At 40.7% G+C, this 144,179-nt stretch overlaps 3 protein-coding genes across 4 annotated transcripts; 1 reads left to right on the forward strand and 2 right to left on the reverse strand.

Annotated features, from left to right (window-relative positions):
- Positions 1-36,059: 36,059 nt before the first annotated feature.
- Positions 36,060-99,944, reverse strand: IFTAP (intraflagellar transport associated protein). Of its 2 annotated transcripts, XM_021684750.1 has the most exons (7): positions 99,852-99,944; positions 82,748-82,903; positions 61,160-61,317; positions 59,477-59,548; positions 57,992-58,058; positions 45,982-46,121; positions 36,060-36,546 (listed from the first exon to the last, which is right to left on the reverse strand). In XM_021684750.1, exons 2-7 carry the CDS (start codon positions 82,878-82,880, stop codon positions 36,382-36,384), a joined length of 735 nt encoding a protein of 244 aa, XP_021540425.1. In that variant the 5' UTR covers positions 82,881-82,903; positions 99,852-99,944; the 3' UTR covers positions 36,060-36,381. The 2 variants fall into 2 exon arrangements, with proteins under 2 accessions (XP_021540425.1, XP_044775399.1); XM_044919464.1 differs by lacking the exon at positions 59,477-59,548.
- Positions 99,945-100,304: 360 nt separating this feature from the next.
- Positions 100,305-101,888, forward strand: RAG2 (recombination activating 2). The gene has a single exon (XM_021684749.1). It carries the CDS (start codon positions 100,305-100,307, stop codon positions 101,886-101,888), a length of 1,584 nt encoding a protein of 527 aa, XP_021540424.1.
- Positions 101,889-114,448: 12,560 nt separating this feature from the next.
- RAG1 (recombination activating 1) lies at positions 114,449-117,580 on the reverse strand. The gene has a single exon (XM_021684748.2). It carries the CDS (start codon positions 117,578-117,580, stop codon positions 114,449-114,451), a length of 3,132 nt encoding a protein of 1,043 aa, XP_021540423.2.
- Positions 117,581-144,179: the final 26,599 nt, after the last annotated feature.

Genomic DNA, 144,179 nt, shown 5'->3' on the forward strand with positions numbered 1-144,179 from the left:
AGGTGAGTTTCTTGTCTCCAGAACAATCAATGTTTTACCTTTTAAAAATAAAGAGAAGTGTGTGTGCCACAATTCTGTCTGAAAGCTCGGGCATCGAAGTAGACCCAGGAGATGCAATTTCAAACAAGACTCACCTTTTCATCTTCCAGGTCTGTGACTTGGTTAGGTCTCAGTGGCCTCTAATTGTCTTTGTTATCTTGGCTTCAGCTGCCCACCATTTCCAGAAGCAGGCTGACGGGGAACGACCCAGGTTTAATAATACCACCCTTAGATCTAAAAAGATAACATTCCTTCAAATGTGGCCAGTTCATCCCCCAGAAGACCAACCAGCCTGTTAGGCATCCCAGAACCTGAGATGATCCCCCTCTTCATTAATTGCGTCTCACCTGGAACTCAGAGACACAAGAACAATATCCTTCCTTCTCTTTCTGTCTTCTAAACTAAATATAGAATTGGAATGACTCACTTTGGAATTGTTGAGATAAAGAAACAGACATAACCTGGGGTTTTAAGAGCTCAGCTCCTCTCTTACCAATAGTTTGGGAGACAGCTCAGTGAGGAGCACGTGGAGCCTGGGGCAAGGCTGTCGAGGATCAAAGCCCTGCTCCACCACTTACTAGCTCTACCTTAGACAAGTTATTAAGCTCTCAGAGCTTCACTTTCCTCACAGAGCTGTTGGGATCATTAAATGAGCTACTGCACCTAAAGTGTTTAGAGTTATGCAATTTATTGCTATTACTATTACTACTGTTACAGTATCAACTCTGGCCTGAAGGGCTAACTAGAGTTGGTCTCTGACAAAACATAGGGACACTCCCTTTCCATTCCCCATTCAGGGTGCTCTGCCCTCCTGCCTTTCCTTTTTTTTTTTTTTTTTTTTTTGCATTGCCCCAGCACCCAAGCATCTCGGAGCCTCCTGCAACCTTCCCCATCAATACCCACCGGGAGCTCACTCCCCAGGTAGCAGCACTCTCTGAGAGTACTGTCTGAGAGGCAGTTCCACTTTCTCTGAGAAAAATACCTTCACTATCTTGTTTCCTTTTTTTCAGAGGTTTTTTTTTCTCCTTTTTCTCCCATAGTGTGCACGCATCCATAGCCAATGGAGCTATACCAATTATACTAAGGAGTAGTAAGATGCCAACCTCCTCAAGCTGTCCCTGCCCTCCATACTCACTGCAGCTGAGTGTGGACCACCTCATCTCTCACTGGACCATGACATCAGCCTTCCTACTTGGTCACACTATCAATACTTTAGCCAGTCCACTTCCCATAGTGTTAGGAGTGAGCTGGACAGTTAGGCAGTCAGGGCCAGGGTCTCCAACAAAAAAATATGGAGTCAGGACAGTTAAGATAAAACAGCACTGATACCCTGTTTTGCAGCTTAGACAGGACCACACTAGCATTCTGCTTTGCAGCCTTTGCAGAAATAACTTCTGCAAAACGTCCTAAAACAAGACAATTAACCACAAAGCATTTGTTACCATCACGGGCCAAGGGGCAGTTAAGACATAAGTCCCCAGATGTCAGCAAAAAAGACCATCAGCACGTAGACATTAACCTAATAGGTACACAGATGTGTGACCAAAGCCCTGATTGGCATGACTCAGCACACCCTGGTTGCTTAAGATAGTTCCACAAAACAGCTCATAAAAACCACTACACTTAGAAACTCCAAGGGCAACCCTCTTGGGCCCCCTCCCTCTCCGGGAGCTTTATGCTCTTGCTCAATGAACTTTGCTTTGCTGCCCACCACTCTTCATCTGGTCTACCTCTTCATTCTTCCAAGCAGTGTGACCAAGAAATCCTGCAACAACAGTGTTGATATGGGCTCTTTCTAAACACTTTATCACAAATTAAATACTTTTCCAGATAAAAAAACATTTAAAGATCCCTATTACGTAAGAGGTATATTCCAAAATTCTTGGCATGGCCCAGAAGCCCACTTCTAGCCCCAACCTACATTTTCAGTCTAGTCTCCTACCATTCCACTTCCCCATCACCCTACACTCTAGCCACAGGAAATCAGGAGCCATTGCCATTCTGTGTACTGTATGTTTCTTCCAGCAGGAATATTCTAGCCTGCCACTGCTCTACCTGCTAACTCTTACCCATTTTTTAAGCTACCACTCCGCAGACATCGCCTCTAAAAACCGTCTATTGGTCTCCACAGAAATAATCAATAATGCCCTCCTCTCTAGTCACTTAATACGATATATATGACAAAGGGCCCTAAGTATTAGTTTTCTAGATTCTCTCCCACCTTTTAAAAAAAAACTCTATTGACATATGACTGACATAAAAAAAGCATAAAGAATTCCCATAACACAATAGCAAAAAAACAAAGAAATCTAAAAAATGGGCAAAGGACCTGAATAGACATTTCTTCAAAGAAGACATGAGAGTGGCCAACAGGTATGTGAAAAGATGCTCAACATCACTAACCATCAGGAAAATGCAGGTCAAAACCAAAATGAGCTATCACCTCACACTTGTTAGGATGCTGATCATCAAAAACAACAAGAGATAACAAGTGTTGGCGAGGATGTGAAGAAAAAGGAATCCAGGAACTACGTTGGTGGAAATGTAAATTGGTACAGCCATTACGGAAACAGTAGGGAGCTTCCCCCCACCCCCCACTTTACTGTAAGCTCTTTGAGGTCAGGAATCATGTTTTACCAATCTCGGTACTTCCCTCAGCATCAAGCCCAGAGGAGAGTATGAGTTGTGAGAAAGACGTGATGAATGAATGAATGACGGAGGAGGAAGGGGCTATTCTTTACATACAAAGATTACATCACTACAACCCTAACAATAGACTTCACTTTTGTCCATGTTTCCCAACACTGGGATGGATTATATGGATATGTCCATATTCCCTCATCTTTGGTACTCTGGGCCCAATGATTACAGAATGGCTGAGTGAGAACCTTCAACAGTCTCTGACTAGGGACAAAGCCAACTGGCTCTACCCTTGAAGAAAATTCTGATCTTGACCTCCTTATCAGCATCACTCACTCCCCAGCTGAACCCAGGCCCTTGCATGAAGTTAGCTTACAGCATAGTCTGAAAGCGGGGTTGAGAAATGTAAGGACAAGTCTTCCCTAACCCGTAATAAAACTGAAAACGCATGTGTGCTCCATGTCAATGGATGGAAGACTCCCTCCCTCCATGCCTGCCTTTCTGCCTTCCTTCTTTTCATACAGAATAGCAAATGTGCTGGTATAAACTAGAATATAACAACTCTGGTGGCTGATTAAATTCTTCATCTTAACTCCCTTGCTAATCAACTACAAAAGCCTTCAATACACAGACCAACGTCAGAAAGGTTCTATCACTTAATTACTATAAAACAACCCCACAGGTTAACGCATGCTTGATCTCAAAGGAGTGGCAGTAACTATTATGTTATTAATATCAATTGCACAGATAGAGAGAAACAAGTAGAGAGAATTCAGGCCTAGAAATATGGCACAAAGTCTGATTTAATGGGATGTGCTGCTTGCGCCTCCCTCCCCATTACTTCCCAAAACTCAACCTACCATTCTGCTATGGTCTGAAATTCTGGAACCAGAAATGTATTCCTTTGGGTTTTTTTTTTTTTCTGTTAAAATGCAAATACCATATAGGTAGATCACATATCAAACCATGGTCAATCATTTCAATCATTTATGTCTTAGATAAATCTAGGCACTGGTGTTTACAGAGGATTGAGAGAGAATATGGGGAAGCAGTGACCTGAGTAGTCAGGGCAGTCCTATCATCATGTATTGAAAACAAGGATGAAGAGGAATGAGGGTCTGAGAGAGCAATCCTTACTCGTTTCACACATGTACTTCCTGCTTGGCATTGATAAAATTGCATGTAGACAATTGTATGGCAATAAGAGGTTGAGGGGTCTGACTATAGCTTGCACCCTATTCTGCAGGATTGAGTTACTGAAACCTGCTGCCTCTAATTTTGCATCACTAGCATCCAAAGAATGAGGCAGCATGAATTTCAGCTCGTGTTTCACTGTATACGGTGTATGTGTTTCTGACAAGCTCTGGGTCAGTAACTTTCCATAAGTCAAATCACAGTTTAGGTACTCCAGGAGAGAATTTGTGAGATCATCTTGAACAGTGAATATGTCTTGACTATTTTGTATAAATGCATGCTTTTTTACATCGGGCTTGCTTGCTGAAGAGGTACACTCACAGTGCATGCTGCATTTCCCTCTAGAAGGCAGAATATTTAGAACTCTATGACAACTACTGATTTAATTTACAAAATGCCTGCTCCGGTGGGCAAGGTTTGGCAGGAGAGTCCTGGTGATCTCAGTATGCCTGTGTGGAATGTGCAGGATAAATATGATCATCCACAAACTGGTAAGAGATTTGCTCACCTGACAAGTTGGTAGAGGAACGAGCAGACAGACTCTTCTCTTGGGAAACACCGGGGATGCCAGGAACTAGATAAGAGACTCCTTATAGCTACAGGCTCTTATCATAAGAAAAACTGATAAAAAGGTATTTGAACAAAAGCCTCGGTTTCATTGAAATAGTTAATGGAACCTCAAGAATCATTATGTCTACCATTGTGTTATGCAAGGTTAGACACTCAAGTTTCTTCCAACACGGGTCAACAATCTAGAGAGTGTTGTGAATAGAAAAGCACACCTTATATCTCAACAACATAACTTGGTTTGCACATGATGATCCTTAAGAATATTTTCACTAACAAAAATAATTGGCTTAAGGCGGTACCTGGGGGCGAAGTGAAGCATGCCCCCAAAGAACTTGGAAACAAGGGTGTCCACTGACAGACCAACCAAATAAAGGGATCACTGAATAGGAGAAAGGAAAAAGTCTACCAGGCTTTTCCAGAAACAAAATCAATGATGTTGGCACATTGGGACCCACCTGGACCCCAAATAAATATTCCTCAAAAGGAATCTGTATCCTTTTGCTTTGGATCTTCACTCAACTATCTACTGATTAATAATATAGCTCGATGCCCAGAACAGGGGCCACCCAGGCACATGAAGGTGTTTTCTCTTGTAAACAATCACATTGGCATTCGAATTTATCTATTAATCTCCTGTGAATTGACTGGTGTGTATTCGCTGCTTTAAATCTGATCAATTCTAAGTATATTGATAAAGCCCAGTTTCTGTAGTCCATGGACAGTGGTACATTTACAAAGCTGCTGCTTCATTTTACCAAGGAGACTTTTTTATGACTATCCTTTCCTTTCCCGCTGATCTTTTTCCATTTTTCCACTGTTGTTTAAAAGGCTAATTTCCTTTAATGGTAGGGTTCATATACAGTAACTATCCAATACCAAAAGAGCTAGTTGATCCCTTTTAATTGTGTGATTAAAAACCTATTCGAAATGGTTATGGAGCAGCACAGGCAGAGAGGCAAGGCTAGACTTTATGATTTGCAATAACACCAAAGCTTAAACTTTTTTAGTGCCACGGAATCTGAGAAATGCTACGTGCCCTGTCTCCATTGAAATGAGCAATCACAAGATTTGGAGTTTGGGGTGGTCCACCAATCCCATCTATATAGAGACTGCTACTTAAGCCTGATCTCATGCGAACCCTTCATCTTGTTGATGGGGAAACTGAAGCTCAGTGAAGGGAAATGACTAACTCAAGAATTATACGACTAGTTACAGGCAGACACGGAATGAGGTCTTTAACATCTTCAAATCAACGTTCGTATGACAAATTATTTTTTTCACTTTATACCGAGGCTTCTTGACATCTAGTAGACACAGTCAAATGCAGAAAGCAGTCAGTACATTCTGCTTGGGCACCAGCCTATCCTGGGACCTGGAAAGGGACCTGGAAAGATTTCCTCACCCAGCCAATCCCCATTCTGTAAGCCACGCTGCATGTAGTTACTAATTCTTTTTTTTTTAATTTTATTTATTTATTTATTTGACAGAGACAGACACACAGCGAGAGGGAACACAAGCAGGGGGAGTGAGAGAGGGAGAAGCGGGCTTCCCGCTGAGCAGGGAGCCTGATGCAGGGCTCTATCCCAGGACCCTGGGATCATGACCTGAGCCGAAGGCAGACGCTTAACGACTGAGCCACCCAGGCGCCCCATGTAGTTACCAATTCTTGAGTCTTCATTCATATTTTTAAAAAAGGGGAGCTGAAGGAGGGAAGCAGAGCTGGCCAAGCCAACCTGGAGAAGAACCCAGGAATTATCAGAGCTTCCTCCAGCAACCTGAGCTACATTATGCAAACTTTTGGTTTGCCCAGTGATTTCAGTCAAACAAATGTGAGATTATGGAAAGAAAATAGCCAATTTCTCTGAACAAACTAGGCTGGTCAATGAAAATTGACCATCTAAGGGACCCAGGAAGGCTTCTCCTAAAGCCATTCCTCTGTAAAATATTAACTAACGTGTCTTTGAGGTTTTATATTTCATAAAGTGCTTTCGGGTACAGAAATCAACTGAAGAAGGACAAATAAAAGGGAGGGAAGGGGCAGCAAATCCTTAATATTGAGTGTTTTCCTTCCAAAACAACTCTAAAATAAAGACCTCTTTTTTTTAACCCATGAAGAATCAGACTCTGAGTAGTTAAGTAATGTACAAAGCCAGAGAGTAATTAGCAGATCCAGGATTCAAATCCTGGTATCTGAGTAAAACCCTATTTTATAGATGACCGATTTAGGTTCTAGAAGGTTAAGTTGCTGCCCTCATTCATGCAGCTCCTGAATTTTGGAGCCTATATTTGAAAACTCACGTCTTTATGTCCTACAGCAAGCTGTTAATTCCATGGAGTCAATGTTTCTCAACACAGCATGCACAGCACCTAAATGAGAATCACCCAGTTGCCCATCTGAGAAACACAGGTCTTGAGTAGGGATTCTCAAAGAGACCAACGGCATTCACTACACCTGGGAATTTGTTAGAATGACAGCTCCTCAGGCCCACCCCAGACCTACTGAATCAGAAACTCTGGGGGTGTGGCTCCCAACGCTGTTTGACCAAATCCTCCAGGTGATTTGAGCACCACTTACCTAATGGCATACTTTCCCTTCATGCCCTCCATAAAAGAAACTCATTTACACTTAAACCTTTTCTAGAATAATTCTAACACCTGGAACCTCACCGTAGGAATCATCAAAAGGTATTCAGTATTTACTCTAAGTCCCTCAAACTTTGCAGGATTCCAAACCCTGTGGCATTTGCGCCACATAATTCATTTCGTCCCTTTCCCCCAGACACACTCAGAACTCAGGGGGCTCAAGAATGGTTCAAAGAATTCAGTCCTGAACATGTCCTCAGAGATTGCTTCCTGCTAAAGAGGAAAAAGATTCCCAGCAATATCATTTGCTTAGAAACATTTCACAACTCCAAATTTTTTTTTTATGGAGGAGTTTATATTAGAAAATAGAGTTTCCTCCAAGAAACCAGCAGGGTAGGTTGTAAGGCTCTGTTTTGGAGCTGAGCTTGGCAACAGGCTGTTGGTATGTGGGCCTTTCACAGTTTCCTTATTTCTTGGTGGGTGGTTTGTTTTATGACACGAAATGTTCTTCTCAAACAGGTGTTGGCTGTGGATGGAATAAAACTAATTAGTTTGATCTGGGGGAAAACCGAGCCTATATGCCTGGAATTCAGACTGGGTCTGCATTTGTAATTTGCTTGAATTACAAGAGTGTTCTAACAAGGGGTGAAAATGTATTCCTTTTCCTGGAGTATGCTATATTTTATCATGGAAAACACAATCAGTAGTACCAAATACAAGTATAATGTTTGCTGGTTAAACCAACACCGTCCTGCATCTCCCAATTTATTGCTTAGCAATTGAATTTACCTGGAGCCCAGCTGCGGGTGAAGGTTTTGCAAGGAATGATGCAACATTGCCACCATGTGGTCCCTGGCTAAAAATGGCAACGGCGGAAAGAAGATCCACCCCCATTAAAATAGATGCACTGTTTCCCAGCCCTCCCTATATGCTTAACTTTTCTGTTTGCAGCTCAGAAATCAGCGAGATGAGGAGAGACGAGACTTCTTTCCAGAGGGACACAAGACATTAGTCAGACAGTACAGTCGTACTGGGTACTCAGCTTTCCCTTAGGAACTCCCATTCTCACCTCTTGTTCAAGATATTCTGTTCTTCCCCTCCTCTGTTCCTTATTTATTTATTTGACAGAGACAGACACAGCGAGAGAGGGAACACAGGCAGGGGGAGGGGGAGAGGGAGAAGCAGGCTTCCCGCAGAGCAGGGAGCCCGATGCGGGACTCGATCCCAGGACCCTGGGATCATGACCCGAGCCGAAGGCAGATGCTTAACGACTGAGCCACCCAGGCGCCCCCATATGCTTCATTTTTAATGACTGAATAATATCCAACAGTATGGACCTATCCTAATGTATCCAACATTCTCCAACTGCAGGACAATTAGGCTATTTATTTATTTTAAAGATTTTATTTATTTATTTGACAGAGAGAGACACAGCGAGAGAGGGAACACAAGCAGGGGGAGTGGGAGAGGGAGAAGCAGGCTTCCCGCTGAACAGGGAGCCCGATGCAGGGCTCCATCCCAGGACCCTGAGATCATGACCTGAGCCGAAGGCAGACGCTTAACGACTGAGCCACCCAGGCGCCCCTGTTCCTTTCTTGTTAGTAGCTATTATAGGACTCCAGCTTAATCAACCTCTGCACCATTCCTGAATCTCAGCTGCGGGTTATTTAATTCCCTCCCCGCCGCCTCCCCGCCCCCCCCCCACACACACACATCCCCAGCTCAAATCATGGGCCCCACAACCATTCTGATCCTCCAGGCTTCACGAAGTCTGCGCCCAATCATTAGGAACGAAACCTCACCCTGGTCTGTATGAGGGAAAGGAGGAGGAGGAAAAAATAGAAAACTCAGAAAACTTTAACAGTGATCCCTCCAGCAGTTAACCTGCCTGTTCTTTGACATTTCTTACCTTTTTATGAGTTAGGATAAATATCAAAGGATCTCACAAGCCACCTAAAACTTTGGAGAAAAAGAGTTATTTTTCCAAATGAATCAAAAACCTATATTGGTAAGCTTATTTATCTGCAAAGAACTATTCCCAAGCCTTGCATTAGGGTTCCAGTATCATATGATGACTTATAATCAGCCAGTGAAAACCTTCAGCATGTACCATGTCCCACGTATGTGTTACAGGTAATGAGCAAAACAGACATGGCCCCAGCTCTCATGTTGCTCCGCATTCAGGAGGGAAGACACCTGTTTAATTTAAAAGATCGTAGATGAGATCTGCTCGACAAAGGAGAAATACCAGATACAATTTTAGCTCCCTCTGGGGGATTTTCTCATCTCTCCCAAGAGGAGGCAGTATAGGATCGCCGGAAGAGCATGGCTTTTAAATCAGACCTAGGTTTGAATTCAAACCTTCCCGCCCATCAGCTGGGAACCTGGGCAGGTCGCTTAAACTCTTGAAGCCTCGGTTTTCCTAGCAACAGAATCAGTGCATAAATCTCTACTCCGTGGGGGATAGTAAGAAGATTAAAGGTGATATTGCATGGAAAGCATGCACAAGTTCTTGGCACAGGATAAATGGTAGCCCCCTCCCCCACTTCAAACAGCATACTTTTGATGACAAGAGTCACTTGATAGCACTCGCTCACACAACTTGATCTTGCAGCTGGTGTGTACATAAAGACTGAAGACTAACTGAATATCCACTCAAGAAAAATCTGGTCATCCTATATTTTTACAGTTATCCCCATATTATTAATAACCCTGTTGCATACCAGGACCTGGTTAGGTCCTCCTTGTCCATGCTATTTCTCATTCTCAAAATACTTGCTTTCAAAGCTAAATACACGCACGCACACACACTCCTAGTATCTGGAAACGTTCATTATTGGCAATAGGAGATGGAGAATCTCTTTCACTCCCATAGTACGGCTGACAGCTTTAATGTTTCCTCTTTTAAAAAGTTAAATTCAAAGTGACTTTTATCCTCATCCCTGGAGATGAGTTGGCATTGAATGTAAATTGAGACATTTGGGCTGACCAGGAGAAGGCAGTGTAGGGGACTGTTCTATGGGGATAAGCATATTTGTTAGCTGGAATCTGCTTGCTAGCAGCTCTGGTCAAACCTCATGCCAGTTGTCCCAGGCTCCCAGGCCCTCCGAAGCAGCTGGGAAGCTTTCCTCCCACATTCCCTCCACCTTGGGAGGCACTGCCTCCTGCTGACACCTTTATCAACAGAGGTCTGAGTTGGGAGCTTACAGAGAAAGCTGGGAAATATTCATTCCTAAAGAATTTTAAGAAAGATAAAACACATACTGTAGCAGGATCAATATTCACTTAAACTATACTCAGATGTACGAAAACAAATAGCCTTTGTATTCCTCTGTAATTGATCTGGCTTCCCTCAATAGGGAAGGCCTGCACCCAGTTATGGCAGGAGGAAAAAAAAACGAAATGTTTGTCCAGCCTAGTAATCTAGTTTTTGTGGGTATCTCGTCTCTGCTTGGAGGACTTGGATAATGCTCAGTGTTTCAGCATCTGATCCCCTTTTCCTCCTAGGATGGCACCTTTGAGGATGGGAACCATGTGGCTTCTGGGACCTCACAGGGACAGAGGGGAAGTGGCTGGGGTCCTTAAGATGTGGGTTGGCCTCTGCTGCCTAGGGCTCAGGCTGGGCTGACCCCTGGATGGAGATCACTGAGGCGTGACCCTGTGCCCTGGACATTCTGCTGGTGTCTCTGAAGTCTATGGCTGGCCTGATGATCTACAGACTAGCCTGACCTCGGTTCTTGCTGGCATGGTGGACATACCCCTGAGGCCCGGCCGGGGAGCCCTGACCTGCTGTCCTCAGCAACACCAGCTCCCCTGCCCACAGAAGCAACCCCTTTCTGCCAACCTCCCTAGTCTGGCTCTGTAATCCAGGGCCAAGTCAGTGGCTCGCTCTGAGAGCATGAGTATTTCTTAGGCCCCTTTCAGCCACTTGAGAATTCAGGCTGGTTCAGAAAAGCCAGGCCCTCCTCAACCTAACCAGGATGTGCTGACCATCATCCTCTAGTGAATATAGTCACGGGTTCCTGCAAACCCAGAATCACCCAGATACACCCAGAATCCCAAACCCACTGGAGGTGTTACACACACACGCACAAACACACTTTCTCTGTCTCTCTCCCCGCCCCCACCCAGGTCTCCAGGGCTCAGGCCCAGAAAAGAGGAATTCAAAACCATGTGTTTCTACCCCATGCCTGAGGGGTAGACAGCAGATTTTCCACGTTCTCCATAAATTATTCTCTTTCCCGACATCAAGTCTGCCCTACCTGTCCAAGGCAGAGGGAGGAACCTCTGCATGTGGAAATCTCTGTGCTTTAATCCACTGAGGCCTCCTTTTGATGGGGTGGGGGGAGGAAGAGAGGCTCAGGAAACCTTATCCTCTCTTGATAGAGGCCTTATCTTACTGCAGAATCAAAAATACTACTCTAAATACCAAACCCAGAATATTAACTTTTTGCCTTTGCATGCCTCTGGTAACCCCTCTAAGACGTTAAGAGGATGCCTCTGTCATCTAGGGAGAAGATTACGCATAGAGAAGTGCAAAATTATAGAACATCAAATTTCAAAACATCACCCTGTAATACTCCCCCCCAATTCTTCAGCTTTTCAGTTAAATTCTCCAGATCTTTCCCGAGTACCTGCTACCTTCCTCAAGATTAGAAAAAGTGCTCCAAGAAGTACCGAAGAAACAGAAGGCATGGTCCCAGCCTCAAGGAAACTTCAATCTAATAGTAAGAAAGCCTCTTGAATAGTAATAAAAGGTAAGACCTGACTTGTCTGAATGAGTGGCAAAGTCAATAAAAGCTCTAACTAGCAGTTCAAAAGGCACTCTCCCAACCCCACTTCCATTTCTGCTATTGTGAAGTTCTTTATGTTTTTTTTTTAAATTTTTTTTAAATGTTGTATTTATTCATGAGGGTCAGAGAGAGAGATAGAGAGAGGCAGAGGCAGAGGGAGAAGCAGGCTCCCCGCTGAGCAGGGAGCCCGATGCGGGACTCGATCCCAGGACCCTGGGATCGTGACCTGAGCCGAAGGCAGAGGCTTAACCATCTGAGCCACCCAGGCGCCCCAGTTCTTTGTTTTTAATCTCACCCTTGAAAGCAAAGCGCTGAAGCAAAGAGAAAGCCAGCAATTGCTCAGGCGCATGTCTGCAGACAACCCTGTTGTCGGGACCAGCAATTCCCTGGGGTAGAAGCTGAGCGGCTGAGGACACCTACCCCGTATCAGGTCTGCATATGCAGTTTGTGCCCATAATTATTTTGATTACTTCACGGGTCACATAAGGCTTTACCAAGCAAACAACCACTAATTAAATATTATGCAAAATGTCTCGTTCCCGTGCAGTCTTTCTATATGTGAGAGAGTCCACGAAAAGAGAAGTCTTACATCTAGTGATTATGACCTGTTTTAATTTCAACAAGATCCCTTAAGAGAATGGTGGAGATCGATTTTTTTTTAAATCAACTTTGGTATATAGAAGACTTAAAAGGACAGAACTAAATGTTGCCAGGAGTTATCCTGGCTTGTGTGTGTTTCCTTTGTGCCTTTTTTAAGATTAGCATCAACATGTAATAAGCCAAAGAGAGCATGAAAAGTCACATTCGGAAGTCAAAATATCTTCTACTGAATTCCCCACAGTTGTTTGGAGGATCACTTAGATTTCCACCAAAAGGAAAAAAAAAAAAAACGAGAAGAACAGGAGACCTGCTGACAGGGTCCCACGGACAGATGGACAGATAGGAAGAAGGGAAGGTCACTGATCAGTGACTTCCACAGCAGCTTTTCTATCCGCCAACTCTGGTCATCACAGACTCTCCTGGTTTTCTTTATCCTCTGCTCAGTGACCTTCTCCAGCAAACAGATCCTGCAATGGTCTCAACGTCTGGTCCCTACCCCACAATGTCATGCTATTAGGAAGTGGGACATTTGGGAGGTGATTAGGATTGGATGTCGTCATGTCGCCCTCATGTGTGGAGTCAGTGCCCTTGGAAGGAGTTGTAAGAGAGCCTGCTTCCTCTGACCATGCCAACCCCGCTCCATGAGGATGCGGTGGGAGGTGGGCAATCTGCAACGGAGAAGAGTGGTCTCACCAGAACCCGACCTTGCCGGTGCCCTGACCTCTTCCAGTCTCCAGGACTGTGAGAAGTGAATTTCTGTTGTTTACAAGCCCCCCGGTCTGTGGGAGTTTATTAAAGCAGCCCGCACTGAGACGGAGCCCCACCTGCTGCTTCATCAGGCTCACCTGGAAGGCCAACACCTGCACGCCGGCCTTCCTCCACACCTGCATGATTGCCCCGCAGGCCAGACTGCGCCAGTTTGGAATGTCCTCATGGAAGGAGGCTGCCCCATTCTCAGCGGGCCTCAGGGCTTGGCGTCTCTGGCCTTCCTTTTAGATTCTTTGTAGGTAATTCTCAACACACTGCTCGAGCGATTCCTCACTCATGGGATAGCCTTTGATCACCTCCTTCTGTTTCTCAAATTCCTTTAAAAGATCAGAGACAGATTTGTCCATGGCGCTCACATCTGTAGTAAGAGGACCTTTTTCTTTCAGACAAAGAATTTTGACTTTGTCAAGTGCCTCCTCCGTCACCTGGGTTAGGATCCCTTCAAATCCCTCCACGATCTTCCCATCACCAAGCGTTTCTCCCAGAGCTGCTCATACTTGCTTCTCTGTTCCAAGTTCTCCCTTTGCAGGACTTTCCCCAGAGCATCGGGGGCCTCTGGCTGCTTGGCAGCACGTCCTTGTGCGGGCGCCACCAGGCAGAGCTGGACACCGGCTGCAGGGCATCCGGGGAAAGGTACCCCACATGAGTAATTTCTGCTCCTAAGGAACCAAGTTCCATCAACTTCACTCCCAGCAGGAGGCCAGTTTGCAACCTGAATTTGTCTCAGTGGCCACAAGAGTCAATTTATTAGAGCTATCTTTCGGGAATGGGTCACATTTGAGGTATAAAAACTATTTGCTCAGGGCAGACTCTTTAAATGAGAAAGTTCTAAACTGCTCCAAATAGCCCTCCTGGGTCCTGTGCCTAGAACATCAACAAGGTCCATGGAGACACTGGCCCTTGCTGAGAAGGGGGAACACCGGCTCACTGCCCAGACTGTTCCCGGGAATTCAGGAAGAATTCACTTCCCACCTCCCCTGATGCTCTTCTAACCTCTGCTGCTGTTTTGGCTTTAAATGCATCCTCAGGTGATTCCAATTTGCATCCAAAACTGTGATGAAGAATAGATTTGGTCCCCAGGAGAGAGCCAGGTGAATTGAAGAGGGGGTGTATATAAAAAACTTACACAGTTGTCTCATTTCTCTTGAGCTTGGCTTTTATGGCTTTACTTCATTTAAGTATTTTGTGATTTGCTAGAAAATCAGGCAACTCTCCATATATTAAATTAGAGAATGCACTCTGCAGACAAAAGAACATAAATATTCGTTGTTGGTGTTTTTTAATAACGTTTTTGCTTTTGTTCCCCTCTACTTTTCAAGTTGTTAAGATCTGACTATCTTGGTTAAAGTTCATCTAACATCTTTGTATCAGATGTCTTAATTTCTTGCCAATTAATTAAGGGTAACGTGCTAGCAGAACAGATGACTAGCTGTCTAATGCAAAGTGCAGCTGAATTTTACTGAATTATATTTTACTTGAATTATAATTCAAGTAAGATAAAATCCTTCGCCATCCCCACATCCTTTTCATATTACCTGATGTCGACAGTTCTCGGTGAAGATGCTCAGGCTTCTGAGCTTTCATAAGCTCAGGAGCTTATAAAAACAGAGTGCTGGGTCCGTCCCCAGAGTTGCTGTTTCAGTAGGTCTGGGTTGGGATCTGAGAATTTGCATCTCTAAAGTTCCTAGGTGATGCTGATGTTCTTGTTGTAAGGGTAAATATGAATTCGAAATAAAAAAATTAATTCTCCTTGAGGTAAGGAAAATGGAAAAAGACCTTCCCCTACTCCCTTGTTCTTTGAGAGTCTACCTTTAAAAAAGTAGTCATTGTAGGCTCTTTCTCCGCCTCTTTGAAATGCATGTAAATCTTTTTAAAAGCTAAACAAGGTTCTTGCCAATTTTACAATCCAGGAATGTTTCCTCAAGGACCAAGGAGTCATTTCTTTGAAAGGTAATCATCAAGAAAGATAGGTCCCCACCTCAGTTTCCTGGAAGGGTAAGAGCCTAACTTCTTGGATCCATATTACAAGCCCACCTCCTGTCATAAAGATATTAGAAATTTATTTTCCCTTTGAATAAAGACACCTGGCAAACACAGATGGCCATCCCAATTATCAGGTGGATTTGGGATGAACTATGAGTGACAAATAGTACTGTCACATCCTCTTACTTGAGGACTAGTTATCATTTATCTTGAGAACATGTATGTAATGGGTTGTATCTGCTTGGCTATATTAAAGGGTAAGTTTTCGGGGCGCCTGGGTGGTTCAGTCGGTTAAGCGCTGGGATCAAGCCCCGAGACACTGCTTCTCCTTCGCCCTCTGCCCCTCCCCCCGACTCATGTTCTCTCTCGCACACTCTGCTCTAATAAAAAATCTTTTAAGATTTAAAAAATGAAGAATGAGTTTCTTTTCTATCTTTGTAATTTCTTAGCAGATTGTCTGTGATGCACATCACATTCTAGTTTAATACTCATTTAAAAAAAAACTTATTTTCTTTCTCTTTTATCTTTGTGGAGAGGTTTCTGGATTGCCAGGAGGTTTTGTTTTTCCTGTGGTTTTTTTTTTAATGTTCCAAACTCTGTTTTGAATACTTACCATGTTTGTGATTTTTAAAATATTTTAATATTATACCACGGAATTAATATAAAAATTAAACACATCTAAATGCTATTTAGTTGACTTCGATTAACAAATTAATTATTAATTATTAATTAACAAATTAATAGGAATTAAATCAGGAAGGATGGATAATTCTGGAATATTCTGGATAATCTTCAACATGACTGATTATGATAGTCCTTGGTTTCTCCATCAGAACAATGAGGATTATGCAACTTATGTTAATCAATTACAGGTTTCAGAAGATGTTTAAACATCTTCTCAGTATGTCCCAAAGTACAGTAAACATCTGGCTTGACCAAACACCGACTATAGATAAGCCGTCCTATCTATAAAGCTTTGCTTCTTTTGAAACTATGGCCCTTCTGTTAAGGGAAAGATAACAACAACACAGTGCAGGAATTATCCAGTGACTTAAAGTAGTCAGGATACACAAAGTAAAGAAATGGGTCACTTTGACATTAGTATAAACTACCACCCTACCTCATCACATTATTCTTTTTATTAAAAGATTTTATTTATTTATTAGAGACAGCACAAGCAGGGGGAGCGGCAGAGAGAGAAGCAGATTCCCCCCTGAGCAGGGAGCCTGATATGGGGCTCGATCCCAGGACCCTGGGATCATGACCTGAGCCGAAGGCAGTCTCTTAACTGACTGAGCCACTCAGGTGCCCCTATCTATTGCATTTTTATCAGGAAAATATTCAGAGATTTGCTCATTAGGAGTATTCAGGGTTTTTTTAACTATGCAATGTATTTTAAATCCTAGAAATAAATATTTCTATACTTTATATTTAAGGAATGCCACAGCAATGAATAATGGCCTCATAACAAAGATAAATAATACTTTCTTTACATTAAACCTTTTATCAACCCTAAATTCAAACACAGCCATGCTAAGATAACTGTGAGCAAAAGAAACAATAGGCTATCTGGTATCTAAATCCCTACATTAGGGGCACCTGGGTGGCTCAGTCGCTTAAGCGTCTGCCTTGGCTCAGGTCCTGATCCAGGGTCCTGGGATCGAGTCCTGTCAGGCTCCCAGCTCAGAGGGGAGTCTGCTTCTCCCTCTCCCCCATTTGTACTCTCTCTCTCAAATAAATAAATTAAAAATAAAATAATAAATAAATCCCTACATTAAAAGTCATGGAGGGACGCCTGGATGGCTCGGTCAGTTAAGAGTCCAACTCTTGATTTTGGCTCAGATCATGATCTCAGGGTCATGAGATGGAACCCTGAGTCAGGCTCTGCGCTGAGCATGGAGCCTGCTTAAGATTCTCTCCCTCTCCCTCTGCCCTACCCCTCCCACCTGATTGAGCAGGCTCTTTCTCTCTGACAAAAAAAAAAAAAGTCATATGAATACACTATTTGACTAAACATCATACAGACTTTACAAGGTATATTTTGTTATTTACATCACTTAAACCAAGATTAATTTTAGCAATTTAGTATCTACCACTGATCACACAAAAGCCCCCAAATTCCTAAGATCCTAAGGCCTGAACAATTAAGACCATAGTTTTGAACACAGGGGAGAAAAAAGGACAGGCAAACCAAGAAACAGACTCTTAACTATAGAGAACAAACTGATGGTTATGGGGGGGGGGGGGGGTTAGTTAAACAGGTGTTGGGGATTAAGGAGCGTTAAGGAGTGCACTTGTCCTGATGAGCACCAAGAGCTGTATGGAAGTGATGAATCCCTAAATTCTACACCTGAAACTAATATCACTCTGTGTTAACTAACTGAAATTTAAATAAAAACTTAAAAATAAAATAAAATAAAATTGAATTGAATTGAATTGAATAAAGAGACCATAGATTTGGAATCAAACAGATCTGGTTTTAAAACCAGGATTAACCATTAACTAACAATGGGACCTTGGTCAGGTTATTTAACATCGCTGCAGAGGTTCCTCAGGTGAAAGTGAGTTAAAATCAGAGGAGCTACTACCCTCGGTAAAGAGTAGCCACAGTATTGTTATATGATTGCTCCATCCAGCTCTGTCATTCAAAGGTATCAGAGTTCTTAGCTTCACAGTCTCCAGTGTCTCTGTTCAGGACCTTGGGAATTTGTTGTTTTAAAGAAAGAAAACAGAAGTTGCCAAAATGGTCTCACAAATTACCATACAACCAAAAGCCAATAAACCTCAGCCTGGCTTCCAAATAAGAACAGACCCTTTAATTTGTCCCTTTAAGAAATCAGAATCCTGGAGCACTTGGGTGGCTCAGTCGGTTAAGCCTCTGCCTTCAGCTCAGGTCATGATTCTGGGGTCCTGGGATTGAGTCCGGTATCAGGCAAGTCTCCTTCTCCCTCTCCTTCTGCCCCTCCTCCCTGCTTGTGTTCTCTCTCTCTCTCTCAAATAAATAAATAAATCTTAAAAAAAAAGAGAGAGAGAAATCAGAATTCTGGATCCACCATGCAGCCAAAAATAAAAACTCAACTGCAGCTCACTCCTATCAGAGAGACTTACTGCTTTCAACCCAATTTATCATTCTGTGGTACAAATCAGCATCACGATAGCATGTTTCAAATTAATTAAAAGACATTCCTTTCCATCCAAGGTATAATCAAGGCAATTTACTTCCAAACATAATCAAGAAATTATGTAAAGGAAGATTAACCATATGAGGAATTTTTTCATGTGTGAAGTTAATTGATTTTCATATTTTTTTAATGTTTCAAATAAGGATTCTGAAAGACTGGATTTTCTAAAATAACTCAGCAGAGTTTTGAAATACTTCTTCAAAGGAGATAACACTTTTCACCAAAAAGAGCTCCCAGGCTATGGGGACACTGGGACACTTAGTGAACTGGTCACAGACCTGCAGCAGCTACATTCAGGGTTCCTGGAACCCTTGGTCAGAATTCCTTCTGAATACATTGAAAGGGGCAGGAAGAAAAATGAAACATATCCTCTCAGGAAAGCTTGCAGCTCTGTCTTTGAACAGTCCAGGTGGGGGTGAGACCTTTAGCAGCTCTTAGAATGAGAGAATGGCGAGGGGGGAGCTGCTAGCCATGTTTGCTCATCTCTGATTCTCTGGGACAAAAAACAAAACTGTTCACCTGCAATAATCAGGAGGATTGGTACCCTCTACTGAGAGCCAAATAAGAGCCTTATTTAGACAGTAGACACACTGCCATTGCAATGGGTATTCGAAAAGGTTTCCCTGGTCCCATATCTCTAGCTAGCATTTCCACAGCCCCTTAAATTTACTCCTGAGTCACTCCAGTGAACCCCCCCGCCCGACACAAATACTGCAGGAGGGCAACGTTACAGTACCATGAGCAGTCATCATGCACGTTTGCCCAATGTCTTCACGATTAAGGATCCTTTTTATTATAGCCTTCTACAAACCTCTGTGGAGTCTATGTATTGAAAGATCTTGCCAATCAAACTAATAGCATTTATTAACAATCCTCTGTTCCTTATTTTTTAATTAATAAAGAACAAAAAAAATGGCAATGTAAGCTGTGGTCAGCACAGAGCTACCCACATACTACAGTGAGTTGATATAATCCCAACCAAAATCCAGTAAGAGTGGTTCAGAGCCCAAACTCCAGAACCAGAGCACCTGGGTTAGAATCCCAGTTCTGCCACTTGCCAACTGTGTGACTTTGGGCAAGTTACACAACCTCCCTGTGCCTCAATTTTCTCATCTGTAAGCTGCTAGTCAATTGGGTTGTTAGACTAAATGTGTTAATATAAAGAACTTATAACACTGAAATATAGTAAATGCTAATTTATGCTAGCTCTAATTTTTTTTAACAACTTTATTTCTAGAAACATCTCCAGGAAATATTCCTAGAAACTTGTGTTCCTGGATATTTGGACCTAAGTGAAGGACTTTACATAAAGGCCTTTTAAAAATTTACCTTGGGGCACCTGGGTGGCGCAGTCGTTTAAGCGTCAGACTCTTGATTTTGGCTCAGGATGGTGATCTCAGGGTCGTGAGATCAAGCCCTGTGACAGGCTCAGCGCTTAGCGTGGACTCTGCTTGGGTTTCTCTCTCCCTCTCCCTCTGCCACCTTGCCCCCAGCTCGGGTGTGCAGGCTCTCTCTCTCATATAAATAAATAAATCTTTTAAACATTTTTTTAAAAAATAATAATTCATCTTGTTTTCATGTGACTCTCACCACTATAATTAATCATACTGCTAATACCATCTCTCTGCCCCAGGTGAGGTGAAAATAAATACAAGTTATCTGTAAAGCACTGTGTCAGTAACACTGTTAATCATTTAAACTCTAGGTCTTTTAAAATGACTATTTCTCCATTCATAAAGCGTTACTAGGTTGTACCCATTGTTTCTATTCCCCCTGTTTCATTTGGAAACTCAAGATATGACCTTTTGTCTGATAGAAGACAAGCAATTGAAAGAGGGGGCAGTAATAGAAAGGCAGGAAAAGTCCATTGGTTCGATCAGATTTCTGGGGGAAATAGGTCAAAATGTCCTAACTGGGAAACTATGTTACTATGCCCAGAGAAAATGAAGTATCCAGTAATCTTGGCATAAAGAAAGATCTCTGAAAATGACAGTGGCCCTATCTTTCTAAGTGCTGATATGCATAACCGTCCAGAGGGTGAGACAGTTGGGCTGTGCAATCCCCATACCAGCCATCCTCAGGGCCACCAGCACTTGGGAACAGACTGTAGACAGACACCCCCTGCCCCTATCAGTTTCAAATACTGGCTCTGTAACCTTTTTTTTTTTTTTCCTGGCTCTGTATTCTTAAGAAGGCACTCTGGGGCTTGATTTCCTCATTTGTAAAATAGAGATAATACCTGTACCTACTTTATAGGGTTTTATAAGGATTAAATGAGTTAATGTATGTAAAGCTCCTAGAACAGTGCCTGACACAGATTAGGTGTTACCTAAGTCTAAAACTATTACATTTATTTTTTAAAAATACAGGTTTCTAGGCTTCTCCCCAGTTCTAGTGAATCTGAATCTGCAAATCTCCCCTGGGTGATTCTGATGGGGAGCAGCTTTGGGAACTACAGATTGGCAACTTAATTATTATTTTAAATGAAAGATCATTTGGTTATTTCATTTAAAATAGCTCCAAAAGGGGAGTCCCTGGGTGATTCAGTCGGTTAAGCACCTGCCTTCGGCTCAGGTCACGATCCCAGGGTCCTGGGGTGGAACCCCGCTTCGGGCTCCCTGCTCCGTGGGGAGACTGCTTCTCCCTCTCCCTCTCCCCCCGCTTGTGCTTGCCCTCTCTCTCTCTGTCAAATAAATAAACAAATAAAATCTTTTTAGAAAATTAAGTTAAATTAAATTAAATTAAAATATCTCCAAATGGGTCAAAAGTTACAAATTTCCAGTTGTAAGATAAATAAGTCACAGGGATGTAATGTACAGTATAGTGACCATAGTAAATAATACTGTGTTGCCTATTTGAAAGTTGCCAAGACAGTCAATAGATCTTAAAAGTTCTCATCCCAAGAAAACATTTGCAACTCTGTATGGTGATGGATATTAACTAGACTTACTGTGGTAGTCATTTCATAACATATACAAATATCAAATCGTTATGTTGTACACCTGAAACTAACCATATATGTCAATTATACCTTGACTGAAAAAAAAAAACATTTTAAAGGAACAAGGCACTTAACAGGAAGAAGGAAAAAATATCTCCAAATGGCCCAGAAACAGAAATATGAGACAGTTTGATGGATCCAGACCCACAGTTCTAAATTGGAATCAACTTTGCCCACTCCCCACCCCACCCAACCAGGGCACTCATGTCAATTTCTGGAGGAATTGTGCCTGTCATAATTGGAAGGGGAGCACTACCGGCATCTAGTGGGTAGAAGCCAGAGATGCTGCTAAACATCCTACAATGCACAAGACAGCCCAAAAATGTCAATAGAGCTAAGATTTGAGAAACCCTGATCTGAACTTTTCTGTACATTTAAATTACCTGGAGATCTCATTAAAGTATATATTTTGACTCCAGAGATTTAGCGTGAGGCCTGAGAAGTCTGCTTTTCTAACAAGCATCACCAGAGAGCTTGTTAGAATAATCTCAAGCTCCACCCCAGATTTGTTGGGTCGGCATCTGTATTGCGACAGTTTCTCTAGAGGGCTTGCATGCACAAGAGAGTCTGAGAAACATTGCTCTAAAAAATCCAATCAGATTCATACTAATCACAAAAGAGAAAGCTATTTTTCAGACACTGACAAAGAGTAAGATTGAACCTTATTCTCTAGGCAATTTTTCCTTCATTTAAATGTGATGGAGAAGTGTAGGCATTTAATTAGATGAGTCCCTGTGTTGGGTTATTCACATATTCAGAGTAGGTCTTAATCAAAGCCCTCCAGATTGTAAGGGTGTCCTGGGAAACTGAGAGGGGAGGGAAGGAGAGAGACAGGCAGGGAAGGGAAGAAGAGGGGAAAAGAAAGAAGGGAGGAAGGAGAAAATAAAGGAAAAAAAGGAGTGAAGAGGAGGAAAAGAAAGAGAGAGAAAGAGGAAAGGTAGGGATAGAGGGAGGAAGAAAGAAAGGAGGAAGGAAAAGAAAACGAGACCTCAGGGTTTGGGATAGGCCCCACACAAGATTAAACAAAAAGTTTTCTTTACTGCAGGACTTCTCAGAGTCTTTAATGTTCTAATGTGCAATTTGAAATCAAAGGAACGTATTTTTTTTTAAAGATTTTATTTATTTATTTGAGAGAGAGAGAATGAGAGACAGAGAGCACGAGAGGGAAGAGGGCAGAGGGAGAAGCAGACCCCCCGCTGAGCAGGGAGCCCGATGTGGGACTCGATCCCGGGACTCCAGGATCATGACCGGAGCCGAAGGCAGTCGCTTAACCAACTGAGCCACCCAGGCGCCCCAAAGGAACGTATTTTAAACATTTGACCATACAAGCTATTTACTATAGAGTGTCTCAAAGCCTTGAGGAACTCACCTTTGGAAATGCTGGTCTAAGTAAACCATTCTATTTACCTGAGCATGGGAAGGACTGCCATGTCATCTTCCTGGACCACTCAACTCCTAGGGACTTTGTACCCGTTAGGAACCAGAAGAGGCACTAATAATAAAAATAGCTACCATTTTTATCAAGCACATACCAGACACCGTACTAGACACCGATATGCATTTTCTCTGGTCATCACAACAACCTTGCAAGGCAGGAATTAACTCAATTTACGCCATAGGAAAAATAAGACATGGAGACACTGAGAAAATTACTCCGATCCATGCATCTTAATGAAGCTCGAGGTGCTCACCTAGCTCCATTTGGTAGAACATTGAGTTCTGGCACAGGGACAAAAAACCAAGAGCCCCCCACCAGATTCAAATCCTGGCTATAGACATCTGTTCTCCTGGAAGCCCCAACCTCCCCTCTGCTAGTAAATGGCCTGGCCTCTGTCTGGATTTTGAACCCGCATCTCCCTCATCCTTTTACAGGCTCGCCCATCTCCCTCTTTCCCACAAATGAACCCCTGGGATGGAGATCCACCGCCTTGGAGCTCAGGCTCACTCTCAGATTTCCTAGGTGGATTATGTCACCACTTCTAGCTTGAGAGGATGCCCACCCAGCAGATGAAGGCATTGGCGGATGGACAGCTCCTGTCTGGGGTGTCCCCTCACCCCATTCGGTACCAAGTAAACTCGGGAGATTTGGCATCTGTTGTCACATTAGAGTAACAGGTGGTCCTCACACTGGACTTGGCTGGGCAGCTGATCTTGTCACTTGATCCTCTGTGTTCATTACCCTTCCCTCCACCAGATACAACATCCGTACAACATCCCACTATTGTGTAATCATTCTGTACCAGGCACCCTGTTAAGTGCTTTCAAGTACCTCTTGTAACCCCAACAGCACCATGAAGTAGTATTACCCCCATTCGAAGAAGAGTCAAGTAAGCCCATAGAGGGTACATTATTCACACAATCCCCTAATACGTGCTGAACTCAAACTCTGCTCTTCCTGACCCCAAAACTCATCCTCTTGCCTGCTAAGCCCTGAGGACCCTCAATAAAACAGTTAAATGCTCGGAGAATCCTACCGGAAGCAGATTTAAGAGGGGGCACAGACAAACGGTGCATGTTGCTTGCTTTCCTCATGAAAGGCACCTCATGAAGTTTTCTTGGCAAATATTTCCAACGACAGATGTGCAAACTGAGGAAGGCTGCTATAACATGCAATTGTATTTTTCCAGCCCAAATTTACCACTAAACGGGACTTTGGTTTATGTCAAAACAAGAGCCTAAAAATGGGTGCACAAGCTCCAATTTCACAGAGATGTGGATTTGTAAAGAAAGCTCCTCAAATCATGACACTGAAAAATGGGGCCTGTGGAAAACCACGCACAGCCTCCGCCCAGTTTGGGGTGAAAAAGAAAAGCGAGCATCCTTTATCCTGGGCTTCGAGACCCTACAGGCCTTTTTCCTCTCAAAAGATATCCTTAGGATATCAGTTACTTCATCTGTAAAAGGAGAGAATGGAACTAAACAGTCTCCAAGTGCCTTCCAACTCCAACTTTTATGTCTCTGAAATGGCAAAACCAATTTCAAATGGCCCATCGGGAGCAGCTTATAGAACATTTCTTGGAAGGAGATGTAGATAAAATCGGTCCTCTCCACACATGGGTTTTCCATCATCTGTTCAAGCTCAATTTCCTGCTTCCCTGTAATGTGGACTCCTGGAATTCCCAGTCATTTCTTGTTTCTGCTTTTTAGAGACCCACAGGGGTTACACACAAGACAAGAGCCCTGGACTCCCCATAACCCACTTGGGATGGGGACAAGCCAAAGGAGGAAAGAGAAAGAACCAGCTCTATTTCCGTGCAATGCCTTCCACCTGTCATGTCATGTCATGTCACCACCTGTACTTTCACACGTGGAAACACAATGACATTGTCTAATGGGCTCGACTAGTGCTTCTTAAACTACGAGGGGGGAGAAAACCAGTTTTGTTTGTCTGTTTAATTTCCCATCCATCTCAGATGGGGATATTTTATAAAATAGAATGAAAGCAAATTACTGGAAAAAAAAATAAGTGCTGCTTGGGTGTCACGGCAATTTCAAATTGCAATAAAAGTTTCTAAATGTTGGCTCTTCATTTCCAAATTTGTCTTGCCGTGGACCTGTAGCAAACGGCTCAGAACAAACAGTTCACAGAACCACACAGGACTGCAGCCCACACAGAGTGGTATTGCCCTGAATCCTTTTTCAATTCAATTCCAGACATTAGGCCATTTCGATGCCCGTGCCAGGTGCTGTGGGCACCAATGATATTTAGATGACTGGCTTAAAGCCTCGTGCAGATGCTGAGATGAATCCGAATGAGGCTGGGCCAATTCAAAGTGAGAGTGTTATTAAATAATCCATAGGTTTTAACTTGAAAAGAGGGAACATTGCATGTGGCTTGAGAAATATCACATCCAAGTCAGAGAAGATGATGTTTAGTAGGGAACAAAATCTCCTATATCATGCAGTGCTGTCTTTGGAAGTTCTAGACAAATCCCAACCCCCTATCAACACGTTTCTCTTTATCCTGGCTTTAACCCTGGGAGGTTGAAAGAAAAACCTGTAAAGTAAAAACTTAAGATTCAGCCTCCGGCCCTCTCGTCCACTCACCCTGCCTATAGCTGAGCCCTCACTGAGTCCCCATCAACTCTGCCTCCAGAGCCAGGTCCTGAATCCTTCCACCTGCCACCATCACCTCCCACCCGGATTAGTGCAATCCCAGCCACTTAGCTGGTCTCCCTGTTTCTTCTCCCAACCCCATCAAAACCCCATCAGGCAGAATTGATCTCTTAAACTATAAAGCACATTAAAGGTTTAACAAGCAACCCAGTGGCTTCCCATAGCACTGAGATGAAAATCCAACCCTCCACCGTGACCTACAGTCTCCGGATCCCCCCTACCTGTCTGATCTCATCTCCAACAACTTCTGCGTCCCCTCTTTTCACTCCAGCCACACGGGCTTTCCTTGGGCTCCTCTGACCACCAAGTTTGTTCTCCCTTGAGGGTTTTAGCCCGACAATTGGGTCAACCAGGAAGACGCTTTCTCCAGGTCCCTGCAAGCTGGCTCCATCCTGCCGGTCCACTCCCAGCTCCCCTGAAACCTCCTTCATGAGGTATCCCCTTCCCACCTAAATGCTCTCTGACACTTCACCCAAACTGATGCTCCTGGTAGCATTTGTCAGCAATAGGCATTATGTCTTGTTCCCTGCTTTCGCTGAGGAATGCCAGTGCCTTGCCTATAATAAGCACTCAATAAATATTTATTGTCTGAGTTGCTACTTAGTATGAAAAATAACTAATTAGTTTTAAAAAAAAGTGCAGTAAAAAAAAGCTGAGGGATTTGTTTGACTTACTTGAGATTTAATTACACGGAGGATTTTGATGAAAAGAAGGAAAAATATTGTAGTACATTATGGTGTTAATGTGTGGGAGTTTTCATTGTTTACCCCTATCTTCATCCTAGGGTTTTATTAATGAGCCACTGTCTTTTATGTGATAATGTATTACAATGAGTTCCATTTGGTTGTGGGTCAAGATAAAATAGCACAGTGTAATTTAATGTTTGCTTGGTGAATGGCAGGCTCATTTAACATTTGCTTCCTTCTTTATGCACGTCAGCCGTGCACTCCCCAAGCTGAAGAGACCCAGCCTCTCTCCCATCTACTTATGGGAAGAGGTAGATGAGTCAGTTGCTCAGCAATCTCATCTGACCTCTGAAAAATGCCAGAATCAAGGAGGCTCCTCCTTGACGGCCACTCGTCAAAGATTCACCACCTTGCCTGACAGGCTTTGGAAGGATCACGGGTCTCTTGACAGCCGCCCGTGCTTTTCTGAAAAGTCGGGCAGGTATCCACCACCTGATGACTTCTCAGAAGCAGCTCCCGGTGCCAAAGCAGGGCACTGGTCCCAGAGAGGTGGCATTCCCCTCAACAGACAACCTTCAAAAGATGGGCAGCACCTTACGCCCACCTGTGTTAACTGTCAGCTGCCCACAAGAGCGGGTGCAGTAGTGGGAATGCCCCTGTTATCTTGGGCTTTCATCGCTGTGGTAGAAAGAAGCTGCTCTTGTGGGCTGAGAGGGATGGATTTCAAGGGTTCCTTTGCCTTTGAGGTCAACCCTTCATTACCACATGTTGAACACGTGCCATCTGTGATCTAGCAAAGTGTCCAACAGGGAAGCAGGACAGGCTGAGAAAATATAACCATAATACAGGCAGAAGGCAGAATACAAATGTTATTTGTCATTGATGCTACATAATCAAGATGAGCCATCTGTCCCCAAAAGAACACGGAGCTGGGGCGCCTGGGTGGCTCAGTCATTAAGCGTCTGCCTTCGGCTCAGGTCATGATCCCAGGGTCCTGGGATCGAGCCCCACATCGGGCTCCCTGCTGGGCGGGGAGCCTGCTTCTCCCTCTGCCTCTGCCTCCCCCCCGCTCATGCTCTCTCTCTCTGTATCTCTGTGTCTCAAATGAATAAATAAAATCTTTTAAAAAAAAGAACATTGAGCTCAACTTCTAGAAAGTAATAAGGTAATTTTATTTCTGCTCTTAGCTGCACAAAGTCAGGATTTGAAGCAATGGGTCTAGCTAGCATAGCACTTGGTCACTCCTGGATTTCCTGGGATACGGCATCTACTTCTCTTTCCTGTGTCAAAATGGGCCAGTCTGTGATGTTATAAAGTATATATTCATTCTTTTTTCCTTCTCCCACATCTCACCTGAGATGACATTGGACATGCAGTAGACACTCAAGTGATACTTAGTATTTTCTTAATACTTTCTATTTTGCTCAATTATTATTTAAAATGTAGTGACTGTCATATTTTGGGGACATGAACATGGAGCACACTTTTAGCAAAATGTATTTCATTTCTCATTCTGAACTATTGTGACAGCATTCAACCAGCTATTTATCTGACATATAGCCTATTTGAGTTTAATTTCAGCATGATGAGAAGGGACCCCTTCAGGTGCCATCTGTGTAAAACTCTCTGTGATCCTTGCAAATTGCAGACAAGGACTAAATCGGATATAATAGACTTGTTTGGGCTGACAAATACAGAAGCCATTATGTAAGTGACGACACGTTCCGGAAATACTATGACCAGCACTTTACGCAGGCACTGACATGTAAGAAGCTCACATGTCCTTAGTGTTTCTGCACACAAAAGCATCTCAAGGCCAACACCCCAGACCTCCTCTGCAACTTGCATATATTCTTCTGCTGGGCCTAAACTGCAAGCCCTTCTCCAGAGCTCTGTGCACCTGCACTCAAGCAGCCAGCTGTTTGGCTTAATAAAACACAACACAACCAGCAACATGCACCTGTCTACCTTATGCTTACACTTGGTGGACTGGGGTAAGCAGATACAGATGCTGTAGGCAAAGCCACAGGCCAGAACAATAGAAAGGAAGAGAGCTGAATAAAAACAAATGCTGCATGGTTTTTTGTGGGGGTTTTTTCCTGAAAAAGGTTAACAAACTCCATTTCAGCAACACAAAAAGGCAACATAGACTAATCTGTGGAATTTGTTGGCATGTGAAAGTAAGTCGGATTCACTGCAAAATAACGTATGTACATGGACATAGAAAATATATACAAATCTGCATCAATTACAGGACGACACTATAACCGAATGATTTAAAGAGAGGCATAAACTATTCTTTAGGAACTCAAGCCTCTTTAGGAGTCAGTTGACTGTTATTTTCCAAGACACTGACCTTCTTAAACCCAAGGACTTAGGAAATCATTTTTGCAGAGGCATCTGAGCCCATGGTTTCAAATAAAAATGCCCCAATCTGTGTAGGATTCAAATCCTTCCCAGGTTTGCCCATCCTTGTGGGGGTGGGGATGGAGGGGGAAGAAGAGGAGAATAATTAGTGGTTTTTTTCTGCCTGGTTGTTAAACACCCTAATTACTTCAAGCATCATTACCGCCACTTGCACATAAGCCGTCCTCTGAAAATACTTTTCAATCTAAACTAAAATTGATGTTAATTTATTCTGAGAATATAGCCAATATTAACACAGTTTGGAGAGTTATTGGATTTACTCTTTTAATCTTAACAGGGATGTCAATATACTAAGTGCACAAAATGAAGATAATCTACTGGCATCTGAAGTAGAACCAACAACAACAAAACTCTCTGGTAAGACTGCCCATTTTTATAGACATGAAAAGTACTATAATTATATATCATGTACCGTAACCATTATTACTGACTTGCCATTATTTTGATACTAAAGTGTCCTCTTAGACCCGTTCATGCAAAATTTACTTACATTAGAATCATATTGGTATGGTTCCCCCCCCGCAACTTTTGTACTGGATGGAATTACTTTTTCTAGTTGTTATCTCAGTACCTCAACATTCTGGCCTTGCTTGTACAGATATTTTGCGTTCATTCCTTTACCGTAAATTCAATGGGTTAATAAATCATGACATTAGTTATGTGTTTCTATAGCAAACTGCAGCAAAGGAAGCAGACACTAGATAAGTATTAGTTGAATGAATAAATCTTAATTGATCTATTTTTAGGTCACTCAACCCGGATTTTGTAAGTCCACGATGCCTGTGAGGAGAACAATGATGTTCAAGAGACAGTGCTTCCTAAAGATGCAAGAATGATGAGATTTGGTGCTTGCCCTCAGGAATGGGAGGGAAACGTACACACGACCAATACAAGGTGGAAAGTGACAGATGATATCAGGGTTCTGGGGAAGATGGAATTATACCTGGGTAGGAGAATGAAGTCTTCATGAAGGAGGTGAACTCTGGGGTACATCTTCAAGGCCGAGCAGAAATTCAGTGCGCAGAAATGAAGGGTGACCATCCAGAAAGAAAGAACAGTAGGAAGGGAAGCGTGAAGGTGGAAGGAAACACTTGGCGGCCACGTGTGGTCTGTTTCGTCTGCTTCCTGGGGGTACAGAGGCGCACGGCTTGAATACTAATGTGAGGAGTTTTTAGCAAGTAGACAGTGAGCAGCTAGAGGTAGTTTTGAAACAGGATAAGTGCCATGAAGATGGATATGAAAGCAATGTGTAAAACAAGCCAGAATGGAGAGAACAGAGGCAATTCGGGTCTAACCGGGAAGGAAGAAGGCTCCCAGGAGAAGACAAGTACAAAACGCAGGCCTGAATAATGGCAAGTGGGATACAGGAGAGGGAATGGAACCAAAAGGCAGCCAGAGGCAAAAACTCTGGCAACCGGTGTGGTGCCAGAAACAGGAACAGGAGCATCAGAAAGGGGAAAAGGAGCCACGTTAGAGGATGACGTGCCTAACACACAAATGCCTTGTACACACTGAAGGCCAGCAGCCAGAGATCTACCACCCTGAGGCATCTCTCCCCTCCCTCAGCGTCAAGGATCCTAGAACAGGAATCCTAGCCACCACGTGTCCACACCTGAGGCTTGCTACACACAACAGGAATGTCCAAGACCCTCTTGACATCTCACGCCATTTCCTACTGCTCGTTCATTCAACATAGTGAGTTCAAGTGGTCCCCATCAAGAAGCACTCTTCTCGACATGATCGAGGGTAAGACACGCCACCTTCACCTTCCAGGTTCTGATGGTCTCACCCCGATGCAACTCTTGGCAGAGCACGGTGTGTTTTCTTGGTGTTTGTCTTTCCTTTTGTTGTTCATGGAAATGGTTTGACTGTTTTATGGATTTAAAAATAGTATAAAATTCGGGCGCCTGGGTGGCTCAGTTGGTTAAGCGACTGCCTTCGGCTCAGGTCATGATCCTGGAGTCCCGGGATCGAGTCCCGCATCGGGCTCCCTGCTCGGCAGGGAGTCTGCTTCTCCCTCTGACCCTCCCCCCTCTCATGTGCTCTCTCTCATTTTCTCTCTCTCAAATAAATAAATAAAATCTTTAAAAAAAATAGTATAAAATTCAAAAAAGAAAATGGTACACCCAACTGTGATAAAAGATGTGGATGATAAAGCTGAAAAGAATCTCAGAAAAGAGAGAAAAAGAGGAAAACAGGAGAGACGGGAGTACAAAATAGGAGAGGAGGGAGTGCATTCGAGGAGCAATCTAAGGAGTTCAACATTTGAAATGTGGATATTCTAGGAAAAGAAAAGAGGAAGAGAATGGAAGGAAGAGAATAATCAAAAAATTATTCAAGACAATTTCTCAGAACTATGGACATAGTTTTCTAAACTAAAAGGCTACTGGAGTGCCCAGGATCAAAGGATGAAAATAGATCTATGTCAATAAACATCATCCTACATTTTCAGAAAAATGGGGGTAACGAGGTTGCATACACTTCCAGAGAGAAAACCATGAAGAGGCCCTTCAGAGCCCGGCCCTGCATCCCCCCTCCCTCCAGGGCCACCCCTCCCCAGGACAATACAGCCCAGCCCCCTTTCCACCCAACTCCCCTCAAACCTAAGGCAGACCATGTCCTTCCTCTGTTTAAACACTTCTGTGGATTGCACTGCTCTCAGAATAAATGAAAATATAAAGAAAACAGGGGAATTGGACTTTAAGACACCTCTCAAGTTTGATGACTCTCACGAGTATCAACATTTTTGAATGAGCGGATAAAAGATTCTGCTTTACAGATAGATACAAAAATGGAACTTTCCCTCTTCCTACCTCTCTCTTCCAGCCTTGTTTTCCGTTCCCTTCCCAGTTTGGCTTTAGTCATCAGTCCCCACTTCTTAACGCAGACCGTTGGCAATTATCAGTATCACATGAATTGCTCCTGAATGGGATTTTTCACGGAAGGGATCGTAACAAAATTTCCAAAGAGCAGTTGAGAAGTAGGTGAAGCTCCCATGTGAACCAGGATTCTCTCAACTCTCCACGGGGTTATGGTGAGGAAAAAAGAAGGGACGTGGAACATGGAACAGTTCTCTTCAGTCAAGCTGGGCATCCCAAATTTGCATTGGCCATCAGATTACCATGAGTCTAGGAAGTAAGAACTTGTATATTCCCATATATAAGTTGATAAGGTATATATAAAAATTGTTCAACATATGTCTATCCAAACTGATTTGATGAAATGGACCTCTAGGTTATTCAAACTAATAAGCTTATCCTTTCAGGCTTGATTCACTCAATAAATGCTTATTGAACACCTACTTTACTCCAGGCCCTTTTCATCAATAAAAAGAGTAAGTCCATACCCTCTTACAGCTTATGTCCTCCTGGGAGCATCTGATAATAAACAAGGCAAGGTGAGGGGACGCACAGTGACAGGGTGACGGTTGTGAGACAGGAATTACTTTAGACTGGGGTGGTCAGAGAGAGACTCTGGGGAGATACATTTCACCTGAGACTTGAATAATGAGAGGATCCAGCCACACAAAGGCCAGAGGAGACCAGGCAGAAAGAAGAACAAGAGTAAAAGGCCTGGAGGTGGAAACAAGGTGGTGAGTTTGAAAAAGAAAAAAAAATAGCAACTGGTCATAACATAACAAAAAATGAGGAAGATAGTTCAAGATGGGGTTGGAGAGGTAAGCAGGGGCCATATTATGTAAGGGCTGGGCAGGCCTTGGTCAGGAGTATGGATTTCCCTTCACCTATGGAGAAATATTTTTCTAGAAAATTCTTTTTTTTTTTTTTTTTAAGATTTTATTTACTTATTTGAGAGAGAGAGACACAGCGAGAGAGGGAACACAAGCAGGGGGAGTGGGAGAGGGAGAAGCAGGCTTCCTGTGGAACAGGGAGCTCGATGCAGGGCTCGATCCCAGGACCCTGGGACCATGACTTGAGCTGAAGGCAGACGCTTAACGACTGAGCCACCCAGGCACCCCTAGAAAATTCTTAATAAGACTTAATAATAAGACTTAAAAAAATGCTGCTATATTCACTCACCATCAACTGCCAAGAAACAAAAGAAATGAAATTTTTTTCAACTATCTTTTTTCCGTGTTAATTCAACCTTACAGTCACTGAACACATACGGAAAATTTCTTTTTCTTTTCTTTTTTTTTTTAATTTTTTTTTTAGATTTTATTTATTTTTTTGACAGAGAGAGATATAGCGAGAGCAGGAACACAAGCAGGGGGAGCGGGACAGGGAGAAGCAGGCTTCCCGCGGAGCAGGGAGCCCAATGTGGGGCTCGATCCCAGGACCCCGGGATCATGACCTGAGCCGAAGGCAGACGCTTAACGACTGAGCCACCCAGGCGCCCGAAAATTTCTTTTTCTAAATGAGGATACATTCTATCACGTTTGTGGCAAAAGAAAAGAGAATTCTTGATGAAGGAATCAGGGAAATTCAAGATCAGATCTGACTATTTTTTTCTCCTTGTGCCACACTCCACATCGGACGGATCCTGAAAGAGTAAGACTGCTCAGCCTGCCACCACACTGAAGAGCCCAGACTGGTGCTGCAGGCGTGAGCGGACACTTTTAAAATGTTCACCTTCTCCCCTCCCATTCTGGCAGGTGCTTCTCCTTCTCCTTTGCTCTTATTAGTCTTACCTCTGATGCGACTACCTAATCCAGGTAAGCATTCTCCATCAATGTAAGTGCAGGCTTCCTCTAAAGGCTCTTGGTTAGGGTTTGCCAGCCAGTGTAAGACAAACCATTGACATCGATTCAAGGGACCCACGGAGCTGAAAGTCATGGAGGAGTATTTGCCAGTTAGGGGAAGACTAACGGTACAACTAAGACACAACTAGTTCACCCAAAGGCTTTAAGGAGCCCATTTTCCAGTGTCACTTTTGCTGTAATGTACAATTGCCCCAAATAATGCAGGAATCAAAATGCCAAAAGGAATAAAGCCAGAATCTAGTGCAGAAGCTAAACAGACAGAATGCTCTGCAGTAACGTCCTCCGCCGGCCATTTAGCCTGGCTGGTTCATAAAACACTCCACTAAAATGTAATTCTTTTTAAGCACTTAGGAAGATAGTTGTGTGTTTTTTTCTATTATAAAACTATTTAAGTCCATAAAATTGAGATGTCTTAAAAAGGGCGAAGTCTTTTCTTTATTCGCAATACCAAAATGTTGCATATATGCTGAGAGAAGAGAGTCCCTGGTCTTGTGAACAATTAGAACACAATGTGTTGTCCTCAAGGCAGTGTGTATATAGACCCTGTGCTAAAATCTTGTCTTAACCTCACAGACGCTCTCTCATTCCCACATCGTATCAATCAATAATCCTTGCTTGTTCTACTTCCAAATCTCTAATCAGATCCATGCCCTCCCCCGCCACCTCCGCTGCTTGAATTTGAGCTCTTATCATCTCCCACACAAACTATTCCAACAGCGTCCAACCAAAAACTCCTACTGATTGCTCCCGAGCCGGCTCAAATATCACCCCCTCGATGAAGATTTCCCAGCTCTCCATTTGTGATTAAATAACTCCACTCACTTTGCCCCAGTAGCTTTTGGTGCACACCACTCTTCCAACACAGGCTGCCCCCTACGGCGGGGCTGGCAAATACAAATATGCATGGTATGTGTGGAATTTTCAATGTTCTAAGAACCTCACTAAAAAGGCAAAGAGAAATCAGTGAATGTTCATAATACATTTTATTTAACCAGATATATCCATAATCATTGATTCATATCATTTCAACATGTCATCCATACAAGAAATATAATAAGACAGTCTATGATTTTTCATATTAATTCTTAAAAATCCAAAGTGTATTTCACATTTACAGCATACTTTAAATTAGGTACTAAAGTTGTCATCAAAAATAACTGATCTGTATTTACCTGTCATAAAATTTATAGATGAAAAAAATAGATTCCCAGACCCACACTGTTTCAAATGTATACTTGAAAGTTTTATAATAACCGTATCAAATATCAACTTTCTAAAAAAAGACTTGGGCCCTTTCTTTCTTTGTCATTGGCAAACGGTGTATTAGTTTCAGGTGTATGAAATAGGGATTTGACATTCCTACACACTGCAGAATGGCTACCACAATAAGTCTAATCACCGACCACTTGTCACCTTACAAAGGTAATAGAATGTTTTTGACTACGTGTCCCATGCTGTACATTACATTACCTTTTTATTTCACATCAAAGTAAAATTAACATTTAAAAATCAGTCCCTCAGTCATTCTACCTACATGTCAAGTGCTCAACAGCCACACACAGCTAGTGGCTGTTACATTGGACAGCGTGGCCCTGCTGAAATTAGTGTATGTATCTGTCTTCCGAACTAAACCAGACCATGTCTAATTTACTACCTCCTCCCCATTGCCTAGTTTAAGGCCTGGCACGAAAACAGTGTTTTATGAAAGTTTGTTGACTAGATGCAGAAAAAGAGATGTGGAAATCACTTGACTCTGTGACATTAAATCCAGAATGTCCTTTGTTAGGAATGTAAGTGGCATACAGAAGCACAGGCCTGCATGAAGACTCATTAAGCCTATGCACATTTGACTTGTTACTGATGGCTTTAATAATGAAAATTACCTCATACCTACCATTCCCCCTTTTTCAGTGCCTGCACTGTTCTTTTCTCCTTCTGTTAACACATTCATGGGTATTCTTCACAATGAGCACTTTATAATATGCTTCCACATCCTCCAGTTACCTTCTCTACCTGCCTTGCCTTCTTAAATTATATTTTAAGCTGCTGGAGACAGACACCATTCCTTGTACTTTGTAACTATCATGGCTTAATGGCAATACACAAAGTACACGAATTTAATATATGACATATAATCAATTCTCAGATGCCTTCTTTTTCAGCGGAGCCTCTCCCCAATCAATTCTAGAAGCCCAGCCTCTCAGCACGCACATTCACACCCCAGTCTCTGGATAGCTGGGACCAGTGACGGCCCCACGCCGTCAGTTCGTCTCTGCGTGCTGCAGTGTTTTAGCCCCTAGGAGGGAGGATGATGTTTCCAGTCTTTGTTGCAATACCCCACATTACCTAATTGCTGTGCTGTCACCAGAATGGACCCTTCTGTTCTGTGCCCCGGGGGCACCCTGGTAGGACGGCTGAAGCTGAAACGGGCACAAGCCAGGGGGTGCCAGGGCACTCTGCGCAGGGGGTGCCCTGGCAGGCGGGCCGGAGCTGCGGCAGTGTGCGGGCTGGGAGGTCCCTGAGCTCTCCGAGCAGAGGGGGCCCTGGCGGGATAGCTGAAACTAAAGTGGGGTGCCGGAGGGAAGGGCGCTGAGGGGACGGGCAAAATAGGTGAAGGAGAGTGGGAGATAATAAGCTTCCAGTCAGGGGAATAAAGGCACCGCCTAGGGAATATAGATGGCAGCTACACTTGTGGTGAGCATAGCATAAGGTATAAACTTGTCAAATCACTATATTGTACACCTGAAACTAATGTAACATTTTGTGTCAACTATACTCAGATTTAAAAAAAAATTTTTTTTTTTAAATGGACCTTCTGTAGCTGTTGCTTCCTATCCCCATTTGCCACCTCGATCTCCCCTCGCCTGCCATGGGATTCCGCAACATAAGACAGCGGAGAATCCTATAAGTGTACAGATCTCTTTGGTCTTGTTACTTACATCTCCCTCTTGACAAATAACTCTGATCAATTAATGCACAAGTAAATTTCGACAAAGGGAATTATAGTAGGTTTACCTTTTATTCTAATGTTGCTTGCGTAACAACAAAATAAACATTAACACCAAGATGTCTCGGTGAATCAACTGTGGGGTTCCTCTAAGTCTGTGTTGGTGATCTCTCTCTTTTGCTTGGATAGTTCTGTGATCGCATCTATCTCTGCAGGAGTGAACTTGGGAGTTAGCGTCACAGCGTCATAATCAAATTCTTCATCAAGTGAGAAGGGCTGAACTTCATCTCCGAGTGTCTGTAAAAGGTAGAAGGAAAAAAATCCTACGATCATTGTAAATGAAGAAAAAGTTGAAAACATAAACTCCCTATTAATATTTAATTCAACTTTTTTAGATTTCAGCACTCTCCGCTGATTAAGCTGTTTTTAAGTAAAAGAATAAATTCAATTATTCAATCTGACCTAATTTAAGTCTCTTAATATGCCCCATTTGTACCATCCTGCATCTGAATGAATATCATTAACTAATTCTGCCCACAGCAGGAATCAGAGAGTTTCTCTTGCACACATTCATTACATTTTTTTTTTTAAAGATTTTATTTATTTATTTGAGAGACAGAGAATGAGAGACAGAGAGCACGAGAGGGAAGGGGATCAGAGGGAGAAGCAGACCCCCCGCTGAGCAGGGAGCCCGATGCGGGACTCGATCCCGGGACTCCAGGATCATGACCTGAGCTGAAGGCAGTCGCTTAACCAACTGAGCCACCCAGGCGCCCCATTCATTACATTTTTACCACGTGTAGTGTTAGGGCTCGAGGCATATGGAAAAACTGAGTTACATTAAAATGTGAGAAAATACACCTTGATATTTGATCAACCTTCAATACACCTTCACCGTTTACTAAAAAAGACTTGTATCACTGTAACAATTTTCAAAGATAAAAATACTCTACACTTAATGCACTTACTTCTTCAGATAATACCTATAGCTCCCCAGCCAGTAACAGTGGGAATTAAAACACACAGCATTGCCTCAAAAAGTCCAGGATCTCTTTCGCCTCCCAAGAATTTTAAAAATATTACAGAATTTATCTACAAGTCAGAGTAGCTGCAAAGCGACGCAATAATTCTGTACCTATTTATTCATAATCTGTGAGTTTTAAAGACTTCCTAAAGGAAGGTAGATATTTTCCAATAAACAAAAAGAGAATATCTTAAATCACATTGTATTCACCCCTGAAAGAGCCTCTCCGAAAGCAAATGGTGTGTGATACAATGAAATTATCCGGCACCTCTATGTAGCTATATGATATGTGTGGTGATGCTAAAATAATTGAAAACTATGGTTTATGGAAGAATGAAAAAAAAAAATGCCCTGAAGCTATGATCAGCTTTAAACATTCTTGCATTCAAGATTATCTCATTGAGTGGATTTTGCAAAGTTCTTAAAAATAGACCATGTAGGGGCGCCTGGGTGGCTCAGATGGTTAAGCGTCTGCCTTCGGCTCAGGTCATGGTCCCGGGGTCCTGGGATCGAGCCCCGCATCGGGCTCCCTGCTCCGCGGGAAGCCTGCTTCTCCCTCTCCCACTCTCCCTGCTTGTGTTCCCTCTCTTGCTGTGTCTCTCTCTGTCAAATAAATAAAATCTTTAAAAAAATTAAAAAAAAAAATAGACCATGTAGCTGAGAAACTATGTGCTGTTATTAAGGGGGGGGGGCATGAAAAGTAGGTATCTCCTGTCTGTTTGGCAAGTTGCATCTTGCAGTTAGGTGTGCAGTGCTAATAGCAAACATGCAGCCATCTGCCATCCTTTCTAAGTAAAACCAGCAGGAGAACAGACGTCAGAGACTAGTTCATTTCCTCTTTATTTGAAACTGTCTTCGTGCTTTCCTGACAAAGCCAATGCGGGGAGCTGCCACTGAGTGAGCTCCCACCTCGTGTCAGCCCCAAGACAAGGAACGGTGTGGGCATCAGCAGTCATCTTCAAACAACCCCTCTTCTGGAGCTCTGAAAGGTTAAGTAACTGGCCTGAGGCTGTACAATGAGTAAGGGAGAGAAGCAAGATTGGAATCCAGGGCAATCGGCTTCAGATAAAGCTTTACCTTCTCAACAAAAACACCAGCAAAAATCAACCTTGAGCTTTTCTCTAAGCCAAGTCATAGATAGCTCTTGGGGAGAAAAGACCTCTTCTAAATAAGCTAAGTAATTCCCATAGCTTATCACAAAAAACATATCCAAGGCTCCACGTAATACCATGACTGTCTTTAAAAGAGCGGCTGTACTCAGGAAGCCAATGTGCAGAGTAACCGATCTGTCCATTTTGGTCACTTTCTAAGATTAAATTTATTACCACAGTGAAAGTGACAGAGTGGTAAAATTGTCAAGAACAGCTCAGATGAGGACACATAAACAATAACACAATATGTTCGTTTCCTGAACATAAGCATCCTTGCCATCTCCATCTCTACTCAGTAGTAAGCACTGTGGCTGGCAGGCCTGGCCACACCCCATCTTGAGCTGATTCCAACAGATCCTGGGAGAGGACCAGAAGGAGTCCCCTCTCTACCAGTGCATCCGGTCTGATGGGATTCTTACTGCCCTTTTATGCCTGGTTCAAGGCCTGGCATCCACTTGTCGGCCAAGTTTCAGGCTGCAAGTACCCACGTGGGCCCACTGCACTAGGAATTTGACCCCCCACCCCCATCCGAAGGCCTCTCAAACCTTACCTACACCTTACCAGCCACTCACTAGATGCAGTCCCTTTGCTTTCACCCACCTCCTTTTGAGGCTGAGACAAATCTCTTTGCTGTGCTAAAATCCCAGTGATACCAGACCATCATCCTCACATTCCCTCTACACAACACAAACAACCCTCACACTCCCACCTCCTTCCCCTTTACTTGTTCACTCCATAAACATGTACTGAGTGTTTAACATGTATTAGATATGGGGAACACAAGGACGAAAATAGCAAAATCTGTGTCCACCAGGTTTCCTCACTTCAGGGAGAAGACAGAGTAAATGAACAATTTCCACATCATGTGCCATGCTCTCCAATAGAGAAATGCAAAAAGGGATTGCAAAAGCAGAGCAGGGATGTGCCAAAGCTTACTTTACCCTCAGCTAAGCATTGCCACTCTCCAGAAAATCCTACTTGCCTCCCCACTCAACACCCACTCATGACCCACCTTGTATTAGCAACCCAGACAAGAGTACAGCTTGTGTGTTGGACTTCCAGACTCTCTGATAAGGGCTCACACCCATGGCCAACTTAGCTCTACATATGGCCCAACCCATCATGTCCTCATTCCTCTGCCTTGTCTGAGGTCCCAACATACCTTGCAGCCGTAATATCCAAATTATGGTACTAAAGTTGTAGAAGTTTATCCTTAAGTGGAAAAATCTTATTTTCCTTTAAGTTTTTTTTTTAATACACTTAAACTTTTCTCGGTTATGGAGTATGATTCCCTTCATCGGTCATTTGGTGTTAACCAAAACAATAGCAAGGAATAAAGTTTTTAGCTGGTCAATAAATTTTTTTTTAAAGATTTTATTTATTTATTTGACAGAGAGAGACACAGCGAGAGAGGGAACACAAGCAGGGGGAGTGGGAGAGGGAGACACAGGCCTCCCACTGAGCAGGGAGCCTGATGCGGGGCTCAATCCCAGGACCCTGGGATCATGACCTGAGCCGAAGGCAGACGCTTAATGACTGAGCCACCCAGGCGCCCCTAGCTGGTCAATAAATTTGATGCCAACACAAGAGTTACTCATTTATAATACACTTAGAGTTATAAAAAATATACCTAAAAATATAAATTTCTTCACTTGGAAACGGAATTATTAATGGCAGCTATTGTTAGATCAACTCCCTAGGCAATCAGTTCAATGCTGAACTATAAAAGCAAGAAACCAAGAATAGCAGTAATTTCATATTTGCAATGCCAAAATGTGATGATACTCAAGACATTTTAAACCATGTGGGGGTATCCCTGTAATGTGGCCAGTACATCCCTGATTCCAAATGTCAGAGGGGCAGCCTCCGGCAGTCATTCAGTTACTTTTCATTCTTTCCACAAACACTATGTTCCTATGAAATTCTAGGCATTGTGCTAGGTGCTGAGGAGACAAAGATCAAGACTTGTCTGACATCACAGAGAAAGGAGATAGACATATAAACAAGTTAGTATAGTAAAATAGAGTAAGTACAAACAGTATAGTTAGGGGGTGATGGGAACAGAGAAGAGACACCTAACCCCACTCAGACTGTAAAGTACTGGAAAGGAATCAGAGAGGGCTTCCTGGGATAGGTGGTATCTAAGCATAATCTTAAAGGATATTAGTTAACAAAGTTGAGGGAAGAAGAACTTTGCAGATAAGAGGAGTTCTAGTAAGCAGGCCAAGGAAATAAAATGCAAAGTTTCACATGTGAGGATCTGCAAGTAGTTAAGTGTTAAGGTAGAGAGAAGGAAGAGAGAAAGATGGTGCCAGATCATGACAGTCTTATATGCTGTTTATCCTCGAGATGATGAGGTCACTGAAGGATTTTTTGAAAGGAAGGTAGATACTTGGTCATCTATGCATTTCAGGTAAATTCCTTCATTCATTCAAATTTTAACTGAGCACCTACAATGAGGCAGGCCCTGGACAGGTAGCTTTGTACAAAACAGAAAGATGCCCTACCTCTTGGAGATTACATCTACATCAGTTACTTGAAGAGTAAAAAGAGTAGATTTGGAGTGAGGGAGACTAGTTAGGAGCCTGCTGGAGCAGTCCAGGCAAGAGATAATGAGAACAGGGAGCTGAAAGCAGAGATGTGAAAATATCATAAAGTAAAATTGGCAGCACTTGATGACTGATTTGGGTATGGAAAGGCAAGAATGTGTGAAGGGAAGCAGGTAAAGAAAGACAAGCTCAGTTTTGAACATGTTGATTTGAAGGTACCCAAAGGAATCCAGATATAGATAACAACAGGCAATTGAAAACAGGAACCTGAAGCTCTGAGAAAGATCTGAAGCTAGAGATATGGATTTGAACACAAGCAGAAAAGGTAGTAAGCTAGAGATGAAAGTGGATCCAATAAAGAAGATGTGGTATATATATACAATGGAATATTATGCAGCTATCAAAAGGAATGAGATCTTGCCATTTGCAACGACGTGGATGGAACTGGAGGGTATTATGTTGAGCGAAATAAGTCAAACAGAGAAAGACATGTATCATATGACCTCACTGATATGAGGAATTCTTAATCTCAGGAAACAAACTGAGGGTTGCTGGAGTGGGGGGTGGGGTGGGAGGGATGGGGTGACTGGGTGACAGACACTGGGGAGGGTATGTGCTCTGGTAAGCACTGTGATTTGTGCAAGTGTTGAATCTCAGATCTGTACCTCTGAAACAAATAATGCAATACATGTTAAGAAAAAAAAAAAGAAGAAGGTAGCAGGAGGGGAAGAATGAAGGGGGGGAAATTGGAGGGGTAGAAGAACCATGAGAGAAGATGGACTCTGAAAAACAAACTGAGGGTTCTAGAGGGGAGGGGGGTGGGAGGATGGGTTAGCCTGGTGGTGGGTATTGAGGACGGCACATTCTGCATGGAGCACTGGGTGTTATGCACAAACAATGAATCATGGAACACTACATCTAAAACTAATGATGTAATGTATGGGGATTAACATAACAATAAAAAAATTAAAAAAAAAAAGAAAGAAAGTGGATCCAAGTTTGTAAGTGGGAAGAGGTTTAGCATGGAATCTTGAGCAACACCAAATGGAGAGAAAACCCCAAAGGCAGGGAAAGAACAAACAGAGAAACACACAAAGAATCTGAGCAGAGCAGTAAAATGAGAACCAGTGGACCATGAGGGTCAGGCAGAGTAGAGCGATCCATTAAAATAAAGACTGGAGGGGAGCCTGGGTGGCTCCATCGGTGAAGCGTCCGATGCTTGATTTCAGCTCAAGTCGTGATCTCAGGGTCGTGAGATCGAGCCCCATATAGGGTTCCGCGCTGAGCGTTGGGCCTGCTCAAGATTCTCTCTCTCCCTCTCCCTCTGTCCCTCCCTTCACTCTCTCTCTCTCAAACAAGAACAAAAACAAAAACAAAAACAAAACTGGAAAGTGTCCACTGGGATCTGACAGTTACAGAGTAACTGGTACCTTTATTCTGAATACATCCAGGCAGGTGACTAGAGCCAAGGATGTTCTGCAGTATGCTGAATGAAGAATGAGGGGAAAGGAAGCAGAACCAACTAGTAGAGTCAAGTCTAATAGTTTCTGAAGTCTAGATGAGAACAGAGGGAGAATAGACAGTAGCCCAAGAGGGCCTGAGGTAAAGAGAAGGCTGTTTTTCCTTTCCTTTTGTTTTACTCCATTTCATTAAGGATGGGAGAGACCTGAACATGCTTACATGTTGAGGAGAATGAACCAATAGAGAGGAAAAGAGAGAAAGAACCTGACCGTGTTTTCATATCAGAAAAACACTCTCAGTGGGTAACGAGGTGTTTCGTTTATTTATCTGTTCATTCAATATTTATTGCACGTCCACCATATGCATATAGCACTGAACTCGGCACTAGTTCCTACTGTGTTTGCTTTTTAATTAAGTGAGCTCATGAAGACACACATCAGTGAATTCAGAGTCCTCCAAGACAAGGGCCACATATGTAATCCAAAGTAGATGTACACTGCAATTCAGAAGACATCACTATGATTCTTCAAAATGGCACCTTTTAAAATACAGTAAAGTTGCAATTCTATTTAGGTATTTTGGCTCTTGGCTACAGCAGCACATGCTGGGAGTTCTCTTCCTTCGGGTTAGGTTCATTTCAGGGTTCTAAGCTATACGACTCCAAGGCTTTGGGATTACAAACTGAAATTCTGATTTATTTCAAAGAGAAGAATTTGTGCAACAGAAAACCAAATCCCCTGCTACTAAAAAGAAAACAACTGTGAATTAAGTTATTAACCTGTTATTTTTGCCTACGGAGCTGAGAGAAATATGTGGATTTGAGGGGTCTCATTTCAAATCTAATTGAAATCTTTTCATGGCCCCTCAGGGAATAGAATTTGCACACTGTTAGAAAATGGCTAGTTTCCTTAAAATTGTTCATGTGACTTATTCAAAGAGAGACCCTGTTACCAGAGAAATCATTTTCATTCATAGTATGACACAGGCAAATTAAAGAAAACAGAACTAATGCTCAAATCAATAAGAGCAGCATTTAGCTGTAGGCTATCTTACAAAGTAATATAGTAAATAAACCATCTTTATAGGTGAAATAATTTAGAGTCCCATTACGAATTGGAAAATCAGGAGATCTCCCACTGAAATACCACAAAATTTCTTCTATGATTTGTGGTTGGGGGAAAGGGATGAGAGGAAGAACACACAATTTTTCATCTTCCTAATGTAGATTCTTTTTGCTCTATAAAACTGTCACAAAATTCATCAAGACAGAATTACTAAGGCAAGAAGTTATTCACAAACGGAAAAATGGAAGGTTCTTGGAAAATGTTTGACTCTAAGGGGGAGATGCACATATATAAAACCCCAGTGACAAAATTAGGAAAAAAGTTAAATTGGTCTAATCTGTATCAGGAAGTCATAGCCTCTTCCTAGGCAATTAAGAGGAGGTCAAGACATCCAGGATACGTTTTCATCTTCGAGACTGATATCACAGAAAGCAGCCACCATATCTAGCCCCAAATTGCCCATTGGTTGGTCCTTACAGGACATATTTGCTAGAAATTGATTATTATGATCTTTTACTGGCAGTGAGTGCTTTAAAATAAGATTGATACTGTTAAACCAAGGCGTAGTTGGTATAGTATTAGGATTCTAGACAGTTCTGAGAAGTTTCTCTAACAAATTGTGGTCAGAAATAAAAATCCCAACCAAGATATTCTAGGTATTCGAAAAACAGCAAAAGTTCTTCATCTATGTTTCCTAAGTTTGCCAACACTAAATTTGTTCATATCATTTTGATTCCAACATTTAAAAAATGTTCACATTTTCTGGGAAGAAATTGATATTCCTTTTAAAGATACAATCATATCCAAGGTTTTAACCTGCATTTTTACTGGCTACTTGATGGATTCTAGGAATCATTTAGTTTTTTTTTAACCCATCAACGGAAACGATTTTATATCAATTCCTATAATGGTACTAGGTGCCATGACCACTGGCTGGTCCAGCAATTTGTATGGTCACAATGGAAGTCATGAGCATGAACAAGTCTTTAAAAGAAACTGATTCCTGCTAGAAATAACACTGCAATTTTAGTTTCTTATTACTCAGAGAAAGCAATCTGTAATTCAAAGAGCACACTGAAGAGTGGCTGTCCCTACCAGTTTATCTGGTAACCAATTCAGGGGTTTAATATAAGCCTGCAAGCCTCCTAGACACATTTCTGTGATGTCTGGAAACAAAAGTTCTAGGAGAAAGGGGCAATTTAAAATTGAAACGTATGGATTACCTTTGACTGAACGACTGCTTCCGTAACAGAGTATCTTTAAGCGACAAGACTGGTGGTACCCAAATGATCAAACAAGCAATCCCTAGGGGGTTTATTAGGAAGCAATAATAAAGAGCCCTTCACCACTTCTTGTACCTGATACGCTTTTAATGTTGGGAGTAAACAGGGTGATCAAAGTCACTACCCAACACCACCAGCAGCCTTGGTTAGCGTGCGTCTGTGACTTTCTACATGTGCTGCTGGGACAGCGCAGGCGTGGCAGAGATTCCGTGCCCCCTGATTGTGAAGCGCTTGGCTAGATGACACTTCCCAGCACCCCCGGTGGCTGGACAGGGACATGTGACTAAGTGGTCACCAGCGGAACGTGAGCCGTGGGGAAACCTGCTGCTCCCACGCTCTTCTCCATTTCTCTGGGAGAAGGTCTGGGAGAAGGATCATTAGGACGGTGACCTGAGCTGGAACTTTCACAGGAGGACAATGGCCTGAGGCACAGTGGAGATCCAGAGAGAAGGAACCTGGGGCCCTGATGACCCCAGGAACAGAGCAAATGCTCACTTTAAAGGCTTTCCATAGGGCGCCTGGATGGCTCAGTCGGTTAAGAATCTGATTTTGGCTCAAGCCCTGATGTCAGGGTCCTGGGACTGAGCCCCATGTCGGGCTCCCACTCAGCGGGGAGTCTGCTGCTCCCTCTGCCTCTGCCCCTCCCCCACTCCCTGCTTATGTGTGTGTGCTCTCTCTCTCTCTCTCTCACTCTCTCTCTCAAATAAATAAATAAAATCTTTAAAAAAAAATAGAGGCTTTCCATAGACCGTTACATGAGAGAAATAAAGTTCTATCTCCTTTCAGCCACTGACTTACTGTTGGGATTCTCTACGGCAACAGCTTGGCCTTACCTTAACCAATACAAGATGTTTATAGGACCTCGGAAGCAAGAGGAAAAAGAAAATGGCCAGTCCAGACAAAAAGAGAGAATCTATTGCATAGTCCCCAGATGACACTGTCCTGTAGCATGGCATACATCATGAAACAAAAATAGTGTCCATGTAAAAACATAACTGCTCTCCATGATTAAAAAGAAATCTACACATTAGAGATAAACGGCAGTCAGAGGGACTCAATTAAGCAACATGAATTCTAAATTTTCCCAAAGCTAAGAAAAAACAAAACAAAACAAACACAAGGATATAGCAGCCTTTCTCTGAAAGGACAAGTTACAAAATCAAGGCAATTTCAAAACTGACTGAACTCCCTATGGAGTACCTCTTCCGTTTGTTTGTCTGCTCCTCTCACAGCAGGCCCCAGCCTGAACCCACGGGCGAAGGGCTGGGCCACAGAAGGAATGTAAGAAGGGACACGCGTACAGACGTCCTCCTCCACTTCACCTGGAAGCAGCAGCGAATCTGTTGGGTACAAAATATTTCACTTGATCCTTTCACCAAGTTCACAATTGACCTAAATCGCCTAAAAGCCTACAATAGTCGAAAGAGTGAAGTGAAAATGCTCAAGGAAAGTAGGTTTGTTCGACAATGCCTGTCCTCATTTGGGGATTTACCCAAGGGATTCCCTTTTCCATAAAATAGAAGTCAGTGGTGCATTTATTTTTATCTTATTGTCTCAAGGTCACATTCCATCCAAAAGGTCTGGGAGAAGGATCATTTAGGGACTGATTTGATCATGCCTCTCACCCCCAACCCAATTTCTACCTCTGTAGGAAAATAAGGCAAGATGCTACCTTTGCCTCATTTTCCCATATTTTCTGGAGGGATGGAGAGAAAGGAAATGAAGTGCTGAATTCATCCTGTAACACTACGGCAATATTTCAAAATATATATATATTAAAAAACAGTGACGCCAGAAGGAAAGAACTTTAACTTTCAGCAGAAAAATGAAGCGCTCTGTCATATGCAGAATTCATGGTCTGATGTTCGACGCTGCAAACAACAACTTGTTTCTAGCTTGTTTAGCACCATGACAAGAATTCATGGTTTTCTGATCCGTCTATCGTAAATGGATCTGTTGCCTTATTTTTGCATGTGTGACAGAACACGGGGACATCACCATCAGATCTTCCACAGCTTTCTTTAAGGGGGACAAAAAATAAAAACAAATAGAAGCACAACAGGCTTCCTCATCAATCCAAGCTTTCACAGGACCAGAAGGGTGGCTGGAGCTAGCCAGTAACTTGCAGCTGGCTCAGGATGATGCTGCTTGCTCCTCAATGATGATCCTAACGAAGACACTAATTAAGTTCTCAGTGGAAGTAATTAATTAACAACAGGCCTGCCTTGGCTGTTGCCAATAGCAGCATGTATAGGGAGATAATTAAGCAGGTATTGATATTCAAAAACTGAAACTTACTTGAAATATGTCTCTCACCACTGCAGATAACACCATCACAAAACACGTTAATTACGGGCGCTTGGGTGGCTCAGTCGGTTAAGCGACTGCCTTCGGCTCAGGTCATGATCCTGGAGTCCCGGGATCGAGTCCCACATTGGGCTCCCTGCTCGGCAGGGAGTCTGCTTCTCCCTCTGACCCTCCCGACCCTCCCCCCTCTCATGTGCTCTCTCTCTCTCAAATAAATCAATAAAAATCTTTAAAAAAAAAAAACACGTTAATTACAAAATTCTTAGGACTCCAGCAACAGAACAGAGTCAGCCTAGAAACTGAACCTGTGTGTGGGTAGGGGTATCGTGAAGAAGATACTTCTACTATGATTAATTATTGGAGCCTTAAGATAGGACCTAATTAGCAGAAATAAAAACAATAGTCAACACTTACATGAGCTGACGTTTTATAGGCATCAATTCAGCTCATCCTCCCAACAGTGCTATTACATCCTGTTTCACAGGCAAGGAGCTCTAAGCAAGGACAGTAAGCTCATTCAAGGGGCCACAGCTAGAAAGTGTCAGAGCTGGGAAGTCTGTCAGTGGAGCCCATATCTGCCCACGACGTCATACCATGAACTTCTTTTAAACAAGCAGTTTCATTACATGACTTATTGAAGTTTATCAGATTATACAACCAAACTCAGAGCCAAGAAATGTCACTACTATCGCATATTAGCATGGTTAGTCAGTATTAAGTACGCTTAAACATTTTATACCCAGAGAAGTAATTTTTTTTAAAACTCAATAAGGTTGATGGAAAGATTGGCTTTCTAACATATCTACTCATGAGCTCAAATCCACCTCCCTCATTGAGCTCCCTGGTGTAACTAACTGGGACTGATACAAGCCTGGTCAGGGGCCTGCCAACGACAAAAACAAGAAGAGAAAAGTTCAGGCCTCTTCATGGGAAAGCCTGTACCTATGAGATCACTGGCTGCCAGCTCAAACATCAGTTCAAATGTGAATCAAAATCAATTTTGCTTTCAGAGCTACTTAAAATCTGATTGACAATATTATGCAGCGAGGAGGACAACTCTCTTATTCCTATGCTAAAACTCTTTGGCTCCCTGATATGTTTGCAGAGAAGGTAGGATTTTCAACAAAAATTGTTTCTTTCATAAAGATTTTATTGCCATGGAAACAATTCCCTCAAAACAATAAGATTCAGTTTCCTCCACACCTTAAATTCTTGTGATTTGTTTCTTCAGTGTAAAAGCAAAATGCACAAATGCATATTCACTGATGCCTAACGCAGCACCTGACACATAGCAAATTCTCAACAAATATTTGAGACGGGAAATGATTTCCCTGCATCTCACCTTTTAAACTCCACAGTAAGTATCAAGAGTCTACCTACCAACAGGACATTGTGGATGAAGTAAACTAAATATAGTCCTTACCCTCAAACACTAAAGTCTGTTCCAGGGGTAAGATTTTCACACATAAAATTAACCCAAGAATAATCAAGAATAAAATTGAACAGCTTTAGCCCTAAAGAGGACAGATTTATAAAAGAGTGAAACTAATATGAACAGGAATAGTCTGGTAAGGCATATTTTATGAAGAAGGCTACCTTATCTTTCAGCCATTCTAAAATCATATGTAGGTTATTTATATACTCACATTCTCTCAGAGAGAAAAATGATTGTATTCATTGATGGGGGGGGATGGAATTTCTGAAGTTCTCTGTAAAATTCTCCAAAACTGAAATGCTTTATGAAACTTCATCTGATCTTATTAATTGCTGTTTCTGAAACAACCAAAGGCCTTGTTTCCATCGTAACTAAATACTGCTATCTTGGCTGATGTGCAATGCAGAGTCAAGGCATCTCTCAAAAGTGAATCTTCATGTTGGATGGCAAGACTGGTTGAAAACATTCCAATCTCTTCTTTCTCAACTACATGATAAGAATTTCAACATTTACAAACTATGTGTTTATGCCATTTGTCTTTCCGTATTAAGTCAATGATCACAAGTCAAAGGCTATAATCAGATAATCTAATCTAACATTAAAAAGTAAGCAATCTACCTGACATCTCATAATTTAGATAGCAATATTTAATCTGCCTGGCATATTTATAAAAAATTAACCAATCTGTTCCTTTGTTGTCATGTTGAAATGGCCAAAATTTCCTGAAATTTTAGGCCCTCCCCAAGACCAAAAAGAATATAGATAAGAACTGCTTTAGTAATAAGACCTCTTCAGGGCGCCTGGGTGGCTCAGTTGGTTAAGCGACTGCCTTCGGCTCAGGTCATGATCCTGGAGTCCCGGGATCGAGTCCCACATCGGGCTCCCTGCTCAGCGGGGGGTCTGCTTCTCCCTCTAACCCTCTTCCCTCTCGTGCTCTCTGTCTCTCATTCTCTCTCTCAAATAAGTAAATAAAATCTTTAAAAAAAAAAAAAGTAATAAGGCCTCTTCAGCACATAGTTTTCTGCTATGATAGTCCATCTCACTGGTTCTTGTTCGTAAAAATTTTTGAAAACCCCCAAAGAGCTTTTGTTTATTTGGGTTATATCAATCAATATTCATCATATTAGAAATTAAAACTAACAAATTTGCAAATATTTAGTTATTGAATCATTGACAATAATACCATTATATATTAAAATAAGTATTTTTATGAAAAATCTTTTCCAAAAACAGAAAATAGTGGGGAAGAAATACTGTTTTACATTTTAAAATTTTTGTAAATGTCTTCCTTAAGAGAAAAAAAGCTAGGTTTTACATTTGCTTCTGCATTCAATTTTGGAATATGCTGTTTTAGTTGAAGTAAATGAAGAAAATCTAGTCTCACACAGAAATGCAGTTGGAAAAGAGAGGAGTACTTTAATAGTCTTTTTATATAATTGTGGATATTTTTCTTGATACTATACCAGATCTTGACAAATGACAAAGTTTTTAAAAATAGTTTCAATGTGCAACCTGAAGCCGTTTCAGTGAATTTTTCATACTGTTACATTAAAATTCATTGGTCTATCTTACACATAGAATGGATCTTTCTCCTATGCATAATTTTGTAACATCATAAATTGGTCATTTGGAAAATACTGGTTCACTGTTTTATGTAGCTCTTCCAAATGTTGACACATTTCATTATACAGTATAAAGATCACATTAGTTAACATCACCAATTTTATCAGAAAAGTCATTAAATATTGGGAAGCTGTCAAGCTCACAGGACTGGATACAAGTTTTCCAAAAATGAATTTTCACTTGATCCACTGCCAATTTTATCATTGGCAATGAACACTACCAGTGTTTCTCTTGAAGAGACAGGCTTACTTGATTCATTCTGAGAACTACAGTTTGTCAGTCATTCTTTTAAGTAAAGATGTTATTCCATGAAAGTAAGGGGGGGGGGAAACTAGTTCAGCATACCACTCAATCACATAAGTGTTTTTCCATGACACAACCACTGTATTTCAGAATGCCCCAGAAGTGCTTTGTGCATACTTAGGATTTCAGCACAGAAAACATTAAAAAAGGTGTACTCAAGAATCAAGATTTAATAAGATTAATAATTTCTACCATTTCATCAAGAACGTTTTCAATGGAAAATAGCACTCTTTCTTTTTTTTAAAGATTTTATTGATTTGTTTGAGAGAGAGGGAACCAGTGAGGGGAGGGGCCGAGGGAGAGGGAGAAACACACTCCCTGCTGAGCACAGAGCCCAACATGGGACTCTATCCTAGGACCCTGAGATCATGACTGGAGCCAAAGGCAGATGCTTAACCAACGGAGACACCCAGGCGCCCCTCTAGCATTCATTCTAATTACAAATTCATGACAGTGAAGATTACAATGACTACTAGTACAGTTTTGTGCCACTACCTTGATTTGCACTAAGCTACCAGCATTTTTACCCACATTGCTTTTGCTACATCAGTACAAACATCAACACATTTGACCTCCAGACCTTGGGGTTTCCCTAGGAGTCCCTAGACCACATCCCCAGGAGTCTGCTGGTCTACCTAATATCAGTCTAACCCTCCCACCAAAAACAATAGTAAAGCTGGATGAGTTACCAAAAAATCAACTATTTAAAGGCATTGGTGAGCTACCAGGGCAGCCCAGGACTTGAGCAGCCAAGATCCCAGAGAGATGGAAAGTACTGAGAAGTGAGTCCAAGAGTCTAAGATGCTTTTCAACTCATGGCATTTACTGTTTTACAAGGAGAAGCTGAGAAGCCGAAATGCAAAGATGAGAGAAGCTAAGAGGCTGAGAAGCTTAGCAGAATTACCAACAGAATCAGAGTGCTATGAAGACAAAAATTAGAGTTCAGGGCCTCCAAGAAGGCGATGCTATGATTTACCCTGAAGGGCTACACACTAGGAATAAGCAAGAACTAGAAGTAGAGCAGCCTCCACGAGGCCTTAAACCCAGTCCGAAATCAGCCCAACCCCAGATTGGATGAAGGTGATCTATTACTACTCTAACTGCTAGCAAAATGTTGAAGAAAAGCTATGCTAGAAAAAGATAATATCATCCAGACCCTACATATTTTATATGCCATGTTCAGCATTTAAACAAAAATTACCAGGTATACAAAGACATGAAATCAAAAGGAAAATGAATAATATAAATGGACCCACAGGAGATCCCAGGTATTAGCATTATAAGACATGAACTTTAGGGACACCTGGGTGGCTCAGTCAGTTAAGCGTCTGCCTTTGGCTCAGGTCATGATCTCAGGGTCTTGGAATCGAGTCCTATATTGGGCTCCCTGCTCAGCAAGGAACCTGCTTCTCCCTCTGCCTGCCACACCCCCTGCTTGTGCTCTCTCTCTCTCTCTCTCTCTTTCTCTGGCAAATAAATAAATAAAATCTTTAAAAAAAAAGACATGAACTTTAAAATAACTGATTAATATGCTCCCCCCAAAAATATATCCAAAATGGAGAATTTCAGCACAGAACTGAAATCTCTCAGAACAGATATTCCAGATCTCTTTTAAAAGTTAAAATAACTGAGGGGCACCTGGGTGGCTCAGTACATTAGATGCCGGAGTCTTGATTTCAGCTCAGGTCACAATCTCAGGGTCATGAGATCGAGCCCCACATTGGGCTCTGCACTCAGCTGGGAGTCTGCTTAGGATTCTCTCCCTCTCCATCTGCCCCTCCCTGCCCCCATTCTGTCTCTCAAAAAAAAAAAAAAAAAGCTAAAATAACTGAAATATTGATGGCTGTAACAGAAGACAGACACAATTCAAAAAAGAATTAGTGAACTAGAATATAGATGGTAGACAATATTCTTTTTTTTAAGATTTTATTTATTTATTTGAGAGAAAGAGTGCTTACAAGTGGGGGGGGGGGCAGAGGGAGATAGAGAGAAGCAGACTTCTCCCTGAGCAGGGAGCCGGCCACAAAGCTCTATCCCAGGACCCTGAGATCATGACCTCACCCGAAGGTAGATGATTAATTGAGTGAGCCACCCAGGCACCCCAATGGTAGAATATTCTAACTGAAGCAAGAAAGGAAATTAAAGAGGATGGAAAATGCAGAAAAGAACATAAAAGATAGATATATGGGACATGGTGGAAAGGTCAAAGCACAAGTAATATTTGAAGAGACAATTGTTGAGAATTTCCCAATATGTATAAGAATCTCTACAAACCCCAAAGAAAATAAATTACTGGAAATTACTGGAAAAACAAAAGAGAAAATTATAAAAGCAGCCAAATGAGAGGAAAAATATGTTATCTTCGAAGGAGCAACAACCAGATTGACATCTGGTTTTCAACAATTAACACCAAAAATAAGAGAATATCATCTGTAAAATACTGAAAGAAAATAATTACAAACCTAGAATTCTCAACTGGCCAAAAATAGCAGGAAATGAAATAATACAATAATAGTTGATTAATCTAAAATAGGCAAGAAATGAGAGGGGGAAAAAGACATAAAACTGGCAGGACAGTAGAAAACAAAATTATAAGATACTAGGTTTAAAGCCAAATGTATCAGCAACTACCTTAAGTGTAAATGAACTAAATACTCCCAATAAAAGACAAAATTTTAGAATGTGTGTATAGATGCATATATATAAACCATATGCTGCTTTCAAGGGACACATTAACTAACACCTATTTTGAGAAAAAAATTGCACAATAAATAAAAATGGAAGTGCAAAAGGAGGAGAAGATAGAGAAGATGAAGGAAGACTTACTTCATTGGGTGGGGTTGACATTTGACAGTGATAATAAATCATATCCCTCTATCTTTAAGTATAGAAACAAAAGAGAAATATATCCAGAAGTCAGAAAGATGAGGATTAAAACATGAGCTTTACAACTAATAGAGCTGAATCTGAAAATAGAGCTTGTCCTGCAGTCACATTTGGGCTTCTTATGTATCAACCTTTCCTACAAGTCTAGACCTTGGGATCCCACCTGACAGAAAGTCCACACAGCTGACACCCGGATCCATCCAGGTGTAAGAACTGCTTCACATCACGAGAGCCCTTAAAGTTGGGCCTCAGAGAGTAATGCCTCCAGATGTCTGCCTAGAGATGGTTCCCAGCCTCAAGTGCACAGGAGAATCACCTGAGAAGCTTTAAAATGGACACACACCAGACTACTGAAAAAGAATCTGCAAAGGCAGAATCCAGATATCTAATTTCTTTTTTAAGTGATTCCACTGTGTCTCTAAGGTTGAAAACACTGAGTAAGGTTGGCATGAGCCCCATCTGAAGTGTGTCTACTATAAGAAAGATGGCACAGACACAGAGGAGAAGACATACATTTCCAAATAGCATGAACTCAAAAGAAGAAACAAAGGGGCTGATCCATAAATACATAGTTTCTGTTCTCAATCTCTCTAAGTAGATAAAGCCTTACATTTCCTTTGGGGAGAAAGAGATGGAGGATTTGGAAAAGGCAGACTTATCTTCCCAGTCCTGTGCTCTTCTCAGGAATGGAATGGAAGTTTCCTTGTACAACTGTGAGGATCGGGCAACAGGTTTGCCCTTGTGGTTGAGGTGGCTTTCAAGCTGGGCCTTCATAGATAGGTAAGTTTGCACATATAGAAATTGGAGGAATAGGAAAAAAAATTGGAGGAAGAGGGATAAAAGAACATTTGGAAGGAAGGATTTTTCTCTCTCAATGTTTTTAATGATCTTCTGGGCAATGAAAGAATGATTTTTTTTTTTCAGTAGACTCCACACCCAGCGGGGGGCCCAACGCAGGGCTTGAACTCAAGATCCTGAGATCAAGACCTGAGCTGAATCAAGAGTTGGATTCTTTTTTTTTTTTTAAAGATTTTTTTTTTTTTTTTTTTTTTGAGAGAGAATGAGAGAGAGCAAGCACATGAGAGGGGGGAGGGTCAGAGGGAGAAGCAGACTCCCTGCCAAGCAGGGAGCCCGATGCAGGACTCGATCCTGGGACTCCAGGATCATGACCTGAGCCGAAGGCAGTCGCTTAACCAACTGAGCCACCCAGGCGCCCCAAGAGTTGGATTCTTAACTGACTGAGCCACCCAGGTATCCCTGAAAGAATGATTTTTAACAGTACTAAGTATAAAGTAAACAAAATACCTAAACTATAAGTTGGCTGAAATATGTGTTTCTGAGCTCAGGACCTTCAGCTACTTATCCTTTAGATCTCAGGCTCTCAGAGACCTTTCTCTGATCTCATAGACAAATTTAAGTTCTCCTGCCATATGTGCTCATGAGATCTAGAACAATTTATAATCCTATATTAGTGATTATCTGGTTAATGTCTGGTTAATGAATTCAATGAGGACAGAAGCTGGATCTGTTTATTCTTCATTAGATTCCAGGCTCCAGTCATAGTTGTTACACGTCTGTTGAATAAGAGTCCCAGGCCATTCATTGGCTGCAAAAAGCTGCTTAAAGTTGCAGATAAGGAAAGAATTTTTTAAAAAAGAGGTGACTGATGCCTTTGTTAGAATTGGGAGTACTGGACAGCTTGAAAATGAAAATCAAATAAGGCTGCCAATCTTCACACAGGGGTCAGTTGCCTGTTCTCACCCAACACAATCAACCACAGCATAAGCACACCCACCACCAGTCAAGAGACCTGTATGAGACGGTATGATTCTGAGACTAAGACCTCAAAAGACTCTCTTCAGTCAATTGCACTCAGCCAGAGCACAGGCTTGGCCAACTAAGGGGAAAACATAAATAAAGATGACCAGATGTTTCTTCCTGCTCTAAGGACTCAGCATAATAACTAATACCTATTCCAAATAATAATTTTTCTGGATAAAAGTCTGGGGCCTGACAGTAACCATCAGGTTAACTAGCCTACCTTGAATTCAAAGGAGGAAAAAGTGGTTAACTTGATGTCAAATAAACACAAGGCACCAAACTTCACAGCAGATGTTACCCTCAGACAACTGCTCGATTCAGCTGCATGGGGTTGGCTCCTCTGAAAATTTGTCTCTGCCTGGGCCACCAAAATGATAAGCTGAATCCTGGGAAAGAATCATGCTCCTGAATCTTGGAGAATATTTATGAAAGCAAATAAGGTGAACAAATAAAATCAATGATAGAGAAACAATACGTGGCTCTCTTCCTTGTTGCCCTGGGCAAATCTGTTGCTTAAACAATAACAACAGGATCTAATCAGTAAACCTCTCAGCTGCCAAAATTATACAAGCAACTTGCCTATTTAAAATGTCACATTTCCCATCTGATACAAATATCTGCCGTCTGCTCACATTCCTACCGTGTAATACAAATTAGGCCCAAACTAAAATTCACCTTGGCACAAACTAATATTCTTTTCCTTTCAAATGACCCAGATCTTACATTATAAAAATTGTGAAGCTCTGGTGGTCTTTTTAGAAACTGGAATAGATCATTGAAGCCTGGGTTGCTTTCCAGCCTGGTCTGTCCACATTATTTTACACGTGGGATGGGCTTGACTAGCTCATTCAAGTCTACGGAGACCTGGTTCAGCCTCAGCAACCTCTTACACACAAATGCAACACTGCCTGTTATCTGATTGCTGGAAAAATCATAGTAGTGAGATGTTTTTATGCTATTTTTTTAACTAAAGAAATAGACCTGGTAATAAAAAAAAAAAAAAACACAACTTCAAAAAATATTTAAAGAAAACAATGTGAAAATAATGGAAAAGGTAAAAAAGTTAATTTGAAAGACTGATATAACCATAATCAGATTTGTTACCTATGTAGGTTTATGCCAGTATACGGACTTTCTCGATAATGGCAGGAAGCAAGAAATGTAAGCCATGAAAAAAATGTCCAACCCGTACACTTTTGTGCCTTCCTATAAAATTAAATTTATATTGCAAATGTACTACATGCAGACCAGAACCATTTGTCTCCAAGTGTCTTCCACAGACAACTATATCAGAATCCCCTGGGATAGTGGTGAAAAATGCTGTCACCAAAGACCTTCTGAATTAGACTCTCTCTTAGGAATAGGATCCCGGAAGGGTGCCTGGGTGGCTAAGTCGTTAAGCGTCTGCCTGTGGCTCAGGTCATGATCCCAGGGCCCTGGGATCGAGCCCCACATCGGGCTCCCTGCTCAGCAGGAAGCCTGCTTCTCCCTCTCCCACTCCCCCTGCTTGTGTTCCCTCTCTTGCTGTGTCTCTCTCTGTCAAATAAATAAATAAAATCTTTAAAAAAAAAAAATAGGACCCAGGAATCTGCATTTTCAATATCTCCTCTTCCCCCAAAATAGTGTGCTTGCTCTACAAACCCGGCTTCCTGGTAAGTCCTTAGCTATCCCTTCTGATCCAATCGGACCCCCTAAGCTGCTCACATAGAGAAATTCAGAGCTGCCTGGGATTTTAAAGTTAAGAGAACCTCTCCCTGGAGCATGTGATTCCTTTAGATCTCTGATCTCACTTGAACCAAGTGAGTAAGGAAAAAATCCACGCAAAGTCTACTGGTTAATAGAGTGCATGAGAAACAATCCCTTCAATGGAGTACTGTGATGTTTGGAAGCCAAATAAAAATGTTAATTGCTTCCAATTACCAAAGCCTCTCAAATTCTGGCAACCAGAGAAGCCAGAGCCACCCCCAAACGGAGATAACATCCAGCACTGTCACTTTTTGTGATTATAAACAAATCACCTTCCCCAACAATCAGACCATCACCCATGTTTATGAATACCTAAAGACTGTAAACAACAATTCAACACCAGCAATCAAACCCCCAAGGGAAACAGCCCCTTCCCTAACATTCAGTATCAACTTTGAGATATTCTTGCATATTAAATTAGGAATGACAATTTTCAAAACAAACAACTCTAATTTGGAACATATTTCAAAGGTCTTTTGAGCAACAAAGTATACCTATGTTTACACAGTAATGTTAAGCAGGAAAGGAAAAAGTCCTCATCTGCATAAACATCACTGGACTAGCATTAAGCCTTTCCCAGCCCAGCTCAATTGGAAAAATGCCCCAAAGAAACATTTACAATATGTCTTTAGTCTTAAGTGTTTGGCTTATATATTTAATAAATATTTATGAAAGTAAAAATTTTTATTTTATTTTTTATTTTATGATGAATTCTGCTATTTTTATGATCAATTGATATGTTATGTATCACTCAAAAATAACTCAATTTACATGGTGCTTCTAAGAAATAAGGGTTTGACTCAAATGGCTCTACTTGAGAAAATTATCCAAAATTCAACCATATGGGGATGTGGGGGAGGGCACCTTTATTTCATTTTAGACCAAAGACTTTACAACCTTCAACAGGCTTTGACCTTTCGGCTGAAATCTTTGTTACTGAAAAAGAAATTGCAGGACTGTAGTTTTCCCTAAGTCAGGGAAGGTGCAAGTAGGGCTTGCCAAAAAAAAAAAAAAAAAAAGCTGTCTAAAGTCTTATTTGTAGTTTCTGGAAAGAGGTCAAGCAGTATAGAGAGGAAATAGAAAGCATACCCTTGCTCTTTTGGGGCTGAGTCTCTTCATCCACATCCAAATCTTCTAAATCTAGGAAATTGTCCACCTAGAAAAGGATTAACATCATTGTCATGTATATTAGACCTAATGAAAAACTGCAATCAAGAATCAATGAATCCACTTCCACAGCATTCAAAGTGAGCAACTGAATCCACTTTTCTAATTAACTTTTGAGTCCCAGCTAAAGGTCTTTGTGTTCACTGTGCTTTCCCAGAGACATCTGAAAGAAATGGTAAATTTGGAAGTTGGCCTGGATTTTGTAGGCACCATAGTAAGATCTCTATACTGAAAAGGGAAAGAACAGTCTGAGGAGTTTTTGAAAAGGGACTTTGTTCCCAGATTCTCTCCCAGGATATATACCACCACCGTGACAGTCCAAAACAGTGTCTCTGTTATTTGTTTTTTTTTATTGCTTTTGCTTCTCAAGCAAATGATGGTGGTAGGTCTGGCTATTACCATAATGGGCTTTTCACTCTAAAGAGTCAGAGAGAAGAAACTAAAGAAAGCAAAAGAGAAAGGTTCATTCGAAACAAAATCATCCTGCCCCAGGTAAATCACAAGAGAGGTGAGCAGGGCCAAAAATCAAGTGTTCTCTCTTACGAGCAAATAAAACCGAAAATTACTTCAAAGGTAAAAAGCAGAGCAAATGACCTTTACAGACACAATAGCAGCATTTCAATGAAAGACTATTCCACATAGAATACTGCTTTCCACAGCAAGCTGACAATGAGACATTTCAGATTAACAAAATGGTAACATTTCAGACACGAACTAATTCATCTCAGGTGAATATCAAAGAGTGTAAATAAGAAAATGATTTCACCACTGGCACAAAGGAGACCTCGTAGAGTAAAGGCATAATGTCGAAATGCCTTTTACGTTCATGACCTAAAACATGTTCACGGCAAAATAACATAAAATTACAAATTTAGATCTCATAAGTGGAATTCAAAACATAGCCTGGGTCTTTCTTCCCCTAGCTCTACGTCCCAGACCATGGCTTTTATGTGTGAATTAAAAATGGTAGCTTCCATTGTTTGTTAAGTACATAACTGCAGTTCTTCCCTGGCATCCAAGTGACAGCAAAAATTTATCTTCCCCACGATGGTTTCAGTACTAAAGCTGTTATATTGTCATTTCTCTTAATGGTGATTGTTCAGGGGGACTAGAGTCATGTTTCTCTACTGAAGCACCCATTCATTTGCTAAGCTTTGAGGAAGAAAGACTGGAACCCAGTCAACCAAGCATGGCTTAAGATATTTAAACTCCAGTTTAAAAAAAAAAAAAAAAATATATATATATATATATATATATATATATATATATATATATATATATATGGACAAAATGGCTAAATTCTCCAATTTTGTATGAGAGACAGCAAATGGGTCCTCTGGGATTTTTTTACTTTGTTTTTACTTTTTTGTATTTTTTGCTATGGAAGAAAATTGAATCATGCCTTACCTTCACCTTTCCTGCCCGATTCAGATCACCTTGAAAGGAACTGCCAACTTTTTGGCCTTCATCTATCACTATCTGAAAAAAACAGTGGGGGCATCTTGATGAGAAAATGAAACTACCAAAAATAAAGGAGCTGATCTTGTAGCCCTTCAGGCAATAAAACTCCCCTTCCGGTTTTTGTTAATTAGCTATGCATGATGGACCAGATCCACTAAGCCATAGTAGTGGTCAGGGAATAGTTTTCAGGTCTGACTTCTACTTGTGCCTCTAGACTCATCCACAGAATAACCTAGAGTAAATTACTTAACCTCAGTTTTCTCATGTGTAAAATAGGAACACTCCCCACCTCATTACCCCACCTCCCATCCCATCCCAATGAACCTCTCAAGGACAAACCAGAGAATGCTAATACAACATTTTTAAGTTATTAGGAAACAATATCATTGACCATGCCTCTCCACATGCTGGTTAAAGACTCAGTAGAAAATATAATTCCAATTGCTAGTGATTGCCAGTAGAAAGTGAATCCTCTAGGGGGGAAAAAATGTTCTGGGGGTGCCTGGGTGGCTCAGTCGGTTAAGAGACTGCCTTCGGCTCAGGTCATGATCCCAGGGTCCTGGGATCGAGCCCCACATCAGGCTCCCTGCTCAGCAAAGAAGCTGCTTCTCCCTCTCCCTCTGCTGCTCCCCCTGCTTATGCTCTCTCTCTCTGTCAAATAAATAAATAAAATCTTAAAAATAAAAAAGTTCTGGTCCCATAATCATCTCATTGGAAGCAAGTTCTGGATTTAAAGAATTGTAGGCCTCTGCCATATATAAACATTTTCCTAACACAGAGACTTTTGTTCCCTCACATGAAACCACAATCTCATATACAACTTTGTGCACAATAACACAAGGAAGACATGATGAGCTAGAAAGTAGAAATTCAAATGTTGTAAAAAGTAGAACAGCTTCCCCTAGGGTTCCTTGAGAGTTAAAAACCATAGCTAAGGAGAATATGAATATTGTCTATTAAGTCTTAAAGATTAGGAAGAGTGCATCCAATATTTAATGACTAAATCTTGGAAAAAACAAGATAACAGATTTTACTTTAAGAGATGAATCCAGAGCAGATAAAAGAAACTCCCATTTTACACAGAAAACTATAAAAAGGAATTCTTTTGTCCCAAATAGAGGACAAGCTAAAATATGTAAATAATTTCAAGAATTTTTAGATGGCAGTTCCTTAAAGGAACTTAAAAACTTGGGGTTAACCAAGTTACCATCATAAATATTGGCTGCTGAAATCATGAAATGTAATGATGATTTTTGGGGTGCCTGGGTGGCTCAATCAGTTAAGCATCTGACTCTTGGTTTTGGCTCAGGTCATGATCGCATGGGTCCTGGGACGGGGCTCTGTATTGGGCTCCGCACTCAGTGGGAAGTCTGCCTCCCCCAACTCTCACACTCACACACTCTATCTCTTTCTCAAATAAATAAATCTTAAAAAAAAAAAAAAGCAAGAAAAAGAAATGTAGTGATGATTCTTAATAAAGTTTCCCAATGGCACTCCTTCTAGAATTAAGAGTCTGAGTTACTGATCCAATAACTGTCCAATGTTTCTTACATTTTTACAGTTTCTTTCTCTTTTTAATTCATAAAGAATGCTTTTTTCCCTGTTTCTATAAATGTCCTATGGTATTACCTGTTCCTCTTCTGAACATTGTGATGAAGTACGAAGAAAGATGGCTTTATTTCTAAGATGATGATCACTTGGTTCATTTTCACGAGGAAATTTTATTGAAGGAAATATGTTTTCTGAAGAATCGGTTTCAAATGCTCCTCTTGTGGCCACATTATCCTCTGAAATGATAAGTTACATATTAGAAAACATATGCCACACCCAGTCTAGTTTATTTTGCATTTCCTGAGAGTCTTCCAAATAACAACAACAACAAAAACTGCTCTTCAAAATCTACGAACTGAATGCTTGAGGTACTGAGCACTCTGAATTTTATAAAATTATTTCTAAAAATGCATAGAAAGATAACACTGTTTCATTCACTTTTCAACAAATATTTATTAAGTGCTTACTATATACCCAGCACTGTTCTCAGCCATTGCTAAAAGGTCAATAAAGTACAGTATTTGCAAAACTCTTAGACATTAACTATCTCATTTTTTTTCTAAATTTAAGGGGAGGTTTTCCTTATATGGAAGCAACATATGGGTGATTTTGGAAAATTTGTAAGAGAAAAAATTAAAATTAGAAAATCACTCACAATCCTACAAAACAGAAAAGCTGTAACAATTTTTTCCAATGGCTATTTTTCTCATATTTTATCTGTGCATCCATATACTTCTAAAAAGCAATGTTTGACTATTCTTGACAATTTAAAACTATAAACAATTTATACCTTTGTACTAAATCTATGCACATTCATGATTATCTTCTTAGGATCAGGAAAGCCTAAGATTAATCCTAAATTAAGAGGCTGAGAAGATAATGATAACATTATGCCATTAACAGAAATGTGGGGGATAAATTTGGATGAGAGATAATGAATTAAGCTTTGATCATGTTCATTTGAAGTGCCAGTAGAAACTGTGAGAGAAATGTCCCAGAGGCAGCTGCACATGTAGGCTAAAATGCGGGAGAGATATCGCAGCTATAGGGAAATATCTGGTAAAAATTACACTGGGATAATGGTTTAAGCCATAAAATTGCTTTCTATATTAGAATTAATAATTAGGGTTAACATTTATTGAGTGTCAGATACTCTTTTATGAGCATCTCATAAATCTCATTTAAAGCCCACAACAACCCTAGAGGTAGGTCCCATTTTACAGATGAAGAAACCAAGGCCTACAAAGAGATCGAGTAACTTGTTCAAAGGTACACAGCTGGTAAATAGCACAGTGGGGATTTGAACCCAGGCCTTCTGACTCAGAATCCACACTCCGAACCACAGTGCTATACCGCTTAGAGTAATATAGCAAATGAAGGCAACGCGTCCTTAGAGAACAGAAGAACGAAGCAGAAAAAAGAAAAAAAAAAAATCCCAGAAAAGAGACAAAGAAGAAAAGTTTTACAACAGCACAAGAACCAAGGGTGCACAGTACATTCCAAAACCAGAAGTGACTTGCTGCAAATGACAATAGCAAATGCAGGAATCTATGTAGTGATCAACAGGAGAGTGATAAAGAGATTCAGAAGAGGCCAAGGGCAGAAATCAAGCAGATTGGAGAACCTGTTCCATCCCCTTATGGTGCTCTGCCATGAAAAGGCTCCAGAGTCACAAGGACTGTCTGACCTGTGAGCTGTGACTGTCTGACTGTGACCTATGAGGCAGGTATCTAACTAAAGGGGTTACGAGACAGCCTAATCCAGCCCAGTGGCCATGCTTTGTTTCTCTTGAGCTATTAGTTGCATCAGAGTCAGTGAGCTTCTTTTTCACAGCCTGCTGCAACTCCAGAGTCCTTTCTTTGCTTCCTTCTACCCCATCATTGGCAGAGTTAAGACTTGTAGGGGTATCTATAGGACATTAACACAGGACTACTGTTGGAGCACAGAGATAAGGTAACCTAGTCTATAACATGTTATTAATACCCAATAAGCCAGAGCGGGAAAATGCAAGTACTGTATCATTTTCTCTTTAAAAGGGTTGTATTAAGGGCGCCTGGGTGGCTCAGATGGTTAAGCGTCTGCCTTCGGCTCAGGTCATGATCTCAGGGTCCTGGGATCGAGTCCCGCATCGGGTTCCCTGCTCAGTGCAGAGCCTGCTTCTCCCTCTCCCTCTGCCACTCCCTCTGCTTGTGCTCTTCTGTCTATCTCTCTGTCAAATAAATAAATAAATAAAATCTTTAAAAAAAAATTAAATTAAATTAAAAAATAAAAGGGTTGTATTAATAAATAACACAAGTTCCGGCCAGCTCTCCCTACTGACTCCTACACCAGCATCTGTGGCTCCTAACTAGTTTCCACTGGAAGAGTAGAAACTCTGATGTGAAGCATTAGCCTCGGTAGCTGGCATGGGGGGTAGGGAGGCGGGGAGGGGGGAGAATGAGTGAGTTAGTGGGAGGCTTGCCAAGAATACTGCTGGAGTAACTAACCAGCACTATGAAAGATCAGATAAGTGAGGTAAAGATGGTCTTAGGACTTCTCCTCCTGGACTTCTTCCCCTTTTACCGCCCCCAGAAGGGTCCTAAATCAGTCCTAGGGCAAAAATAAGCAATGGTAGCAGGGTAGCATGAGGTACGCATAGAAATGCTTGGAAACAGAAGTTATGTGAGGAATGAAACAGTTCCTCAAACTCTGTCAAAGTTAGAGGCAAGAAAACTTCCTGTGACTACCTGTCATGAGGAATGACCTCACTGCACTGCACCAACAGTGCACTGAGGAGTGCACTGTTCTAATAGGAGGTGGCACAGTTTCCCTTCTCCCTGCTTATCCTTTAAGACTAGCACAATGTAAATCTAGGATTGACTGAGAAAATACTATGTCCCAGCACACTACTGTAATAGTCTATTGACTTAAAAACCTTAAAAACACAGTGATGTTTGGGAAGAAGAGATGCTCTGCAAGGACAAGCTCTATTTATTCTCATAATCACTCAATGTATGCCTCTGCCATTTCCCGTCACACACCAGGTGATCTGACAGATAACCAGATGAAACTCCTTCAAACTAAAGAGCAATATATAACAAAGTCCCAGGTGCTGATGCTGATATTGAGCTATTGTTGGGGTCTCAAATCTAACAAAATACCTTGTTCATCCTTTTAAAACTTCCTTTCATAAACGTAAAGCTTTCATTTAAAAAATACCAGAAAAAAAAAATACCAGAAGATTCAGAAAAGAACTTGTTCTCTCTCTGACGGAACCTACAGTTTAGGCCTTCTTCCTGAACCTTGAAAGTAATTTCACAAGAATATATACTCTATCACTCCAAAGACCCAGAAGTGCTTCTTATAAAGGCTTTTATCATTTTTTGAAAAAGCAGCAAAAAGCAAATCTCTTGGCAGAATAAGATAGGAAAAAAGTTCTTTTTTCAATATGATAATGTCAAAATGGCAGATGTTGGCACAGCCCAGAATCCAAAGTAGCCTAAAGCCTCCCAGAGTTATCCTGGTGGCAATCCAAACGTGCCACCCAAGTGTCTGTGTCATCTCCTTCTGTTTCTGTGTTCCCTCAAGTCCTTTTCCCCCTTTCATCTCATCCCTAATGTTTCTTGCTTTGAAATACGTGTCAGACATAACACACTTTAGAAATCTAGCAGCAATATTTCAGAGCACAAGCCTGAAAGAGAGTTTCTTTGGACATTTCTGAGTCAAAACTTCAATACAGATGAAACAAAGTCTTTTTATTGTTGTTGTTGTTGTTTTTCTTCTAAAGGTTGCATTATTCTGAAGCAATGGAATTTCAATTTTCTTTTGATACCAAACAGACAAGCTTCCAACAGATCTCCCTTACAAAGCCACCAACTAGACCTACCATGTCTAATTTGAGGTCAAAGAAAAATATTTCATTCCTTGAAAAGGTGGAAACCACAGATGCTTCAATAAATTAAACACTAATCACATACTGATTGTATATCATCTGGATGAAAGTGACCGCTTTCAGAGAACTCCATTTTGAAAAAAAAGTTTTAAAAATTCAAATAGTCCATATAAAAGCCAGAGTAGACAACACCCCTTGTGCTGAGAAGTATCACCACAGTGGCAGGAGAGTTTTCACAGATCAACACAACCAACATCAGAATTCATGACCAAATCATAACAACCTCGAGTGTCTGTACTTCTGTACAATGGTCAATGGCAACATAAATCAAGAGCATGTTCTCAGTCAAGAAGAGATAGTGACTATGTTGCTAGAAGGAAAGAAAAATTCATGGGGGGAAATTCTGTGCAACACTGGGTAGTTGCAAAAAGCCTTCTGCAAAGAGAATAGGGGATAAGCAATCATGCTTATGACAAGGCTGGGTACTTTGAAAGTCAGGGGGTGATTTTCACATTATATTCCTAGCCTAGAGCAATGTTTCTCTGGACAATAATATTTGCTCTTGATTTGTCCAGCCAAACTACTTCACTCCACTGCTTCTTGATCACATGCTCCTTGGTATCTGGCCTCCCCTGGAGCGATAGTCGTTAGGATTAAATAAGCAATTTAAAAACTAATCAATCATAAATCAGAATAAATCCAAAGAAGTTAAATTCAGCAGACAAATGTTTTGTCTAAATTCCCTTTGCAGTGCTCTGAATTCCAACTGTTTTATGTTCTTCATTTGAAAGGGCACAGGGAGGAGAGGATTACTTCAGCCTGGCCAGTAAGGAATAACTGTGCTTTCCCCGAGGCTGGATGATAATTGACTCATTATTCACAGTCATAGCTCTCAAGCTGCCAAGACACAAATGTACAACCCTGGCCCGGAAAAAACGTGTGTCAAAACCCAAGATGAGGGACACAACAGCAATAAGTTGAAATTTTTGAAACATCCAGTTTTAGGTACTCACAGAGAGAAAAATGTGGAGAGAGAGTAAAGTAGCTGAAAGTTGATTTATGGGAAGAAAATCCAAGTGTCAGTTGAGTTATGCAATCCATTCAATCTGAAAAGTTAGATTCCGGGCATCAACGATATGCAAGGCGACAAAGATGGGCAAGACCCAGTCCCTGCCCTTACAGAGTTGACAAACTAAGAAGTTAAGACCGGTATGCCAACCACCAAAAGAGAACACACCTATGGCAGACAATGGAAGGGAGTCCAAAGTAAGAGAATGGCAAAATCACAATAGGTTTGGGAGAATCACAGAAGGCTTCACATAGGCATGGAGCATCTGAGCTGGGCTTTGGAAGGCAGTGACAGTTTCAACAGGTGAGCACTGTTGAGGTTATCCCACAGAGGGAAAACGGCATGAGCAAAGCCCCTGAGGAAGAGTCACAGAGTATTCCAGGAAGATGGGAGCGCACGTTCGGTGACATGTGGAAGGGCTTATATTTGGAGGACCTGACAAAAACTCTCTAGTTTACCTAGGCCCTTGGGAGTCACAATTAGAGCTGCGCTCTAAGGAGAGGAAATGGGTAGAATGGAGCAGAGTAGACTAGACTCTGGAGCTAGCCGTAGAAAGTAGAGGTAGTAATCCAGGTAGGAACTAAAGGAACCCTCAGCAAAGGATTTAAGAAAGGAAAAAAGAGCTCACAAAGGGAGTTCTTTTTTTGTCTCTAAAACAGAAATGAAGACACTATCTCCAAGTGGTTATATTTCCTCCCTCTAGATAACTCAGAATATTCACCTTATTTTCCCACTGCGATCTGTACTATTCTTTTAATTTAATTTGGCATGCCCTGTTTCTTTCTTTCTTTTTTTTTTTTTTACCAATCTCTGTGAAGATGGAAGTAGATAATACAGCACACTTGCCACCTGTGAAATGGATTACACTTTGGTGCAGAGAGGCTACACATGTCACCCCGTAAGATAAGCTCACCTTCCCAACAGATTTAGCCAAGGCCACAGAAGGGGGGTGGCCCACAGTAGCAGCAGATAGAGCACATTTGAGCACAGCTTTCCTTAGCTCCCAGGACCCTTAACAGGGTGACACCTGCTGCCGACACTGTCTACACAAGGTGGGATCTTGTTGCATCCAAGAAGTTCCTTTCTTTTTGTATCACAATCCTTACCTACTTAAAACTTTCAAGTCTATGCACATACAATTTATTTTCTTAGTAGGAAATATTAAGAGAGACAAACAGGACTCTCCTCATTCTTGAACCAAATCCAGAGTCACAAGGCTGTATTGTATACTCATCCAGTGAAGAACATATAATAAAAATCTAAGTATCCATGAATAGTAGCTCCATTTCTCCATTACTGAGGTATAATTTACAAAATTCACTTATTTTAAATGCACAATTCAATGATTTTTAGTCAACACAGAGTTGTGCAACCATCACCACAATTAAATTTTTAGGTCCTTTCCATCACCCCAAAAAGGTCTCTGGTGCTCATTTGTAGTCACTCCCTGTTCCTACGTCTAACTGCAGGCAAACCACACCACTAATCTATTTTTTGTGGCTATAGATCTGCCTTTTCTGGACATTCCATATAAATGTAATCATACAATATGTGGTCTTTGTGCCTGACTTCTTCACTTAGCATAACATCTTTGAGCTTCATCAGTACTTCGGCTCCTTTTTATCCACTGCCTGGATAGCTCCCATTTTGTCTTTTCCATTCACCAGTGAATGGACATTTGGGTGGTTTCCACATCTTGTACCCCCTTGATTCTGATGTTGAGTTTGACCCAAGGACCACCATTGCTAACCCAATTCCATGCGGTGCCACAACAGGATGAAACCAAAGCAAAAGACAAGGACAGAGTTCCAGCTTCCCTCCACACCCAGACAATGGGAAGAATGCACATACTCACCGAGGCTAAAACTCTCTGATCATCTTATCTCCTCACATGGTCACAGCCTTAGCATGAGGCCACTCTATTATGTGGTCCTGTTTTCTTCAAATTTATCTGAAATCACCTAAAACTACCTCTCTTGTTGTTCATTGCCTACCTCTTCTCACTAAAATGTAAGCCTAAAGAAAGCAGGGACCTCTCTGTCAGGAAATTACTCACAGTTCCTGAAAGGGAAAACATTCACTCTCCACTCCAAAGGGCATGTAACATTTAAGACTGAACGTAGAGTGATGCTCAACCCTTCAACCAGTGAGTTCACCGCATGCTGAGCTGGAAGACTCGAGGAGGAGTTAAGAAAGTTATAAGACATGGCCTCTGCCTGTGAGAAACATATAATTCATTCCCTTAAAACTTTTACTCACTCAAAGGCACAACATTTTGCATATCTTTAAGCTAGCATTTCCATGTCTAAGAATTTATCCAAAAGAAATAATTAAGTATGTGGGCAAAGATTTCACTACAAAGTCAAAAATGTCTATCTATTCCCTTGAAAACTTTTACTGAATCAAGGCCTTAAATTTTTGCATATCTTTGAATTTCCATGTGTAAAAATGTATCCAAAGGCCATAAATAAGAAGGGTACAAAGATGTAGCTACTGAAAAAATAAATAAATAAGGCCAAAGGCATTACGAGGACCTAGGAGGCTATCCACAGCCACGCCTCGTCTGCCCCACCACCTCCGTACCTCTGACCTCAGCTCCCCCTCTCCCCCTTGCTCCTGCCACTTCGGCCACACTGACCTCCTCACTGCTCCTCAACCAGACCCAGCTGCTGTCACCAGGCCTCCACACTGGTTATTCCCTTGGCCTCAAATACCTTTCCTTTAAGAATCCACAGGCTTTTCTCCATCAGCTCCTTCCCATCTTCATTCACATTTTACCTTCCCAAAGAGGCCTGACAGCATCACTCTACATAAAAATGCAACCCTATATCCCCCACCAGCACTCATGATCCCCATATCCTGCTCTGTGTATTTTTTTTCTTTAACAGAGCAGTTACTATCTTCTAACACAAATATTTTTCTTATATATTATATTATATATTATGTTTACTGTTTGTTGTGCTCTCCCCCTTCTAGGATGCAAATTCCCTGAAAGTAATGACCTTTGTCTCTTTCGGTCACTTATGTGAGCACTACTTGGCATACAGTAGGTGTTCAATAAACATTTATTGAATGAATGAGGATGTGCAATGTAACATCATTTATAATAGCCAAAAACTGGAAATAATTAAATGCCCAGCAAAAAACAGAATGGTTAAATTATAGCACATCCACACAACTGAATACCATGCAGTCTTTAACAATTTTGTTAAATAATCATATCTATTAACTGGGAAGTTCATAATACATTATGTGAAAAAGCAAGTTACAAAAAGTATTATAGTATGATATCACTTTCATAAAATAATTATAATAAATTTGCTGAATATATACATGAATGAAAATATTAGGTTGAGACCTTACTATAATTTAGGTACTGTTAACATAAATAAACATAAATATGTATTTGTGGGTTTTGTATATATAATTATTTAATCCTAATAACACATCTGTGAGGTAGAGGTTATTATATCCATTTTACAGATGATAATACTGAAACTCAGAGATTTTAAAAACTTACCCAAGACCACCTCGTTAGGAAGCAGCAGAGCTCAGATTCAACTCCTGGTTGTCTCTAAGTCCTATGTTCGTAGCTAATAATTGTATCTATACACAAACTAATAAAACAGAACAATTCAGCAAGGAGGTCTACACCCATGGTTCATCTCTAAGACACAGGATTACAGTTTTATTAATTAGTTAACTGGATGTAGCTCCAGCTGTTTGAAACAGACACCTGAAGTGAGCATGGCTTAAATGGGATGGGAGTTTATTTCTCTCTCATGCACTAATAGAGGTACAGATGATCCATAACAATATGGTTATTCTGCTTCACAGAATCATTCTAGATCCCAGGCTCCTTCTTCCTTTCTGCTCTGCCATCCCTAGGGCACCACCCTTCTCTCAAACCTGGTCCACGATGGTGCACAACATACTCTTGCCCCAGGCAAGAGGATAAAAAAAGAGAGGAAAGTGTGTACCTCTGTTCCCTTCTGTCATTAGTGAAGGCATGATTTAAGCTATTATATCAAGGAGGCACCAAAATAGAGCAGCTCAAACAAGAATTTTATTTCTCTCTCATGTAACAGTTTTGGGCAAGTGGGCAGGCTCTGTTCCATGAGATGGTCCAGGGATCCAGGCTGGCAGGATGCTCTGCCATCCTCGGCACATGGCTTCCATCTCTGTGTCTAAGAACCACTCTGACAACTGCCTATTTCCAGCCGGGGAAAAAGGATTAAAAGAGTCTGGGACATGTTTCTTAAAGATATCACCCAGAAGTTACACATATCAGTTCCCCTCACTTCTTATTGGCACAAACTTAGGAAACCAGCTATACCCAGCTGCAAGGAGACTGGGAAATGTCATCTTTATTCCGAGGGACCATGGAGCAGCTAAAAATGTTACCGCTATGGAAAGAGTGTATTTTTCGTTTTCCTGTCTGTGTGTGAGTGTGTGTGTGTTCATGCCTCTGTATTTTCTAACTTTACTACGTGAACAAAAAAATAAACTTATCTATAGAGGCAAAAAGCATTTTATCTAACCAAGTCTCTTCTAAACTTTAATCTAGGGAGAATACCTATATGTATCTCCTTCCTTCTTAAAAAGTCGTTCCTAGAAATACTAAGGAAAAAATACATATGCATACCTAATATTTCACATTTACATTTTTTATATTATAGACTCAAGATTCTTTTAATATTCAACTTTGATGTCCCTCTTTTAAATCCTAGTTACCTAATCATAAAATTTTACACTTGAATAAGTCTCTAAAAGTATCTTCATATATAAAATATACAGCAAAAAAGGTACCAAAGGCACCAAAATTATTGGAGGTGCATTTCCTAGAAGTACAAATGACAAGATGCCTCTATGCCCATGTGGTCTCCCAAGACTCTTGCCTGTGCACTTGCCAATCACGAAATGCTCATAAAGAACACAGTTCTTCTGGCAATAACACAAGGAGCCACATTTCCGTGTGATGGAGTTAACTCTGGCCTGTACATACATGCTCTATAATCCTTCAGACTTGGGACAGAATGTATGCTGAACCAAAGCCCACCCTAAAATTCTGTAAGCAAGCATACCCTAGCCACTGTATCAGAGATCAGCAAGATCACAGTAAAATTATTCCTGTAACCCATTATTCTTTTTTACTGTCAAAGTGCCTTTTAAATAATATAAAATGGTGACATTAAACAAAAAAATTATGGTTAAAGAAAAATAATGGTTCTTACCCTCTGGGCAGGGGGTATAGACAATTTCATGAAAGCTGTGGACCTTATTCCTAGGAAAATGCAATATATACAAAAGCAGAGAATTTTATGGAATACACACATCTCCCCATTTAGGGCATATGCCCTCCTCATTTAGGGCATATTTCTGAAAGTTGGTCCAGGAGTCAAGGCTCCTGGTCCGTACACTAGCACTGCTGAACCAAAATCTGGGGACTAATTCCCCAAGAATTCACATTTTAATAAGCACCTCCCAGGTGATACTTAAGGTAAGACTCCCAAGTGAAGATTCCTTGGAGTAGAACGTAAAAATTGAGACTTAAAAAGAGAGGGAGGTACAGACTTCTCATTATGGAATGAATAAGTCACAGGGATGAAAGGTACAGCTCGGGGAATAGCGTCAGTGGAATTTTAATAGTGTTGTATGGTGACAGATGGTAGCTACACATGTGGTGAGCATACTACAATGTACAGAGTTGTTGAATCATTATGTTGTATACCTGAAACTAATGTAACACTGTGTGTCAATTATACTTCAATTAAAAAAAAAAAAAGATGTAGTATCTGATATCTTTGTCAAAGTATATAAATACCTTTGCTTAAAGGTTCTGTGTAAACATACTATTTAATCTCTCCACCAGAGGCCAGTGTAGCATTATTCCCTGAACTGTGTAGTCTTTTAGACACTAGACAATAGACACTACACAATATATACCACACAGAGCTGCTTTTGACTCCATCAAGGGACAGGATGTGGACAGCTAACACTATAAACAATATTTTATCTTTCTTATATTGTAGATTCAGGATTTCTTTATTATTTAACCTTGATGTTTCTCTTTTAAATCATAATTAGTCGCCATAAATAAAACTACACTGGAGTACATCTTTAAAACCTACAAAGTACCTTCATGTATATTTCATCGGATTCACATAACAACCATATGAGACACACTGAGCAGGCAGAATTACCCCTGATTTACAGATTCAGAGAGATTAAGTGGAAGACCTGCAGTGTCAAAGAATTAATAAATGCCTGGACCAGGTCTTCTGAATCCTAAACTTGAATAGAACCCTTTCCATTACACTGGCCCTGCTCACGACAAAGTGAGAAATATAAGGGCAGTACACTAAACTCTTCATAAAACTAAATCCCATCAACCTAAAAAATTTTCCTTCACCCTGAGATCAGTCATGCCCTCCTTCTGCCTGCCTACACAACGATGCATCGACTTAAGACAACCTCTTTTATTCACACAGGTTGGAGAAAGTCAGGGAAAGTGATTTTTTTTTCCTATCCCTTTACAAATAAATGCTTTTTAGGAGTTTTCAAACTTTATGAGGTGGAATAACATCTTCTGCACAGATCTATAATAATCCAGGACTCATTCATTGGCACAAAGCATTAGAGCAATGCAAGAGCACACTTAAATTGTACATGTCTTTCACATTCCCTCATTTTTTTTTTTCAGGGCACTTCAGGGCATCCCTCATAAAAAAATTAAAAAAAAAAAAAGGGCTTGAAGTCAAAAAAGGAGAAAAAGCAGTCTGAAAAATCCACTGTTCTAATCATTCTGATTGCTCTTTTCTAAACTCATATAGAGGGTTTATTCTAATCTAAAACTGAGTCCCCCAGACCAAAGGCAATATCCTGCATATTGTTACATCAGCACTCTATAAAGAGTAGTTAGTATTAGCTTACCAATTGACCTCTAACTATACAGTCTGTTTGATTGCTCATGGGCCTTCACACATCTAGAGCATGTGAAACACAGAGCACACCAAAATAAGTAAGAATGACATATCAGACGAGGGACTCTGTCTCATTCATCTTATATCCAGATTTTAGCTCAATGCATAAAATATAGCAGGAACACAGTCAATACTAAAATGATCTCAACATTTGCAAGAAGAACTGCATTGACACTTTAATTGGGGACTAAGCCTAATACCCAGAAATTAGATGACTGGCTGTAAGTCACACAAAGCATAATTGATGGAGAAGAGGAGGAAAATGTGGCACTTGATCCACAATCCCTTTTTTCTAATCAGCAATCCATACACTATAAAACCTAAGGCAGGGGCGCCTGGATGGCTCAGTCGTTAAGCGTCTGCCTTCAGCTCAGGTCATGATCCCGGGGTCCTGGGATGGAGCCCCGCATCGGGCTCCCTGCTCGGCGGGAAGCCTGCTTCTCCCTCTCCCACTCCCCCTGCTTGTGTTCCCTCTCTCACTGTCTCTCTCTCTGTCAAATAAATAAATAAAATCTTTAAAAAAAAAAAAAAAACCTAAGGCAAAGGCAGGCTAAGCCCAAAAAAACACATGAAAATGGTATGATTCTTCTCTGTGCTAAAGAAGCAGTGGGCTTCAAGGAGAATGAGCTAACTGGTGCCACTTAAATCTATCTCATCTGGAGGGAATCCAAGTAGGAGGGGAAAAAAAAAAAGACACTAACAATCTCAAACTAGACAGACTGTGGTTTGATTTTCATACAAAGAAGATACGAGTTTGATTGCGATAAAGTTTCCTGTTTGTATTCCTTTGGGTTTAGCTGACGATTTCAAAGAAAATATTATTGTTCTATGGCTGAAAGATTCCAGATTTGAAAGCCATGCAGGTTTGAATACAGACCCATTCAACTGAATCAAAGGACGCAGTCTTAAGACCGCCTCAATTTCAAGCTACGTAATTTACTCTTTCTCTTCAAGTACAACAGTACATTTAACAATGACTAGTAAAAATAACGTCCCAAGTTAAAGACAAATGCATACAAAACAACTGTGCACTCACTCAATATTGTTTTCATCAGCCACTTAAAGGTGACTGTGACCATCTTAATAGTTTATTTGGCCACTAGCAGTTTTCTGCTTACATTTCGTAAAGGTTCCATTTGCCTAAGAAAATTCACCTCTCTCATTTATATCCACACACGAAATATATATAACATATACATGTTCAAAACATATAAAGAGATTCGAAGAAAATTATTTATTTGTACACCAACCAAATTAAAAAGCTCATAATATTTTATTTCACTGAGAAATAAATTTATTGCAACAAAATACTATGCATCAAAAACACTGCCAAAAATAAATTTAATGGTTATAATTCAAAATGTTGTAAATACATAAACACATTTTTTCTCCTTTACCCAATTACACCTGAACTACAGCAGGCACAGAAAACAAACGATTATCTATGGACCAAATATTCATGGGTAGAATATGAATTGTAACAACCGCAGTTGAACATTTACGCTAATACATCTAAGACAAAATAGCTTAATCAGCTCAAAATGCATCATAATTTGAGGGAGGAAATTTCCTTCCACCACTGAACCAGCAGATTTCTGTGTCTCTTAATTTGTCAATTTGTTCCCTAAATGTAGTGATTTAGTGATGACAAAAGGAATAGAGAAACAAATGAAAATTGCTTAATTACAATTTACAGATGTTCCCCCAAAGAGAAAGAATAGGGTACTGCTGCTGGGGCTGTTTCTTCCACTGGGCTCTGCTAGATATGATTTCACTTCGTTCAACACTTTTTCCTCCTTCAGCCTTCTAGGTGATATTTGGTACTGTGTTTTGACAAAGAAGTCACATACATATGGCTACTGCTATAAAACCAATATAAATCAATATAAAACCATGAAATTTTTTTTTTACTCTTTCCAGCAATTAAAAAAAAAAAAAGAGTCAGTGAAAAGCCTTGACAGGGCTTCCTTATTCTCGCCCTTGGGATGCCAGACTAATTAATGGGGTTTTTTAATTGCCTGGTTGCTTTCATTAGCAAGTCCTCCTCGGATGCCTCTTACAACTTTCTCTTGAGATTAACATCCCAATGGCCTGTCTTAAGTCCAAGGAAGGTTACTGCTATTTGTTGGGCTGTTTTCCACCTTGCACTTCACTGTTAAAACTTACATTTGCAAACGTGCCTCCCAAGCTGCCTTTTTTTTTCTCAGTGTGGCTAACGGAAAAAAAAAAAAAAAAAAAAAGGAGTAACAGAAAGACACTGCAAATGGCCTGTGAACTAAAAACACCACTCATTATTCAGCAGGGAATTGAAGTGCCTGATAACAAGTGTGTCGAAAATGGGGCCTGAGTGCCACCTGGAAGCAGAAAGCCGGGCCGTTCGTTTCCAGCTTCCTCTGGCAGGCAATCTGCCAGTTGCAAGGGTATCAAAACAATGTTAAGCCCACCGGTCTCCGTCTAATACTCGACTGAAAACAACCGCAAAAAGCTACACAGCAAGGATTATTTTTTGTTGTGGTGTTTTCTTTTATGAGAGAAAGCTGTTTTTATGCTCCACTGAAATCCTTTCCTGCTCTGAGATTGGTGAGAGGGCTAGCTGCTTTCGCTATTTTTTTCTCTGCGGTATTTTTCTACAGCAGATCTTAAATGTATCCTTCAGATTGGGAAAAGTCTCTCTGTACCCCTACGGAAGTTTAAAGATGTGCTTTTCTAACGTTCCAATTCAAAACAGCTTTGGGGACCAAAATGATATATCAACTTCGGAAGTGTGCTGTTCTATGTGCTGTCACCACTTTCATTTTTAATTACATTTTCTAGAAGTTGTCAAGTATGAGTTAGTGATATTCGTTTGGCTGAACTGACGACTCAAAACCTATCAGTCTGGAAGTGTAAAGCAAATCCCAGCCCAGGATTCTAAGCTCTTGACAGAACAGGCGCTCAATAAGGAAGGAAACAGAAGCCTCCAGAAACGAGAACTGTGTACCTTTGAACAAGTCCCTCGGCCTCTGTGGGCCTCGGCCTCTCCCAGGCAAGACACCTGCAAATCCTCTTTGACTCTTTCTTCTCCCTCATCCTCTGTCACTCACCGGTTGCCAAGTGCCATCAGGGTCTCATTAGCCTTCCCTGCTTTCTGTGTCCCCCTCCCCGGCCCTGGGCCATACCCCTACAGAGGTATTTCTGTTCAGGGTCCTTGCTGGGCTCCCTGACTTGCTGTTTCTCCCCTCCTTTGCCTCTGCCTTTCAAAAACGTCTGTTTCTCTGTGTGGGGGACTGCATTATCAGAATTGTAGTCTAAACCAGCAGTTCTCAAAACTAGTGGTACAGCCAAATTATTAGTTAAGAGTCTTATGAATGTAAAAATTCCTAGACCCCTCACTATAGAGCCTCTCATTTAATAAGCCCAGGATAGTGTCTGGAAATCTTTAGTCTTATACAAGTTTGACATTATAGACGTTTTTCTGATATTCAGCCAAGCTTAAGAACTACTGGTCTATAGCAGTGCTGGCCAGTAGAAATATAACATAAGCCACAGATGTGGTTTTAAATTTTCAAGCAACCACATTTTTTAAAATTTTAGAAAGTGAAGTTAATTTTAATAATGTATTTTCCTTAAGCCAATTTTCCAAAATATTGTCATTTCAGATGTAGTTAAAAATAAAACTATTATTGAGATATTTTACATTTTGTTCTCATACTAAGTCTTCAAAACCCTGTGCATATTTTGCACTCATAGCTTATCTCAATTCAGATGTGAATTTTTCATCAGAAATACTTGATCTGTATTTGTAGTAGTCACCCCCTCTTCCATGAGGAATTTGTTCCAAGACCTTCAGTGGGTGCCTGAAACTGCAGACAGAACCAAACCCTATCTATACTGGTTTTTTCCAGTACACACATACCTATGATAAAGTTTGATTTATAAATTAGGTATAGTAAGAGATTAACAACAATAATAGCAAAGTAGAATAATTATAACAACATACTATAATAAAAGTTATGTGAATGTGGTCTCTCTAAAATATACCGTATTCAGCCTTTTTCTTCTTGTGATGATGTGAGATGATAAAATGCCTATTGGAAGAGATGGAGTGATGCGAATGAGGCAGGAACTGTGACTTAGCATTGGGCTACTATGACCTTCTGATGATAATTCAGAAGGAAGACCATCTGCTTCCAAATCCTGGTTGACCACAGGTAACTGGAACCACGGAAAGTGAAGCCACGAATGGTGGGGGTTGGGGGGGGACTACTCTGTATTTCATGAAATTTACATTTGAAAAAATTGACTCACATACCCAGGTTGTCCCAAACACATTTAAAAGTTTTCCAATAACTGAACTGAGTAGCAATATTTTTATTTAAGCTTAAACTAATTAAAATTAAGTGAAATTTAAAACTCAGTGGGCTGCACTAGCCACAAGTCAAGTACCCAACTGCCTGCCACATGGGCTAATGGCTCCAAACTGGACAATGTGGACCTAATGATCACATCATATGGTAACTGTACATTCCTGAAATTAGCAATGGTGATAGAGCGTTGGTGTAGTTCCTTAAAGAACTAAATGTGAATGAGGTAAAAAATATGGATTAAGCTCTCTTATGATTACCTAAGATTACTAAAATCTAAGAAAAACTGAAACCTATTCAGAGGTTTTGAAACTCTAAGAGTTTGGAACAATCTCCACCACCAGTTTATAAAGCCACAGGCATTGGCTATTTGTCCTGAATGTTCCACCTCAGGGGGAATTTAATTCTTATATTAACAAGTATGAAGGGAGAGGGAGGTTGAGTTGATGGGATTTTTTTCAAAGACATGTTGAAAGAATAATAAAACACTAAAAGCACAAAGTATTGCAAGTGAAATGAGAATAGCATAAAGAGAACTAGAAACGAACTCACACATCAAAATCAGAAACTAAAATCTTTGATCTAGGCATAAGAAAACAGGTTAAAGTAGATAAATATAGCAGTGCATAGAAAGCTGTTATGTGGTAATATTAAAACCAGTAGAATCACTTGGGAACTGGATCCTATGTGTTTTAAGATTAAAAGGAAAGAATGAAAAACAAAGACTTATTTAACAGTTAATCATAAAATCACAGTAGATTCTTTTTTTTTTATAAAGATTTTATTTATTTATTTGACAGAGAGAGACACAGCGAGAGAGGGAACACAAGCAGGGGGAGTGGGAGAGGGCCAAGCAGGCTCCCCGCTGAGCAGGGAGTTGTCCCAAACATATTTAGGATCATGACTCCAGCCGAATGCAGACACTCAATGACTGAGCCACCCAAGAGCCCCTAGTAGATTCATTTCAATTTCCAAACTATTTTAAGTTAAACAGTTGGTAAAGTGGGTAACTTTAATGAAAATTAATCATGTAGCCCGAAGAACAAAATCAGAATAACAGTGCGTGGGGGGAGGGGGGGAGAGAGAGAGAGAGAGAAATTGAGAATTGCGTGTAACTACTGTAACCACCCCCTAGGGTTTCTACTATATGTAACAAAATGGACTTGAAAAGATTGAATGTCCATTTCTAAGTCACTGGCTTCTTAAATATATAATTTCTGTGTGACCACAATATGAGTAGTAACTAACGCTCTAAAAAATGGGAGCAGATGGCTTCCAAATCAGATCATGTGGTAATCCTGGTGTGGAAGGAAATTAGAAGTAACTCTCACCCTTACTAAAACAAGGCTACATCTCCACCTCCACTATATATTATTTTAAAGAATGTATATATTAGTACTAAAACAAATGGAAACATGATCCAAAGGACAATCAACAACGGAGGCATTTTTAACATCTTTCAATTTGGCTCTGATCTGTCAAAACTTCCTGCACTCTATTTTATTTATGTCTTAGGACCCAAGGCAAGTTTTGGTTCAGTGGTTACCGCAGACTCACCACAGACATCTTCTCCAATGGGTAGATTTTATTGCCCTCCCCAACCAAGTAGGGGCTGTATGGCCCTCCTATGAGCTCTCACAGAACTGTGCTTTCCTCCATTATGGTACTTATCATACACTAGTGTAAGTTTTTGTTTATTTCTTTATCTTTCCTCCTGGACTATGAGCTTGAAAACACAAACTATATCTTATTTTTGGATCCTCATCACCTAAAACAATACATAGACCACGGGAGACACAGAATTAATGAATGAATAAATGAATAAATGCATTAACAGAAAATCAAATACGTTTTCACATCTGTGTTTTTATAACTTAAGCAAACGACAGAAATATGTCAGACAAGGAGAGAAAAACACGTTTTTCCTCTAGATGGATAGTTTAGAAAGACCTGTAAATTAATCACCTTCACAAAGAAACTGAGATGCCAAAGATTGAAACTTAGCCTCTTATCTTTACCCACAATAATATCAATAATATAATAACATCGTCACCAAATAATGAATAAAACCAAAATCTGCACACTGATTTTCTAATACAAATCTCACGACTTGATCTTACTCTCTTGAACTGATGACACTACTGAGAATTCAATTATAACTGTCTGTTTAAAACAAATAATGCGTCTCTTTAAACATTTTGATAGAACATTGTATTTATTATCAAGTATGTATTTATTATCAAGTAAGTACTATGATTAAAAAAACCAGAGTTGCTTTAAAAAACAAAACAGCAACAATTGATCAACATCAATGTACTGGAGCGAGAATTTTGCTACAATATTTACAGTTTCCAATGATTTTCTAACAGTCTGTAGCAGTGATGTGAATTTCTTTCAATCAGGCTGTAGTTTAATTTTTTCCAGGGAAATATTTTTAATAGGAGTACTGACCCTTTTAACACTCTTGGAAAGAAAATGAATCCTATAAGCATCCTGGCATGTAACTATTATAAAAATAAATAGAACAATCAATCAGGGGAAATTGTAATAGACTTAAGAAACCAAACTCTCTCAAGAAATGTACATGAGCGGTGTGATGATAACCACTTTCACAGAGAGAAGATTCTATGCATCAGCAAAACAACTGAGCCCACCAAGACAAATGAAGGGCTGGAAAGAAGGGGAAAATTTTGAAGAAACAGCCTTCATGTCTTCCGTAAAACAGAACTAACCACATTCACTTAGATCAGTTCTGGGGGCTATCACTCGATGCTTAGGCTGTCCCTAAGTGCTGTTTGGTTTTTCAGAAAGTACTTAAATATTTCGGGAGGGGGAGGAGGGACCCAAGGATGCTGACTGATTTAAGACACATTTTTTGCACTCACAATTCTTTGTGCTTTAAGAGGAATTTTTTCAGGTCATTAGTTTATAATGTGAACTGGCGCCTAGGGATATTTTGAAAGGAGAAAAAAAAAGTGTGCTTGGGATGCAGTTTATGTGACTTGCGTCATCATTTCAGCTCAGTTTGGGGCCCAACACAGAACTTGCAATGAAGTCACCACATCTGCAACAGTTTCTTTCTCAGCATGCAGTGACTTACAGAAATGTGAAAACAGAATATCCCCCTTACCCTCAAAAAAGCCCATCAGAACCTCTTTAAAATATCCAAGTGCCTGCAAGAAGTTCTTACTTTTTCAGATATGAAAATAAACTCAGCTTTACAAGTAATTTCCAAAATAATCTGGATTATCAAAATGCCAGAATGTATTAATCCTGCTAGTTTTAGCCTTATTTCCAACACCCACCCCCAACCATTCACACTGTTCTGTTAGGTACAGAGAGCCTGGAACAAAATCATTAGGCTCAGAGAAGGCAAACATCTTCCCAAACCCAAGTTCATAGAACAAAAGATGATTTGGTCATTAATCAAGATTAATTTGATCCACATATCCTGTCAAAACAGATCATTCAGAGCCCCAAAGTAAACTATTTCCATTTTAATGGAAATATTAAATATTTTTCCATTAAACATTTCCACTAAATATTTTTCCATTAAGTGTAAACAAAAACACTGGGTGGCTCAGACGGTTAAGCGTCTGCCTTCGTCTCAGGTCATGATCCTGGGATCCTAGGATCGAGCCCCGCATCAGGCTCCCTGCTCAGCTAGGAGTCTGCTTCTCCCTCTCCCTCTGCCTCTGCTTGCCACTTCCCCCTGCTTGTACTCTCTCTGTCAAATAAAAAATAAAAAATCTTAAAAAAAAAAAGTGTAAACAAAAACAGTCCACAGTGTAAACAAAACAAATATCGATATTCCAACTATCTTCCTTTTCTTCATTGTAAATACCCTTCTTACACATTTGTTAAGGACACATGAGTCATGACTTAAAATCATGAAGTCAAGTATCTTGACAAGTGTCATCACCCCAGGAGATTATGAAACTCCCTGTTCTCAACTGGGTACACATTAGAACCACCAGAGGAATTTTTACAAAATACGGATTCCTGGGCCCCAGCTAAGATTCAGAATCACCATGCTCTAAAATACCCTCCAGTGAGTCCAAAGTGCAGTAAGGTGGAGAACCAACTGCCTCACAAATGTGGACCAATGACCCACAAAGGACCAAATTGAGAGCAAGCCAGTGGCAGGCCGTCTGAAGCAGAACCCAGAACAAAGATTACAAACTCAAATGCCTACAGGAGCCACTTGGGTGAATGAAGCAGGCAAAGTAGATACACACATTTTTAAAATGTGTGAGTGCCAGAGGGTGTGACAAACAGGGGGCTCACAGGGCAAGGGGCCCCCGAGCTCTAGCTGCTATTGCCATCAGGGAAATAAGAGGTAACAGGTCTTCTCTCTTAATCAGAACAAAAAAAATGCCATCAGGGAAATAAGAGGTAACAGGTCTTCTCTCTTAATCAGAACAAAAAAAAAAAAGTCATTATTTTTATGTAAAATTTCCCAACTTTTAAATGTTGGCTCAATTGAGGGCGCCTGGGTGGCTCAGTTGGTTAAGCGACTGCCTTCGGCTCAGGTCATGATCCCGGAGTCCCGGGATCGAGTCCCACATCGGGCTCCCTGCTCGGCGGGGAGTCTGCTTCTCCCTCTAACCCTACCCCCTCTTGCGCTCTCTCTCTCACTCTCTCTCTCTAATAAATAAATTAAAAAAAAAATCTTTAAAAAAATAAAATAAAATAAAATAAAAATAAAATTAAAAAAAAAATGTTGGCTCAATTGAAAAAACACAAGACATATAATGAAACACACCACGTGGGCCTGGCCTTTAGGCTTTAGTTTACCGCTTCCCATCTAAAGGGTTGTTTCCATTCTACAGAAACTCTAGCATCACTGTCATAACAATGACAACAACACAATACCTAGCATTCATTAAGTACTTATGTGTTAGCCACCATGCTCAGAGTTTGACTTGGATTACCTCAATCAACCTTCATCAACCTTTAAGGTACTATTATTACCCCCCTTTACTCAAACCCCTCGCCCAAGATCACCTACCCCAAAAAGTGGCAATGCCAGCACCCAAATGGATGCAGTGTAACTCCACAGCCTATACTATGCTATATTTCTTAAAAGTTTTAAATATGCTTTAAAAAACCTCCACTCTTTGCAGTTACAGTTCTTCAAAAATAAAGGAATTACACAAAATGATTTCTCAGGTCCCTTTTAATTCTCAAATGCAATGGCTCTGACTCCATAATGCAACTCTTGGTTGTATAAAAATGTTGGTATTTACATGCGTCAGTCTCCAACACCTGATCAGCTATCAAAAGAAAGAAATGAATGGATGCTTACTGCACAGTCTTCTTGAAAAGGCAGCAAAGACATAAAATTATAAGAAAATTCTTTATCTCTACTGCTGTAGAAAGTTTACTTCTCCATTTTACCTTTTGAAAGATGAGTAAAAGTACTCAGAAATTCTTCGTACGTTTGTTCATGGCAATTAACAAACTTATCCAAGACTTCTTCAATTAATTGATCTTCATCCATGATCTCCAATTCTGATATTTGGGCAGGCATTCCTATTCACGAGGCCACTTTATCTAAGAGACAAAGAAAAACATGAGCTAGGGAGAGTTGTGCAATGCCAAACTCCTTGAAAATGCTGTAGAATCTGCAGAAATTCCAAGTCCTTCAAGGTGAGATGGACTTCAAAGGGTATGTCAACCACCCATCCAATGACAATGGTAATAGCTAATATTTTTTTTTAAAGATTTTATCTATTTATTTGACAGAGAGAGACACAGCGAGAGGGGGAACACAAGCAGGGGGAGTGGGAGAGGGAGAAGCAGGCTTCCTGCTGAGCAGGGAGCCCGATGTGGGACTCGATCCCAGGACCCTGGGATCATGACCTGAGCTGAAGGCAGCCGCTTAACGATTGAGCCACCCAGGCACCCCAATAATAGCTAATATTTATTAGCTACTTATTTAGCACTTACTATGTATCAAGGGCTGTTCTGAGCATGCCAATGTTAACTTCATAACAATCTGAGCTCAGGTCACAGAGCCAGTTGGTACAAGTAGCAGGTTCTAGAGCCGGATCCTTAGAACCCATGCCCTTAAGCACTTCACTATGTTTTTCACTCTATCCATTGCGTGACACTCTGCCCCCACCGTGTACTATTGTACTATTGCTGCCAAACAATTGACTTGTCTGTGCTTCAACACATACAGGGACTAGGAACTCCGAACATTCCAAAGAAACCTTTGGACAGCTCTATCTAAGACCTCTTTTAAATATCTCTCCCTGCACACTTCCCCAACTGGTCCCTGAGCCCCTGAGATCATACTGAAGCATTTTAATCCTTCTTATACAGGACATCTCTCCAAATATTTGAACAAGCCTATGCTGTCCCTTCCCAATTTTATTTCACTCACTTAAATTTATTTTTCAAAACCCAGCTCAGAATTCAGTTTCTCTCTGAAGGCTTTAGCCTTCCATCTCCCATCACCCCAGGGAGCTAATCATAATTTCTCTGTGCTGCCCTTATACTGTGGTTACTGTCCCACCTATCAGATTGTACTGGAAATAGCTGTGTACACTTCTGTGTCCTAGTAGACACAAAGCCCATGAAAGACAGGGCCCCTGTCTTTTCATCTTTGTATCCCAAATGTTTAACAGCTTAGGATGTGGCATACAGCTGGCAGCCAATCGATATGAAGCTGAAATTGCTCATTTGAGCAGGTACGGTAGTCCAACACTGCTAGAAGCTGGCAAAACTTTCAACCAAACTTGCCCACTTATTCCACCTGTGCCTTACATGACACAGTTTCAAGTGTTTCACCCTCCTGCTCAATCTACCTGGAAAAGGTTCACACTGCCTGCATCCCCCTTTAAAATATGCCAACCAAAAATGAAGCCAAGACCCCAGATATGGTCTGGATCCAGTGAGATTGGACGGACTCTTACATCCTAAATATGGCACTCCTGCTGTGTAGCTGACGTGCGTTCACATTGCTGGTAGCCTCTTCACACTGTCAGTTCATTTAACAGACTGCTGACTGCCTGTCAGCTAAGACACAATGCCTCCATCCTTGCAGTTTGAACTTTGTTTTTCCTTGTGATATTTCATCTTGTTAAATTCCATTCATTCTGTAGGAAATACCATTCTTGCATAGCTTTGAGAAATTTACTATCTACAGAAAGCAGAAGAGTAATTACTGCCTAAGTAGTCAGTATAATTTGTGGGGGCTAATAAAAAAGGAGGGGGTTCTCCAACAGTGTACAGCAGGAAGAGAAAGCACCAAGCTTCTTCTATTTTGCCAAAACAAGAGTAATATTTTGTTACCTGTTATTAACTTTATTTATTTGGTATTTATCAAAAGTTTGGAAAAACACAAAAATGTTTTCATAAGACGATGCCCAACCTCATTTGGGGGCAAGACCTGATCTGAATTAATATGAAAGTATTTATGGCTTTTATTTATTCTACTCAGTGTGACTACTCATACATTTCCCTGAAGAAATATTAACTGCCTTGCTTTTGAGGTGCTTTCCCAGACCGCACTGGAGATTTTGTCATACGTGGGATTATCCCTGATTACCTTTCTAAACTCCAAAAAATTCTGAATTCTGAAACAGATCTGACCCTAAGGGTTTTTAATAAGGAACTGTGAATCTACACGCACCTCACAGGATCGCTGAGAATCAAATGGGCACACATGGCCCCTCAGAAATGGCAGCCATGGGATGCCTGGGTGGCTCAGTCGGTTAAGTGTCTGCCTTCAGCTCAGGTCATGATCCCAGGGTCCTGGGATCGAGTCCCGCATCGGGCTCCCTGCTCCGCGGGGAGCCTGCTTCTCCCTCTGCCTCTGTCTCTCTCTCTGTCTCTCATGAATAAATAAAATCTTTAAAAAAATAAATTAAAAAAAAAAGAAATGGCAGCCATGATGATCGTGATGGTAACAGGTCAGCCTTAGTATTCTGTCCTTTGCCTACACAAAGACCTGCTTTGACCGTGACCCCTCTGATTGAAGGCACTGATGTCACCTAAAGATAAACAAGATAAGCCCTCATGCTTTACACCCCTAGATAAAAACAAGGTGTTGTAGAAGACCGAAAACCACAAGAAATAAAATGGAAATAAAATGAAAATTTTCAATGTAGCTGTAGATGAACTCAAAATGAAAGAAACTGTTTCAAACTATTTGTACCTGAAAATTAAATATAGGAAAAAGCATCAGTTGGGGTTTATGCAAATTTACCTGTAACACTGCCAAACTTCAGCAAGCCAAAGTTTAATAAATTATGCTGCAGTTGCCAGATAAAATAAATAAATTTGAAGATGGCTATTATTTCACTGTCAGTAGGACATGTACTTAATTACAAGAATGTTCATGTCAATCTGCTTTTCCAGAATTGGACCCCAGCAAAATTCCAACTCTGAATGACATCAATCTCTTCCTCAAGCCATCTTGGGTAATCTACTTCAGCGAGCAAATACCAAACAGAAGCAGCCAGGTTGTGTTTTATATTGCTGTAAATGTCTCCTTGTGGATGCTTTAAAAGTGATAATAGAAATTCTTTTAAACTTCCTTTCCAATTCTCCAAGTGGTATATTTTGAGGTTTTAGCCTTAACACATCTCAGTTTTACCAAAGGGAAATAATTAACAGGCTATGCACAGCACAAATTCAAACTCCTTCAAGGCCTTTAATTTTATTCATGGGGTTATCACAGGAAATGTTTTCATTGACTTTTTAAAAGACTTTTGGAAAATCCAGTTTCATAAACTGTCATTATTTGAAGAGTCTAACAAATACCCACCTGCAAATTCAGAACTTACCTTATCTATAAAAATACAAATAACCTAATGTTAAAAGTCCCCAGGGACTGACAGAGCAGATAATCATTTACCAGTCAAGTGGTTTATGCAAATCCTAGTGGTTTTCTGGAAGGAAGCAATGCTTTTTCAGTTGCCATTCACGTACGTTTGTGTTTTTATCAAGAAGTGTTTTTTCTAAAAGAAAAAAAGGGAGAGAGAGAGAGACACTTGCCCATAATAGGGTTCTTTGTTTTGGTTTGGTTTTTCTGTTTTAAGGCTTAGAGCTCTGCATGGAAGACCTAGAACACATTGTGACTATAAGTAAATGTGTAGAAATACTGACCAGTAAATCACACACAACACTTTCACAATCACAGCTGCTAGGAGGAAACACAGGGAGGATGTTTTGCTCTGCTTGGACTACTAAATTTCACAGGAAGACCACAGGCTTGGTTCTCTTCCTCTCTAGTCACTAGGAGATGGAGAGAAAAATCATATAACCTTCTTGGAGTCCTGTTTTCTACCACCGAATAATGAAACAAACACCCAAACCAGTTAGTGTTCTGTGCTCTCTGAAAGGACATTATTATGAAATATGGCATGTGGAATTCTCACCACTGATTTAGCACATCTTTGATGTTTATCTTCAGATCTCTTCTTAACGCAACCTACCTAAACAAAATGCAACTTTTAGAGGCAAGAGTGGTTAAATCTTCGGAAACAAGTCGCCATGAACTAGTCTCTCAAAGTGTGTAACCTGCTTTTTAACAGCACAGAGAGTTGTGTGTTGGTAAAAATAGGGTTGTCTTTTTTAAACTGTGAGGTTTACTGCTGATATTCTAAAATAATAAATAACACATTTTTAAAGAGTTGTGCAAAGGCTGTCAAAATCCACTTTCTCAATTTTTCATAGTTCTGCTCAACAAGAATCTCCTGCTGTGCTGAATGGTAAGACGGAATATTATCAAAAGAATTCACCTTGCCTACGGAAATGAAACCATCAACCTTGGTATTTCACAGGATGGGTCTCCTTTTATATTTTGGAAAATGGGCAAATCTCAAAAAGACCAAATTACATGGCAAATGCACAGATTTACTTATGTGATAGAAGAGACTCAGTATGAACTGATTTCCTCTTCCTTGACAGAACTACACCTATTTTGCATCCTCTAATATTTTTCATGTCTTTTAGATCATATTAAAAAGAAAGAAAGAAATCCAATGACTGAAACTGTCACAGATTCTCAGGGCTGAGAGAACCGTGAAGGTCATCTAGTCCAGTGATAGAGAATAAATGAATAAATCTGGGAAAGAAACTTTAGGTAGGGTTTTTGTCAAGTAATGACTACTGATGAGGAACAGTAATGTGGTTCTCATATCAAAAGTAGTAAAGACATGCTTTTGATTATGAATTTCAAGGCATACATCAAGTCAGCAGGAAATTAAGGAAAAGGCAGCAATCTCACCCAGATGGGTATACCCAGGTCTCCAACTACACTCTGTACCCCGTAACATACAAAACACCTTGAGGCAAAGCAAGGCAAAGTGTGTGTGTGTGTGTGTGTGCGCACGCGCGCGCGCACGCGCGTGTGTGCACGCTAACTCTTCTACTGTGGTTTACCAGGATGAGATAAAAACATACAATTCTAGGGGCACCTGGGTGGCTCAGTCGTTAAGCGTCTGCCTTCGGCTCAGGTCATGATCCCGGGGTCCTGGGATCGAGCCCCGCATCGGGCTCCCTGCTCTGTGGGGAGCCTGCTTCTCCCTCTCCCACTCCCCCTGCTTGTGTTCCCTCTCTGGCTGTCTTTCTCTCTGTCAAATAAATAAAAATCTTAAAAAAAAAAAAAAACAAAAACACATACAATTCTAGCATCAAAGAATACACTGCACTTCAAGTGATAAACTTCCCCCAATGAACATTTCCTAATACTTAAAGGCACAGAACTCTTCGTTATCACCAAAATGTCGGTGGCAGAAGCATCTAGACCTCTATATAAAGACTTCCTCAGGGCACCTGGGTGGCGCAGTCAGTTAAGTACCCAACTCTTGATTTGGGCTCAGGTCATGATCTCAGGGTTGTGAGACTGAGGCCCGCTTAAGATTCTCTCTCTCCTTCTCCCTCTGTCCCTCCAGACTTCCTCTCTCCCCTCTCTCTCTCTCTCTCTCCCTCCGTCTCTGAAAACGACAACAACAAACACCTCCTCTAGGTACACTTCTGCAGTGAATTTTAAAGGAAACACTTGGAGTTGGGAAAAGCTTGGGGATTACTGTTGACTACAGAGCTTACAAAGGCAGAAGCTGTATTGTCATCCACGCAAAGGTCTTAGTAGTAGGCATGTCTCAGCTGTATTTTTTTTCCTTGACAAAATCTCACCGTGAGGAAAAGAAAAAAAGAAGACACCCATTCTAAAAACTGCATCTAATAAAAAATGTGGGCTAAGTACATGCTTACCATGAACACAGATACCACAAAAGCTGCCTTAAGAGAAACAGATCTAGTTCCTTTCCTAAAGAGGATTATAATCTATGCATTTTATACAAGACTCCATTTTTGGAACAGGAATGACTCTGATGACCCGTGTGGTGATTATTTTTTAAATAGAGCAATATGGAATACGGTGAAAGTATTTTTAAATGAAGGCTGTGATAGGAGTAAGAACAATAAAAACATCTCAAGGCAAAATAGTGAATTTTATAAAAGAAGCACAAAAAAATATAGACAATCTTTAGGACATAGGACCAGGCAAAGAGTTCTTAGACTTGACACTAAAAGCATGCTCTATAAGAAAAAAAAAAGTGATAAATTAAACCACATCAAAATTCAAAACTTTGTTTTGTGAAAGATCTTGCTAAGATCTTGTTAAGAAGAGGAAAAGAAAAATCATAGACTGGGAGAAAATGTTTAAATTACCGGTACAACACAGGACTAGCACATAAAACATAAAGAACTCTCAAAACCCAATATTAAAGAAAAATCCAAATTAAAAAAACTGAAGACATCAACAGACATTTTACCAAAGAGGATATATAAATGACAAATAATCTCATGAAAATATATTCAATATCATTAGCCATTAAAGAAATAGAAATTAAAACCACAATGAGCTATCACTACACACTCCTCAGAACGGGTGAGAAAAATCATCAGAAAAAATTGTGAGAACATGAAATGCTGGCAAGGATGCAGAAAAACTGGATAACTCATACATTGCTGTGATTCAGCCACTCTGGACAGTAATTTGGCAGTTCCTTTCAAAACTAAAAATGGACTTACCATACACACTAACAACTTAACTCTTGGGTATTTATCCCAGAGAAATAAAGTCTTAATCTCATGCAAGAACTTGTATATGAATGTTCACAGAGCTTTATTCATAACAGCCAAAAACAGGAAACTACCCAAAAGTCCTTTAATGGGTGAATAGTCAAGCAAACCATGGTACATTCATACCATGGAATACTACTCAGCAATAAAAAAGAAAAACTATTAATTTATGCAACAACTTGGATGAACCTCAAAGAAACTGTGCTTAGTGGAAAAAAGCCAGTCTCAAAAAGCTACACACATACTGCATGATTCCATTTATGTAACATTCATGAAACAACATAATCATAAAGATGGAGAACAGACTAATGGTTGCTGGGATTAGGGATGGAGGAGGGGTGGATTCGGATATAAATAGGGTACCATGAGTCTTGCAGTGGTGGTACAGCTGAGTATCTTGACTATGGTGGTGGTTATACAAGACCATACATGTGATATAGTTGAACTAACACACACACACACACACACACACACACACACACATCAGTGTATACATAACTGGTGAAATCTGAATATGTTCTGTGGATTGCACCACTGTTTCTTAATTTTTATATTGTACTACAGATATATAAGATGTTAACACTGCAAAAGGCTCGAACAAGGGTGCATAAAATCTCCCTATACATTTTTTTTTGCAACTTAAGTCTATCCTGTGATCTATAATTATTTCAAAGTTAAAAGTTTAGAAGGCAGGGGGAAAGAAGAACAGGAGAAGAAGGCTAAACCAATTAAGGCAAAAAAATTTAAGAAAAGAAAATTATCACTAAAAGTTTACCAAGAATGTTGGAACTCATGCATGTTGATTGTTTTCCCCCCTGCAGAAAGCTCTGGGGGGATGGGAACAACATTAATCTATAACATTACATGTTTAAGCAGAAACTTTCCTCTTGAAAAATTTGCTTCCCTTTCTGGCTCATCCATCCAAGCTACTGTAATGAGGTTTCTTGAGGCTATCATTCATTAAGCCTTGCTGTTCATCAGCAGATTGTTTAAAATCAATTTTATTTCCCCAAAATATACTCTTCCTTCAAGCTGTTTAAGTCAATCCAGAAATGTCTGCATTGACTTACTGAGGCATGTCAACTGGGTATTAGACTGTTTTCAATTACACAGTTATTAATTCCATTAAACAAAGAAAAATGCAAACAGTTAAGCATTCAAACTTCCTCTCCCCACTCACTACCTATTGTTTTTTAAAAAGCAGATTGCCAGTGGACATGGAATCTGAAGGATATACCCACAAGACAAATTTCAGAAAATCTACTGTTTCAGAAATCAGACTTCTTTTTCTCTACCATTTTTGTTTATCCCCTTTGTGGAAAAAGTTCAAGTTATGGATGATCACAAGTAAATACCCTACCTTCACCCCTTACAAGTACATAAAGCTCCTACAAGTACATTAACTCTAGACTAGTACATTTATCAAGAAAAATGTTCAATATACGTCAATACACATCTTTCAACCACATTCAAAACTGATCTCCCATCTTCAGAAATGTAATCAACTACATGAGTGAGTTACAAATGGTAACAGTTAAGTCTCTGATGGAACATTTTTTTTCAAGGACCTAATAAAGCTGTGAATCCAGTAGAGGCAGTAGAGTTTCTGAGTCAACTGTATAACTCTATAATCATGCAACAATATTTCAATCATAAGAGATTTTTTAGCTCAATTGTAATCCCACCTTCACGTGGGATGCAATGTCCTATTAATGCTTATGTTTTCTCTCCGCAGAACAACTGTAACACAAAGGCATTCACTCCTAATTGAAGTTATCCCCTTCTCTCCAGCCTCCTGAGCCCGTCAGCCACCTGCACAGTGCACAGCACTTACAACACCAGGAAGCTTGCTTTAAAGCAAAATCCACACAGCTAGTTAGACAAACTCAACTAAATCAACTCTGCAGAGATTCATTTCTAAGTGTTTCAAAATGCCAGATCTTGCTAATAAAATCGACCTTTTCATATGACATTCTCTTAAAAGAAATAGGATTTTAAAGATTTTTTTTTTATCTTTTTAAAGATTTTATTTATTTATTTGACAGAGACAGTGAGAGCAGGAACACAAGCAGGGGGAGTGGGAGAGGGAGAAGGAGGCTTCCCGCCGAGCAGGGAGCCCGATGTGGGACTCGATCCCAGGACCCTGGGACCATGACCTGAGCCAAAGGCAGACGCTTAACGACTGAGCCACCCTGGCGCCCAAGAAATAGGATTTTAAAGATGCATTTCCCATTTTATTCTAAATTCCTATGACTGTGGAATAATAAATGAGCTTTAAGAGCTAGTACAGTGCTTTCCCAGCTTCCAATTAATCTCAGCACTTTATTTGCAATTTTGCCTCAATGTATACAACATAACATACATACACTAACGTGGCTTCTATATCCAAAGATAGTAACTAAGAAACACCAAATCCCTCCTTCTCTAAAAATAAAACTTTTTGAAGTGAATTTTTTTTCTAGTACAACATTGTAAATCACCTCTGAAATTTTTCTCCATTTTATTTTATGGCAGAGTCCACCTTAAATCACAGAACAATGAAATACAGGGAAATACCAGTCATCCCAGTCAGGTCGCCATATTTAATTAATTGCCCTAAATAAAAAGTGACAAGTCACTTGTCACGTTCTTCTCTTGACAATCCATCATACTAACTGTAGATTGCTTCCTTCTATATATTTCCTCTTCCTTCCTCTTTTCTCCTCTTTGCCAGTTTCAGTTGTAGCTCCCATTATGGGATTCACTCAAGTCAAATATCTCCTTTTCCTATGCTATTTATATTATTTCCTTAAAAATCAGCCACTTATTTAAGAAGTAAAAATTGTCTATTCCTATCAGAATGCTATGAAAAGTTGTCACTAACACTTATTAATTCATTAAGCAACCATGTAATTTGTTTCTCCATTTATAAAATGGGGATGGAAATGCTTGAGAGGCACAAAAACAGTCATGAGTTCACACAAGAGTGCTTCTCTCCTGCCTCCCCTCAACCCACCATGTATACACACCCCTGCAGCTGTGTTACCCTTGTCATGTGGTTTAAATTCTCTGGCCTTAAGTTGTTTGAATGTAAAACTAAAGGGACTGGACTTGAAGCTATCTACCATCGCTGGCATTCTGTTTTTCTCCAATTATGCTTCCTAATTGTTCAATTACTATGTCAGTACAGCCTGTTACTTTCATCTCCCTGCTGCTAAATAAAAATTATTTTATTCTGGAATTGCACTGACTTGCATTCTTTAATTATCCACTGTTTTTGGATGTAAGGTAGGAGAAATCAACATATTTCAGTGGAAGTTTGAATTTGATTCTGCCTCAAGGTTTAAGAATGGGCTGAGCAACCTACAATTATTTCTTGGTGAACTTTCAAGAATTTTAAGGCTGAGCATAAGAAGCATGTAAAGTTGCTTCGTCCGATTACCATGTATGTTCCTTAAAAGCAAGCCCTGTGTCTGTGATAATTTTTCTAATTCTCCAATGCCTCTGTACATAGCAGATGATCAGTAAATACTGTTGATTACTTCACATTTAGTTACTATGCTGAGCACTTTAGCAGACTAGGATCTTGACTGAGATCACTGCAAGTTCAATGCCCTCCTAATGGTGTGGCAAAGGCTGAGGGCTTTAAAACCCATTTCCAAATGTGCTGCTAATTTCCAGCGGCTTCAGGAAACAAATAACCCATTCAGCAACAAGCTGCCTGTTTGCTGATGTTAGTAGTAAAATACAAAGACGAAAATACTTGCCTAAACATACCCATGGTTTCTATGTTACATTTCTTATTTTGCATTTACTGTGGAGATATCCAATATGTCAACTTTATGAGAGCTGTCACTGATGCTGGAATTTCAAGTACTATAATCATTATATAACACCATAAACAGGTTAGGGAAATAATCCAATACTCTTTTGCAGACAAAGAAAAAAATCATCATGGAAGTAACTAGAAGAGATGATGATGCTTTTTTAAAGGATGGGCCATGGTGATGAGTATTAAAGGGGGCACGTTCTGCATGGAGCACTGGGTGTTATGCACAAACAATGAATCATGGAACACTACATCTAAAACTAATGATGTAGGGTGATTAACATAACAATAAAAAATTATAAAATAATAATAATAAAGGATGGGCCAACACTTCAAATGATGGAAACCAGCCAAACAACTGAGCTACTCATCAGTTTTTAAAAAGTCAACCCTGAAAATATATCCTAAAATTTTGCAAAGAATTAAAATAGTCACTTGTACAAATATATTTATAGTATCATCATCATCAGACAAGATTTACTGAGTACACTCTTCTATACCAGACATTTTATATCCATTAATCCTTACAATAAGGCAGGTATCATCTCTGTTTCAGAGATAAGGAAGCTGAAGCTCAAAAGGATCATTTAGCTAGTAAGTGGCAGAACTGAGACTCAAGTCCAGACCTGTCTACCTTTGATCGTGCATTCTATCATCTAAGCCACATGGAAATGATTAAATGACCAACAATGGTGGATAGTCAGATAAATTATGTTACATTTACTTAATGGAATTTTAGGAAGTTATTAAAAATTACAAAGGTGAAAATAAAACATAAGGCACCTGGGTGGCTCAGTTGGTTAAGCGACTGCCTTCGGCTCAGGTCATGATCCTGGAGTCCTGGGATCGAGTCCCACATCGGGCTCCCTGCTCGGCGGGGGGTCTGCTTCTCCCTCTGACCCTCTTCCCTCTCGTGCTCTCTGTCTCTCATTCTCTCTCTCTCAAATAAATAAATAAAATCTTTTTAAAAAGAAAATAAAATAGACATTTTATAGTGTATATGAAATGTTATATTAAAAAGGTAACAAAATTTAAATGCATTTGCTTTATAACCAGGTAAAATGTGTATATATTTGCATAAACACTGTAATAGAGCCAAATCAATAAAAAATTTTATGCTTAGGTGATGGGCTCATGAGTGGTATATATTTTTCCTGAAGTAAATGTTTTTAATGAATTGTTTTAAAATTAAATCAGCTATAGTAATCAAGACAGTGTGGCATTAGTGAAAGAACAGACAGATCAATAGAACAGAACTGAGAGCACTGAAATAGACCCACATAAATACAATCAACTGATCTTTCACAAAGGAGCAAAGGTAAGACAGTACAGCACAGATAATCTTTTCAACAAAAATTCTGGAACAACTGGATCTCCAAAGGTAAGAAATGAATCTAGCCATAGACCTACACCCTTCACAAGAATTAGCTCAAGTGGATCACAGACCTAAACAAAAAAATGCAAAACCATAAAGTTCATAGTTCATGGGAATGGCAACAACATTTTAGATACAACACCAAAGGCACAATCCATCAAAGAAATAATTGATAAGGTGGCCTTACTAAAATTAAAAACTTCTGCTCTGCTAAAGACACTGACAAGAGAATAAAAAGAAAAGCCACAGACTGGGAGAAAATATTTGCCAGAGACCCACCTGATAAAGGACTATTAACCAAAATATGCAAAGAACTCTTAAAATTCAACAATAAGAAAACAACCTGATTAAAAAAATGAGCTAAAGCTTTAACAGACACCTGACCAAAGAAGATATACAGATGACAAAAAAAGCACGTGAAGAGATGCTCCACATCATATGTCATCAGGGAAATGCAAACTAAAACAACAGTGAGCTACCACTACACAGCTGTTAGAATGACCAGAATCCAGAACACTGACAACACCAAATAGCTGACAAGGATGTGCAGCAACAGGAACTCTCATTCATTGCTACTGGGCACTGAGCACTTTAAAGATATTATCTGACTTAATCTTTTTGCAACAATCTTTTGAGGTGACTACTTCTATTATCCCCATTTCAGAGAGAGAGAAACAGAGGCTTAGAGATTAAGATAACTCCACTGGTAAATGGCAGACCTGGCAAAGAAAACTAGGTCAGTTTGACTCCAAAGCCCATTTTCTTAATCATTCTGCTGTACAATATTACACCGCAGCTCCTGATATCAAGTTGGTAGGAGGCCTCCAAGAATTAGAATGACTTCTGAGCGTTGCGTTAAAGAAAATGAGACCCATGGGGCACCTAGGTGGCTCAGCCGTTAAGCGTCTGCCTTTGACTCAGGTCATGATCCCAGGGTCCTGGGATCGAGCCTCGCATCGGGCTCCCTGCTCAGCGGGAAGCCTCTTCTCCCTCTCCCTCTCCCCCTGCTTGTGTTCCCTCTCTCGCTGTGTCTCTCTCTGTCAAATAAATAAATAAAATCTTAAAAAAAAAAAAAAAGAAAATGAGACTACCGAAGAGCAATTCAAGATCAAAATGACTGGCATTGGTATTAGTGGTCTCTGCTTTAGGAAAAATACTTTACCATTGGATTCTTAATAGTATTATTTAAGTCACAGCAATTATATTCATTTTCTTCTATATTTTTCTAAAATGTTTTTAATTATAAATCAGGTTTCAGCCAGATTTTTTTTTTTTTTTTGGTCTTTACAAATAGTGGATTGTGTTTCTATTGTTGATTGGTAAGGAAATAGTTAAATCTTAAGAGTATACCCTGGTGGATATCTCCCTCAACCATCTAAAGACAAGAAAAAAAAAAAAGGTCACAGTCAGTTACTCCCGTTAGATCAGTGTTCACTGGAACATCTGTAGGTGCATATACACACTCTGTTTACTGTGAGCCTTCCGCTTGCCACGGTCAGAGTGGGCAGTCAGTGAATCTTCCCCAAGTGCTGACATTTAATACCTGGTTTAGCAGCAAAGATTCAGAGAGGGGTGAGAAGCCCCTCTGGCCTTCAGGTAGGTCCAATACCTTCATTTCTACCAAAGCTAAAAGATGGGCACCCACGTTTGTCAACTTTCAGGGAAAGGTGATGCTCCCCTTTAGCAGTGTGTTAGCTTACAGATGGATTGGGTGTCCGGATGGGGAGGGGATGCTATAAAATTTGGAAACTACAGGGCTTTCTTGTGTCTGGCTGCTGCAAGGATTTAATCCTGTGGCATCAGAGCCCATGTGTTAATCTTAGTATATAAATGCTTCTCTGGCATAAGTGTCAGAAAAAAGACCTAATCCTGGCTTCAGTGCAAGCAAAAAAAAAAAAATCAAGTAATGTATGCCTTGAACCTGATTAGCTGTGCAAGTGTTAATTCATGCATGGAATGACTGCAGTTACATGAGGTTACCTGCTATTTGGGAGCAATCAGGAAAACATGGGCAACACTGATCAGTAAGATTTAATGCCTCAGAGTATAGTACCTTTCTTTAGATGGAAAAAAAGAGTTCAGACACAGGAAACTACAAACCCAGACCTCACACCATTAGTCTTCTTTTGATTCTCAACTATGTCCTAGCTTCACAGTGAATAAATGAAAACCTCCCTGCTGAGGAATGTTAGCATGGGGTTGGGAAAATTGTATAAATTTATTGGTCCTCTATTTCTATCTTTTAAAAAGAATCTTTAATGTGTTGACTTTGAAACTTCCTCCAGTTGAAGAAGAGTGTCTTCTTTTTCAAAATTTGCCTTTTTTATCTAGCCTATTTAAAGAAAGTAGATTACTTTAGTTCTAGTATAACCTTTCAAAAACTCTTAAAAAATCAAGATGTGACTAATATAAGCATATTAAGACCATGGAAAGTATACAATAGCTTACTCCAGTGAAAACATATTTAAGTTAATAAAGCAAATTTCAAAAACTAAATAAATATGGCAAAATTTGTGAAAACATTTTCAATGTTCCTGTTTATTCTTTAAGTACATTAAGTCATCTGATCATAGTTTAAAATGGGTATTCTAAAAATTAAATGCACAAATACTGGAACTGTGTTACAAGATAATTCATCCCAACAGTAATAAACCTCACCACTGTTTTTAGGACCCTGCAATCATGAGGTGTACCAAGAGCAGGGCATCAAAGGGAGGACAGGTCAGAAATCTTTAGGGATCCAAACTAAGCTACAAAAAATGGGTAGTATTCCTTATGCCTTGCCTAAGAAAATGTGTCTGCTAATCTACAGTAATCATCTTTTCACTTATGAGAAGCCAAATTCCCTATGACAACCTTAAAATGAAGCCAACAGGCTACAGTGAAAACTTAAAAAAAAAAAAAAAAAAGCTTGCTGTTTAAAAGCAAGTGTTGTTGGTGTATGTTCATCCCTTGGGATCTGGAATCCATTACCCCTGTATGGCTTGCTCTACATCCCAGTAACAGTATTCAGAGGTTTTTAAAATAAACAGGCTTTGGCTTTAGTGCTCACTCCGCCCCAAAATGGACAACTTTCTGACAATCATCACATATCATGCTGAGTGTAATCATTTACGGTTTTCATTTATTGAATTGAGGTTTAGCAGTATTTCCTTTTAATTCCTATGCAGAGCATTTTCTTAGTTCCCATAAGCCTTCTTTTATGTATATTTGGATAGGCCATGAATAAAGAAAACACCCATGTTATTTCATAAGTAGGGCAAGTTGCTGAACCTACAAACCACCATGGTCTGAAGAAGAGACAGGCTTGCTTTCGTAACTTTAATAATAATGCTTCTCATTCACTATGCCCTCACTTGGTTTAATAACCCACAAGATGATTATTAAAATATCACACCTTAAGGAATCTCCCAAGTAAACTAAAACTAAGTAGAAGAGAACATTTAGCAATTAATTACACCTGATCTACAGAAGTGCTTCAAGGCAAAAAGCTCCCCCCATTAGACTGACCATAGATTCTAAATGGTCCAAGGAATCTTTGCAGGGAGAATAAAAATATAGTGTCAACTAACATTTATTAAATGTTCATTATATGCCAGGCACTGTGCTTTGTGACTTATATGTGTTTCCCATTTATCCTTCAAAGCAACCCAATGAATAGGTACTAAAACGATTCCCGTTTTCCAGAAAAGAAAGAATAAAAACTTGCCCAAGATGGTTACACAGCAACTAAGTTTCAGAGCCCAGACTTGGACTCAGACTTCAAAGTCTGCATATTTAATGAGGGGTTAGAGAAAGGGTAGCAGAAGAATAAATGAATTATTTCCTGTTATTTAAAATGAACTCACCACCAGCACCTCCATTGATATGCTTTTCCAATTCTCATTAGTCTAAAAAGTTAATCAATCTATACCCATTGATCAGATCCCAGATCCTAAATCCTATCTCACCATCTCCAACGTTATAAATATCATCTGCCGTGACTGGCAGGTAATTGTGTACTAACAACCCTACTTTTGATAAGTTCAAGCATAACTATGAAAACTATCACAGTGTACAAAGCCCTGTTCTGAGGGCTTTACATTTATTAATTTACTAATCATAACTAACATCGACCAAGGAGGTAGGTAATTACATTTTTACAGATGAGGAAATTGAGACAGTGAGATATTAAATTACAATTTCATAGAGTTAGTAGGTGACAGAGACAGGATTTGAATACAGCCCTTCAGCCCTCAGAGTCCAGACTCTGAAGAACTGAGAGTCATATTCAGAGACACTGTTTCAAACTGTTTTTGAAGCATATTAACAATTTACTCTTAACAGTCAGGAATCTGTACTACTTTGTTTCCTTTAACCTTTGGTGCCTAGGACTTCACTCTACAAACAGGGAGTACATTATTAAGGCTCCTGGAATCTCTCTAAGGTAAGTAATGATAATAAAATAAAAATTGATCAAGCTTATTTCATCTAGTAAATAACCTTTTAAAAAAATACTATAATACTAGTATTAAATCCTGAATAATTCTGGCCCCTCTTTGCTTAGCGTCTGCTTACTACAGAGTTACTAAAGAATTATTTCAAATGTCTTGGGCTGGAAAGAGAGATCTGAAAAACAGCCACTAACTGTATTTTTCCTAGAGAGGGAGAGAGAAGGGAGGGGCAGAAGAAGAAAAGAGAGTGGAGGAGGCAGGGAGGTGTTTAGGAATCTTCTCTGCCTCCCTAAAAGAACCCTAAAAACGTGAGCAAGAGCGATTGAGGAAAACAGGGGGACTTTGACGTGACACTTTCTAAGATCTAATTACAGTGTTTCCACTACTAAATCATTATCAGGTAATTTCTTCCCTCTACTCCAGGTATTCAGAGACCGATCTCTGGCTTCCGTAAAACAGTCAAATAGTCACAGCTTTTGTGACCTCGGTGTCCCCCTCCTCCCACGACCAGCCCCCTCCCCCCCCCGTCCCAGCAACCTAGGGTTTACACAGGTGCAACTGAGTCCAGTTCCCCCCAAGCGTCCGGGCGGGAGGAGTCTGCAACGACGCCTCGGCCGGGGCTTCCCTTTAGGCGTCGGTTTCCAGGCAACCCCACTAGGGCCAGAAGCAGTTGTGCTTCCTACTGGGTCAACCTATTTAAGAGTCCCCAGCGGGCCGCCTGACGCCCCTCTTGGTGCTGCGGCCTTCCCGTAACCCGGATGTTAGGTCTGCGTCAGCCACTCTCACCTCCCATTCCCTCGTTTTCCGCCTTGGCTCCCATCTAGTCACTTCGCACTTTGAGCGTCTGTATTCAGAGGCATCCTAGGAGTCTCCTCTCCTGTACCAACAAAAACAGTCGTAGCCACACATAGAGAACGGATTCCTGGGAAACGTAGTTCTTTCCGCCGACAAGCGGTGAATCTGTGAGGCGAAAAGGACTACAATTCCCAGAAATCTAAGGGAGGATAGTCCATGTCTAAAACATGTCCCAACTGCTTGATCCTACTGGGAAGGAAAGTTCTGTGGCTCGTTGCTAACCTAGCTGCCTGGGTTTTACTAATTCAGTTCCACTACAAGCTTGTGGAAGAACTTTTTTTTTTTTTAACAAGCTTTTTACCTGTGAAGTGATTTATATGAAGAGATATATAAGTCATTTTTAAAAATTCTTTCAGATAAAAGATCTACACAGGATCAGAAAATATGTCACTACAGATGATAACAGTCAGTAATAACATGGCCTTAATTCAACCAGGCTTCTCACTGATGAATTTTGATGGGCAAGTTTTCTTCTTTGGCCAAAAAGGCTGGCCAAAGAGGTCCTGCCCCACTGGAGTTTTCCACTTTGATGTAAAGCATAACCATCTCAAACTGAAGCCTGCACTTTTCTCTAAGGATTCCTGCTACCTTCCTCCTCTTCGTTACCCAGCCACTTGCATATTCAGAAGCAGCTTAGAGTCTGAAAAGCATCAATACATCATCCATGGAGGGAAAACACCAAACAATGAGCTTTCAGATAAGATTTATGTCATGTCTATTGCTGGCAAGAACAGCAAAAAAGTTACTTTTCGCTGCACGGAGAAAGACTTGGTAGGAGATGTTCCCGAAGCCAGATATGGTCATTCCATTGATGTGGTGTATAGTCGAGGGAAAAGTATAGGTGTTCTCTTTGGAGGACGGTCATACATTCCTTCTTCCCAAAGAACCACAGAAAAATGGAATAGTGTAGCTGACTGTCTGCCCCATGTTTTCTTGGTGGATTTTGAATTTGGGTGCTCTACATCATACATACTTCCAGAACTTCAGGATGGGCTATCTTTTCATGTCTCTATTGCCAGAAATGATACCGTCTATATTTTGGGAGGACATTCACTTGCCAATAACACCCGCCCTACCAACCTATACAGAATAAAGGTTGATCTCCCATTGGGTAGCCCAGCTGTGAATTGCACAGTCTTGCCAGGAGGAATCTCTGTCTCCAGTGCAATCCTGACTCAAACAAACAATGATGAATTTGTTATTGTTGGTGGCTATCAGCTTGAAAATCAAAAGAGAATGGTCTGCAACATCGTCTCTTTCGAGGACAATAAGATAGAAATTCATGAGATGCAGACCCCAGATTGGACCCCAGATATTAAGCACAGCAAGATCTGGTTTGGGAGCAACATGGGAAATGGAACTGTATTCCTTGGCATACCAGGAGACAATAAACAGGCTACTTCAGAAGCTTTCTATTTCTATATGTTGAAATGTGCTGAAGACAATGTGAATGAAGATCAGAAAACACTCACAAATAGTCAGACATCAACAGAAGACCCAGGGGACTCCACTCCCTTTGAAGACTCAGAAGAATTTTGTTTCAGTGCAGAAGCATGTAGCTTTGATGGTGATGATGAATTTGACACCTATAATGAAGATGATGAGGAAGATGAGTCTGAGACAGGCTACTGGATTACATGCTGCCCTACTTGTGATGTGGATATCAACACTTGGGTACCATTTTATTCAACTGAGCTCAACAAACCTGCCATGATCTACTGTTCTCATGGAGATGGGCACTGGGTCCATGCTCAGTGCATGGATCTGGCAGAAGACACGCTCATTCATCTGTCAGAAGGAAGCAACAAATATTACTGCAATGAACATGTGAAGATAGCAAGAGCACTGCAAACCCCCAAAAGAGTACTACCCTTAAAAAAGCCTCCACTGAAATCCCTCCACAAAAAAGGTTCTGGGAAAATTTTTACTCCTGCCAAGAAATCTTTTCTTAGAAGGTTGTTTGATTAGTTTCACAAAAGCCTTTCAAATTCAAGTGCATCAAATTTTTAAACCTGTTTTAAAGAATCATAACAATGATGAAAATTATATTCCTATTTTTTATTGAAAATGTCTCTGTTTTCTTTTAATCTTATGAATTAAGTGCCAAGGAAAAGTGCTCATAATACAATGCTAAATACTTGAAAATCTTTTACTCAAAGGTATCTTAAATGAGAATTTCTGACCTGAATTTTTTCATTCAAGGAATCTTAAATACAGAAGCAGTAAAAATAATCAAGATATACTTATATCCCTTATATGATTTTTGGTTACAAATAAGCTACTTAAGACAAAGTTAAACTGATAAAGAAACTAACACCCAAAGGAATTGAATGAATTATTTTTGCACAATATAACAACTTGGTGGTTGGCCAAAAATTAAAACCAAAATCACTTGTATCCCATGCGAGTGCTCTTTGTACACCTTTAACTCTAAACTGGCCTCTTGGTTATGCTTGTAAACAGAAAAATTTCCCTACAGCTTATTTAAACCATAAGACAGTCTCCATTGACGTGAAGGAAAAGAAAAGGAATCTGCATCAATTTTGTTACATTTCTTCAGAGGATTCCCCCACCATCTGGTGCATGGATGATGAACCAAGTCCACTCACTTGAACCAGTTCTTTGAGAGATTTAATGAAAACTGAAGTCCACTGCTACTTAGCATTCTGGAGAAAGAGGATAAGTGAGAGCACACTAAGAAAGGACCACCGATTAAATCTCATAAAGAAAAATAGTATTATTTCTACTAGATAAAAAAAGTTCAAAGGATTTTCTAAAGTTAATAGGTAGAAGATTTTAAATGGGGAAAAATAAATTTGTGTGTGTATGCGTCTAGTTGATACGTGGAGTTTGCTACCAATGAAAATTATAAAATCAATGAGACTGCAAAGGTTCATTTAGATACTTTCTAGAAAGGAAGTTAAAAATACTGTTCATTTTGAGGCTTTAAGACATCAACTGATAATCAGATGACCTTAGAGAAATGTCTTTCCTTTTGGAGTATTCTTCTGGCAAAGCATCTTGCCTTATCCTAAGAGCTTAAGCCATAGCTTTTTATCCATCAGTCTTCACTGACAGTCCACAGTGTGTGAAGTACTATGGCCAAATTTAGGGCAAATGTGACCATACAGGAGATAAAGCCCTGGAACACAAGTTCGTCTGCACCAGTTCCATGTCTTAGATACTAAAAGTAACTTGGATAAATTAAATCATGTTCAGTTCATTTCAGTAATGTTGCTTAATGAATATTCCTTTTGAACCTTTTACTGTACCATTGCTCTGTTGTTTTTGTCACCTATGTAAAACTAATAAAACATTAAAATGTCTTCCGTTGATATTGATTTCCTCCAATTATTAATTGCCCCAATTAGGGACAAAATTTTACTCTTTAATTTTCCCAGGCTCATTTTACTTTGATTTCTTTTTTTCTGTTAATAGGAAGTGGTATATGTTAAAACTGAAATATCCTTCATAGAATTCAAGAGTTATTTCCTCAAGAGGTAGATACATTCCCTTATCTTTACTTGTTTATAGTGACTGAATGGCTAAAGAATTATTACCACATTTGTCTTGTAGTCAGTGAGATTAAGATATGATAATCTAAGTGATTTAATTCTGAACTCACTGGGTTCTATAGTTAAACTCGAATCCCACCAGCATAGCTACTTTTGTGGTGTGTGTGTGTGTGTGTGGTATATGAGTGTGTGTTACAAAAGCAAGTATTTTGGTTTTGCTTACCACATATTTGAGTAAATAGGTCTTTTTAAGTCACCTCACCAGTGAGTCCATCAGATGTGACATTAAAGATAATGAGGCTTCTGTTCTAATAAGCATATGCAAACATTCAAATGAACCACATTAGAAGAGTACTCACTCCAATGATATACTGCTTTTGCTTAAAACATTTCTCTTTTTTTTAGGATTTTATTTATTTCTTTGAGAGAGAGAGAGAGAGCGAGTGAGAGTGAGTGGAGGGGCAGAGGGGAGAGAGAAAGAATCTGAAGCAGAGTCCACAATGAGTGCAGAGCCCAATGCAGGGCTCGATCCCACAACTGCCATGAGATCATGACCTCAGCCAAAACCAAGAGTTCAACCAAGTTCAACCAAGTTGAGCTTAACCAACTGAGCCACCGAGGTGCTCCATGCTTAAAATGTTTCTATGACTCACATTTCAGTCGCCTTCAAGGCCTATGGTTCATTTCTTTGAAGAAACTTAACAACTGTCCCTCTTCCACCATTAGAGATAGAGTTGGTTTCTGGAAACAGACGAACATCATCCAAAGCCTAGTAGGGTATAACGCTCAGTGTTATATTACCACTTAGGTAAAAAAAAGGAAGTCTGAGTACAAGCTACAAGATGGGCTTTCTGATAGGGCTCATAAGTAGGTTCTAAAGATAAATCTGGAAACTGTTTACACAGAATAATATCAATAAATAAGTATATGGCTTTCCAAGGTGATCATTTTAGGGTGATCATTTTAGTCTACAAGTACAAGTGAATTTAATGTGTCAAGAGGAAGGGAAGTGTAAGGAAAAGGAATAGTCTAAAGGCCCTGGGGTGAGATTAAGCTTATCACCTTTGAGGAACTGAAAGGTAATCTGGCTAAAACATAGTAAACAAGGGGAGTATGGAATGTCAGGAGCCTAAAGAGATAAGCAGGGGCCAGCGCCGTGTGGTTTTTTAATTAGTAAAACAAAGTCACATACAACTTCGTTCATACTATTTGCCCTGTCCCCTCTAGCGCCTGTTTCACTACTCCTTTCACGCTTTGTGCCCAATCTCTAGAAACACTAAACTGATAATATTTCTAGTGAGAACCCCTAGTTGTCTCAGTACTCAGGGCTTTTGATGAACCCATCCTTTCTGCTGGGCATACCTTTCCTCTTGTGCTTTATCCCTCTTGCTAATATCCTAGTCCATCTGGCCCATTCCTATCCACTCTACATCTCAGTTCAGGTACCTGCTCCCCCCGGGAAGACTGCTCTGAACCCCATCACCTCCTTGATGGCTATAGCACTTACAAATCTCTGCTTATATACTCAGAAGTACAAGAAACAAAGCTGTATTTTTCTATAACCCACATTGTATAATGCATCCTTTTTACTGTGTGTTGGAAATTTAATTTCGATAAATTTAGGGTCCTCCCTCTTCACCAACTTTTTATCCAAGTTCCAGGGAGAAACATAATGCTGAGTTGCCAGGAGTAGGAGTGAGCGGGGGTGAAGCGTCTGGTTCTTAAGGTCATCATCCCTTCTCACTAGCTTCTGCTACAACATCCACACTCCCACGGGGCCTGAGGTTATCAGCTTAATGACTCCTGAGTTGTATCTCAGCCTTAACCACAAGACATCATTAGATCCAGCTCTCTCTCAGCTGCTTTTGGGTCCCTAGTGGGCTCACATGAAAAGGAGGAGATCGTTCGGCCCCTTCTGCTCCGAACGTGGCCACAGTTCCCTCTGTGAGGCCATCTACAACTTGTCTGTTTCTGTACCACTCTTGAGCATTTCATGGTAAATTTAGATTGAATAAGCAGCCATTCTAATCTACAGGGACAAGAATTCCACATTATGTATATGCCACCAAATTCCACTCTAGCATAGAATATTGCCTTTTGACTTGGAATTTACCAAACCTAGTTCTGTCAGAAAACATCTAATAAAGCACATTTATTACTAAGAGAGCTAATACCTCATTCTGTCTCTAGATATTAATCCAGTAAATATGTATTCATTTACATTATAATTTTTAGAATAAGAAGGAAAGTTGTCAATAACCCTCCTTTTAAAAGGCTGATGAGGGGCACCTGGGTGGCTCAGTTGGTTAAGTGTCTGCCTTCGGCTCAGGTTATGATCCTGGAGTCTCAGGATCGAGCCCGAGCCCCGCATCAGGATCCCTGCTCAGCGGGGAGTGTGCTTCTCCCTTTCCGTCGTCTCCTCCGCCCTGCTTGTACTGTCTCTCACACTATCTAAATAAAGTCTTAAAAAAAAAAAAAGGCTGATGAGTAATTATAGCTTAAGGATAAAGATCCCTCAAATCTCTGGCTTACTTCCTCTATTAGTGGGCCTCTTCAGGGTACCCATCAGTAAACATTGATTGAAAGTCCAAGATCCACAGTAAATATTATGGGACCTGAAAAAGAACAAAGAAGAGCCCCATCTTTAGGGAACTTACTGTCTTACTGTGGAATGGAGCCAGGGTCAGGGCAGGAGAGTTACAGAAAATGAAATTGTACACTTAAAGCAGTTGGTGACAAATTTGAAATAGTAGTGCAAGCTATCCCTGCAATAACAGTTTACTTTTCTTATTTTAACCTGGAAGATATTGGTAAAATTAAGAAATTGGACTAAAATATCTCTAAGTCTCCTTCATTATAGTGACGTTTGCTGAAGAGATGTTGTGTCCAAGACAACTGTAAAATGTAAAAAAGATGGCTTGAAGTGCCATGCAAAATGTATAGTGATAACTCAAAAGAGGAGGGGTTTGGGTATATATGTAAAAGATGACCAAATCACCAGTTTTGAACCATTAAAAAATATGAATGTGGTGTCAGAGAAAGATATTTGGACTTTGTCCCTGGTTCTGGCATCCCAAAGCTCCTAAAACTCTTGGAATTTTTTTTTATTATTATGTTATGTTAATCACCATACATTACATCATTAGTTTTTGATTTAGTGTTCCATGATTCATTGCGTATAACACCCAGTGCTCCGTGCAGAACGTGCCCTCCTTAATACCCATCACCAGGCTAACCCATCCCCCCACCCTGCTCCCCTCTAAAACCCTCAGTTTGTTTCTCAGAGTCCATAGTCTCTCATGGTTCATCTCCCCCTCCGATTTCCCCCCCTTCATCCTTCCCCTCCTGCTATCTTCTTCTTCTTCTTCTTTTTTTTTTTAACATATAATGTACTATTTGTTTCACAGGTACAGGTCTGTGATTCAACAGTCTTACACAATTCACAGCGCTCACCATAGCACATACCCTCCCAATGTCTATCACCCAGCCACCCCATCCCGCCCACCCCCCACCACTCCAGCAACCCTCAGTTTGTTTTTCAGAGTCCATCATCTTTCATGGTCTGTCTCCCCCTCCGATTTCCCCCCCTTCATTTTTCCCTTCCTGCTTTTTTTTAATATATAATGTATTATTTGTTTCAGAGGTACAGGTCTGTGATTCAACAGTCTTACACAATTCACAGCACTCACCGTAGCACTTACCCTCCCCAGTGTCTATCACCCAGTCACCCCATCCTTCCCACCCCACCCCCCACTCCAGCAACCCTCAGTTTGTTTCCTGAGATTAAGAATTCCTCATATCAGTGAGGTCATATGATACATGTCTTTCTCTGATTGACTTATTTCACTCAGCATAATACCCTCCAAACCCTTGGAATTTCTTGAGTGATAAGGGTGATAGGAGAGTCTTTTGTTCTTTTTTTGTTTTTAAAGATCTTATTTATTTATTTGAGAAAGAGAGAGAGCAGGAACAGAGGGAAGGGCAGAGGGAGAGGGAGAAACAGACTCCCCGCTGAGCAGGGAGCCCTATGTGGGGCTCCATCCCAGAACCCCAGGATCATGATCTGAGCCGAAGGCAGACACTTAACTGACTGAGCCACCCAGGCACCCCGAGAGTCTTTTGTTCTAATGAGGCCACCCTTGAACAGCCCTAGATGGCTTCAGGGTGGGGGCTGGTCATCAGAAAGACCAAGCCTTGATGAGAAGCTTCAAACTTTCAGCCCCACCCCCCAAATTTCCCAACTTCTGCCAGTGATTTAATAAATCATGCCTACATAATGAAACTTCCACAAAATTCCCTAAACAACAGGATTCAGAGAGCTTCTGGAGTGGGAGGATAGCGCACCCCAATTCCATGGGGACAGCAGCTCCCGCACTCAAGACACCTCCAGACCTTCTCATCTGGCTGTTTATTTGCATCTCTTATAATAAACCAGTAAATGTAAGAAAAATGACTTCCTGTGTTCTGCGGGCCATTCCCGTGAATTATCAACCTTGGGAACGAGGGTTGTGGGAACCCCAGATTTGTAGCCAACGAGGCAGAAGCGTGGGCAGCCTGGGCACCTCATTTATGGCTGGTGTTGGGGTGGGGGGAGTCTTATGGGACTGAGCCATTCACCTGTGGAGTCTGGGCTAACTTTGAAGAGTTAATGTCAGAATTGAATGGACTTATGGGACATCCAGTTGATACTAGAGAATTGGAGAATTGATCACTGTGGGGAAAACCTTATCAATGAACTTCTTGAAGACAAAAATGGAAAGATGCCTAACGGAGCGCTTGGTATTTACTTAGACCTTGATCAGACCTCAGGATGAAAATATACATACTTGGCCTGCAAGTAACTCAGCGTGTATTTTGTAAAGGCAGAGATATACTGTCACTATCAGGAGGGGAAAAAATGATTTTATAGAAGCCAAGGAGAAAGAAGGGAAACTTTTTCATGGGAAGAAATGCTAAATTTATGAGAACATGATGCTACGGCCGAACCTCCCTTCCTGTCCTCCTGCCTAGGGTTGGCCACAGTTGTCTGAGGGAGTGAGACGTGAATTAGTAGGCCCTATATAACTGACATCAAAAAATGCTTGAAATTGCTACTCTGTCATCTAAATATATATGCGTGACCCTTCTCTATCTTGAACAAATCCCCTCACATTTATACCTTCTGAAAGTATTTCACTCGCGTCCCACCCCTGACTTGGCATGGATGGCATCCATGGTCTGCTTAAAACTCTTCAAAAATTTCCATTTGCACTGGGGTAGGGCTTAAAGTCTTTACCCAGCCCACCATGTCCTGCATAACGAGGCCTCTGCCTGATTCTCCAGACACACACAACCCCCTTCCTGACTTCACTCAGTCTGTTTCGCCAGAGGGACCTTCCTTCTGTTCCTAGATTCCACCAATCACTCTCCACCTCAGTCTTTCCACAGGCTATGTCCGCTGCAAGACCATCCGTCCTCACCTGCCCTCACCTCACTCCATCTACCCATCTCTCCTTAAAGTTTCCTTCTTCCTAGACACTTTCTCTGATCCCCCAGTTTAAATTCCATTGCCCTCCCGTACTCAGATTGCACTCGGTACTTTTTCTTCATAACACCTACTAGAGTGTGTGGCGATGCATTTATTAGGCTTACTGTTGTTTTAATGTCTACTTCCACCTAGCTTTTTGTCAGCAGAAACTCTATGTCTAGTGCCAAGCACACACTGCCTGTTCATAGAAGGCATCCTATATATATTTCTTTAAAATATAGGCTGAGAGGCTCCATGGCGCCTGGGTGGCTCAGTTGGTTAAGTGTCCGACTCTTGATATAAGCTCAGATCATGATCTCAGGGTCATGAGATTGAGCTCAGTGTCCAGCTCTGCACTGGGTATGGAGCCTGCTTGAGATTCTCTCTCTCACTCTCTCCCCTTCTGCCCTACCCCCCACTCACACACACACACTCTCTCTCTAAAAAAATAAAAATAAAATAAAGGCTGAAGTAGTTAGAAAGGGTATCAGGAACAATATAGAACTTAGCTAGGCCTTAAAGGGTAAAGAGATGCCTCCTTCTCAAATGCGGGGGTAATATTCAAATACTTGATCAAAGGGTACAAACTGTCAGTGATAAGATGAGTAAGTTCTGAGGATCTAAAGAACAGCATAGTGACTATGTTGTTACATACTGACAGCTGATAATACTGTATTATGTATACTTGAAATTTAAGAGAGTAGATCTTAAACACCTTCACCACACCAAAATAAAAGGTAAGGATGTGAGATGATGGATGTATTAATTGGATTGTGGTGAATATTTTACAATGTATATCAAATCATTATGTGGTACACTTGATATACAGTTCTGTTTGTCAATTATATCTCAATGAAGCTGGTAGGGTAGGGTAGGGTAGGGTAACAGTTAAAAAAGAAATCAAACCAATGGTGTGCGGGCAGTCCTTAAGGCTCCCTGAGGTGCTGGGATTAACCTGTTGCTTGCTGGATCATGAGTTCCTGGAGGATGGGGCAGGCTGCCGGAATGGGAAGGGTCCTGGGGCCTTCAGGACACAAGCTATTTGCCTACAAGTACAAACATATTTCAGTATTTTAAAAATGGTACGGTTGCCCAGAAGCACCAGGCTGAATCTCTGTTCTGAGCAGAAGGGATCTGAGAGCTCTCTAGCAAAGGTGGTGCTGAGATGCTTGAAAATTCATGGATGAAAAGGAGGCCACCCAGTCGTGTGAGGACCGGATGGGGAAATTGTGGAGCGGTGCCTCTGCCCTTTGCAGGCTGAGCTAAGCTTCAGGGACCAGGCGCGCAACACGACGGTTAACAGCGGTACCCGCTCCAAAAGGACCTGATGAGAAAGCCATGGGCAGTTCCTTCCACCCTGTTTGCTAAGCGGCAGGTATTGCTGGTTTAGTAGTAATACTATGATCACCGTCATCATCACCATCAGGAACTGCCCTAAACAAGAGAACCTGGGATCCAGCTCAGTGCTGCCATTATCTCTGTGACCATGGACAAGTCAACCACTCCAATCAAAATTTTGAGTATATGAAAATGTGAATTTTCTGGGGAACAGGCCTGTATTTTTATCAGCTTCTCAAAAAGAGTCAAAAACTACTGATTTTCAGGTGTCTGGGTAGTTCAGTCAGTTAAGCGTCTGCCTTCGGCTCAGGTCATGATCCTAGGATTTTTTCTTTTTTTAAGATTTTATTTATTTATTTGTCAGAAAGAGAGAGAGAGCACAAGTGGGGGAGTGGCAGGCAGAGGGAGAAGCAGGCTCCCTGCTGAGCAAGGAGTCCCATGCGGGACTCGATCCCAGAACCCTGGGATCATGACCTGAGCTGAAGGCAGACGCTTAACCAACTGAGCCACCCAGGTGCCCCAATAAATAAAATCTTTAAAAACAAAACAAAACAAAACAAAAAACTACTGATTTTCAAATTCTACATCTTCAAAAGGCTTACTATTCACTTCAAATATCCAGAAACAAATGGTCTCAGCTGATATTAGGGTAAATGACACCTATTAATCACTATTCTGTTGCCTTTTATTCTAAAGGCCACCAAATTTATTCTGTATTTCCCTCAAGAAATACGTGTTACTTCATTTTTTCAAATGTTGCACTCAATAGTATTATCACAATAATCACACATGTTCCTTTCCAAATTTTAAACTTTTATTTCAAATACTTAAACATAAAGTTGTTAACAATAACCACAATATTAGTAAGAAGTGAAAATATTAAAATATAAAAGTAAGTACTGAAACACATACTTTGTTTCATCTCAAAACATTGGATGTGGAAACACAGGTCACCCTCATCAAATAAATTCCATTGCATCCTGGCACCTAACTTTCCCTAAAACACAAAAAATAAGGCCCTTGGGAGCCATTAACAAACTTTATGATTATTTGTTAAGAAAACAAAGTGAAGTGCAGTTCTGCACAAAAATCTTACCAAAAACGATTTCCAGGGTTTATTTATGTAGATTACTATAGTTCAAGAGAAGAAAATAAAATAGAACAAAATATCCACCCTTACTTAAAATCTCTTAACATTAAAAGAATGGAGCAACTCTCATACAAAAACTAAAGACACATACAAATCTGCACTCAAAAATTATTTGCATCACATGATGATTTGTTCCTCCCAAACACCACTGGTGCTTACAAATCCTGCCTCCTGGTTGTGTGGAATTTGAATTCTGTTTGATGTAATGCGACACCTACATACTCAACCAACAAAATCTTTATCTTCATCTATATTTTGTGAAAACAAATTGAGGCAAAACTAAATTCCAGCTCACCTGGAAGGAAAAGACATCTTTTCTCCTGCTCTTGTTTCTCAGTGCATGTTTATGAATCCCAAAGCACTTTTTGACCTCCCCTAGCCCATTCCTAAGTTTTCACCACTATTATCACTGGTCCATGCGGTGTGCCTCCATGGGTTGGCAGGAAAACTTGTAGAATCAGGTTTCACAGGAGGAAAATGCATTGCCCTTCTGAAGTCTATACTCCAAAAAAAAAAAAAAAATGATCCATTCAGTGTGGTGAATTTCCCTGGAGTATGTGACCATATTCGCAATGGGCATTGTCAAAAATAAAACTCGAGAATAAAACCAGGCCTTGGATATTGCAATCTCAACAATGAGGGCTAACATAACCATAGGCAGCATTTCTACATTCTGAAACGTCCGCAGCCAGATGTTTCTGGGGCTTATCAAAATGTGGTCTGATTAAGAGATTATTGGGAAGGTTGTGTTATAAATCATGCTGTTTGTCACATGCATTCAAAATAGTTCCTACAATCCTAGAAAAGGAGAATTTAATATTGGAAAGTATTTACAGTGCCACCAATCGAGTAACATAGTGGAAATGGGGGGGGGGGTGGAGGGGGAGGGAAATCTACAAATAACCAGCACCAACATGTTTCCGGAAATGAATGATTACATGAATTTAGCTGTTTATTGGTGCGGAGGCATGCTGTAAGGATTAAACGAAAGGAAGGGAAGGGATGACGCAGAAGCCCATTAGTTTACAAAATACAAAACTCGACATTTCCAAGAAAAAAATACAATTAAAATGTGTATATATTTTTGACAACTAAATTACAAATGTCTTTGTAATTTCTATATATGTTGTATATAAAAAGCAAGGAAAAACTGCTGTTTCTTTAATGGAAAATACAGGGCTCGATCCCTGCAAAAGCACCAAAGGCATATCATTTAGGATAATGTCACTGACACGTTTGACAACTAAATTACACAGCTCTTTGATACACTGTGTATGAACAGTGGCAATTATGGCCAATAAAATCAAAGAAAGAAAAAAAACTAATTAACACTAACATGTCATTATGACTCACTAGCATATAAAATCCTATGCCTGCTCTAAATTGCCAGCAATTGGCAATTCCCAAATTCCTAAAGATGAAGACAATAGTTTCCAAATAACTGGAGCCACCGGAGATTTTGGGGGGGCTCTTGGGAGCTTTACCATTACTTTCTTCTATCAAAGGGCCCACAACACAATAATGACTTACAAAACCCACCCATGCCTGCTCCCAAGAATTATAAACTGCAGTGATTAGTTTGGGATTCTGAACAAATTATGATATTGCCTTATAAAAAAAAAAGATGGTGGTTAATTTTTTTGGTAGAAAGAATATGGAATTTGGAGACAAAAGGCCTGAGTTTGAATTCCAGATTAGACATTTATTATCACTGTAACTTTGGGCAGATTGTTTAACCCTCCATCAAGTGGGAATAATAAGAACGTCTACCCTCACAGGCTGTTGTGAGGAGAAATGAGGCAAAATGAATGTGAAAATATTTAAAAATGGGGAAAAAAAACACTCTACAAATGTTAACTCTTCTTCTGCGCTATGAACAGGCTTCATCTAAACTTAGCAGGTGAGAAAAGTACAAAGGTATCCTGCTACAAAAAAAATCTGAAAACACTGAAAATAAACTGATCTTAATAGAAAGAGTAACATCTTGCAGAGAGAAAGACTCCATGAAATCTGGATTTAGTAAAATTGACCCAGGTTTCATATGGAGAAAATCTTACAGAAATTTTCAGTAAGACATTAAATCTGTTTTTACACAGTGAGTAAACCCAGATCTTAAAAGCCTCTGTGGCTTCAAGATTCTATAGAAAAGCACTGGAGATGCTAAATTAATTGAAATTAAAAAGTAAAAATAAAAATCATACTTGGCTACTGATAGCTAAGTAAAAATGTATTATCAGAAGACTTAATAAATAACTGTAGATAACAGTTTTATTCTTCTAACTTTATTACTGAAAAATTCATAGTCGCAGATGACCTCCTAAATTCTTAAGGTCACTCCATGGTGACATCATTGAAACACAGAAGAGGGCTGATTTTCCAAAATTTTCCTGGATGTAGGGTATTTCTGCATAAATGTACCAAGTGAGAAAATGCATTGAGAGCACTCTGTGAAGGTCATCATGCCATACAAGTGTGTAAGATGTTATTATGAGAAAAATCTGAAAAGCTTTTAAAGATTTTTGAATCTTATGGCGTGAGCCCAGATCTGTGAAACTTATAAAATAAAGAATTCTACAGAAATGGTATAAAAAACATGTATATCTCAATACAAAGTATAATAAATTGAAGGGGTGGGGAATGAAAACCACAAGACAAATTCCTTTCCTGGCTTCCCGGGCTGTTCTTTGACAGCCTTGGCTTTGATTTTCCATGTCACTCAGTCACACACAATGCACATCTTTCTTCATCTCTGGTCCCCTGCAGTTACTCCTGTTCTGAGTTATTGAGCTTTCAAATAACTGATTTCTCCTGTTGCTTTTCTGAACTCCCTAAACGGCTCCGGCAATCAGCTCATCAGTTATCCATTCCTGACATGGATTCAGCACCGTGGGCCCCTCCCATCTACCGCTGCTTGGGTGGCGAAACCCCACACACAGGAGTGAAGGGTGCGAGGAGAAGGCTTCAGTGCAACCCAGAGGAAAACTGATTTGCAAAACCAGCTCCAAAACAGCTGCCCTCCTTAAAATTCCATCGAATCTTGAGTTTCCAGAGAGTCCTCCAGGCCTAATGGGTCCCCTACGCCTGACTGCGAGCTTAAGGTAAACCCAGAGTCTTTATACGCATTATGAGCATTCATAAACTTCTGCAGGTATTTGGAGGTATACAACCAATGGTGTTTCAAGACATCTTCCATCTCATAGCATTTGGACTGTCTGGCGTTCATTTTTCGGAAGCGCCTGAACAGTTTGTTGCCAGACTCATTTCCCTCGCTCGCCCATGCCCCAATGGAGCCATCTCTCTCAATAATTTCAGGGACGTGTGCCAGGGTTTTGTGAAAATAATTGGTGATTTTGCCCTCATATCTATACTTGAACTTGGTAGAGAGGAGCTCAGCAAAACGCTGTGAGTTGAAGCTATACTGACAGAGGGATTCTGGGCACTCTTTTGCAGGACACGATGATCGCCATACAGGCTTCATCCTCAGGTAAAGGTCCATCAGCTCCCTCAGAGCTTCATGCCTCTCCTCAGAGGGAATTAATTCACAAACTGCTTCAACTGTCTCTTTGGTCATGAGCTTCCTAGCAAAGTTGCCATTCATCCTCATGATGGGTTTCAGGTTCATCTTCTTCCGGAGATGCTTGTCCAATGTAGCCTGCCATCTTTTCCTTTCCTCTTTGGAAGCACTGGGATTCTTATACACCTCCCCTATCTCTAGCTGGAAAATCTTGTAGAACTCAGCCGCATTGCCAATGTCACAGTGGAGTGCATCTATGCAAGGGACGGTCTCGATGAAAGGTTTCGATGAGACCCCTTTCACCCGATCCCGCAGTTCTTCCACCGACTCGTGGTACGGGTTGGAACGCCAGACCTCATAGCGCTCCAGGTTCTCAGAGTGGCTTCTGGTGATGGAGTGGAAGACAAGATTTTGAGAGGCTTCCAGGCGGGTGGCGTCACAAAGAGTACAAATGTAGACTGAGCCAGAAGCCTCAAGGCCTTCGACTTCCCGGACGAGTTTCTCATCATATCCGGTGCCCCTGAAGATGAACTTGAAAGTCCGAAGGATGCCTCCCATCTCAAGCATTAATTGGCTGCTCTTCATGGCCTCCCTCTCGGCAATGAGAGGGCTCAGGATGGCCGTCAGGGTCTCGTGGTCAGACTCATCTGCCAGCATGAGACACAGGGGCTTACAGCACAGTTCGGAGTTGGGTTTGACTTCTTCAAACACCTTCACGTTTTCTGAGCCATGGGCTACAGTAATTTTCATGACCGTGAACGAAAACCGAACTGCCTTTTCTGGAACTGCTGGCCCACTCCCGTGCTTCTCGCTCACATCTCCCATTCCATCACAAGACTCCTTCACCACGACAGTGAAGGGGCCATTCAGGTAGTCATCAAGGTCTTGGGCTCTCATGCCTTCCAGGATGTCTTCTTCCATGTCCATCAGGGCAGATACCAAAGCCGAATCATAGCGGAAGCGCTTCGCAATGGTGTCCACAGGGTAGTCATCCACCAAGGAGGACAGGCCGGACAGGCCGTCAATAATGCCCACGTCGGTGCTGGAGGACACGTTCTTCAGAGGGGGCTGCCACTCAAAGGGATGGTAGCCTGGCAGGAGGACCTTCTCAGCATTCCGAAGGGCATGCAAAGGCTGAAAAATCTGCCTCCCGGTGATGGCTTTCACAGTCCTGTACATCTTGTGGTACTGACTGCAGCTGAGGAAGGTGTTGACACGGATGGCCAAGCACACAGCCGGCTGCAGGCCAGAGCCCCGTCCCTGCATGATGGCCTCCAGCTCGTCCGCTTGTCTGTGCTCATTCCTTGCCCTCAGCGCCAGCAGGAACAAGGTCAGACACACGGATTTCACATCTCCACCTTCTTCTCTGTCGGCGAAAGCCTTGACTTGCAGCTTGAGCTCCCTCAGGCGGTGCTTCTGAGCCCTTCGGGTCAAGGACAGGAGATGCTGGCGGGGCCGACCCCCTTTGTTAATATGCACAAAAGTCTCTTTGGACTCCTTGTGGCTTGAGACGTGGTGATTATATTTTTCCAGGCTGACCTCCTCGTTGCATTCTTTGGCTGGACATTTCACCATCAGGGAATTCAAGATGCTCAGAAAGGACTTCACTGGACTCTCCAGGTCGGCAGGGAAGCAGGGATATTGGCAACAGGGACAGTTGCTGCCCATGACTTTGAGGCATCTGAGAATGCAGATCCTGCAAAATACATGCTTACAGGTGGTCTCCACAGGGTCAGCCAGAATGTGTTTGCAAATCTGGCAGGAGATGGATTTCACAAAGTGTGCCGGGAAGTCCACTGCAAGAAGCTTGGTACTGAGATGTATATTACTGCAGTTGGAAACCTTCTGCATCACTTCCTTGCTGCTAATCTTTGTCTGAGCTCTTCTCTTGTGCCGACGGGCTCTTCTCGCTCGGTCAACCATGGTTTTGAGTTTTTTGCTGAGCTGCCCGTTTGGCTGATGACTCTTCCTCTTGAGTCCCTGGCGGGCAGTGTGGCAGATGTCACAGGATGGTGTGTGGGGGTGCCACTCCATGGTTGCATTCCTTGGGAAGTAAACCTCACATGGGGCACTGCTAAACTTCCTGTACAGGATGCGCCAGCAGTTATGGCAGAACTCAGTGGGGTGGATCGAGTCAACATCTGCTTTCACATCGATCCGGAAGACCTTGGCAATGAGGTCTGGCCAGGAGGTGGCTCTCTTTTCCTTCTTTCGTAAAAGGACTTGGGTTTTACCATCCACAGGCCCGTGGACTGGATATCTTCTATTGTGCCCGTCAGTTTTAAAAGAATTCCCACAGATACGGCAGAGATGTTGAAGGTTGGCTTGGTGGATTGCTTTGTCTCTTGCTTTCCCGTCATCATGGGATTTCTTCAGAAACTTAGGGTGAGCATTTAATGCTGGTTGACTCAGAGCTGGCTTCTGACCATCAGCCTTGTCCAGGACGGCTGGAGATTGCTCCAGAGAGGGTTTCCCCTCAGAGGAAACTTTCTTTTCTACTTGAGCTTCTTCGGGTGCCTTTTCAAAAGATCGTACCCTGAACAGTTTAAATTTCCATTCTGAAAATTTAATATGTGGGTGCTGAATTTCATCTGGGGCAGAAGTGAGGCCCAGGGTGGGTGGCAAAGAGACAGCCATGCTGAATGAGATGCCTGAGAACAATGAAAACAAGTCAGATTAAGAAAAACGTTCAATATCCCACGGATGCATCTTGGAAGGAATACATATTAATACATTCAATTATTCATTCATTCATTGATCCAAAAAGTTACTTATTAAACCTCCTATTTTAATATACTCTGTTAGGTGCTGAGCATACAGCAGAGAACAGTCATTCCCCGCTTCAACCGTGTACATGGTCATCTATACCAACATGCACCACTACAGTTCATTTTACATATATATGTATGATCTTATTTTCTTTCCACCAAAACCTTAAGGTCTTTGAGGACAGAATTTTGGAGTGATTCATCTCTATCTCTCCGACATTCCTAGTACACATTAGGGCTGAATAGTTATTTGCTGAATAAATACAAGGAAAAACAGGCTAGTAAAACCACAGAAAAGTCATATTTTCTGTATTGTATTAGCCTCATTGCACTAGCTGGACAATATATTTCCAGCTTTTTAAAGCAGTCTCCTTGGAGGTTGGTTGTTTATTTCTTCCAAGCAGGTCATAAAGGGATGATAAAGCTACAAACCCAAAGAAACTAATTACTCACTACTTGAAAGGATGAAGTGAATTTTGAGGCTTTATGAACGCTAACTAATAATAAGTATCATGGATAGTAATTATGCTTACAATTTTAATTAGTGAACACTGCTGTAAATTATAAAGCTGTGTCTACATTAGAAACAAAACACCATAGAAACCTGCAACAAACCATAGTGTGAACATACAAAGAGTCCAAAGGACTTTTAAGATGAAAAATTCAAGTCGTTTCAGGTAAAAATCACACAGGCCATCCTGGAAGTCATTACTGGACAATGGTCATTAGCTTTATAGTTTGTAATAAGAAGAGGCAGGAGTAATATTTTTCTTTTGATAAAAAAATATTAGCAATTGCATATGCCAGGAAACCCTACCAATCTGAGTAGTGCTGCAGAGAAAAATCTGCAAATGCCATTTGAGTCCTCTCTAGATACAATTAGCCCAATATTTTCAAAATTCCTGAGTACACATCACTGGGAAAACAGCAACTGTGTTTCAACCCATCATCTATCTCTCCCAAATTTGCCAGGGTTAACACTCTTGACCCACAAACTATGTCAAGCAAAACTTTTTCCCCCTCAATTAATTAACTAACCAGATTGGGGCGCCTGGATGACACAGTCGGTTGGGCGTCCGACTCCTGATTTCGGCTCAGGTCATGATCTCAGGGTCGTGGGATTGAGCCCCATATCAGGCATCGTGCTCAGTGGGGCATCTGCTTGAGATTCTCTCTCTCCCTCTGCACCTCCCTCCCCCCCCAACCCAGCTCATGTTCTCTCTTTCTCTCTCTAAATACACAAATAAATAAAATATTTTTTAAAAATGAACGAACCAGCTTGATGATATTTTTATATAGTCGTGTGGTCATGGAGACTAATCCTCAGATGAATAGCCAGGGTGGGGTGGGGCCTGGGGGGAAGGAGGTGCAACGGCCAATCCTGACGGCTGCTACCAAAGTTCTTCTTTTCTTTTTCTTTTTTTTTTTTTTAAGATTTTATTTATTTATTTGACACAGAGAGAGAGCACGAGCAGGAACACAAGCAGGGGGAGTGGGAGAGGGAGAATCGGGCTTCCCGCTGAGCAGGGAGCCTGATGCGGGGCTCGATCCCAGGACCCTGGGACCATGACCTGAGCCAAAGGCAGACGCTTAACGACTGAGCCACCCAGGCGCCCCCCAAAGTTTCTTTTTAAGTCATCCCTTTAAACTACTGAAGGTTGTTCCATCTTCCATGCTCTAGGCTTCAGAGGCTGATGTTCTTCATGAAAACTAAAAGCCAGTTTCCAAGACATGGTTAAAAAGGATATCCTGTTAAATTGTTCTATGTGCAGGACAGTGTGAGATCTAAACAATTTCAACCATCTCAAAGGTCTCATTAACCTCAAAAGTATTTCAACTGCAGCCCAGCAAACACCTCAACATTGCTTAGGGTTCAGTTACGTTCCTAAATTCTATCCTGCGACAGGTGTGAAGGCCTCCCAGGTCTCCCCTGCCCCATTGGCTGGAACTCCTTCCCAAATGCCTTTTCATTCCATTAGACTTTTCCTACCCAGTCTTTTCCTAAAATGCTTGTTTTCTGATTTCCAAGATATTTTGAGTTTTTATTTTTTAAAACTGCATCACCATCTCCAGAGCTAAATAATGAACTTTCACAATGAGTAAGTCAACCACAGGCATGTTGCAGGAATCTCTAGAACTACCTCCCCTCTCTACCCACTCCCCTCCTAACTCCCACTGGCCTGAGATGTTATGTCAAAATCTGCCAAAACACATTTGTTTAAATACTCCCAGAGAAAGCAGAACATCACCAACCAGTTATTAGCCATTGGCATCCAAATCAAATGTATTTGTTGTTTTGTTTTCAATTCAACTGCTAAAACTTTATCCAAACCAGAAGCAAGAAGGGGGTAGAAGGGATGTGTTATTATTCTTGCTTTGAGGGGAATACACACCAAGATGCTAATCATGGTTATCTGTGGACGCTACAGATGTTTTATTTTCTTTTAAAAAAAAATATTTTATTTTTTAAGTAATCTCTACACCCAAAATGGGGCTCGAACTCACAACCCCGAGATTAAGAGTCACATGCTCTACCAACTGAGCCAGCCAGGTACCCCAGCTATGGATGTTTTATATTTTTCATCCTTACCTATGATTTCTACTTTTTCTGAAATAAACATGTATTACTTTTAAAAGGTAGAACTTTTATTTTTTTTTTTAAGATTTTATTTATTTGACAGAGAGAGACACAGTGAGAGAGGGAACACAAGCAGGGCGAGTGGGAGAGGGAGAAGCAGGCTTCCCGCAGAGCAGAGAGCCCGATGCAGGGCTCGATCCCAGGACCCTGGGATCATGACCTGAGCCGAAGGCAGACGCTTAACGACTGAGCCACCCAGGCGCCCCGAAAGGTAGAACTTTTAATAACTAGATCTAATGAGGTATGTTTTATCTATCTGGTTAACAAAGATTAAAAATATTATTACTCAGCATTAATGAAGGTATGGGGAAATGCAAGTACCTTCATACATTCTTGGGAGGAGTATAAATTGGTATAATATCTCTAGTGAACAATTTAGCAATGTTTTTTAAAAGTTTAACTATATCTTATCTTTGGTGCAATCAACTTGCTTTTAGGAAGTTATTCTATAGAGACATTCCTACAGGTTATTTCTTGTGTGGGAATAAACATTCCACAGGTTATTCCCACAGTGAATATTCATGGAGAGAGACCGAGACACAGAAAGAGATTTGTTTTAAAAAAATTCTTTGTTACTTTAAAAAAAACAGGAAATAGCATAAATAATCACCAATAGGGCATTATTAAAAAACTAGGGGTCCAGATATACAATGGAAAACAACAGAGACATTTAACATTTCCATAAGCATTAATGCATATGTGCAATTTCTATATGCATCAATGATGCTGAAAGATACCCACATGACAAAGCAGAAGACAGGACAACAATAGCTATTAGGATTCCATTCATGTACATTTGCCCACACCTACAAGTACACACATTCTGGGAGCATACGCACTAAAATCTTAACAATGTTTACTCTCCAAAAATAGAATAGACACTGGTAAGAAGGTCTCTTTAATTTTCTATTTATTCATTCTTACATCATTTTAATTTTTCACCACAAACACATATTATTTTTTTTAATTTTGTCATCAATTTACTTTAGGGAAAAAATGTTTTAAAGACTAGATTTATATGTACCCATTGTTACTTCTCTTTATTACTTCCTAAATCCACCCTCCCCCCACCTTCCCAAAAGTTTTAAGACCTGGCTAAGCCTCAAATCTGATCAGCAACCTCATTTTTCTTTTTTGGTAAACGTGTAGAAAGGGAACTAAAATATGGACCTCTACAGAGCACAAAGTTGGGATTAAGTAAGAGTTATCATGTGGTCATTGTTCGACACTCGGGAATCTTACAAATGCCCGATCTTTCTGCTAACAAAAGGTCTCAGCAGCAGACCAGCCTCACTTGCCAGCTCAGCCCTGTTCCCAGGAGGCACTGCCATCTCAGTGTGGCCATCACCTGCCATCACAGCTGTGGGGTCTTCATCAACACAGGGCACAGATGCATCTGGACAAACCAGGCTGGGATGGCTTGGCCCAGGTGGCATCTACTAGTTACTTCAGGAGGCTGAATCACAGCAGCGGCGCCACCTCCCACCCTACACACCCTACACACCCTACACACACCGACGTCCTAGCCCTTGGCCCACAATCTCCCCTCTCCACATCTTCGACTTGATCTGTATACAATGTCCAAGTGAGCACTGCGTGCCCAAGTGTGACCCCTCATTGTCGCACCTATCCCACCCATGCATCCATGCATTCACTCCATAAATGCTATTCTCTACTTTCTGCCAAACACTGTCATCAAAAAGTTGACAGCATCAGCAGCCTTTCTATAAGTCTTAGGCATCCACAAAATGACCCAAAGATTCTTTCCCTTCCTCCAAGCAACTTCTTGCTTGAACTACTTCAGAAAGAGAAGGGCACTGTCCCAACCCCTGGTCTGGAATCCCAGTTCAAGAACATAATCTCTGTGTAGGGCCTCTACAGTGGCAATTCTCAAAAATCATTATGTATTAGAATCACTGGAGAGCTTGTGTTTAAAAAAAAAAAAAATGCAGATCATCAGGTTCCAGAGAGTCTCACTCAGTTTATCTAGGATGGAGTCCAGAAATTGCATTTGTTAAGCATTTCAGGGATCCTGCTATGGGTAGCCCACGGTCACACTTTGAGAAAAGCTGGTGTCCTACCTACTCGAATTGAATTCAGGAAATTGCTGGCAATACCTGGGAATACCTGGGAAACTGCATTTCCTCCCACTATGGAATTCGTTTGCTGATTTATTTATCATGCCTAGACAAGCACACCATTTCTTTCCAAGAGTCACCTTTTTCTTTCCTTCTGATCATTTATTTACTCATCCATTCGAGAAGCACTCCTTAAAGGTTTCCTCTGCCCACAGTATTCATTTACAGCAATTTGGATGTCTGTATCTTCTCCGTGAATCTACATTGTCTTCGAAACTTAGCTTCTTACTCCTTTCCAATTTTTATACATTAGAAAAAGAAAAATCAAATCGTTGTTAGCTTCCCTTGATCCTTCCCCTCGTCCTCTGCAAGGAAAAAAAAGCCCAAGTCCTTCTGATGAGAAACATAAAAATGTAATAAATATTGTGGCTCAGGGCATGAAAGTTACGAGTGTTACCTTGCTCAGCAGGCTGCCTGGCCAAAGTGTTGGGATGTCTGTAATTTGGTTGATATTACTTGATACCGAAGAGAAGGCAAAGTGTGTTCTCCTCCCCCTCTTTGCTCTCTGGTCCCCCAGAGCAGACTGCTGCATTATTTATCAGCTTCCACTGTCCTTCTCAGCCTCCCCCACCACAGACAGCTAACCACACAAGCCAGCAGCCAATCACAGGCCAGGAGCCCCCAGCTCCAGCTGGCACCTGGCTCTTCAGGAAGCTTAGCCGGGGACGCAGGTGTCCCGGGTGTGTGCTGGAGAATTGCCAGAGCTGCCAGGTCACTCCCCAAGACTGTTTGGGTTGGACATGAACTTGTCAACATAAGCTCTGGCTTCTGCCAAAAGATTCGATAGCTCTGTGCCTCAGTTTCCTCATCTGTAAGAAATACTAATAGCATATACCTCAGAGTCAGTGAGATTATACGGTGAGAGTTATCACAGGAAAATAACAGGGACAGTGTCTGCCCTTAGGAGAAACTCATCAAATACTGACTCTGCGATAATTTTTATTATTATTTTGAAATAAGATCCAAACCCGTCCCAGAATCCTCCTACTGGGTCAATTCTCTGTCAGGGAAGGTTGCGCTCCTTGCAACAACACTAGGTTTCAAACATGACTAGTGTTTTGAAGTCAACAGATTTGACTTGGATTTGAATCTTGCCTCAGGGCTTCAATACATTACTTAAACTTTGGGAGCCAGAATCTCCTCATCTATAAATTGATCATTTTAGCCCCGAGCAATAGGCCAGGCCTCTAAGTGCCTTACATATTATTTAATCATCTCAACAATCTATACATTTGACATTATTATCTCTAAAGAGAAACAATACAAGTTCAGAGCAATGGAGAACTTATCCGTGGTCACACAGTCACTAACTGGTAAATGTGGGGGTCCTTAACCACTCCACTCCACTGTAAAAGAATATTGAAAGCCAATTTGTAGTCGTAGTGGGAGACGACTCAAGAATGTCCTTCTGTATACTTAGTACCATCTCTGTTTCAAACCCCATTCATAGTTCTTAGGTCGGCTTTATCCCCAAAGTTCCTCTCTGTCCAGCTAATATGTGAGGGATCCTCTTGTTCTCATTTGATTCTTAGCAAAAACTGTCAAAGAGGCAGGTGCAAGGATTTCTCTGCGCTGTGCTGCCCTCATAAACACTCCTCTTATATTTCCGCTACTTTGCACTTGGACCTATTTAACAGCACAACAGCCCTAAGGACACAGCTCCTGCTCACTAAGCTAACAACAGAACAGAAGCCATTGCAATCACATTGGGAGAGATGGCCTGTGGCTTCTAGGCGCTTCGGTGTGTTTGTGTCCAAGGGGTTAGACCCCTCACCTGAGGTTCATATGACACTGTAAGACCAGGCAGGTGGGAGCTGAGAATTTTCTAAAGACGGTGTCCATGTTCGGATCAGCAGGAAGTAGGGCCTCCAGGATGGGTGGGCTTTATGGCCCTCTTCATTCAGTGGGGTCAGGTAAAGAGGAGACACAACACAACGGACATGGAAGAAGATGCCCTTCCCATCCATCCTCCCATACTCCAAAACCCTGCATCTTTGCTGGACTCACAGAAAGAGAAAGGGCCAGATGTTCTTGCTTCATGTTGAAGGAAACAGGAAATATCTCCCGGAATTAGAAAAAGCAGTGAGTCCCAGCCCTCAAGGATCAGGCAGGCTTCAGTTCTAAACACTCACCTAGAAGCTAAGTGAAACCAAGGTGGCCAACCATCCCACTTTTCTGGAACTTTCCTGAAGTCCAAGCAAACAGTGTCAGTGGGTCACCCTTCAAGCCCAAACCAGAGTTGGAAAATTTCTCTAAGCTCAAAAATTCATAAATGGAATCCTTTTCAATTTTTCTTAGGGAAGTTAGATGTTCACAGAGACTCATCAAAGAATATACACCAGGCCAGAGGGGACAGGGGCAGAGGGTCAGCGAGAGAGCTTGGTCTTTTTTTTTTTTTTTACCATATTTATCATAGATTTTTGTATTGTCTAATTTTTTATCAGTCATGTGTTACCTTTAAAATAGAAAAAAAAACCATGAGATTTACAAATAAGTAAAAGTACTATTAATAAATTTTAAATGAGGCAAAATAAAATATTGGGTGCGTATGAAGATATACTCTTCTAATTTTTTTTATAAAAGTCTGGATTTGTATATATCAGATCCTTCTGATATATACAAATATATATATATTTTTATATATATATATATAATATATATATATATATATATATATATATATAAATATATATATATATAATACAAACGTGTGACTGTCACCTGCCCTCTGCAGAGAATTAAGACCTCCCGTGGATCATCTGGAAAAAGAAGCTGAGCCATGAATTCTTGTCCCTTTTCCTGGCCACTAAAATTCTACCCAACATTCTTGCTCCAGATCTTTCCCACGTGACAAACCCCACCTGGAGCAAACTTGCACTTCCATCATAAAACAGCGAAGTCAGAGCTGCCTAGGATGCCATGTTGTTCCAAGCAAATTAAAAATAAAACACTGCTGACAGATTCTGGCCAAATTTAGCAGGAGGAAAAGTATGAAAAGGCCAAACCAGCGTTTGGACGATTCGATGCCAGTTTCCAGCCTTGAGGGCAGCACTCCCAGCTGAGCGATTAGCTGCAGTTAATCCTGGAAGTGTCCACAGGCCCTGCACTGGCCTGGCTCCCTCTGGGCATTCACACCTGGCAGGCTGTCCCTCCTTTCCCCAGCCTCTGCTTTGGAGCCCCCAACTCTCCTTAGCAAGTTGCCTACACTTATTCCCCTTGGCTCTCTGCAGGCCCCTTTAAGAGAACTTTTCAAATTCAATTTCTTCCCAGAGAGCCATGAGCTCCAGGTGCTGATATCAATCAAAATCTACTCCTGCAGCCGTGGTCTGAGTGTGTGAATGTGGCATTTTGTGCTCTTATCATAATCCAGCAGATGCTATTTACTGACATCGTGATTACATATATAAGCTTGTTATCTATGTATCTCCAGCTTGCAAAACTCCTGCCTCCTAACATCACCAACCTGAATGCCAGAGCTGAAAGGGAACTTGGAGGTTATCTGACCCGATGAACACATCTTCCAGGTGAGAAACAGTCCCCAAAGGGCAGTATCCTGCTCAATGTCACAGGAGGGAATTGGTAGCAGAAACAGCATTACAAACCAAGTCTCTAGGATCCCAGGACAAGATTCATTCCACTACGCTGGAAAGGGAGCATCCCTCCCTCTCCCGCCCCCATGCCATCTGGCTTCCCTCAGCCTGGAAAGGAACTTGAGTTGGCAAAGAAGCAGAACCTTAATAGGTCACTGCTAGATGAGAGCCTTCAGTGATCATGCAAACTTGCCCCAGCACTGGGAGAAGAGAGCCAGCATCTCTACGTGCTCATTCCTCCCCCGCTTCCCCAGTCTTGAAATTGCTTTCTAATTAACTCAATGTGGATTATCCCTGTTAGTAAATTTTCTAATGTGTTATTAATTGCTCTAAACATCAGCTGCAGCTCATTCTCCACAAATTCAGGAGTGCCGCAGCGGGCTTTCTGATGTTAGCAAGGCTGTTTCTATACAATTACTGCCATCATGTGGGCAAAAAAGTCTCTCAGGAAAAGCCATTCATGAGACTAAAAAGTCTCATGAAGTTGGATCCCAACTGGTTTCAGGAGTCATTAAGTTTGGTTCTCTTCTCTCCTCTCCTTATCCCAACTTCTATCCTCCCTAACCTTCCCCTCCACCATCACCTACCTCTGTAGGAATCCCCCATAATTCCTATAGACGAAGAAACAATGCCAAAAGCTGGGGCAATCCAAGCAACTTGCTCAAGACCCCACACCTAGTTAACTGCAGTCTTCCACTGAAGTCAAGGGTCCAACATGAAACTCGCTACTGCTAACTGGCCCCAGAAAATATGTAACAAATACCTTCTCCTCGCTCCTCAAGCAAGTGAAGACATGAAGACCGTGTCCTCATGAGGGAGTCTGAGGAATTGAGAAGTGTTGTCCAGTGTTTAGGACTCTACTAGACATCCTTTCTAATTTGCAGGCACCCATCCCATCTTCAAGCCCCAAATACAGGAAGTTGTGTCTTTCTTCCTTGTCCTATTTAGCTGTAAGGGCCTAAGAATGAGTTAAAACATCAGTGTAGGATGAATTTGATCGAAATTTCTTAAAGCTAGAATTCAAGTTTGAGGAATGAGCTTTCTCAGCCTAGGGTAAACATAATAGCCTGAAATGAGTACTTGCAGGACAGCAAAAGACAATTTTACAAAAAGCCACACTAGGTAACAAAAAGTTCTACAGTTTGGGGGTTCTCAAAATTTCACAATAATTTTGGGAGGGTGAGAAAATGATACTTTAAAACAAAGGGACTTTAACTGCAATGTGATTTAATTTAACTGTGTTTCTGTCAATAGTTACTATGTGGCTTGATTTTCTATATAATGAGAACAATTGCTATGTTTTTAATAAATGTTAATGAAAAACTATGCTCTTTTCAACTTATGAATAGTGGTTCTAGAGAGAGATGGAAAGGTAGAATCAACTCCTAACTATTTTCATGCAAAAATCTGCCATTGAATTTTCTGTAATATGTTTCTTAAAAAATAGTTTATAATTTACTATGTGATTTAAATGTTTATCTTTTATACATTTTTCCTGGGACATTCCTCCCACTCAAACAAAGAGCACAATTTCCAAATGCAAGTAAAACCTCACTTTGCCATTATTATTACAGAAAAGAGAAATGTTTGTATCTTTATTTCCACATCTAGGGATGGCTATTAGTAGTAATAATTTACTTCATTATATAAGTTTCTATAAAGACCGGGGCGCCTGGGTGGCTCAGTCACTAAGCGTCTGCCTTTGGCTCAGGTCATGAACCCAGGGTCCTGGGATCGAGCCCCGCATCGGGCCCCCTGCTTGGCAGGAAGCCTGCTTCTCCCTCTCCCGCTCCCCCTGCTTGTGTTCCCTCTCTCGCTGTGTCTCTCTCTGTCAAATAAATAAATAAAATCTTTTTAAAAATTCTATAAAGACCAATCTGGATTCTACTCTTTCCTGTCTTCATGTCAATCTTAAAAAATATCTTTGTTTTGTGATAAGAAGGGGGGAACTAGCTGAGTTGAGCTTTAGTTGAGATTTGCCGTCCTTTGTACTTCTAGCAAAAAAGAATATACCATCATTCTCCTCCAACATCCCTCAACATTTCCAATCTCTTCAATACCCCTCACCCCTCCAAAAAATCACCAACCATAACAAAAACCCATGATTATCTTTCACTAGCATGTATTATATATATTAGACCAAAAAAAAAAAAAATGTTCTCAGCAACATGACATCATGAAGTGTTCTGAGACCTCCTAGGTCTTTTTGTGGCTTCTCTTTTTCTCATCACCCACAAACCATTGTGTAGAAACTATGTGTAAGATACAGGAATCAACTCCAGATTCAATGGCCTTTTGGCAGCCTGGACTCATGACTCCCTTTCTCCAACAAAGTTACTTCTCCTTGGTAACAAACAGTAACATAGTATAGTGTTAAAATAATTTGTGGTTTATGCCCGTTGACCCGAAGGTGAGTGTTATGGGGTGAACTGTGTCTCCCAAAATTCACATGATGAAATCATAACCCCCATGTAACTGTATTTAGAGAGAGAGCCTTTAAAGAGGTGATTAAGATAAAATGAAGTCTTTGGGGGGGGCCCTAATCCAATCTGACTGATGTCCTTTCAAGAAGAAATGAGGTCACATCTAGAGATGCACAAGCACAGAAGACCACATGAGGACACAAAGAGAAGGGGGCCAACAACAAGCCAAAGAAACCAAACCTGAGACATCTTGACCTCTGACCTCTAGCTTCCAGACCTGTGAGAAAATAAATTTCTGTTGTTTAAACCACCCACTCTGTGGTATTTGGTTATGGCAGCCCAAGCAAACTATTACCATATGGATCAAATCTCTCCTCCTGGACACTTCCCTTATCCACCTACCAAGGAGGAGGAAGCTCTTTAGATGGTCAAATCTGAGGATGCTCTTAGGCCTCAGTCTTCATGAGCACATATGGCTATCATGGCCACTATTATCTGTATGGTGTTGGGCTGTGGTCCTGGGTACTGCAGGCTTTGGGCTGAAACAAACAAAGTCTTTCTCCACCACATTTTTGATCTATTTAGGCCCTAAACAGATTAGATGATGCCTATCCACACTGAAGAGGACAAACTGCTTCACTCAGAAGAGTTTCTAGCCCCAACTCTTGCAAGCTGTGGGATCTTGGGCACATTTCTTAACCTCTCTGACTCTATTTCCTTATTTGAAAATGGGAATCATAGTAGTTCCTGGTGGGGTACCTGGGTGGCTCAGTTGGTTAAGCATCTGCCTTCGGCTCAGGTCATGATCTCAGGGTCCTGGGATCAAGTCCCACAGTGGTCTCTCTGCTCAGTGGGGAATCTGCTTTTCCCTTTCACTCTCCCTCTGTTCTCTGTCATCCTCAAATAAATAAATAAATATTATTTTTAAAAAATAGTATTACCTGGTAATGTTCTTGGGAGAATTAAATGAGCTAATACACTTCAGATGCTTAGCACTCAGTTAAACACAACGTTGCCTCAAGAGCTCCCCATCCTCCCCCAAAACCCACTCTCCTCACAGTCTTTTCATCTTCTTTAAAGGCAACTAACTCCTTAGTTTAAGGTAAACTCCTAAAGTCATCCTTCATTTATCTTTCTCTAAATCCTCACATCAAATCAGTCAACAAATTCTAGTCCTGTTAGAATTATAAGTCAGATCATTTTACTCCTCTGATCAAAACCCTCCTGTAGCTCCCCATCTTGGTTAGAGTAAAAGCCAAAGACTTCACCAGGACAAACAAGGAGCATTACTTTTTCCACCCACTTACTACAGCCACACTGACCCTTGTGCTGGTCCCCAAAAAGTCCATATATACCTCTGCTTGCTATCCATTCTGCCTAAAATATTACATTAGACACTGCCGTATTAGACAGGGTTCTCCAGAGAAACATGACCAATAGGAGATATCTCTATTCTAGAGACCTAGGAGAGGAATTTATTATGAGGAAGTAGCTCATATGATTATGGAGGCTGAGCAGTCCCATTTGTAAGCTAGGACCCAGGCCAGCTAGTGGTGTAAGACCCAATCTAAGGGCAAGAGAAGACTGATGTCCCAGCTGGAACAGTCAGGCAAAGAGAGACAGAGAGAGAGAGAGAGAATTCTCCCTTCCACCACATTTTTGATCTATTTAGGCCCTAAACAGATTAGATGATGCCTATCCACACTGAAGAGGACAAACTGCTTCACTCAGTCTACTGATTGAAATGCTAATATCATCCAGAAACATCCTCACAGACACAGCTAGAAATAGTGGTTAGCCAAATATCTGAACATTTTGGATCCAGTCAAGTTGACACATAAAAGTAACCATCACAGCTGCCTCTGACTTCTGGGAACATGCAGTCTAATGTGGAATTACAATAAACAAATCTGGGGTAGTTGGTAGGGTAGAGAGAGATAATGAGATTATGAATCAAGAGTCGAGAGATATGAGATGTATTTTCTGCTCTGTCACTATGTAGCTCTGTGACCTTGAACCATTCATGTAACCACACTGGAGTGATGATTTTCTCAGTTTAGCCTTATGTAAAAATGGGTAGCACCTACTTTCTAGAATCCTTACGAGGATTAACTAGAGGAAAATGCCTGGCTCAGAGTCTGATGCTATGTAGGCATTTAATAAACATTAGGTGCTAAATGGGTATACTGGAGAAATATCCACCCCCTAAAAAATTTTGAATTAAGTTTGCCTTCTTAGAGTTATACTATAAAATCAATCCACAACAAATCAGAACAAAGATATGAAAAGTCACCTCAAGAGGAGAAAATACAATAGTTTCCAGGCCAAACAAAACTTGAGGACAGATATTAAAATATGAAAAGAATTTATTAACCAAAGTGAGGTGGTTGGTTATTGTTATGAGCTGAATTGTGTCACCTCAAAATTCATATGTTGAATTCCTAAGGCCTAGTACCTCAGAATTGACTGTATTTGGATAGAGTCTTTAAAGAGATAATTAAATTAAAATAAGGTCATAATCCAAAAGCACTGGTGTCCTTATAAGAAAAGATGAGGACACAGACACACACAGAAGAAAGACTATGTGAAGGCAAGGGAGAAGATGGCCATCTACCAGACAAGGAGAGAGTGAACCAGACTCAGAAGAAACCAACCCTGCTGACACTTTGATCTCAGACTTCAAGCTTCTAGAACTGTGAGATAATAAATTCTGGTGTTTAAGCCACTCAGTCCATAGTGCTTTGCTATGGTAGCCCTAGAAAATTAATATAGTCATGAGTGGAAACTTAGAAAGTTGAAGTCAGAAAGATCTACAGATATAAACATATATTCACCAAAGAAAGGGGGCTGTCAACCCCAAAAATGCCATCTTCCTATCATTGGGGTGTGTACAGGTTGAAGAACTCCTCAAGCTATCATTGCCTGAAATCATTACGCTTTTGAATCACCCAACTAAATCCTTTTGCTCTGGCTGGATTTTCAGCAAGCAACATTTTGACTATAATTTTATTTTCTATAAGAAAGTTGATATCATATATACAATGGAATATTATGCAGCCATCAAAAAATGAAATCTTGCCATTTGCAATGATGTGGATGGAACTAGAGGGTATTAAGCTACACGAAATAAGTCAATCAGAGAAAGACAATTGTCATATGATCTCACTGATATGTGGAATTTGAGAAACAAGACAGAGGATCATAGGGGAAGGGAGGGAAAAATGAAACAAGACGAAACCAGAGAGGGAGACAAACGATAAGAGACTCTCAATCTCAGGAAACAAACTGAGGGTTGCTGGAGTGGAGGGAGGTGGGAGGGATGGGGTGGCTGGGTGATGAACATTGGGGAGGGTATGTGCTATGGTGAGCGCTGTGAATTGTGTAAGACTGATGAATCACAGACCTGTACCCCTGAAACAAATAATACATTATATGTTAATAAAAAAAAATTTAAAAAAAAAGAAAGTTGATATCAGTTCTTTTCTGTCTGTCGAAGCAAGGCCAGCCCCTCCCCCACTTATAGCGACTCTACCAGGGTGATCAGTCTCACAGCCCTGCCTTCCCCACTGAACCAAGGGCAGCTCCAATCAAATTTCCCAATTCCTTAGAATTGGCCAGAGTTAGTCACATGACTGGCCAGAGTTAGTCACATGACCCTCACAGGCAGAGTCTTTCTGAACAACTGAGAGAGGGGGACCACCCTCCTCTCTCCAAGGTTGTGGACCCAAAGGATTTCATAAGTCTGTAGCTGCCAAGGCCATCATCTTACGTTATGACAAAATCTACATGGGAATGAAATCCAAGTAGGCAGGAGAAGGAGAGAGGCAGTAAGGAAGAACTGATGACATCATTTAAACTCTTGGATCCAACTAGGCCTGAACCTCAGAGGCTTCTCCATGATAAAAGCCAAGAAATTCCATTTTCTCCTTAAGCTAGGCTGATTTGGATTTCTGTCCCACAAAACCATAACAAGTCCTGACTAGCATACACGCAGATCTTTTCTTCTGCCATTGTGAATCTTCTAAGAAACCATGGCTTCCTGGAAACTTCGGATAACATCATAAGCTTAATTTAATGAGTGAAACGTTTGAAACTTTAGAGCCTGTCTTAATACTGGTGGGCGAGGCAAAAATTGAAAACTTTCCTGAGTTATAAAAGCCAATAGCTCCTTTATTTATTTATTTATTTATTTAGCTTAATTGGGTCAAATTTGGGTTTCTGATTTAAGCAAGTATCTGACTATCTTTTGATCATGTGTACAATTATTAATCAGAAAGTCAAATAACCTATTTTTTAAAGTCTTTCTTAAAAAACCAATTAAAAAGATGTTCATTGCAGCACTGTGTTTTTATGAACATTAAAAATAATGTAAATGTCCATTAGCAGAAGAGCAGAGACTGGGAGAAATACAAATCAGTCCAGTCTTCACGGACAGCAAATTTGGCAATCATTGTCAAAATTACTTATGCACTGTAGTAGTCTGCGTGGGCTGCCATAATGATACCACAGACTGGGTGGCATAAAAAACAGAAATTTATTTTCTCATGGTTCTCAAGACTAGAAGTCCAAGATCAAGGGTTGTGGTAGGATTGGTTCCTGGCGAGGCTGGTTTCCTTGGTTTGAAGATGGCTGCCTTCTTGCTGTGTCTTCACATGGTCTTTTCTCTTTGTGTGTGAATTCTGGTGTATCTTCCTCTTCTTATAAGGACATCAGTTCTACTGGATTAGAACTTTAACCTTGTGACCTCATCTGTCCTTAATTACCTCTTTAAAGGCACTATCTCCAAATATAGTCACATTGAGGATTAGAGCTTCAAGATGAATTTGGGGACAACACAGGTCAGTCCATAACATGCACCAATACTTTGACCTAGAAATTCCACATCTACTAACTTATCCTAGGGACATTCAAATATACTTGAATGCAAACAAAATGATACATGTACAAAATTAATTAAGACCTGTTTGCAGTGATAAAACACTGAGAACTAACATTGTCACTATCTTTTCAATGGAATATAATGAACACATAAAAAGGAAAAAAGAAACTGTATTTATATGGAACAATCTCTAAGAGTTCTTGTTAGTTCAGGGAAAGCAGGGAACAGAACAATGTACATGCTATTGCACAGCTAAAAAGAGGGGGGAAATACGTGCAAACATATTTTGCTTGTATATGCATCAAATATCTCTGGAAAGATGAGCAAGAAAGTAGTAACACTGGCTGCCTTCAGAAAGGGGAACTGTACTGGAAAGAAGCTTCTGGATTCTTCCAGTAACTTTTGAATTTTGGAAGGCTCTAGGGAAGAGCTGAAGAATTGGTTCCTTGCTTCATCTAGTCTCCAAAGCAGCAGTGGGGAGGAGAGGGAGAAACAGGGAGCCTGACTTGGGGCTCATGGGGCTTGATCCCAGGACTCTGGGATCATGACCTGAGCCAAAGGCAGACGCTAACCGACTAAGCAACCCAGGTGCCCCAATAAATAAATCTTTTAAAAAGCCTATTTAAGAAAACTAAACATGCAACCACCATATGACCCAAGAACTGCACTCCTGAGTATTTATCCCAGAGAAATAAAAATTATGTTCACCCAAACACTTGTACACAAATGTTCACAGCAGCTTCATTTGCAATAGCTAAAAAATAGAAATAATCCAGATGTCCTTTAACAGGTGAATAGTTAAACAAATTGTGGTCTGTCAATACTGTAGTACTCAGCAATGAAAAGGAACAAACTAGTGATATACAACTTGGATGAATCTCCAGAGATTATGCTAAGTAAGAAAAAAAAACCTAACTCCAAAAGTTTACATCCTATATGATCCCATTTGTGTAAAGTTCCTGAAATGACAAACTTTTAGAAATGGAGAACAGGTTCGTGGTGGCCAAGGGTTAAGGAGGGTGTAGGGGTGGGGACGAAGTGAGTATGGCTATGGAGAGACAATGTAAGAGATGCTAGTAGTGCTGGAAACTCCTATATCTTGACTGTATCAAGGTCAATCTGCTGCTTGTCATATTGTACTATACTGTTGCAAAATGTTACCATCCAGGGACACAGTAAAGAGTACATAGAATCTTTATTATTTCTTACAACTCCATGTAAATCTGTTAACTTCAAAATAAGTTTAATTTTTTAAGTGATATTGAATAAAAATGTTTCTAAATCTTAAGGGAAAAAAGCAACGTATTTTATTTAAATTCAAAAGTGACGGGGAAAACGTTTTTGAAAGTCTATATATGTATACGTTCCTTCTAGTATTGTGTACACTGCTAGATAAACTTTGAATCATGAATCAATGCATTCCCTTTTTCAGCAAGAGGAACTCAGGCAGGCCACTGCCACTGTCTTGGGAGGGAGAACAAAGACAATTCTTAACCTTCCAAGAGATTCCAATAGATTTGGACCAAGTTCTAAGCCATCCCATTTCCAGATGTGATCAATATCCTGGGGAGGAGAAGGGGTTTTGGAAGCAGAGGTGGAGGAGAGGAGACAGACCGAGCAAGATAGAGATGCTGATGAGAGCCCCCAAGAAGGGACCCTGGGCTCAGCCCAGCTTGAACAAAGTTGGGAGAAGGGGAGGTAACAATAGCCATGTCCCAACACGTTTGGGGAATCTGAGAGCACAGAGTATCTGACTTCCTGGGTTTAACCTGGAAAAATGAGCAAAATCTCACAGTTGTACTGAAGGACACCTTTATGAGGCCCAGCAACAGAGCTGATGACACTGTGTGGGGGTGCAGAGGATCAGAGGTCAGAGACAAGGCCATGGGTTCTCTGAGGCTGGAGTCTGAAAAGGACACAGGCAGTGGAGAGAGGAGGAAGCAGAACTAAAGTCAGATGACCAGTGATGAAAAAGAGTTATGTCCACAGATACTGGGATGTGATGAAGTCCACACCCAAGCCCCTAAGCATATGTCAGCCAGGCTCCCACCTTCCATCTCCAAACCATAGTGTCAGAAATGTTGGTGCCACCAAGGAAGAAGGATAGAGGACAGGAGAGAAAATACAGGAGTGATTGGTTTCATCTAAAATGATTGGAAAAATGAGGCACTGTTTAGATTAATTTGTCTGTCTTCAGATTGAATGGGAGTTCCTAATGGTGACTCAGTTGGCTTCTGAAAATAAAGAAATTCACTTACTTCCACAACTGAGATTTGTAACTGCTCTGCATATGGATTTTATAGATAGTTTCTCTTTGTGTATATAGTTTTTAATATATATTTTATAGTTTTTATGTATTTTTATAGTTTTATGCATTTTTTATTTTATATATGTTACATAATTTTTATTTATACATTTTTATTTTATATTTTTATATATTTCATATATTAAAATATATACTTTAACATTTACATATTATATATAGTTTTTATATAATTTTTATATATAGTTTCTATTTTTTCATATTTTTCTATATTGAAGTATATAACATGTAACCATAATTATTTGATTATTGAAAATAATCCAAAATGTGATTTAAGACCCCAAGATCAACAACTATTGACACCTAGGTTTGTCACCTCTGCACAGCCCTGCCAGCTCATATGCCCCTTTGATATGACTGAAAGTCCCCCAGTTTCTCATGTCTTTTAACGCCACAGAGACTACACTCCCAAATTTTAATATTCTTTCTCCCAGCACTGCTCTTCTCTGTTTCCTCTGGTGACCAGTGGAAGGGTGGCTGCTAAGAGACCTTCTCGGGGTGTCAAGCATTGCTGTTGTGGAAGTCCATCCAGATGCCAAGCTCTGGTTACTTCTGGGGAGCCTCTCCTTTTTTATGGGCATCCTGCTCTTAACAGATGCCACTAACTAATGATCCCAAATCCCAAGTCAGCCTCTCAGTGAAAGATTACAAAAGAAGCAAAGGGGAGGGAGGGGATGCCTGCAATTTCACTGTGTGCCACCTTCACAAGTTTTGCCCTATTCAAACCACCTGCACTATTATTTAATATTTGCCTCTAAAGGAAGTCACCTTGTTTACATGAGGAAAGATTTTCATATGTTATCTAATGGTAGTAACAGAAAATCTAGGAGGGAAAACGCTTTCTCTGTTAGAAAGGAAGGTTATCGAGTGCCAAGATCTACCGGCACCAGACAGATACTTTCTCCTTTCCAGTATCAAAAGGACTCAAAGAACATTGGAAAAGCAATTCGCTGTTAATGCACATCCCACGTGAGTATGTCTCCACCTAAAATCATCTGGTATCCCACCTAAAATCATTTCATGTACCATCACAGGGCTTTGTAAAACACCAAAGGATATGATGGGTAAGACTCCTCCCGACTCAAAGACTCCTTTATGTTACAAATCATTCCACACCTGTCCCTGCCCAGACTGTGGAAAGTCAATTCAGGAAATGCCCAGTGGGTGGCAGCATTGAGACGGTGCTGCCCAAGCAAGATCTTAATACAGCTCGGGTTGTTTACAGCCTCAGCCCGCTCCAACTGCTCTTCCTCCTCACCTGCTGTTTGTCTACATCTGCCTCTAGGTCCCCAAGGAAAACGACAGACCAGCACATCATTTCGTGTGGAAACCAGAACTGGGGGCTCCAAAATACTCACGTTTGTTGGCAGAAGGCCCAGCCCCCCATCCTCACTCCTCATGGAATCTGAATTCACCATCTGAACCTAGGAAACAGAAAGAATCGAGAAGATCCCTGTGCCCTGAATCCAATTCAAGGTTTTAAATCAATCAACCAACCCTCCAGCATTTTTAAGCGTAGCATGGTGTTAGATGGGAATTACAGAACATAATAACCTGCTGCTTGCAAGCTATAGGTTAATTGGGCAGATGATATTAAAGCTGTTGCTATTAATGAATGGAACAAGATAGGATGTAACTGCTAAATTACATGCTAGAGACCATAAAAAATGTGAAGTTTCAGAGGAGATTAAGGGAAACCCAAGCAGACCCTTCTTTTCCAGTGCCCATTAAAAAGCCTATAAAACATCTAAAATGCAAGAAAAATTCAGCAGGATCAGGTATTAGGGATAAAAATGAGACATATGCCAGGATCCCCAGGAGGAGTCCCTACAGATTAGCAGAATGATGGGTAAGATGAGGTGTGTATTAGTCTGCTTGGGTTCTTGTAACAAAATACCACAGACAGGGTGACTTAAACACAAACTATTTCTGACAGTTCCGGAGGTGGGAAGTCCAAGGCCAAAGGGTCAGTAGGTATGGTTTTTCCTGCAGCCTCGCAGATGGCCGCCTTCTTGCTGTGTTCCCACTGGGTCTTTCCTCCGTGCTCACGTGTCCCTGCTGCCTGTTCCTCTGCATGGAAAGACACCAGTCCTATTGGATTAGAAACCATTCATATGGTATCATTTAGCCTTAATGGCCCCTTTTAAGACCCTGTCTCCCAATACAGTCACATTGGGTGTTAGGGATTCAACATATAAATTTTAAGGGACACAACTGAGGCCATAACAGGGTCCCCATCCACTCTTCAATTTTTTCAGAGAAAATAGGCTGGAAGGAAAACAGGAAAGCAAAATGAAGGAGGTAGAGGGAAAGGAAGGGGGGTGAGGAGGAGAAAAGAGAAAGCCCATTGATGATAGCAGTGAGGCCCCAGGGATACCTTCCAACTTGAAGATGGGAAGGGAGGCTGCCCTGATTAGCATGGTTGCTCAAAGTAGAAAGGCCTTGGAGCGTGGAGCAGAAGAATCTGCCTCAGATAAGCAGCTGTTCAAGTATCTGGGAAGCTGGCTCCAAAGGAAAGAATACAAATCCATTCCAGGCAAGCAGTACTGCACTAACCAGAAAAACAGGCTGAGGGCAAGGTTAAAGAGCCTCTCAAAAGCCCCCCTAAAATCCTCTCTGCCTCTTTGGAACTGCAGCTTTAGATGCACCTAAGATTTATTCTGAGTTCAATGACTATGGATTTATTTTACCACATGAAAAAAAAAATGTCATGAAACTAAAAGGGGTCTGCAAATATACAATAGGTCAGGTGCCTCTCCTTATTGGCCTTCTTATTCTGCCAAATAAGAACCCGTTGAATCAAGTAAGAACTATCCCAATGTGAGTCTTTTTGCATTTGCATTGAAGAGTTTTACATTTGGTGAGAAAGCCAGCATTGTTTTTCCTACCAAGGTAGGTCCAGCCTTAAACTCAAGCTGGAACTGCAGGAAGCCCCGGGGAGGGCAGATCTGAGTGTTCCGACTGAAGTAGACATAAGTATTCTTTAACATCAGCTCTACATAGAATTCTCCTCTTTCTAGGATGAATAATAGAACTCAATTAATATGAGATCTATGAAGAAATTTTATAGCACGAAGTAACACTGTTCTGATGACCAAATAATTCAGTGGGAAATGCTTTTTCTGAATCAGAAGAAAAATGGGAAAATATTTATTTACTTTTGTCCCTAGAAAGAATGGCCTCGACTGAACAAGAAGGAGCCTCGATGAGGAGATAAGCCAAGATAAGAAGGAAGGGCAATGAAACTAACACCCAGGGAGAAGACATAAGACAAATACACTGGATGCTATAAAAGACCAATTTTCAAATTGGTGGTACAGAAGACAAACTGGAGAAACACTCTCTGATCACAAAGGACATGAATAAAGAGATGAAAATAAAAAGATAAAAAAAGATAGGGATAGATACTCTGGGACAAACGAAATGGTGATGTGAACTCCCAAAAATGGTGGTGTTCCCCCAAAGTTAATTGAATCCAGTTAAACCAAATGGAATAAAAGCCTTACTCCAGATAGAACTGAAGTCAGTTTTCCAGCACTAAACAAAGAGGGAAAGGTCATCACCATATTCTGATAAAGATAATGAGCAGAGATCGCTTCCAAGACACAGGTTTTTAACATTTTGAAGTTTAAAGAATAATAAAGAATCTTGAAAATATCCATTCATGGAAAAAATTACCTTTAAAAAACAAAAATTATGGGGGCGCCTGGTTGGCTCAGTCAGTTAAGCATCTGCCTTTGACTCAGGTCATGATCCTGGGGTCTTGGGATCCAGCCCCGCATCGGGCTCCCTGCTCAGCGGGGAGTCTACTTCTCCCTCTCCTCACTGCTTGTGCTCTCTCATTATCTCTCTCTCAAATAAATAAATAAACTCTTTTTAAAAAATTATGAAGTAAAGGGGCGCCTGGGTGGCTCAGTTGGTTAAGCGACTGCCTTCGGCTCAGGTCATGATCCTGGAGTCCCGGGATCGAGTCCCGCATCGGGCTCCCTGCTCGGCGGGGAACCTGCTTCTCCCTCTGACCCTCCCCCATCTCGTGCTCTCTCTCTCTGTCTTATTCTCTCTCTCAAATAAATAAATAAAAAATCTTTAAAAAAAAATTATGAAGTATGATCAATATAACATGACCTTCATTATTCTATTTGATGCTTTGTCTTTGATTTCCACTATGGTTAGGATAACCCTTGCTGTCTTGCATTGGTTTTTTTGTTTTTGTTTTTGTTTTCAATTTACTATAGGTAATTCATAGATAGATAGATCTTTTTACCTATCCATGCCATTTTATCCTTTTAATTTATTCATTTTTTTAAATGTGCTATTAATACATTCCTCATACAGAAGAGTGCATAAAATCATTTATGTGCAAATCTCTTCCTCTTGAATTCAGATAGAACCTGTGACTTGCTTTAAGCGAGGGAACACGGTGAAGGTGGCAACCACAGCTTTGACTATGTTACATCCTAAGACCCTATCTTGGTAGCCAGGAGAGAGACTTTCTCCCTTGCTGCTTTGAAGAAGCAGGGAAGGAAAAGATAGGGAAAGGTAGGCAGCCCACCTCATAAGCAAGAGCAGGCCCCTGGCTACCAGCCACCAAGAAGACGGAGACAAATAACGTAGGATTCCACTTCTATGAGGTGCTTAGAAGAGTTAAACCCATGGAGACAGAAAGTATAATGGTGGTTGCCAGGGCTGGAGGGATGGGGAAGATGAGGAGTTGTTTAATGGGGACAGAGTTTCAGTTTGGGAAGATGAGAATGCTCCAGGGATGGATGGTGGTGACGGGTGCACAACAATGGGAATATACTTAGGGCCACCGAACTGTACGCTTAAAAGTGGTTACGACGGTAAATTTTATGCTAAAAAATTATGTACTGGGAAAGATGTGTTAGCTAATGCTATGGTGGTAATCATTTTGCAAAATATAAAATATATCAAACCCATGGGTTTTACACCTTAAACTTACACAGTGTTGCATGTCAATTATATTTCAATAAAGCTGGAGAAAAAATTAAAAATAAAATAATTTTTGAAAGAAACAGTGAGATAATAAATGGATGTTGTTTTAAGCTGCTACATATGTGATAATTTATTAAGCACCACAGGAAACTGATAAAAGGCTCTGTTCATGTGTTAAAAAATAAATGTGCAAAAAAATAAAATAAAATAAAAAATAAAAAATTACATATTTGATGAGTGCTTATACAGAGGTACAACTCAAATTAAGAAATAGTATATTGCCAGCCTTAAATGTCCTTTTATGTCCCTTCTTGTTCATCCCTTAAAGCAAACACTTTCTGTTTTTGTTTTATGCTTTTCCTATCTGGGAATACATCCCTAAGCACAAGTTTTTGAAATCTGTATAAATTAAATAGGAATAAAATTTTTTTTCTGACATTTTTTATTCATCTTAATGTTTGAAGATACAGTGAGCTCTGCTTCCATTTCATTGCTATAAAGTATTCTATTGTATGAATATACCACAATTTACTTAAGCATTTACTGTTGGTGGCCATTTGAGCTGTTTCTTGTTTTGACTAATAGTATTTCATTTGAACTGAGATTTTTGTAAATAGTATATAATTGGATTTAGTATTTTAATTCAATCCTTCCCTTTTAATAGGTGAGTTTCACCCATCCACATTGATTATGACAAACAATACGCTTGTTTCTACTTTTTTCTCATCATCGTTTCCCCAAGATGTGAAAGAAAAGATCACTTACCCATTAACTCTATATCAGATGTAGGGGCCAAGGGTAGGCCGCCCCAAATTGGGCCACTTCAGCATGAAGATAATTTTAAGTTTAAAAGTAACAAAAACTCAGTAGATTGAGGAAAAGCTCTTTACCTCCCTCTCAACTGCCTAAAAAGATTTTTTTTTTAAACTAGGCTCCACACCCAATGCAGCCCTTGAATTCATGACTTGAAGATCAAGAGTCTCATGCTCTACCGACTGAGCCAGCCAGGAGCCCCCTAAAAAGAACTGAGAGAGAGAGAGGACCCTACTGCAGGAAGGACGCTATCACCATAGATAACTACATTATTATATGAACTAGGTATGATAGGGAGGAACCTAGCAAGACCTATTGGCCAAAGTCCTCTATGCCCCATTGTTTCCCAGTGGCCCAGCAAACACTTGTCCACCAAACCGTTACTGTTTTTCCTCTTCCTATAAATTGCATTCCTTCCCTTTGAAGTCCCAGACCCCAACCACCTTCTCCTTAGTTCAGAATGACATATACCTCATTTTGCCTGTCTTTGGAATTTCCTTGTCCACATAGATGAATGCTATTAAATTTGATTTTCCCCTGTTAATCAGTCTCATGTCAATTTGATTCTTATTCTAGCTAGAAGGGCCTTGAAGGGGATGGGAATTCTTGCTCCTGACACAGAATAAAGGAACTTGATAGGGATTCACTTTAGTCAGGCAGATCTAAATGAATGCCTGATAAAAACCAGAAATTAAATTATACATAATCTAAAATGATGAACTAATAATTATCTTTCATATATTAATGACAAAGCATTGAAATATTTAAAACAAAAAAAAAGAGGATAAATGGACGGAAACTTGCTTGTAAGAGGATATTTAACATTCTACTCTCCGTCTGTGATAAATTATATGTGTGTGTACTTCAAGACTTCATGTATTCTAATTAACGTATTTGAACTTACATACAGATCTATCTCAAACTTCACATACAATTTAAAAATGTCCACAACTTCTTTTCAGGCACCCATGAAACATTTTCGAAGATTGCCCATATAATAATAGACCTCGATGCAACACAATTATCTGAGACATATCCTCCAATCAAAATGTAATATAATGGAGTCACTAATAACGATAGTTATTATATTGGGAAGATGAGAATGCTCCAGGGATAGATTGTGCTCTCTCATTATCTCTCTCTCAAATAAATAAATAAACTCTTTTTAAAAAATTATGAAGTATGATCAATAGAACGATAGTTATTAGTTATTCGTTATTAGTTAAAGATAAAGAGAAAATCCATGGGCGCCTGGGTGGCTCAGTTGGTTAAGTGACTGCCTTCGGCTCAGGTCATGATCCTGGAGTCCCGGGATCGAGTCCCGCATCGGGCTCCCTGCTCGGCGGGAAGTCTGCTTCTCCCTCTGACCCTCCCCCATCTCATGCTCTCTCTATCTCATTCTCTCTCAAATAAATAAATAAAAAATCTTAAAAAAAAAAAGATAAAGAGAAAATCCTGATGATTTGAACATTTTAAAACATAACCTTACATGGCTATTAGATCAAAAAGGAAAGTAGAACTACAACTTTAGACTATTTACAGGGTAAGAAAAAAAGAAGACCACCACATGTTAACATGTGGTAACTGGTAGGATACCCGAAGCCTTACTCAAATGGGAATGTGCAGGTCTAAATGTATTTGTGATAGACAAATATATTTGATCTTTGTCCCTGGTTCCTGGCACAAAGCTCCTAAAATTCTTAGAATTTCCTGAGTGATAGTGTTAAGGGTAGCAGCTTTTATTATTCATTATAAGCCCCTTTCAACTATATTTGCGTTTATGCAAATAAGGCTACTCTTGGTGGGCCCCTGTTTAGCTTTGGGATGGGGGCTTGTTGCCAGAGGAACCAACCATGTGATAAGAGGGTTGAAACTTTCAGCACTACCCCCACCAGGGCTCAAAAGCTTCTGAGCTGGTGAACACATGGAGGTTCTGGGAGGACAGCATGCCTAGAGAAGGCATGGAAGTTTCTAGGCCCTTTGCACATACCTTGCCTTATCCATCTCTTCCATCTGGCTGTTCCTGAGTTGTATTCCTTTATAAAAAATCAGTAATATTAAGTAAAATGATTCTCAGAGTTCCATGAGCCATTTTAGCCAACTATATGAGGCAGGGGTCATGGGAAACCCCCAACTTCATGGCTGGTAAGTCAGAAGTAGAGTTGCCCAGACTTGGGACTGACATCTGGAGTGGGGACCGTCTTGTAGTACTGTGGGGTCTGTGCCAACTCTGAGTAGTTAGTGTCAGAATTGAATTAAATTGTAGTCCATCCAGTGGGTGCCCAGAAAGCGGCAGAATTGGTTGGTATGAGGAAGTAAAACTCCACACACTTGGCGTCAGGAGTGTTCTGTGGATAGAAACAGATCAAAATAGTAGTACTTAAGTTGTTTTTTTTTTTTTTTTAATACAACTGAAATCGGTACTTGACTGAAAAATTTTAAAAAGTTAAAAAAAAAGAGAGATTTTTAAAAAGGAAATTTTTAAAATCCAAACAGAAAATAATGGTGGTCTATTGATTGCAAAATGCTTACAATTTTTCACCCTTACCTGAATCTACACCTTTTGCAATGGGACTTTGCAACTCCTCTCAAGACGAAGGAGAATCGATTCCCCCAAACCTTTATACCAGCTGGGCCTTGTGACTTACTGTGGTCAATAAATTGCAGCAGAAGTAGCGACTGCCAGGACAGAGGGAAAGAGTCCGTACGGC

The sequence above is a fragment of the Neomonachus schauinslandi genome, chromosome 11 (assembly GCF_002201575.2).
Source record: "Neomonachus schauinslandi chromosome 11, ASM220157v2, whole genome shotgun sequence".
NCBI lineage: Eukaryota > Metazoa > Chordata > Mammalia > Carnivora > Phocidae > Neomonachus > Neomonachus schauinslandi.

Coding starts and splice junctions, on each gene's coding strand:
- RAG1 (XM_021684748.2), bottom strand. CDS start 117,580: ATGGCTGTCTCTTTGCCACCCACCCTGGGCCTCACTTCTGCCCCAGAT.
- RAG2 (XM_021684749.1), top strand. CDS start 100,305: ATGTCACTACAGATGATAACAGTCAGTAATAACATGGCCTTAATTCAA.
- IFTAP (XM_021684750.1), bottom strand. CDS start 82,880: ATGCCTGCCCAAATATCAGAATTGGAGATCATGGATGAAGATCAATTA. Junction 58,059..59,476: donor ATCGGGCAGGAAAGGTGAAG/GTAAGGCATGAT, acceptor ATCCTTTTCTAG/GTGGACAATTTCCTAGATTT. Junction 36,547..45,981: donor CAGACAAACAAACGGAAGAG/GTACTCCATAGG, acceptor TACCTTTTACAG/ACACTCGGAGATGAAGTTCA.